Source organism: Poecilia reticulata, chromosome 20 (genome assembly GCF_904066995.2).
Source record: "Poecilia reticulata chromosome 20, P_reticulata-male-v2, whole genome shotgun sequence".
In the NCBI taxonomy this organism is placed as follows: domain Eukaryota; kingdom Metazoa; phylum Chordata; class Actinopteri; order Cyprinodontiformes; family Poeciliidae; genus Poecilia; species Poecilia reticulata.
The window spans coordinates 17,783,453-17,905,221 of record NC_088849.1 but is presented as its reverse complement, the minus strand read 5'-3'; the positions used below and the strand labels follow the sequence as shown (position 1 = coordinate 17,905,221).

Here is a 121,769-nt window from a genome sequence, read left to right as displayed (position 1 = left end):
GAAACAAATTCTTCTTCTTAAGTCAATTCCAGTTATTTGTTGCGTAACCAGTCTATGTTGATAAGGGACAAACCAAGAAATCCATTATTTCTTTGCTTTAATCTCGAGCATAAGTCCCCATCATATTTGTGTTTCTGTGTCATTGTTCAACCCATCACTGAAAATTGATACAATACCTGTCGTCTTTCTTATGCTTGGGTTTGTGGTTTTGTGTACATTCCTGTGAATTTAGTTATCATCAATCTGTGTTGCAAATCTGTGTTCCACTTGTCCTTGCTTATGGCATTGCATTTTGTCAGAGCTATGTGCTTTGTTTACCTGGGAAACATCTAATTTATTTTTTTCATTAGATGCTCTTCAGTGGGTTTTTTTTTCTTTAACACTCTTCTCTCCATCAGCTGTTATCTATCAAGTAAATGGTCCCACTGGCCTCCATTCCTGTGATCAGCCTGAGCGGTCTTTGACATTTATCCCCCTAAATGAAACTTTTTCAGAGCTTCAAATGTTACACAATCTTTTGAAAAACGAAAATCCTATACTGTGTGAAATATGATGTCATTTTTGATGGGTTTTAAAAATAACAAAAACCTTAGCAAAAAGAAGCTGGGCACATTTCCTTCAGTGGGATGTTGTTAACTGCGACGAAATAATGATTAAATAGTATTATAGTGACATTCTGTTGTGGAAATTCAATTCGAGATTGAATTTTCTGCATATCTATAAAAATATGTGCTGCTTTCACTTCTAGTCAAGATTTGGGGCGCTATTGTGAAAGGTCCAATAAGCCACTTGCCACAAAATCTAGTAAAATGTAACGCTCCATGAATAAAAAGTAGTAAATAAATAAACAAATACATTTTTAATGCAAGAAAAGGCAAACTGTAAAATTATGTGAATATCTTGTTTCCTTAATTTTAGAACATTGTTGTTGCCTTCAGCAATCTTTGGATCATATTTGAGTTAGTTAGTTAGTTAGTTAGTTAGTTAGTTAGTTAGTTAGTTAGTTAGTTAGTTAGTTAGTTAGTTAGTTAGTTCATCACATGGGATTACTGGTTACAGTTGAACTGAGAAAAGGCCTTCAGTTTTTCTCCTGAAAACGGAAAATATCAGCCAAAGAGATGTGCTAAAAGAGACAGATTAAATGGGAATGATTAGCAGTTAATGTTTCCAAAACCATTTTCCGACATTTCATAAATGTATCCATTTTGGGGCCAGTTGGGGCGAACATATTTATTGCATTAAAAGAGACAGAGCAGCTCCCACTTAATTCAGCACAGGTAATTAATATATAAACTCCTCCGATTTGTCACGTTGATTTGTATTTTAGTTAATTGTGGACGTAATTACGGGGCAAATTAACAGCTTTCAGGAAAGAAAAAGGCTTCTGCAGGTCCGACTCCATCTTGGGCCGCCTTATTAATTTCTCTCTCGTTTAAAGATGTGATGAAAGGGGGCGATAAATCTGGGTGATCGGTCGGGGCCAATAGCAAATGGCCCCATATTTCACTGCTGCCTTAATAGAAATATTCATGCGGGGGCCCTTAATGAAATTAAACCCGTGTGATGATGAAGACTCGGGTTGGTAAATGAGGCTGATACAACGCGTTTAACTGGATTTTCTGTTTCGTTTCTTTATGAAAACATCCAGAGTTGCAGATTTAACCATAGAACTCCCAGTTCGTCTTAATTCCTCCAAAGTGCCCAAAACCTACCTGAAAACAAAAAAATACAACATTAGTCATTTTTGACATAAGTTAAATTGTCAAATTTAAACACCTTCATGCAAGATACACCCCCCACCCTCTCCCACCACCTTCCAGCATTTGTTTTTTCTTTTTTCTTTTTTTCCCCTGCTTTCCTTGCAGGCCCACGTGATGACGTCCCACCAGCACCCGCATCAATCTCCCAGTTATCATTCTGTAATTGGTCATGATCATCAGGGTCCGCAATTAAACGGCGATCCTTTACTAGAAAACTCCTGGCTGACTTGTTGATTTCCCCCGAGCAAATAAACGTCCCGGGGAGCGAGCGTCGCTGATGAATCGACAAAAACCAATCAGCTTTATTGGGAGACAGGTTAAGGGCAACGGGGTGTCAATAATTCTCGTTTTCGACCTCCTCTTCCATTAGGTTTAAGTGGCTCATTCAGACCGAATACGTCCGTCTGCTCGTCATTATTTGGACTCTTTTGTCTTCATTTTATTTCTACATTTAATTGACATAAACAACTTAGTTTAGGATTAAAACAAAAAATTCTGTCTGTCTGTCTATCTATTTCTACACAGTCCTTTTTTTCTGTGTATCAGAAATTTTTAATTCAATTTTTTTTTTTGGACTGTCATTTTGTTCACAATATTTACAAATGCACAATTAACAGTTTGCTGATAATGATCGGATTTACTGCACATGCTGTACGTCTGCCAGTTTCTGACTGTGGGAGTGACAGAAGGAGGGCTTTTACTTCAATTTCCCTGTTGGCCTCTTGTGCAGACACATTGTTTCCATTCCTCTCATATGTTGACGGTCTTCACATTATGGAAATTAAAGAAGTTGGGGCAGACAACCTTAAGCATAAACATTTATAGGTGTCAAAGAGTCTGATTTGATCAATTTTAATGGAAAAAGGAGACTTATGATAAAAAATCGCTTTTAATAAAGGTAAAAATGAAAAATAAAAAAATATAGACGAACAACAAATAAACAAAAACAGCCCTCCCACACACACAAGTGGTGGAAATTTTATTTATTTATTTTTTTTACTCACACACTGCTCCCTGCTCCTTTTAAAGGCGTTGTGCTGGATGTGACCCATGAACCTGCTCTGGAGGAAGCCATTTGACCAAGTAGACAAAGCAAAACAAATCACAATGCGGGGCCAGCAGGCAAAGACCTGAACAATCAGCCTGGGAGTATCGCAAATTATGATAAGAACAAAAATTGTTTCTAGACTGTGGAAAGGCAGGATGTATGAAAGCCATTGAATATCTGCCTCTAATATTAATAACATGTCACCTCGAGCGTTTCCGTTTATTTTTTTTACTAATTCGTGTTTAATTTAACAATAATCTATTCTAAAAACTATCAGAACAATATTTTCTAATTTATAATTGATCTAAACCGAAATTAAGCACTTGCTTACTTGAACTTCACCTGAGGAAACTAAAATGAAGAACAAACGTCTATGAGTAAAGAGCTGCAGTATTGAAAGGCCCTTTGAACCCCTCACCACCAACCTGTACGGATTTAATTTTAGAAAGAAACAATTCTGAGTCGAAGTCAATCACATGTTTTTATGATAAAACTTGTATATATATTTTTTAAATTAATATCAAAAGGCTGCGTCAAACATTTAACAGCACTATAAGTTGTGAAGTGTTGCTTTTTGTTTTAAAGCAGAATTTCCAATTTATTGCGTTGTTTTATTTAACCAGTTCTCTGAACTCCGTTGGCCACAGGTATATCTGTTCAAACTTGAACTAAACTAACATCAAATCAACATGTGATTTATTATTAATTGTTTACCCAAAGTGAGAATAATTAAAGTTGCTGCTTGTTTGAATTCTAGCTGACGCAATAAAATGGCTATATGGCTATTTGAAGGACTAGTAGAACTAAATAATAATAATAATAATAATAATAATAATAATAATAATAATAATAATAATAATAATAATAATAATAATAATAGTTTATTATATTTTTAAAAAACATACACACACACACACACAAATTCACTATTGGAAAAAGTAATGACAGAGTTTATTTCAAATCACCATCTTTTTTTTTCTTCGCTGCCATTAAGCCAATTGTGGCGTAAATATTGTTGCCGTCATCTTGGTGCGCGGTCGTCAGGGCAGGAGGCGGTGTTGAGTCCGCTGAGTGCATCCGGTGGGACAGCCCCCCTGACTCACGCTGCACCAATCGCCTCCATCTGACCTGGATTAAGTGTCAAACAGCGCTCTTCTCTCACACTTCGGAGAACATCATCAACTTCTGAAAGGTGAGGAAAACAGGGTTGATTTCTTCTCCAGTTCAGCGGCCGCAGAGGCTTCCAGGACGCGCACCGGCCGACCCAATGGAGAAATCCAAAAACTTTCGCATCGACGCGCTTCTGGCAGTCGACACGCCAAAGGCGCAGACTTCACCGCTGGCACTTGTGACTTCCCTGTCCTCTTCCTCCGCATCTTCCTCCTCCATCCCGTCGTCCGTGAGCGGAGCTGCCCCGGACCTCACGGCAGCCGCCGAATCGTTACGCGCCGAGACGCCGCCGTCTCCGCCGAGGATTTCCACCTGCGGGCTGATTCCCAAGCCGGGGTTCCTGAACAGCGCGCACGGCATGGTGGGGCTACACCCGCAGAGCAGCGCGGGGATCCCGGCTCAGGCTCTCTACGGCCATCCCATGTACACATACTCCGCCGCTGCGCTGACGGGCCAACACCCCGCGCTGTCCTACTCCTATCCGCACGGCTCGCATCACCACCACACCAGCGACCCCATTAAGCTGACAGCCAGCACCTTCCAGCTGGACCACTGGCTGCGAGTGTCCACAGCTGGGATGATGCTGCCAAAGATGTCCGATTTTAATGGTGAGTTGCAGAATTTTTCTCATCCTTCCTCTCCGATTAGGACTATTAGGGGATTTTTTTCCCCCAACCATAACATGTAAATGAATAAATTGATTAAAAAAAAACGCATTGAAAGAAAAAAAAAAAAAAACTTCAATAGTAAAGTTAAAGCAAAATGCCAAAAATAAGGTTCAGAGGAATGTGCAAATTGCTGTGCCAAATAAAAGTAGAACTTTCAGTGGAAATAAGCAGATTTAAGTAGTAGAAATTATAAATGCTGAATTTGTTTCATTCTATTTACCAAAATATAACGAAAAATAATAATAGTTCGCGTAATAAGATGCGTTAAAACAGCAGCCACATCTTTTTTCTTTTTTTTTCCCCCTTTAAATCATACAAGTTTATTTTGAAATATCAAGGCTCACATTTCCCACCAGACTGCATCGCCTCGACGCGGAGGCTGTAAAGCAGCGTTGGTTTTTCTGCAGAGGAACTAAAATGGACAGATAATGGACAGTGGGGGAAAGTGGCAGAGGAGTGTGAAAGCCACAGCCGACATGCGATCTGCTCAGCAGATATACTGGCTTTTTTGTTTCTGCTCACTTTAGAGGATTTGTTCCAAAAAAAAAAAAAATTAAGAGGGCAGAAAGTTTGTCTGCGTTCATGTGTGGAACTCTCATTTTTGACCGCATATGGATCACATTTTAAAAACTGGACTCAATATCAACAGCGTAAACATCTGTCTGTCAAGGACGTACATTTCTACAATGAGACCAATTTAATTATTATAAATGACTACTTCTTCTTCTTCTTCTTCTTCTTCTTTTTAACACAGAAAACAACGCATCTTTGCTCATTGTCTTTGTCTTGCAGCTCAGACGCAGTCAAACCTGCTCGGAAAGTGCAGAAGACCCAGGACAGCGTTCACCAGTCAGCAGCTGCTGGAGCTGGAGCATCAGTTCAAACTGAACAAGTATCTGTCGCGACCAAAGCGCTTCGAGGTGGCCACGTCGCTCATGCTCACCGAAACGCAGGTATCGCTCAGTCCTGCACGTCTCATTTAGCGTATTGCGTGATACACGGTAAAGGCGAACAACTCGGAAATGAGGATCTGTGCCTTTGCTCGCAGAAATAAAATATTACACGCCACAACACTTGAAAACACACACGCCAACAGTTTTTTTTTTTTTTTAAGTTTGTGCATTAAATGTATTCAATTTATTGAATGCGCACAGAGAGCAGAACTCTTTCTTTCTACACTTCTAAAGCAGTTGATCAAATAGTAATGAAACTCGTTCAATTCCAGTTTATAAAGGAGTTTAGCAAAAATATTTATTGTGTTAAAAATGTCAATGTAATTAAATCAAGCTAAATTGATTTAATTCATTTTTGACTTCTCAAATGAACTAATTATTTGGTTTCAAATTCGCCTGGGATTTAAATACAACAGACAATATATATATATATTTTTAATTTTTGTCATTAATCAAAAGGGGAACCCACATTCACACAACTGACCACATAGAACCATTTATGTCACATTTCTCAATTCAGAATTGTCTTCATTGAGATAAAAAGCTGCACGTTCAGACTGATTAATACCAAATGCATTGCATTAGACACACCACCCTCACTGTTTCTTTCCCTAAATTATGCTTGTCTCCCGTGTTAAAAAAAAGAAACAAGAAAAGTACTTGGTTTCTGATTAAGGCATAAAAAGCTACTAAATTTGCAATGAACATATTGCATGTCAACACTTTCCCTGGCAACCACAGCTAAGAAGAGTTGCCAAGGAAGCTGTGTTGTTCAAGCCAACCTGCAAGGTGTAGCTTGCTGACAAGTTTAACTGTAGCATTGTTGAGAAAATAGTTCAAGACGAACACAGATCTTTAAAATCTATTTTAAAACTATGCAGCATTGTGTTAAACTTTTTCCCTGAAAACCTACAGCTGGATATGTTATTGATAGGCAACGACTGCGACAAGGTTGCAAAGCTCATCTTGTAACATCCTGTATGTTTAACTTTAGCATTAAGCTGAAAGCAAAATTCTCAATCCATTTTATGCTCTATGTGACATTGTAAGCAGCTCCTTCTGCAGCAAACTGATAGACCCACTTAAAGGAAGGAAAGATACGACAGGTCATTCACACAAACTGCAGTCAGACTGTATAACAGAACAACTTGTTGATAAATTTGTACTTCTTGCTACCACTAATGTCTCTGTTGCCTCTCATCTATGCAATTATTATTGCATTGGCATTGCACCATATTTCATAAGTCACATCTTATGCATTATTTTAATAGGTGCAATGTTACAGCTTTTTTTTTTTCAAATTATACATTGTGCAAAGCGTTTAGTTTCTTTTAGATTGCTTACATTGTTTTTCACTGTGATTTGTATTTGCAATTTTGTTGTTGTGACATGTGAATTTCCCCAGTGTGGGATTGATAAAGTGAATGTTTTTATCGCTTAGCGCTGTTGCTATAAAGCGGATGTAAACTTTTAAATTCTACTCTATCAGAAATAAACTTCTCCTTAGAACTGCAACTAACAAGCGCTGTTCATTTACAATGACCTCCTCAAAGTAAATGGAGTTCACTGGAAATTTTGGCTTTAGCACTAGCGCTGTTGCTAAGCTAGCTAAGGCTGGATAAAAATGCACATTTTTGCTCCAACACAAAATCACCTCAACTCCAAATCTTGTGACGGTTATTAACCTTCATTTCAGTCAATCAATTCAATTATAACTCAATTCAAATAGACAAATTAGCAAATGACAATTACAGCTAATTAAATCAACACCTGCAGTTAACTGATAATGAAAAGGTTTGGAACGAGTTTGTCACCAAAGCAGAAGCTTATGCTTAAACGTAAAAGTTATTGAACGTTTCATTTACATACCAATGTACACAATTTGAATTTAGGTACATAATTTCAATAGCTAATATTTATGACTCTTTAAAATTCTTTTAGTGCAGTTCACCAATTTAACTCTAGTTTTCAGGTCTAGTTTCTCCATTTGATCAAACAAAGCCTTCTAACCAACAGATATGGTAGACGGCTTTATACCAACATCTTTTCAACTTTCAATCACATTTACAATTGGTTTATAAGATAACGGAATCTTTTCAACAAATTGAAAGATGGCACTATGCATTTTACAGCAACTATGCTAAGAAAAGCCCAGTTTATAATGGCTTTACTCAGTGGCTGTTATATCATAATTTTTAAATCCATAAAAACAGAGTAAATTACATTTAGGCATTTTAGTTGTCTAATTTAATTAATGAAGAACCATTTACACACAGTTTTTGTGTACATTTTAATCAGCACCTTTGACTAGACGTCATGTGAGATTCAACTGACGATTCATCAACTGCCAAACATAATTAATTACATTTATTTTAAGCAACATAACTAAGATCATTTTACTCATGTGTTTCCAAAAACAATAAATACACATGTGTTTGCTGCTATGGCATAAAACATTAGTGAAGTTAAGAAGTTTAACTTTCCTTCAAGTTTGATGTTAGCATTAGCACTTTTGACCGCTGAAGCAGGATACAGACATTGATTTTTGCTAAAAGCACTTCCTATCTAAATCAAACAATGCTTAACCTTTTATATTATACTGTCAAATCATCCCTTGATAAGCACAGCACATGAAAAACAAACTGTTGAGGTGATATTTGGTACCAAAAAACACCCCAAATAAAACAACAAAAAATGAACAAGCCTTAATACTGTTAGAATTGAGCATCATTACATTACAAAGTCAAATGTTCAATTGAGAGTTAAATTATTTTGATGACTTATACACCTTAAGAGTAGAGCAGATAAGAATATAGCCTGAACAAATGTTTTATCACCTTTAACTTCCCAATTTCACTTCTTTGGATGGATGGATGGATGGATGGATGGATGGATGGATGGATGGATGGATGGATGGATGGATGGATGGATGGATGGATGGATGGATGGATGGATGGATGGATGGATGGATGGATGGATGGATGGATGCGTTGCCTTCTCTATGTCTATTGCATGAGATTTTGCTCAGATACAAGAAATTCTCCCAAGTTTCTATTTTGTCAGATTCAGCAGCATTACTAAAACTTCCCCCATGATTAGCCCGTTCTTAGCATTGCTGTGTTTACTACAGTACTGCCAGGCTGCCTGTAGAAAGCTCTTAAAAGGACGGCTAACCATTTTTAACTTTGGAATGGCACACCATAACCAATAACCATGAAAAAAATTAAGAAATGTTAGTATGCCACAGTCATAAATCCAGATGAGTCAAGTTGTTGTCAATTGGAGTTTTAAAACATATGTTTCCATTGTTTATTTTGGCTAATTTTAATAGTTTTATATTATTTGGGTTTAGAAAAGTGCCCACCAGCCCCCCCGTGGTGGAATCTCAGATTATTGACACTGTAGGATGATCCTTAACCCCAGATTAAATATAAGAACTGAAAGAGGCCAGTTGAATCAGCTCATCGTGATTTTGATTTATTGATTAATATAATGTTAAGTAAAAAAAAAAAAATCTCTCTATATATATGCAATAAATCAGATTTTGAAAGTTTTTGTGACAATCCTCCGGGACATTAAGCTCAGCAAGGGCAGTGTTAGGTGGATTGATGACTTTTACGCATATTTTACACACATTTATTAAGTCTTTACACTGTTTTGAGCAGTAATGGTTAAAAACAAATGATACAGCCAGATGGGTAATTATAAAATTTTTAAAGAGCAACATTTGGAAGAAAGAGAGAATCTAGTTAGTTTTGTAAACATAAAATGATATAAAATTATTAAAACTGTGCCGTGCAATCATTATGGTTAGCCAACGCTTGCTAGAGAAAATAACTTAGAGATTTGACATTTTGGTTTATATTTTAAGTCTATAAAAGTCATTCTTGGTAGACCTATATGATGAAATCACATTTGAACTATTTTAAGCATCCATAACTATCTTTACAGCCTTGTGTTTTTGATTCATTTTACAACAGTTCAGCTGGATAAACTTGAGATAAAATGGCATAATTTTTGAATGTTATGTAATTTTGTAGATTTTATAAAGAAGTCCATTAAATTGTGTTTTTTTTTTTTCTTTCTTTCAACCTGAAAAATGTAACTGCTTAGCGGAAAGACCTTTGTTTGCTACTTTTGGGATCCTTTTTTGATAATGTACACAAAGGAGTGACATTTAAAAATAAGACCTGCTTTTATATATGATTATTAAATTTTTTTTATAATTATGAGATGCGCTGTTTTCACCTACAATCTCGCTACGTGGATGTGGAAACGATGGTGACGAGTGCTATTTTTTTTCTCTATTTCATTTAATGGAGAAATAAGCGTTGAAAATGACAAAAACACCATTACAAAGAGAAGTGTCGTGAAATAAGAAGTAAATGAAAAACTATAAAAAGACCCCGACAACAATTATGTCCAATAAACTTTTTTGACGCTTCTGTTGAGATGAATTATCGACTCCTCTTCTCCTCAGGTGAAAATCTGGTTCCAGAACAGACGCATGAAATGGAAGAGGAGCAAAAAGGCCAAAGAGCAGGCCGCCCAGGAGGCCGAGAAGCAGAAAGGCGCCAACAAGAGCGGCCAGGAGAAATCAGACGGACTTGAACAGTCAGATTATCACAGCAAGACGGACTCAAAAAACGGCAGAATAAGAGACTTCAGAGACAGCGACGACGACGAAGGCGACAGTTTCTTGTACAACTCGTCGGACTGCTCTTCGGACGAGGAGCGCAATCACAACAGCGACGCCAGTCCGCAGCCTTAACTGAGCTGACCTTCAGCTGACTGACTTTGGGGAGTTTCACTGTAAAAAAAAAAAAAAAAAAAAAAAAATTAAGAAAGAAAAGAAAAATAATGCAGTTGCATGTAATCCAAGAATTTTCCTGTACGAAATTCGCAAAACAAATAAATAAATAAATAAATGAAGCTGATGTTAAAAAAAGAAGCAATAAATCAGAAGACCTGCATTTTATTTAGGCTATGCTCACCCATATAAAGACACTGCATGAAGCTTGGAGTGGGTCAGAATTGAATTCTGCGGTTTGTCCGGGAAAAGAGGCCATAAAACAAAATTATTCACAGCAATATGACAAATGAAACGGACAATTATTTTTCTATAATGTATTTATACAATAAATTGCTCATAGAAAAAAAAATGCATGTCAAAAATAACTGTTTGACCTTTATCTTCCTGCAAATAATGTAAAATAGAATGTTCTTTTTAACTTAAAATTAAAATCAGGTAATGTTTCGGCGTATTCTTTTTTTTTTTTTCCCCTCCTTCTTTTCGGAAACACAGAGGCTCATTCATGATTTACAGGGAGTGTTTGAGTCCTGTGTTCCCTCTCTTTGCTCTGACAGCTCGGGTCATGGGAATCACTGTTAATAGCGCTGTCGGATCTGTGCAAACGGGCAGTGAGAGCAAACAGCGAGCAGGTTGTCAGACAGAGGAAACATTTCACACCACACCGACAATAGGCTCGTATTAATACACGCTTTAAAAAGCAGGGAAACATGGACGCTGCTGGATAGTTTCATGTAGACTGGAGATTTTAAGGTATAGCTATAATCTGCAATATCGGTTTGAAACTTAAGTTTGTAAATGTAAGAAATAAAATATAAAAAAAAACATATGCGTGTCCAATTTAAAGATATTAGCTAGTGGCCTCATATTGCAAACAAATGGAGATTGACGTCAATATAAGCATTTCTTAAAACGCGCACAGAAGAGAGAAAGAGCTAATTTAGCGCGGGCGCATTTGGGTCGATGACATCACAAGAGGCATAAGAATCGCTGATCAGGCAATATTAAGAATATTTATAGCACAGGAGTTGCTATTATTAAGTAGTAAAGGGTTCAACTTTACATGTTAGTGCTAGAGTTTGACTCTTGTGACAACAGCGCAGTGATGGAGAACAGCCTGAACCAAAAAGCTGACGCTAACACTGACCACCGCAGGAAACAAGTAAACACGTCTAAATCAGGAATTGTGATTATATTACGGGGGAAAAACACTAAAAGAATCAATAACAACAAATGTGGTCAGTTACCATTTGTGATGTCACCAGAGGTATGAAGGACAGTTTTTTGTGAATTTTAGCTTCATTTAATGGTGATTTACAACTAAACAAAATAAATGAACTGACCATGATGTTGCTTCATAGATAATAAATTATCCCTAAAGAGAGTTTAGTTGATCTCACAAAAACAAAATCTAGCATGTAGGTTCAAAATAGGAGTCTTTTACTTTAGCAATGTATGGGTTTTATGGGTTTCACAATCTGAAAGGGTTCATTTTAGACTTTTGTCAACTTCTAATACGACTTTACAGTGAGCTCCTGATATGTTGGTGCAATGTGGCAGACTGAAAAGATTTTGTTTCTGCAGCGATCACTGTTAATCGACAGAAACACCCGAGAGATTTTTGGACCATTTATTCCAGGTTTACCGAGTAATCTGTTGGCTATCTGTAGCTGTTTGCTTTAGCAGGCTAACTTAAAGTTCAGCTTAGGGTCAGCAGGTAAAAATCAAGCTGTAGTGAACTTACAGATCTATTTTTTAACAGTGCTTCTCTAAAATAGTGCTCAAAAAAATAATTGCACTAAACATTGATGTCTTCATACACACACTAGTGTCTTCATTACACTTAAACTTTATTTTTGTCACAGTACAACTTTGATGTATTTTATTCATTGACAGTGTTGGGGATGATTGTGAAGAAGAAGGATAAAACATTTTTAAAATTATATATATATGTTTACGCTTTAAGTTTTCTGTAGGATTTCTTGCGGGATTTAACTGTATTTTCCATTAACATGGACCTGCTTTGACTTCAATGCCGAAAAACACCCATTAACACAACATGATGGTGCCACCACTGTGCTTTACAGTAGGAAAGGTGTATCCAGGATTATTTACAGTGAGAGTTCTTTGCACTAATTTAGTGACTTCTTAAGTCAACTGTTGTATGTTTGCTTAAATTAGGGGTACCGAAATAAATCTGGTCTGAAAACTATAAATTCTTCATTTGTGAAGAACTTTCAAAATAATTGTTTTCATGTCCTTTAACCACGTCACAATAAAACATTTGAAAGGGTGTAAATATTTTACCTTTTAATATTTTTCTTTTAACATTGTGTACATCACTGAATATTTGGCTTTAAATGGGAAAAAGTTCGACCTCCTATCAGCAGCAGTCTACTTCATGAACTGACAAACACTTGATCTGGTTGACCCGGTCTGTTGCTGACCCCCAGGCTGCCCGCTCTACGCCTTTAGAATAATACAGGCATCGACAGAGCTAATTTATAGGAGCAAGTATCAAATGTAACAGAATGACTCTGCTATGCAAACCATGTGGGAAATACACTGGTGTCAGCAGGCGAACAGGACAGGCCATATTCAGCGTCCCCGAGTCAATTTATCAGGGCATGTAAACACTGAAGAGCAACGCCACAACCTCTTAGTGTTCAGGTCAAAACACACAGGAAAGGGGAAAAAAGTCTACAAAGCAGACAGTTAAAGTTCAGTTGAGTTTTAAATGTAAAAATAAATTTTTTGCTAGGAAAAAAAATAATACACACAAAAAAGTCAAACTCTGATTGTACAGTACCTGTATAATATGATTTTCACAAAAGGTTAATTGGAGAAAAACTATTATCCTTATTTTTATCCCTCCCGCGGTTGTAAGAGATGGGGTCATTTGGACCCCAGAAGCTTTTCAGGTTTTTGTGGTTTTGGGAATTGATGGTCTGATGGGACACCCCTGCCCCAACTGTTTACCTGCTGTCTGACCGTGACATCTGCCGTGCTCCTCCAGAGTGTTGGAGGGCTAAACAAATGTACAAAGATAGACTCTGTTTGTGTATGTTGCAGATGGAAACAAAACATTTTTGTTCTTACACACACAAATCAGAGAATGCATAATGTTTTACTTGGTTGTCGTAGATCACCAAAGGTGGATCTCAGCCCTGTATTTCAACATTGAGTGTTTTTAGGTGTTTCTTTGTGGATTTATTCCAGCCCAACAAGCTTTTAATGCCACAAACTTTGGGTCTGTTTTACAGTTTGAGCTTGGTGTCTTTAGTTTCCATAGCCTTGGTGGCGACCTGAGCACGCTCCCGCAGGAGCACGGCATGCTCAGCTGGTCCCCGAGACTGGGAGTTCTTCAGGAGGAAGTGACTGATGAAAAGCTTCAAGCCGTCTCGCAGCAATCCCAGCTTAGCAATTCCTGAAATCCTGGTGAGATGGAGAAACGAGATATATTCCTTATCAGACTTTACAAAAATGTCAAAGTGTAATTAACAGTTATTTAACATGACCTTTCAGGTGGGGTCATTTGATTTTTTTTTGTATCACTACAAAGAACATTAGAAACATTTTATCATGACACAAGCCAAACATTCAACAGATCTTACTGAAATTGTATGTGATACACCAACACAAAACATAGCATAGTTTCAAAAAGTAAATAAAATAAAGTCAAATAAATAAATGAATAAAAATCTGTTAAGTGTGGCATACTGCAATTTTGTAACCTGTAACAACGTAAACGTTTACTGCTTATTTGATACACGTCTGGAAAAGAAAGAACCTCACCTCCCAAATATGCTGGTTATCTCCTCTGGCTCAGTTTCTTTCAGTAGTTTCGTCAGGACCTGACGTAAGAAACGCACCTTGGACTTATCTAACTCCCCAAACTCTATCACCTAATGACGCAAAGAAAGGGAAATAATCACAAAGATATGTCTTACTCGATTTATGACAGGACATAGTGGCACAAAATGAATGACTCACTTTGAGGATGGAGAGTGAGAGGCATTTCTTCCGAAGAAAGTGAGTCACCAACTGGACCAAATTGGTAAATGCACAGCTGGGAAGGTTGGACAGCTCTTTGAACTTGTCCCATAAGCAGAACTGGAACGTCATCTAGGAAAGCAACAGTTCTTGTTTAGTACAAGGACAATCCAGTAAAGAAGGGGGAGGGGCAGTCTGCACATAAAGTCATCCCTTTATTACTTTACAATTTGCTTCTTAAGAGCCAGAGTTGTCTTAATCTTTTAAATCAACTTACTGGATACTCTTTCATTACTGCCCTGAAGTTTTCCAGACAAATATGGTTTGCTAGGAAATTCACAAAGCAGTTTGAGGTATAAGCAAATGTTGCAACTGCTTTGGGCCTCTTGCAAGGCATTTGGGCTCCAAAAAACAGATTTAGTGGTTTTGTACAAACTTTTCTGACTATGAAAGAGTCATATGCATAGTTTGCTTCCTACTGGCCAATGGTCAATTTCTACAATACTGGGGATCGTCTCGTACCTGCTTTGACACTTGATGAATTAAAGTAACTTTCTATAATCTACTCATACTATACAGCCTGCATCTTTTGGAGACTCCAGTCAATATTATTTACCAGTAATTTAGAGGTTTTTTTTGCTTAATCAGAGGGTGGTAATTTCTCAAACTTCACAAGACCTCACAGTGATCAAAACCACAAGAAACTGAAGCAGGATGGAATTTTTAAAGTTCAGAAAATAATTAATAATAAAATTGCTACACATGACATTTTAGAGGTTTTGCCATTACCTTCAAATTCCAGTAAAATATTTGATTACCAAGACTAAATAAACTGAAACTCAATAGCCAGAATCACACTGGGTCCAGAAAGAAGGGAAACATGAAGACAACATTTTAAAAATCGCAAGAAAATGAAAAAGAACTACTGCGATGTTTTCTGTTTTTCCTTGACATTTTCTCCAATGTTCACTTCTCTTTTAATGAAATGTCTTCAGAAATGTTACTTTAAAAACACAAAGTTTAATTTCTTATGTGTATATGAAAGTTCATCCTGATTTATGTCCCTGGAGGCACCCCGTACAAGGGCTTCATTTTGTATCCAAGAACATATCGTCCATGATTTATGCTGAATTCTTTATTGGCGTGCCAAACATCGAACGACTTCCCTCAGTTTATTTGCAAGTCATTTGAGGCAAAAGGTTAACTCTCACAAGCAGTAAGTGACTGCATCTCCATCCAGCTTACATGTGAAGAGCAAACAGTCCCAGCAGCTCCAGTTAAAGCTCTTTGATGAGGACAATGGCCACTGGTCTCTGATATGAGCTGCTGGCTACCACGGCAGTAGTGCAGGTGATCTCGCAGCCCCAATGTTTGCACTCAAATCAGGAGCGAGAGGTGTGAGGGTCTCCCACACTGCCGAGGTGAACTGGAGGCCGCAATTAAATCGCACACAAACGCACACTGGGTGGTCATTTAAATGTGTAACTAAATATTTATAGATCACTTTTCATACTTTCAAATCTACCCACAAGGTAATTGAGTAAATAGTCATTTTAATTAGAAAATAAAATAATTTATTAAGAATCTTATTTTACAAATAAAATACAATTTTAATGCAGCGTTCGTAATTTTATAGTTAATTAATGTCTAAGCACCATTTTTTTTCAATGTGTACACGACTTCATCTGATACAGATTACAGTTTAAACTGCAGAAATAGTGTCTCAAACTGTTTTATAATGCATAACTGTGCATCTAACATGGATTACGGGCGTTGCATTATTCGTACCTGGAAGCGTCGATCTTGGGAGCAGAATTTCTCTCCGAGGACGGCGTAAAATGCGTTGAAGGTTTTCTCCTGCAGGCAGCAGTCCATCAGAACATGGACGATCTCTCTCTCCTGCTTGTCCTTCAGACCCATTCTTCACCAAGAAAAAAAAAAAAAAAACACAAAAAGAGTTTCACAAAAAAATAAAATAAAATCTAGCGTGTAGTGAGCCAAACTACTGAGGAAATGGTAAATTATGATTCTTTTGGAGAACTGAACCCAATGAAAGGACAATTATGTGGGCCAAAACAAACCTCAACAACTTCTCGAAAGCATCCAGGTAGTCCTCGCTGGTCATAAGGACACAGAAGATGTTTCTCCTGACCTCAGTGTTCATCCTCTGCTTCCTGGCCAGTTCTAACACTTTCTGGCTGAACTGAAGGAGATGGAAAACAGTAAAAGGGAGAAAAACATATTAGCATTGTATGTTCGGGTTTGTTTATGTGTTTGGCATCAACACAGGATTGTAACATGAGGTCCAGCTCAACAGTGTTTGGCACCCTTCTCAAATGCAAATGTAAAATGTTATTATATTGAATTGCACTGAGTAAACTGTTACGTTTGTCTGTGATAGAACACATTTAATTAGGATTTCCTCCTCTGGCTGGTTTGTTAGTTTTATATATTTGCAAGAGTTGGAAGGTTTATTGTTTTTTTTATACTTAGCAAAATGTTAAATAATATTAAAATAGAATGTACAGTAAAAAATGAACTTCTTCCTCCTAAATTTTCCAATTAAAAAAACCTAATCATAATCATAAGAAATATACATATTTTAGTAACTATAAAGCAATTTCTGGACATTTACCAACAACTTCTCTTTATTTTTGTACTTTTGTTCTATACTATTCTCTAGGCTTTTGTCTTTCTGCCTTAACATTCTTTTTTAAATAAATATGTCTTTAGAAAGAGACTAAATAAGATATTACATGTTAAAAATCTTATCTAAATCGAATTTGATACAATTAGACTTACTGTTGAAAATAAAAAGAAATAGAACAGTGCCTTATTATTACCAGCAAATCCAATTTGAGAGCATTTGAGCTGTATTGATAAATGGATTTCAGATTTCTGATATTCAGGATATCCCTATCATAGAGAAGAAGTTTTGAATTTGAGTAGTGCCCACATCAAAATAAAGTTTAAACTGGTATATTATGGGCAGGGAACAACAGAACTGGTAGAGAGTTTTAATTATTCAATTCTAATTTCAGAATGACATCTGGTCATTTTTAGCTTAACGGGAAGTCATTGTATAGTATTAGGTTGACTTTCTGGACTCTGAGTTGTTACATGTTACATCACCTTACCGTGCCAAGCAAAAGTACTTACAACTCTTGAATTTATCCACATCACTTCACATAGCAATCAAAATGCTAAATGGATTTTACCAGACATTTTAAGTTACAAAAAATAACAAAGTGGTACATAACTATAAAGAGGATCGAGTGGGATATGCATTATTAAATCTTTTTAATAAATAAAAATCTGAGTGTACTTTGTAGCTTGAGTGATTTAATTGGTAAATAGTACAATTCTGTTCTGTAAAGGCCTCAGAAGTTTGTTAAATGAAGATGCAGAGGAAGCAAGCAGATGGTACCAGAAGGCATATGAAAACATTGGAATAGATTTGGGTTAAGTTATGTCATTCCTGTCATTCACATAATATTTCATGGTTCTGTTAATCTACCTGTCCCTCAGCAGCACTCTGCTTTGAGGTTGTGTCATCCTGCTTGCTGATCATCGGCGCTCCGCTCCACGACGAGCCAACGATCCACCAGCGGCCCACCTGCTCCGCTTTCAGGATGTTCTCCAGAGACACCCTCAGTTTCAGGTCACTGCCTGCAGCACTGCTGCGAATCTGGGGATCAAACATTCACCAGCAAGTAACATTAAGTTCATCTTAAAGGATTACAATAAAAAAGATCCCACAAAACAGGTAAGAATTTTAATCGTTTCCAAAAAGTCATGTTGAATGTAACAACAGCACTGATGATGAGAATATGAAAGTTGGACTCTGGTGCCATCTGTTGGTAACATAAAATACTGCAAGTTGAAACAATTAAAAAGAATGCACTAAGACAGGGGTCACCAAACTTTTTGAGACTGGGAGCTACTTCACGGGTACAGAGTAACACGAAGGGCTACTTGTTTGATACAGACATACATTTTCTTGGCTCACTCTTAATAACAATAATACATATGTACATATGATTACATGCGGTCTAATCATATTAATGTTAGGGACTACTCACAATAGTTATCAGTAATGATTTACCATGGCAGATATGGTTAATTGCTATTATGTGATCAGAAGTTCTTAGTTCAGAGTTTTAAGTTTGATTCCCTTTTGGAGCTCTTCTGTGTGACTCTAAATTTCCTCCAAGTGACGGACAGTATGGATTATTACAGCAGCACCTGCAGCTGTACGCACTTTGAGTTCCTTGAGATTTTCCTTTTAAATAAAGAAAAGAATAGTTATTGTATGTTTTATTATCTAACCCTCTTTACTATTACAAAATTGTGGAGAAAAAAAGATTTTGTGTCAAAGCATCTTGTACGTAGCGCACATCAGTGCGAGTCTGTGGCGGTGGGCATACAAAAGGGCTAAATCTTATTGGTCAGTTTACTTTTGTTAATTCGGCGCATTTTCTGTGAGCTAAAAATGAATGAGCTCCTCCCGTTGTTCTAAGATCCCGCCTGAGCTTTTTACCGTGCGCGGTTCTGACGGGTCACCGGCTTATTAGCCTTTTTGTGGTTTCGCAAACTGAAAAGCTGAACGTTAGACAGATTGGAGAGTAGCACAAAACTATCACTGTCTGCACCTAACCAGCACAAACCTAAACCACAAAAGCAGCGGACTTTTTAAAAAATGTTATTTATACAAACGATGCTAAGTAATAGACATGAAAGCGAAGCCTACCTGTATGATCCACGGAAAGACGGGGATGTTGAGTTCCAGGTTCAGGTGGTGTCAGACATCCAGAGGAGGAGAAAGTGATGCAACATTGTTTGCTTAATTTTTACTCTTTTGGGGACTGCGGGTTAAATTCTTTAACCCGCAGTCTGAGACGCTCAGTCAGTAGGGGCGGCAGATGTGACCCGCCAGAACCGCACACGATAAAAAGCTCAGCCGGGATCCAAATGGCCGCTGTTAGAACTACGAGTGGGATCAAACTCCGCTCATTTATTTTTAGCTTACAGAAAAAGCGCCAAGCCGCCAAATAAACGTAAACCGACCAGTGACATTTAGCTTTGACTGCCCACCGCCATAGACTCGCTACTACAAGATGTTTTGAAAAGAGGGGTTTTTTTTCTGCACAATTTTGCTAATAGTAAAGGGTGTTAGATAATAAAAAATCTATTTTATTCTTTTCTTTTTTTAAAAGTGGGTACCAAACATTTAATTGAATATTTTTTTGGCAGTGCTACCTAATAACAATGGCTATTTTTAGAATTTGCTCCACGGGCGACTGACAAGGTTCCCTCAGGCGACCGGGGGCCCCTGGGCACCGTGTTGGTGACCCCTGCACTGAGGAAAACTGAGGAAGTAGACTGAAATATTTTAGAGATCTAGATAAGTATGGAAAAACAGAGTACAGGAACATGTTTAGATTTCCAAACTTTGTTCTCTAGGGCATTCTCTGAAAGCTGTATTCATCTGTCCATCCGTTTCATACCAACAGATTGTGTTTATGCATGTTAAACTTTTGTTTATATTTTTAAAAACTGGCAAAAATGAAATCTAAAGACAACCCTGCCAACCTGGCAGCAGATTCACCAATGTCAGCCCAGTCTGCCTACCAGGGGCCTCTGCAGCTTTCTCAGTCTCTCCACAGGCTCCGGATCGTACCCTGGGATCTTCCTCATGTCGTTGTTCTTTAAAGCCAACATGGTTTCCAGCATGAATCGCACCTGGAGATAAGTTAACGAGTCTTTTACCAGCCTTCTAGGTTTATAACATAAAAACGAAATAAATGCAAAAATTCAATGATCAACTTAAGCAAAACTGATGTTATGAAAGTGAGTTTTGTGTGAAGGTAAATCATTTCGCACGGCCTACCCTGGTTTGATCTTTGAACTTTGCCCCAATGTCACTGGCCTTGCGCTGAGCGTCAGAGATGAGCTCCTTGAGAGCGAGCGCGTCGTCCTTCCTCAGGGCGAAGCCGACGTTCCTCAGCACAAACAGAACCAATTCGATGTCCTTCTCTGAGAAAGTTCCCACCAGCAGCTTCAGGATGTCAAAAATGAGGACAGAATGCACCACCTGGAAGTTGTAGAGGTGAGCGACGATGGCGATGAGGTTGTCGCACTCTTTGTCCTCGCTGGAGTTCTTGTAGACCTCGTCAAACCTCTGCACGACTGTCTCGAGAAAATGGGCTCCGACCTGTGATGGGATACGAGACGGTGCAAATGTCTGGAGTTAGAGAGTATATGCACATTTTCCAGGTATGACAATACTATACAGTCAGAATTCAGTCCTCTTTGGAGATGGGCATACAGATGAATGAACTGACAGATGGAAAGGATGGAGGGAGGGATGAAAGGAAGGAAGATGGACGGATGCATATTTTATTTTATTTTAAAACACCAGAAAATGTGAACTGGAAGTAAAAAAAAAAAGAGAAATATTTACCATGCCGACATTAAGACTGGGAATACAATCTGAAAATATGAATTTATTTTCAAATGCCATATTTACCCAAATCTGGAAAACCCTTTAATAAATTTCAACCTGTTACAGACATTGGAGGAACCTTGTGGGATAATACCAAAGGGAAATTAAACCATGATTTAAAAATCTTACCCTAGTGATTGATGAAAAAAATACTAAATTAAAATCAAACCTGTAAGAATATATTAAATAACTGGAAGAAATAGTCACTGCTTTTGAGTCATTTCAAAAAAGATTGAACTTAAAACATGTAGAGAAAGGAGATACTTTTGAAAACTGAACCAAACAAATAATAATATATCCAAAGTTAATATGACGGAAAAAAAAGCATCTGCTTCTCACAAACTGCAGCAAAGGCCTAAACATAAACGCAATACCACAAAGAAAAATGAAACTCGGCAGTCTGTATGACGTCCGTGTTCCTCTCTCTCATTTCAAATCTAAAATATTCGAGGCAAAGAACTGAAGGGCCTCACCTCCAGCCCCACAGCGTGATGAAGGATGCTGACGAGCAGCACGTGCTCCATCAGCAGCCTATCGGGCATCAGGGTGGGAGTGACGCAGGCTGCCAGCAGAACGTCCGTCAGCGTGTCGTTCATGTCCTTCCTGCTGCAGCTCATGTACAGCTCCTCCAGCTGACCACAGATAGAGGCCATGTTGGCCTCGCTCAGCCTGAAAACGGTACATTGATAAGAATAAAACACATCCCTGAGAATGACGATTCTAGTTTAGGAAATTGAGAGGAGGACAGGGTGCAGGTTTATTATCAGTTGTCGCCATCAGGATTTTGTCATGTAAATCGTAAAGGAAGAAAATTTATGAATGTTTGAAGGGCGGTGAGGACTGCAGTTGATGATTGGACTAATAAAACATAACTGTAGAAAAAAATGAAGACATGAGATCGTTTGTTTTTATCCAAGGGATCCAGACTGAGTGAGTTATCTACAACTTAAATAAATAAAATGTACGGTAAATCAAAACTAATGTTTCAAAATTCTGACTTTCCTAGAACTAGATAATAACACAATTTATGAATATGCAATGGAGAATATATACTTTTTTGTTCTTTCAAAAGAATTTAAGGGTTTAAGAATTCAGAACTTAATTGGCTACGGTATGGTTAGGGATGCAGTTGATATTGTTCTTAAAAGATTCACAGAAATAAATAATGCATGGCATCCTTCAAATGATGGCCCAAGAATTTACAATTCACATATATGGGGAAAAACACAACTTCTTGCAATTTTCTTAATCTGACACTTGAAGGATTAGAGATTCAGACAAATCATTACTATTTGTCATGTTTATGGCATTAATTAAAACAAATTAGAAGGATATGACATAATAGTTCAAGCGCAACCTTTTACAGAGCGTTTTTGTATTCAAGTGAAAATGTGGTGCTAAATATGAGAGGAACCTGAGAGGTTAAATATTCAAAACTACATTTTTCATTTCTGTCTGAATTATTTGTGCTGCTGCAGGAGAGTGTTACCTGTTCAGCAGGCCTTTCACTTTCCTTTTCAGCTTTTCAAGCTCAGCTTTGCGTTTGTCATCTGCGATATTTCGCAGCTGAGGTGGGACATACTTGCCAGTTATTGAGGTGACCTTTAAAAAAAAAACAAAAAAACTAATTTCAGCAAAAATGCAGTTCACAGTGCATTAAATGATAAAAACATAACACAATAACTAATTATGAAACAAGCAACAAAATTATGCGAGTTAAAATCTACACTCACAATTTCCGAACTTTGGTCAGGATGGGAAGCTTCTTCGTCACTTTCCTCCTCACTTTCAGCTCCTGAAGCAGCATCAGCTCCACTTTCATTAATATCATTCTCGTCACTCATCTCCTCCTCTTCATCTTCCTCACTCTCCATCTCTTCCTCTTCAGCATCATCACTTTCCTCACTCGCCATGTCTTCCCCTGCTTCCTCATCTTCATCTGACAGAGAATCATCCTGATCCAGCTTTTCAAAGTTCTCTCTAGCAGTGTCCATATCCTCATCTTCATCAAACTCACCGTCGTATATCCCTGCTCCAGATGAGCTGGAGTCGAGGACTCCAAGGATGTAGTCCAGTCCATCGGTCACAAAAGACTGAGGGAGACTTTTCTTGTTTTTCCTTTTGTTTAATCCAAGACATCGCTCCAGCTTTTTTATCTCTCTGTCCTCTTGTTCATTTGCCTCAAGCAGAGCCATTTTTCTGGATTCTTGAAGCTTGTTAATTTTCTTGCCTTTCTTGGAGGATGATTTAGATCCAGACGACTCCGTTTTCTCTTTAGGAACCTCAGCGTGCTTGTTTGAAAGGGTTTTTGTCACTTCCCTTTTTATTTGATCAGCTTTCTGAGTCTGGTGCTTATTTCCAGATCTGACTTCCAACTTTTCCCCAACATCCGAGGCAAAACTGACGCTCTTTTTCCCTTCATAGTGACTTTTCATTTTGGCTTTTTTCAGTCTTCTCTTTTCTTTGCGTAACTCCTTTCTGCTTTTGGTTTTCACGGATCGCAGCTTCTGGTCTCTGTCTGCTTCTTCATGATCACTAATATTTTTAACAAACTCATCCACCGCACACATGTACTTCTGTAAGACCGCATTTCCTTTCTTCTTCTTGCTGTTCTGTTTTCTTTTCCCCCCTTTCATTTCTACAAACAGTCTGGAACTGAACAAGGTTAGCTTAACAAAGTTAATTCAGACCGGCGACACGAAAACTTAAGGCACGAATAGTTGCAGTCAACATAAGTAGCTAAGTAACGTGTCTCCTATTTTTGCTCAAATAAAAACCTGAAACAGCACATGTGTTTCCATGAGCGCAGGTTTGTTGACATGACACGTGACTATTTACTTCCAGGTCGCACCATAGGCGTAAAAAACCGAAAAATATGGCGGACGTCAAAACGTCCGCCATATTGGGAGGGGAGAAACCCCCAAACAAAAATACTAAAGTTGTTCCCATAAAATACATTTCAAAATGCATTTCAAGGCCCTGTCTTTAAAACAGCTTCAACCTACACTTATCCAACATTATTTAGATTTGTATCTAAATTAAAGTACTACATTTTGTGAAAAGTCTGCCCTGTAAAAGTCAGGAAGTTCACACAGAAAAGACTATAATCAAGAGAAGAAAAAAAAAGAGAGAAAAAGAAAACAAAGATACAAAAATAACAAATTTGCTCGTTTTTCATGCATCATTTCCAACTACCATTGTAACAGATTGCTTTCAGTGGCAATGCAGCTCTGAAAAACAAAACAAAACAAAAAACAAAAGAAAATGTGGGACATTTCCCTACATACTCGGAAGGGGAGAAAATGTAGCATTATCTGGTGGACAAACAAAGATTAATAATTGATGGCTATCCAAATGAAATTTTGACAAAAGAATGTATTAATTAAACTTTATATATATTCAACACATCGTACATGATTTAAAAATCAAATAAAACAGAGAAACAGAAACAACAGTGACCCAAATGGTCTTTTCAGGGCTGAGTCACTGAACACAGTAAAGTATCTTTGAAAAAAGGATGAGGACACATGTTTTCCTGATTGTCTATTTATCAAACCATTTTGATTTTCTGCCCAGGGTAGTACACCACAAGGAACCCCACAATGAGGACTAAATGTTACCAGTTGCACACTGAATAGGTTTTTTTATGCTTCTTGCATTTTCAGTTTGTGGGAATGTGTGATGTTCTTTGATATCAACTATGTACTACATGATGTCAGTTGATGATGCTGAAATTTGTAACTAACCAGACTCCTTAAACACAAAAAAGTGTTGAAGGACCACCTGCATTTGAGGCCACATGATTGTTGTGCATGATCCAATGGAGAACTAAAAATTCTACCTACCAGAAAAAAATGGATAACAATATGTCTGGCTCCATATTCAGTTGATTTTTAAATATTTAATAAATATGGAAAATTCCCTCCACATGTTTTTAAATATATTAATAATTTCTAGCTGGCTACTATTGCACAACTCTTTAAATGCCTTTGAGGATAAAATAAATTATTAAGTAGTGCTTCATTCATGTATCACAGTACATTCATTGCTGTTTATTTGAAACTACAAATTTTAAGTCAACTTGAAAGCCAAAAAGAATTTAAGTAATTTTAACACTCTAAAAAACAGACACCTCCTCCATGGTTGAGGGTTTTCTTTTATCTTATTGCTATTTTCTTATTAATTTTCATTCAGTTTGTTTTATTATGTTGTACACTAAATTATATTTTATTAAAACATTCCCCCTCCAATATGGCGGCGGGGATGACGTTCCAAAAATGCTTGCCGTTTAAAAGCTTGACGCTTTGAGATGACGACCATTATTTTGGGGAGTTTTTTTTCCTACTTACCACGGAGAAGCCTGACTTAAACAGCCAAAACAGTTTGCGCCCAGTGGAGAGCGATCCGCAGTTGTGTGGCAGTTGTTGCCAGTGAGGCAAGCTAGAATGTAGAGAACCTGTAGCCTATTTGTACTTGCAATATGAAGAATGGAAGAAGACGATGTTACCATCAGAGAGCAGAATTTTCACAGTCAAGTTCGAGAGTACATCGTAAGTAATGGAGCTAGCGGGCTAACGTCCTCTGTCAGCACATCACTGGAGGCTAGCATTAGCTTTATCAGTGGGTCAGATTGATTTTTGGGGGGAAATTATAAAACGTGATACTCCGGTCTTCATTGTTGTGGATTTGAATATTAGCACTTGCTAAATTAGTCTTAATTTAAACTGCATTGTGAGGATCGGGAGATCTCTCCAGGGTAGTTGACGTTAGCCACAGCTAGCTAGTTAGCACATCAAAATAGGTAACTTCGTAGGATTATTTTCAGCACTTTTAATATTTATAAACATGCCTTTGGTTAGATAGAAACCAATTCACAACAAATCTAAAAGGAAATAAATGAAATGTGCTAGCGAAAACACCACACATGGCTTATAAATCTCACCAGCCAACTTACACTAATAAATCAAAAAAGATGTGAATTATTGCACAATTTATTATTTTATGTATTTCTTAGTGGTTTCTTAGTGTCATTTAAAGCACGTGGTTTTCTACAGGTTCATGCTGCAACGCTGTCAAGCTATCTTTATGTTGAAATCAAATTGTTGTAAATTGTGTCTAGGTCCACAATTTGACCATTGTGAATCTATTCTTGGAGAAATACTGATGACGTAAATGTTTTACAGCTTTGTGTAGTTTTGGACAAGGAGTGGAAAAGTTTATTTGTTGCTGTGTTATAATGAAAAAACTACAAGTTACATTATTGTACATAACGGTATTGGAGTGGGATGAATATGGGTGAAAATGCATATTTTTTTCTTTATAATGCCTCTTGCTAGAGCTGCACTTTGTGTTTAATCACACTTGAAATCACAGTTTTAATTTGTACAATATTGCAATTATAAGGAACTATTGAGATGCAATCATCCGTGTACTGGAAGTGTCATGCATTCATTATTCTGCATGCCAGTAATGTATAAGGTCACTGTCAAGAGCTGTGCACTTTAGAGAAAGTAGTAATGCCATAGTGATGCATGTAATAAAATGTAACTGTGTGGAAAATGTTGATTAATACAACAATCCGTATCTGGATAATGATTATCAGCAACATTATTACATGTTTCCCTGTTGTCATGCTCATCTGCCTTCTAGAATTGAATTGTTTCTAGCTCTATCAGTAGAGCAAATTAAGAAAACGCTGGGAAATTTCATGTATGGGCAAGTTCAGAATCCCATATTTTTAAAGAAATATTTTTTAACCTATCAAATGTCTCGGAAGCAAGCAGGCTCAACAGTTCAGGGTTGGAAGTACATGTTGTCCTAAGCGTCTCTGCTTCTTAATATCCCATATCAACATGCCTAACCTTACAGCAAGGTGTGAAGCGTATCGGTTAGCAGTAGTGTTTCTGTGACTCAGTATGTGGATGGATTTACACAAGCATATTTGAGGTTGTCTGTCCTAATTTAGGGTTAGGGTTGAAATAGGTTTACATGGCTCTGTGACAAGAAAATATGCATCTAATTAATGTGTGAATTAATGGGTGAACTTTTGTTGTACGACCTGTTTAAATAATTCTTAAAAAAAAAAAATCAAACCAGTCCTTGCCAAGTACACATAAGTCGTGCTTCTTTGAGAAATTGGATTATGACAGTATACTCTGTGTATGCATAGGCCTGTCACAATAACACATTTTGCTGGACAATAAATTTGTCCCAGAAGTTCTTATATTATAAAATATTGCTATTTTGAGACAATTTTCAAGTAATATAATGGTAATGGGATAATAATGCAAAAACACATCCTCAAAATCAATCAACTTTGAATTCTAATGAGCATTTAACACTGTAATTGGAAGACATTTTCAATAGCAAAAATAAATAAACAAAACAACAGAGACAACAAATCAAATAAATCAAAAAGTCTCTGTAAACAAATGTGTCCTTCAAAAAAGGGCTAGTTGAGAGGCTGATGACTTGTCATCCAGTTTTTGGTAGAAAGAGAAAAGAGAATGACTATGAATCATGCAAATGGAAATGATTGAGTTTGTTTTAATTTATCATGGATTAATTGATCTATTGCTTATTGCGACATTTTATTTTATCTCACAATGCTGCTTTTTTTAAAAAAACCAAAAAATAAAGTTCTGTTCCATATTATATGAATAAGTTTATTATCCGGCATAGCTGTACAAACATTTGATGATACCAGCTGCATAATATTGTATATTGTGTAGGAATGTATGACATATCAACATTAGCCAATGTCTATCAATTTTTAACTTATTGTTATTGGTCCCATAAGTAAAACTGGGCTGATCTTAATAAACTTGATTTATTTCCTTCTTGTTGCCGTTTGTGTGTTTTGCGAGGGATTATCTGTGTTGTATTTGTTTGGGCATGTGACGGTGATCATGAAGCAGCACAAATTTAAATGTCAGCTGTAAATATGGGTTTAAATGTTCATTTTGGTGCTAAGATTGTGGAAGGCTGCGATGTCAACTTTGACCCTGAACATCTTAGCAATTACAAGTGATGTCTGGTGTAGGCATCAAGCATGGGAACACGCCATGCTTAAAATGACCTGATTTCCGTGAATGTTTGATGTGTGACTTAACATTTTCTATATTTCCTTTCCAGTTTTCTTTCTGTACTACAAAGGCATAAAATACTATCAATGAAAAGGGTTAGAGATTTTTGTACTGTGCTTGGAACAAAGAAGATACTGCACGCCATTTTCTTTGACTTGGTGTGTAATTATCTAGTCTAAGGAGTAAACAGGGCGTAACCAAGATTTAAGTGTTGGCAGATATGCTCAGAATGAGCCGTTTATTTTTCAGTTTGTCTTTCTGTTTCTGTTGTAAGCTCGTTTGTCAGAACTCGGCACCTGGTTCTCGATTATTCTGGATTGTTTTGGGATTGCGGTAGATTTCTCTTGACTTTGGTCAGTGTTAGTGAAATCGTGTGTAGCTTTAAATGCATAAGTATTTTCTCCATTTGCAAGACGACAGCATGAGGCAGGGAAGTTGTTTTTCCGAAGCTTGCATATAACACGTGTCTGAAATGTATACGGTTTTGTGGCGTAATGTCTGAAAAACAAAATGATTTGTGCAGTGTTGACAGCATCCAAAGTGCTGAAGTGAGAGCTTCTAATATTAGTTACATCCTGATTAGTGTCCCAGTTGGAAAAAAGGAATGTGGTATATGATCTTTCTGTAAAACTACCCAGTTAGTTTTGAGCCTGACGTTATATCATTCGAGATATTACACCATGAAAAAAACAAAAAACAATGTCGTATGAAAGGACTTACAAATCCTATAATTGACTAAATCCTATAATTGACTAATATTGAGTCATTTCTATCAACAGTTTTATTGGTGCTTATTTGAAACTTGCTCCTTTCTCTAAAACTCTACGAGGTAATGATCTGTAATTCTGTTTATGTATTTTAAAGCAAAGTAGTCGTCTCTTGACTAAACGTAGTGATGTCGTTAAATTAGTGTACATTATCACGTCTAGCAATAAACAGCTGTTTCATGCTGCGGTGCATCAGGCCACACAAACAATATTACGTGTTTGTAGAGTAAATTTTTTTACAGTACATTTTGGGGCAGAGGTTTGCACTGTTGTCTTACAGCAAAAATATCCTTGGTTCAGATCCTAGCTTGAGGTTTTACTTGGATGCTCACTCTGTGCATTCTTGTGTTCTCTTTGGGTGCTCTGGTTTCCTTCCATGGTCCAGAAAGATATTTGTCCTGTGTGTCCTTGTGATGGACTGATTACAAGTCCAGGGTTTATCCCACCTCTCCCGCAGTGACCGCAGGAGGTAGACATCAGCCCTCTGTGTCCCTACAAACCCAGAGCAGCTGTGCGATCCATAAAGTTGATCAGAGTTGTCAAAAGGTTGCATCTATTCTTCTTTTGAGACCAAAACTGACTAATTCTACATCAAACTTTGCGATCTGCAAAGCTTTTTTTTAATCTCTACATTGTTTAAAAATATATGTGGATGATTTGCTGCATCATTAAATCTTTTTTTGTCTTATTTTTAAGATTTGCTTCCTCCTGTTTGCCGTCCTCTACATCGTCTCCTACTGCATTATAACCAGATACAAAAGGAAAAGTGGTACGTCTATTTAAAGTACGGTCTCTGTAACAACGCATCAGACTGTTGCTCAGAAAAATGTCTGTGTGCATTAGCTACAGGAACACTGAGGACCATTAAGATTTAAGAACAAACTCGTTTGTTCACACACACGCAACCCTTCATTGTGTTCAGATTAAAACCAGGTCATTAATATAAAAACTCCAGGAGTTTGAAGAACAGACACACCCTTTTCTGTAGAGCCAGTTGTCACCTTTAGCTCTGTGTGATCATGAACAGTATCCACCCTTAATTGTTTAGGACTTTAGCTGCTTGTAATGTAAAGACATTTGTTCACAATAAAATACCTTCTTAATGCTGACAAATCTTTCTCTGTAATCATCAGTGACTACTGAGGAACAGTCGGAGGATATGGCTAAGAGAAAATGAGAGAAATTTAGTTATTCAAAAAATGAGGAAATGAAAAGTCAGAAACTAGTCAAACATGAATCCTACAGAAATTTCCTTCGAATCCTACTTGAGTTGTATGTTACAACACTACTGCATTCTTATAATGTTGCATCTCTTGTGCCTGTTCCTCGAAACACATCAAGGCGCATTCCAAAAATATTCTTGGGGACTTTATTCTGTTCTGATGAAACCAAGCATTTGTGTTCCAACCTGCTTAATCCTTTGCTTTAAAACTCAGTCATTTATTCTGGCGTTCAAGATAAATAAATTTATTTTTGAAAATGTGTGTGATGTCCAACACGGTTAGCATTCTGGTCTACAATGTCTGGCTCTGTGACCGAAGTGTTTTTGTTTACTTTCCAGACGATCATGAGGATGAAGATGCTGTCGTCAACAGGATATCGTAAGCGTTGCTGTTTTTACCTCGCTCGTCTTTGAGAAATGATGCGATTTTAAGTTTTTCCATCTATAACTTTTAGAATTACTATAGTCTGCAGACCAACAACTTGTCAGACAAGATGCTTATTTATTTTTCAACTGCAAGAAAAATAAAATATTTGGTTGCTGATGTAGGAATGTGATTTTGAAAGTTAATATCAGTTATTTCAACAAAGAAGTTAAAGCTAATTGCTTTTGAGCTCCAACTTTCGCTCTGAGGAACTAAGATTCTTTTAAAAAATCAAAACTTTTATGCAATTTGTAAGATAGCACAAGGCTGAAAGTAAAGTTGCAGTATTATTAAAAATGTCAAAATGCACATCAATTCTGTATACATTCTAGAGTGATGCATCACACAGGTGGAACAAATTCATCTCCCCTCAAGACAACGGTCATAGCACAAAGCTTATATCATAGCCGTATCTAATTTGTAAAGGTGTAAAAGAGTTTTGCTTGGATTGGGGATGTTTTTAATGTGTGTGTGTGTCTTGGTTTGATTTACAGATTATACTTGTGCACCTTCACGCTGGCTGTGTCCGGCGGTGCCGTCTTCCTCCTGCCTTTCTCGATTATTAGCAGCGAGATCCTCCTCTCCTTCCCCAGAAACTACTACATTCAGTGGCTCAACGGTTCCCTCATTCATGGTCAGTACTTCACACTGTTCATGGATCTGTTCCTTTCACTGACAAGAATAATTATTACTTGTTGCTATTTAAATGAACACATGATTATGTCAAATAAAAAATACTCTTCCGACAAATTCATGTCGTATTTGAATATAGTAAGGTTTTGCCATAACTACGCTGAGGTGTATTTGTGTAGGAAATAAGAGTGAATTTTGAATTGCCAAATGTCATTGTGAGTTACACTTTATATGATTGGGGAGGGGAAATGGTTAACATGGTTATTATCAAAAACAAAAACTGTTAGGTAGCTCTAGTGTTTTTAGATTAAAAATGAAGATTTTCTAGACTTCAGTGTTGTTAAAAAAAAACAAAAAAAAACTGCTAGGCTACTTGAAATCCACTAGGTGGCACCGGAGTCCATAATTTAAAAGCTGATGCTGTTAGATAAAACCTGTTTTATGGCAAACTACTTTAGCAGGATTGAGGGGAAACCAGTAAAAGTGGGTCACGTGGTATATTTAAGAGTTAAAGTAGTAAACTGGGAATTGCTCCTCTGTATGTGCTGCTAATAGCTTGCTTGGTTCCTGCAGGTCTGTGGAACCTGGTGTCGCTGTTCTCCAACCTCTGCCTCTTTGTCCTGATGCCATTTGCCTATTTCTTTCTGGAGTCTGAGGGATTTGCTGGATCAAAAAAGGTACAAGAAATCTCACATTCTCCATTCTTGATTTGTTTCACTCAAAGCTTGTTCTGGGAAACAGATGCCACACAATATCGTTGGGAACTTCTCTGAACTTTGTCATCTAAATCAAATTTGAACATCCTTGATTATTCTTAGACAATCTGAATATTATACATTTTCACTTTGTAGAAACACGATTATATTTCCAAGGTATTTCTCCGTGGGTTTTCTGTTCATTTATTGATATTGAGTTATATGAGCAGGGTGCAGGAGACTTTCTGTGAACAGCCAGTGGCAGCAGGTGCGTAGCCTGTGCCCTCTGCTTGACTCAGACAGGCCACTGTAACTGCCACAGCAAAAAAAAGCTCATTAAGCATGAAAGTCTGAATCTGGTCTTCGCTCAGTGCCACATCCTGACAAACTCTTTCAATAAGGCCATAGGCTGCAAACGCTTCAACACTGCTGCATCGGCCCCACTGATTTAAAGCCTGATTCCTTGTCACCCCTTCCCCAGCCCCTCGAAAATAAAACTTCAAAAGCACAGGCTAATAATCGAGTTGTAAGGCTCAGCGAACTTCCTCGTTTAATTGATTACCCGAACCCCAAGGAGGAAAAAAAAAAAGGCTGGGTGCTCATGTCCCAGAAGTCCATAAAGTGGCAGCAACATGACAGGACAATAGAGCCTTGCAGAAAGGAAAGGGAAAGATTTACCTTTAATATGCCTCTATCCTGTGTCACAGTTTGAAACCTCTCTGGTTTATGTCCCTCCTGGCCAAAGCACATAAAAATCAGTCCATACTGTAGTGGACAGGCAGGCCACTAATTGTTTCAATTGGATTTCTTATGTAGTCAGCTGGTCCTGGTGTGTAGGAAGGACAACAATTCTCCTGTTTGTTCTTTTTAATTTGAACAAGTTTCTGTTTTTAGTCTTTTGAGAGGGGGACAAGTTGAACAAGTTGAATTAACTTGTATATTGGGGGGGAACAATTGGAACTCGGCACATAGCGATGAAGGGGACCAATTTTGTCTTTAAAATCTTAGTTATAAAGAAATTACTCCAAAACCTGGGTAATATACAGCAATGGTCCAACATAATAGTATAGTCCTTTTCAAAGTCATAATACCCCTTTGGTTACATAACAACCACACTTTCTATGTATTTTCTTAGGCTTTGATGTGATATCAATACAAAGTTGTGCATAATCGGGAAGTGAAGAGAAGAAGATGTAATTTATTTCTGCAAATAAGTCAGAGAAATCTCTAATCAACTGGTTTAATAAAATCCAGTCGACATCAGTGAACAAACAGCGTCATGATGCTTTCAAGACACATAAATGGCAGGTCAGGGATAAAGCTGTGGAGTTGTTAACGGCAGAGTTATAAAGCAAGTCAGAGTTTTAAGCATCTTTCAAGGCATTTCTCAACTGATTATCTGAAACCTGAAACTGGGAAGAACACGGCACAACTGCAAACCGACTAAAACTGTTCCCCCAAACTGATGGGCAGAGCAGGACGAAGGTTATTTAGAGAAGCAACCAAGAGGTATCTCTGGAGGAGCTGCAGAGATCCATAGCTCCAATAAGAGGAGCCTTGGGGGCAGAGTGGAAGAAAGTACTCTGGCCAGATGAGACCAAAACATGCTAAACGCTATAAGGGATGGAAAACTAATTCCCTGAATAGGAGTGGAAGAGATGGAATTTAAAGCTTTATCATATTTTGTGATTAAACTATTTTTCTTGTTTATGGCTGCAACTGTGTCACAGCTATTATAGGCCCCCAAACACAAATACTGCCCTATGAAAACATTCTCATTGGTAATCGCATAAAGAATCATGATTTGTATCATTAAACTGCACATGGTAAATTGCATTTAATCAGATTTTCAAATGTATTGATTCTTTCAATGAACAAACATTGGAGATAATGGTAAAAACATCAATTCTGATAATATGGATCGGATCTGTTGTTTTTATGTATTTTATGGGAACAACTTTATGTTTTATATTAGAATTTATTGTGACAACAATAAATACAAATTCTTATGATAAACTTATCACGGTAAATGATAAACTATGCGATAAATGCCCACCCCTAACCCAGAACACAACATCCTCTGCATGAAACAAAAAAATATATCCTACTACAATGTAATGAAAATTGTGGTTTAGAAAAAGTTTAAGGTAGTGTATAAATTTCTTTTAACAAATAAGACTTGAACAAAATTAATTCCTGGAGCTTAGCTTCCATAAATCTGTTCAGAGGAAGCACTGTTCAGTGTTGAGCTTCACTTTTAGATATATATTGTGTTTGGAGAGGGAGGGGGGTGGGCTGACACTCAAGTACCCCCCTAACCCCCCTACCAAAAAAAAAAAAACGTAGCCGCCTGTAAAGGAAATAGTGTCTCCGACAGCAAGAAGAACGTAAAACACAGATCTCCATTTTTATAATGTGATATTATCCTTTCATCCAATAATAGCATTAGACCAAGATGTAATAAGGTTTTATGTGGCATTTTAACCTCCTGGGCTTATGTTGTAGCCCCGCAAGGTCTCTTTGCCTGCGGAAATGAAGTGAATGATGAATTTCATCGCTAACACTATAAGTCAGCCTTTTCATGTGGCTGTGTTTACTTTTGACGATGCACTAAAAGACGCCAACGGAATAAGGATGGAAATGTGGATGTTTTTTCTTTTTTTAATGCGTGTTTTTTTATTTTTTATGCGGAACTCTTTAGGGCCTCTGTCACCCCGAATGATTAACAGTTTAACAAATTGTCCAAATTGTGGATGAATCAGGGTGACTAAGGGTTGTGATGTCAGAAGTTATGATCTAGCTTTAGTTGCTGCTGTAAAATGTCTCCCACTTTATGACCTTGTTCTCAGATTTTTGCTTAAGACCTGTATTACTTTGGGCGCCCAGGGTTGTTGTGGCGTTAGCTGTTAGTGTAACTTATTAGAGTTTATGGAGCTCAACTTAGAGATTTTGTTTATTAGTGAACCTCATTAATTGTAGATAACGTTAGAACAATAATAACCTACAGAATTCATTTGCATTTCCTCCCAAAGACTATAAAAGTGTACTCTCCAGCCTTCTAAGTGGCTTCAATCAACTAAAGGGAATCTGAGGTAGTTTGAAGTTATTTTTATGTTAAAACGCATTTTGATAAAGACAACCTTAATCTATTTTTAGTGTAGAAGCATAAAGGGTTTCTATTTTTTCCCATCTGTTTCAGCTGCTAATTATTATTTGAAGCTGCCAACACGCTATGTGGTGAATAGTCTTTTAGTCCCAACCAGTATTGAAATCTTTTTGATCCTGGAACGAGTTGGAACGAGTTTGACCCTGCGACTGACCCAGCGAAGGGCCAACAGGTTTCATCTGGTAGTTAAAGAAACTCCTCATCAATCTCATCCTAAGCCCTAACCCGCCGATGATGAGAAGTGTGTTTATTGTGGAGGAGGGGGAGGCGGAGAGGGTGAAAACGTCTCGCCGAGCAAACCCTGTTCGGTGTTACTAAGATACTCCTCTTTGTTGGCGCTCCACAATGGGAGCCTGGATATTTATTTCAAATCTCCTGCACATGCAGACATTTTTCCCAGGCCTTCTTTCTAGGCAGGCCCAGCCGGAGAATATAGTGGTGTTTACATACCTTCCTTTAGGGTCATAGTGTCTCCCTAAAGCTGCCCGTTACAATGTTGGTTACCACAGCAATATATTAGCTCGAGCGGGGGAATTTTAAAAAGGACAAACAAGATTTTCCTGTCCTTTCATGACTCAGTTTTTCTAAACTGAAGTGAAACGTTGCGAATGAAACTTAAATGATTCTTGACCAAAGTATAAGCTGTTTTTGCTCAGAGAAAGATATCAATCCTTTGGGCAGTGTTGGAAAAGTATGACTTGTGTTGCTGGGTGTAAAAATAAATAACTGAGGAAACATTTCTTCATTTCTGAGAAGCACACTTTATGAAAATAAATAATGGATGGTTCTTTCATTCAAGTGATTGTGAACTAAAGTTAAATTAAATAAATCTGTGTCTTGCTGCAGTGGTAACCATTTTCCAGTCTCAGATGTCATCGTTGCTTCATTAAGAAGCATAAACGGTCTTTAGAAGTGCGCTGCGCAGGTTTACAGGGGAATGTCCTTCTTTTCTGCTTTCTGTCTTTGACACGGTCATTGCACTGCTGCCGACTGCTTGAAGGATACACTAACAAGGTCCCAGAGCATCTGGCACGTCTTTACCAAACAGAACAGTGTTTTTGCTGAGATGTGAAATGGGCCCTGCCCCCTCCTTTACTTTTTTACACTCTTGGCCCTTGTTGCATGCTTACCTGACAGTCAGCAGAGAGATGGTGCGCAGAACGGTCTCTGCCACCACCTACTGACCTGCTCCAAATTGATGGCAGCAACAAGGAAGCTCCTGTTGGAGCCTCTTCCTTTTTCTCACTTTTCTCTCTTATTTATTCTTCATTAGTGCGGCCGTAGGAGCTTTGCAAATAGCTTGTCTCTATTTCGCTTTTAGAGATATTCGCTACAGGCATCAAGCCTGTTGCTGAGCCTAAATTTAAACCTAGCAGTTTGCAGTTCAATTGATTCTATAAGTTGGGAAAATGATTCACATCTATAAGGGTCTTGGGGTATTTCACTGGACATGGTACTTCATCAGGTACAGTACCTTCCAGATTGCGTACCTCTTTAATCTTTTCATGTTTTGTCACATTGAAACCTATTGGGTTTTATTCGATACAGAAAAACAAAGTAGTTCATAATTTTAAAGGAGTGAAATTTTGTTGCAAGCATAACATTAGAAAGTGACATAAGCATTCAGCCACCTTTTGAAGATTTTATAGATGCAAGTCTATTTTTTTGGATGCGTCTCAATCAGTGTTGCCTATTTTTCATTGCAAAACTACTCAGTTTCAGTCAGATTGGCATTTTCTACCAAAATTGATTTTGAACTTTTGGCACAGCTTCTCCGTGGGATGTAAGCTTGGCCTTTTGCTCTGGCAGAACATGTTTAGGGTTGTTGTCCGAGTGTTAAGTTTTCCTTCACACAGTGTTTTGCATGTTGGCCTTCATTTTGAAGTGGCCTCCACCGCTAACAGTTGTGTAGTCCACATGAGTCATGGACCTCGTTGCTTCCTCTCTGATTATGACTCTTGTTAGCTGACATGACAGTTTAGTTGGGTCGCCATGTCTTGGTAGGATTGTAGGATACTCTTCACTTTTTGATCCTGATTCTTAGGGGTGAATTAAAAAAAGCATGTCACATTTTTCAGTTTTACTTATTTACTCTTTTGGTTTTGGATAGATTTTTTCAAAAACATGGGTAGTTTTTCCTACATTTGATTTTACAATTAACTTCTAACTTCCAATAAAATAAATTCATTAGGGTTTGCGGTTGTAATGTGATGAAGTGTAGAAAAGTTTAAGTGTTATGAATACTTTTGTTTGGCATAATTTGATGAATAAATATGTCACATGTCTCTTATGATGCTTTCCACTTTTCTTGGAAATCTCTCCACTCTTCTATAAGCAGATCTGCAGCAGGCAACCAGCCCCTCGCTGGATGTCGGTGTGAGGATCAGGGGATGCTGAATATTTTAGAACTGCTATATTTAGAGGTAGTTACACATTTAGAATAGCAAGAATAGAAACTTTCAACGGGCACTCTGGATGCCAAGGCACAGGTTTTTTTTCTTTTTTCTTTTCTCCTTTTTTTCCCAGCCATCACCGTTTGACGATTAAAACTTTGATCATTAATGATGACTCTCTTTTGGACGGCTTCTATTTATAAACCATACTTTCATCCTTGTGTCTTTTGTGATTCAAAACAAAGCCGCTATTCCTCTCTAATAATGAAATTATGCCTGAGACAGTAGATTGTAGATGACAGTGAAGGAGGTGATGAGCTCTGCCTTTGCCCTAAATGATGTGAATGTGGAATGATTTGAGCCTTATAAATGATTGAGAGACGTATCTAAAGGGAATATACCTTCAGTGTGGCATGGGCAGCTTGTTAAGGTGGACTGGTGTGCTTGACTGGACACATGTCCTGCCTGTGGGTTCTGCGTGTTCTGATGCATCCTTAAGAGTGCACATGTGGGACGTGGTTGAGGTCCCTGAAAGCATTCCTCTCTCACCTCTCTCAACTCTGGGGAATGAGATTTGCTCAGACCTCGACTCCAGTCTCCCTATGTTGTTCTCTCTCATTATTTTTTTTCTTTATTCTCGTTAGTCGTTTTTCTTCTCCTCTTCTTGTGTTGAGTGTATTTGTATGCGGCTGTGAGATGCAAGATTAACATGTCCGCCTAATATTCAAAGGATGCAAGAGTTTAATGAACAAGACAGTGAGTAAAATTGTTAGTCAAATCTGTAGATGCATAGTCACTAATTTCAGAATGTTTTTGCACAATAAAAAAAAGTGCAAACATTGTTGATGCTTTTAAATGGTTCTGTATCCCTGTCCAGTCACCTGTAAAGTAGCTGTAGTGTTTGTGTTTGCCACACTGGGGCACTCTGGTCTCTGCCCATTATCTTCTTTGTTGTGCTATAAAATTCTACCCTCACTGAGGCTTTTCCTGAAATAAGAGGAAGTGATTGGCATGTAATTGCTCAATAATAGCAAAGGGACGCTGTAGGGGATTTACACCAATGATGTGAATAAGCCTGCAGTCTTATTTTTCTATAATGGTTGGTAATACAGACTCAATAGATGTGTGGTTATCGATTGATGTTTTATCAGAAACAGTGATTTGCAAACTTGTGCATATCCCTTGAACTTTTTCAAACTTCAGATATTTGGGATTTTAAGTAATAGACCAACACAAAATAGAGGATGATAGGGAAGTTGGCGGGAAGTAATACGTTGGTTTTAACTTTTTTTTTATTTTTATAAATTAAAAATACTAATTAGAATGTGTAGCTTTGATTTGTATTTCACTCACTGGAGCCTGATACCCTTAAATGTAATCTAGTGTAAATAGTTGCCTTTAGAAGTCACCTAATTAGTAATCAGAGTCCAGATGTGTGTAATTTAATCTCAGTATAAATCCAGCTGTTCTGTGAAGGCCTCAGAGGTTTGTTAGGGAACATTAGTGAACAAACGGCAAGACAGGTCAGGGATACAGTTGTGGATAGCTTTAAGGAGAAATTGGGTGATAAAGGAATATTCTAAGCTTTTGATATTTCAAAAGACATTGTTCTATCAACTATTTGAAAACAGATTATGACACAACTTGTAAAGATATGGCCAATAATTTGATTCATACCGTCCGTATCAGGTCAGCATGAATCAAAGAAGCAATTAACAGTTCCTAGGTAACTGGAGGAGCTGCAGAGATACAAGCCAATAGTTGCATTCCTCAATAAGACCATTAGTAATAATTAACTCTTCAAATCTGGTCTTTCTTATGGGGTGTCAGGGAAAAAAGTAACGTAGTTGGAAAAAAAATCACGAGAAGTCCTTGTAGTTTAAAAGCCATCCAAGGGACACATAAAGGTGTGAAGGAAGGTGCGTTACCAAATTAATATGACAGCAGCACCATGACGTGATGCTTTTTTTCAGCAGGGAATAGGAAAGCTGCTCAGAGTTGATAAGAAGGCTGATTGTAGCTGAAAGCAAGTCATTTAATGTCTGCTAAAGACTGAAGCCAGAGGTTTATGCTCAAACAGGACCTCAACTATACGACCACAGGTCTAATAAAATGATTTAAGTCGAGGGATATCCATCCAATCCAATCAAACGCCAGACCTAAATTCTATTTAAAATTCCAGTTTGACGCTTTCTGACCAGTTTGATTGATCGACGGCAGCATGGCCGTTCTGAAAAGAAAAACGGACAAAGAGTTTGGTTTGTAAATCTGCAAAACTACCCTGATTTATTCCCTAAGAACTGCATCTGTAAATACAGCTTAAGGTGATTCTACAAAGTGGGTTAAGGGCAAAAGGTTCAGCTCATTTACTTTTCAGTTCAAAATAATGATTGTATCACATAAAATGTTAATAGAACACAGTTTGTGGTTGCAGTGTGACAAAATTAACACTGCATGGTGTTGTACATGTATACATAAAATGATGTCGCAATTTAAAAGTAAGTTACCGATATATTTTACTATGGGGAGGGAAAAAAAGGCTTTTATACAGTGGTGGAACTGTATAATAAAGCAGACCCCTAAGGACAGGTGTACTTGGAAGGGTGCTGAGGAATGAAGAACATTGTATGATTTACTTCCTCAAACCGCAGCCGAGTCCACTCTATAAAGTGGCCTCATGATTAAGAGGGGAAGCATTCAAAGAGGGTCCTCTTTAATGTACTTGTTGGCAAATACTGAACAGCAACCACGCAGCCATTATGTTAGTTGGTAACAAATTGCTCACATGTCCTTAATTTAAACGGCACTCCCCAAAAAGGCAGGGAACGCTTGTTATCCCATGTCTGGTTGTGTACCTTACATGTGTTTGGGAGCACCTATCCATCTTTCTGCCCTAGACAGCTCGTGTCTCCACCAGAGGAGGGAGGTTTTAGAAACTGTGAGAACAGATAGGAAGGGGCTTTATTAACCACTCAGCAGTTTGTGACCCGGAAAACCCAAATTACCCCAAAACTCTCTCGTCTACACAACATGGGACTTGGCCGCGGTACTCAGGGAGTTGCTAATCGGCCCCATATGGGAGGTCTGCTCTTGATCGCAGACAGTAGCTGTGCCCCTCGGAGCACCCCTGCTCCCCTCCTCTTTTTAATTTCGCCTCTGCCACTGTCAGCCTCTGTTGGGCCTATTTTATAGACTACAATAAGCGTGTATAAAAGAGCTGTTTTACACACAGATCCATGGGAGCCTTTATGTGATGTTTGTGTAGGGTTAGTGGAAGTCATGCTGTTATTAGGTGAGGCAGTTTAAAAAGGAGTGATTTGGTGTTGGGGGGGGATTGTGCTTCCTGTTGAAAATGTCAGATGTTGGAAATGGCATCCAGTAAGTATTTTTATGTAAGGATAGCTTAACAGGAAATAAATGGGAAACAGGAATGTCACTTTGGTCAATATAAATTGAGCAAGTCTTTCTGTATGGGTACAAATGTTCACCCTTTGTCTACTTTTTTTTTTTCTTCTCCAGGTATTCTGGGGGTTTTTAGAGTAGGGTCTGCGGCTTGTGGCTGCAGAGCCTCAAGTGGGTCTTTCGATTGTCCACATTGGATCCTAATAACTGGAAAAAATTTATAAAGAACTGAGAAATGTTTTTAAATATTGAAATAATAACAAATCAAGATTTGAGCTGTTTTTCATTAGAATTTCGACAAGAGAATGATGCAAAACGTTTTTTGTACATCATTTTCCATGATTAGGAACATCCCATACAAGAAAATGTAGCCATTCTCTTCTTGCAAAAGTTTTATTATTAATTTAAATCCTAATGTAGAAACAAATTAACCTGTCAGATAAAAAAAAAGTAGTTACCACAGTACTGTGAAATTGTAGCAATACTTATGAATTTGCTTAATGGGCGATATGGAGACATTAGAACATGTTGAACTGAGTGAACGTTTGGAAATATTTTTTGTCTCCATTTGTGCAAAATAAATTTTTGCACAAATTTTATTGTAATCAGGTCAATTCACTGTATTCCTGAACCGCACTTGCCATGTTCAGTGTTTCTGGTCATTTTGCACCACATTTCCTTTTGGTGTTGGGTTAGCTGTCCAAGTGTTCTAGCTGGTTTCTGGTCAGCTTTTTGTCAATGTCAGTCTTGGTTTTTAGAAGAAAAACAAAAGAATTGTAAATCTATTTTATAACTCACAAACTTATGAATTGATTGAATTAACAGTGTCTGTAAATGTGTTTCATGCACATAAGTCATTGAATTACCCAATGAAAGACATGTCTGAATGGTATCCTTGAAAACTCAAATTGTCACACAAGTGTCCATGTCCCAGGAACCGAATTCATTTTGAAGCCTGAATATTTGACCATTTTGTATTAAAAATAGGGAATATAACTTTGACAGTTAATTGTTAATTTAAAACCATTCTGATTGACTTCTGCTGCTTCAGTTGTATTATTTCAACTGCATGAATTACAGAAAACAAAAAATAGAATGATGAAATATTATGTCTTTTGTGATCATAATTCATAGTGTGATATTTGTGTCGAACATTAACCCATAATTTGTCCTCTGTCAGGGCATAAAGGCTCGCATTCTGGAGACGTTTGTGATGCTCTTCCTGCTGGCTCTGCTCATTCTTGGCATTGTGTGGGTAGCATCAGCCCTGATTGACAATGATGCAGCCAGTATGGAATCGCTCTATGGTAAGTGGCTTAATATCTTTTTCTTCAATTCAACTGTTAATGTCATGCATTTTCAAATTTAACAAATTTTAAGAGAGTTTCTTGAAATAAGACATAGAAACATATAAACATATCTGTTAGTGTCCAAATAATGTTGGCGCAATATTATGTAAGGGTTAAACTTGACCTTCATCATCTTTGTTCAGGCTACATTTGGACCAAAAAAGTGACTTTTAGAATTCATATTCTTCTGGACTAAATAATGACCATGACTGGATAACCTCAAACCGGCATCAAAATATGTTCATGGCCAGCTGGTGTTTTGAGTGTGCTTTGAAGTTTAGAAAATATCCTGCAAGGGTGAACCATTCACTTTTTGTAAGGCTCTTCACCTTGTCCCTAATGTAGCTATAAAATGTAACCTGTAAGAGGGTCAGACAGGGGCACAGTTCCACTGTGACTGAGAAATATCCTTATTAAAAAGCGAGAGCTCTTAAATATCTACTTTATGACCCAGTATCGATCACTCCATAAAAGTTAAAGTAGAAAAATAATTTTGCACATAATGGTTCACAGGATGAGATTAAAAGGAAACCATGCTCATTTTGAAAACCTTTACAAACTATTTAATTTTATCATTTGGCCTGTAAATGTTTTGAAAAAAGAAAACAGAGTTAAAAAAAAAGAAGTGAGTTTTCTGATGTTTTGTTGGTTGATTCTATTATCTAGAAAAATTTAAAATAATATATACATACATTTTAAATTAACACCTTTTTTCTGTGACTTATCCAAATATAAATGTAATCATTTTTATTACCTCATTTTCCAAATGTATTAAAATTCCATTTAACCTCTTTATTTTAAACAGTCTGACCACGTTTAAATTGTTCTGTTTTTAATGAATCAGACAAATAAGTTTAGAAGTTACAATAGAGCTGATCTAAATTGGTCCAGATTCCTGCCCTAAAAAGAAATTCAAATGCAGAATGTTGAAATTTAACTCTGTACTAAAAAAAAACATGCATTACATACTGCAAATAAAAAAAATGAACTAAAAAAAAATCTGAAATCATTTCTTCTAGATCTTTGGGAATTCTACCTGCCATACCTCTATTCCTGTATATCACTGATGGGAGGACTGCTTTTGCTAAGTAAGTTGTTTGATTCAATTCTATACACAACACATAAACTTCCCTCATTTCTTTTTCCCCTTTTCACTTAAACAGAAGTGACAATCATAGTTGTTTTCTGTTTTCTATTAAGTGTGCACTCCTGTGGGGATGTCCAGGATGTTTACTGTCGTGGGCCAGTTATTAGTGAAACCGACGGTAGGTAACAGTTCAAATTAAATATTTATACGGTTAAGTTAGAAATGCTTTATTGTATTTTTTTTTTTTAACAGAATCCGTGTCAGATCTATTACATTGTGCTCTTCTGTTCCTAAAGCTCCAACATTCAGCCAATAAAAGCATGACAGGACTACAAATAAATCACCTACTCATCCTCCCATCTGCCATTGCTCCAGTCCCACTTTGGACCTAATTATAACCCATTTCATCTTTCCCTTCTCTGCTCCCCTCCCCTTTAGATCCTGGAGGACCTGGATGAGCAGATTTACTGCATCCATTTGCAGGAGGAAGCCCTTCAGAGGAGATTAAACGGTATGTCTGTGGGAGACGTGTTGGCACGTTATAGGCAGGGGTAGAGGTTGACTGCACTATTGGGTGTGATAAAGGCTGGCCTCGCTGGAATCAATTAGCATCGAGAATTCAGCGGGGCAAAAGAAATTCACACACACTTGACATAGGTTTTTCCACACGCGGCTCCACTCTTCTAACTTTCTGCCAAAGGTCAAAGTAGCCACCTTAACCGTGGACGATATTTTATGGTTGGGAAGTTTTTCTGCAGAGCTTCTGTCACCACTGGTGAAGTGATTGCCTCATTTAATGTCGGGACTAGAATGGTATCCTGGTTAATAGGGAGGAAATTAAAGCTTTTGAGGAATTTGCGGCTTGCTGCTGCGGACATTAAAGACCTGCTTTTTTTTTTTTTACTGATGTCTGAAAGAGCGACCAAAGTCCTTTGGCTTTTCTTAGGAATTGTTCACAAAGGGAAAGTTTAGAGTTCAAAGATGATAAAAATGTTATTTTTGTTAGCCTGCATTTCCCTCCTGTGTCCAGCCCCTCTGTGTTCCATAAAATCCTTGTTTGACATGGAATTATCTCTAAAAGCAGGAAGTTAAGTTCCAAAACCTACTTTAGCATGAACTCAAGCACGCAACCAAGTGTACAGATGTGAGTAAATGAAGAGGACAAGCGTCCTTTCAAACCAGGAAGGTAAGAGAAAGATCTCTCCCTGATAGCGTGTGTGTTTTTGAACGCACCGCCTGCCTCCTCCATAGACTGCCACCAATGCGTACGGTTCTCTTCGGGGCTCATTCCACACTGCCCAGCTTTGAACTATCTGATAGAATAATTGTAATCTGTTCTTTATCATCTCCTTAACTGTTTGATCTTTTCAAGTCCCTGCGAGAGGGCCGGGGGGGGGGAACTGTGGTCAACACATGTCTGACAGTGGACTGAGGCCAAACTGCAGCTCATTCTGCTTGTTAAAGAGGTGGGAGTTAGGAGCGAGGGAGGATTTTCCTCAGTGGAGGATAACCCTTATCAGACGAGTGTTTTTTATGCACATGCAAATACTTGTTTTTCATGTTTCTATGTTGGTGAAACCGAAGGCTCGGGTGGCGTTTCTTTTGATCTGAGAGAAGTGAAAAGAAATCGGTTCAGGAACAGTTCACAGGACACACTCCAGAGACGTCAGTGTGTTCTTGCTTCACCTGTGTCCGCTCTCTGATAGATTATCCCCTTCGCCGGTTTGTGTTTTCTAGACGCAAACTGTTGAGCCTCATCAGTCGATGCATTCATGTTTGTTTACGTGTGGGGCTCTTTGTTGTGGTCCCTCGATGTGTAATTGCCCATTTTAAAGGGACATCTCTGCGGTTTAAATTGTGTGGATCAGTACATCTTGAGGATCAGTAGTCATGTGTCTACTTTCTTTGAAGTGGAAAAACAAGAGTTCACATAACATGAACATACTATGTAGCGATAAACTGTTTGTTGCAGCCCATTTACAGTGTTAAACACTTACTTTGTGGCTTTAACGTGTAATTACAGAAACACCAGTCAGAATAGCTTATTTTTTTTATACAAGGAGTTAAGAAAATGCCAGTAAATCGGTAGATGAATTGTTGGAAGTAGAAACTAAGAAATTGTTCCAAATATTGCAGCTCTGTGACATGAAACGGATTAAAAGTTGTTAAAATTGGAAAGTTAGGGTGTTGACATTGTTGCAAACCAACAGTAGTTTTGTAGGGCCTCGCCTAACAAATATTGATTAATCAGTTGATTATTCTGATGATTCATTGATTAATCGCATAAAACATAGGCACATTCTGCAGATTTTTCATTTAATTTTTCACCAAAATAATTTAGCGCTCCACTATGGATCCAAATCTGACTGTATAATTACATTGTACCAATTTGGCTTTTGTAAAACTCCACATTAATTATGCAAATATATACAAGTGTTCTGACAGGATATTGTCGTAACTTGGTGCTAGATGAACAGAATTGATGGTCAAAAGCAATAAAGGTAATTGATTATAATTAAAGAGTATAATTTTAAATAATAAAAAGTTGGTCAACTTTTTAATTCTTAAGTTTAAATTACTTTAAAGTGATGTTTTTATGTCAGGACCTAAAGTCCTGATAGGACGTTTCAGGCATGTGTTAACTTTTGCTCAAGCCACATTTTGTTCCTAAACAGGGTTTTTTTAAATAACTAACTCATTTGATGACTTCAGCAAGTTGACTATGACTTGAATTGTTTTTCTTTTTTGTATGTGACTCACATACTTTGTACATCTGACTGTAATGCCTACAGTAAACTGTGAACATCACAGGACATATATATTTGTTACAATATGACACCAGTACAGATCACAGGCAAATAAATGCTACCAGTGCATAAAAAGTGCATGAAAATATGATAGAATTATAGAAAGAGCAATGAATAAACAAATCGTAAAAAATGTAAGACTCAGGTAAATATAATTTAAGACCAAGCATTAAATCTGGGCACATCTAACACTTTTTAAAGCCTTAAATTTTGATGATTAAACTTAAGGCTTTTTATGACTTGCAGAAGTCACAGAAACTCTGCTAAAGTCAAGCACTCTGCGACTCAAACGCATAAATATATTGTAAGGCAGATTTAAACATTCAGCACTGTATCCACTCAGGTTTATCTTCGGTTTGGCCACGTTTTTTTTGGATCTGTGCAGACCTCAGTCCCCTTCAGCGTCTCAACAAACAGCAAATGCTTGTAAAAACTGATGATTTAGTTTTCAGCTTTATGACAAGCCCTGGATTTATGAACATCTGGCCAGAATTGAATTTGTAAGCATAGGTGTGGTGTAAAAACCAAGATGCATATAAATGTGCAACTATACCACAGGATGTCTCCAGTAGTTTATATTTAAGTCGTAGGAACAAGAAAAACATCTTTTTTTAATGCATGTGTTATGTAGATTTTGGGGATACATAACAAATTTATTGCAAAGTGATGTTTTTACATCCTGGTGTTCTGAAAACAAAGCAACATGGTGCTTGTCCAGATGCTATGCGGCACAATGACCTTGCCGCTGCCTCTCTTTTCTCAGCATGGTGTTTAGCATATTTGGGGATGACGTAATTTTTTGAGCGCTGGAGAAGGTTGGAGAGGATATGTTGAATTAACTCTGAGCCCTCCTGGCTGCCAGAGCACTCACTCAGCATCTCTGCCTCGCTGTAACTCAGTCTGTTACTTGACGGTGCCAGCAGAGGGAGAGGAAGGATATATGTAACTTCAGTATGGAATGATGTCATTGAAGATACTGCAGCTCAGTTCCTCATCATTTCCCTTTTTTGCTTCAACAACTGAAAAAATCCTTTGTTTTTAAATGCAATCTACTAGTTTTTCAGCTGTGAAGATGTCATTTGTATCTACTTTTTACATCTAAAATCCTGTTTGTATGAAAAACTGATAAAGCTGTGAAGTTGACTGAGTACATTCGAGTTCCCAGATGATCACTTTAGTTTGTGATTGAAGGGGAAAATAACCTAACGAAACTGTCGACATTTCCTGTGGTGCTACGTTTTTCTCTTTGATTTTGCTCTGAGGGTTCAAACTTTCCCCCCTTTTCAGATCCCAGGACAGTTAGTGTTATCTCTAAAGGCTTAGACATAGACTTCCACCTTGCTCTCTTCCTATCTCACCTTTGTAACCTACTTAAACTCATCCAGACAGGGCGTGTCATAATGACAGTGGAAAGGAAGAGGTTTGATCAAAGTGATCAGTCCCTTACTCCTGTAACAAAGATGAAAGATGGTATTTTTATTGCATGGTAGTAACGGTGTAACACTGAGCTAATTGGTCTCGATCTGCCAGTCACCCTGAGGGATGCAAGTGGATACTTTTCCACTTTGGCTTCACCGGCCTTCAATGCTAGTATGTCAAGCTGGAAGGAAAACAGAGTGAAACAGATAAATTAGCCCTAAATGAGCCGGCCTTGTGGTTTTCCTGGAGAATCCCTTGCCGGCTTACTGAGCCCACTCAACTAGTTGTGGCATGTGCGAGATGGCTCCTGAGTAGTTTTAGTGTGAAATCACATTGAAATTTCAAAAACACTGTCATGTGCTAAGCAGGATTACATGCCTGGGTGAAATGTTCTTACAAAGAAAAGTTAAATGACATATTTTGGTGGCGAGACATAAAATATGTATTCTTAAAGAAGTCTGAAAGTTGCGTTAAAAAAAAAAAAATTACAAAAGCCAAATCAAACTGTAGAAGTAGTTTGTGAAATCTAATGGTTACCATGTGATAAAATAACTTTTATCCATAAATTAACTGTCTTCTGTGACATTTCCAGAAGGTTTAACCCTTCTGTTGTAAATTTCCTTGTGTGCTTAAGATTATTGCACTGTTGCTGTGTACTTTCAGAATTGCTTCCCCTGCTGACATGTTTAATTTATCAGGAGACTGTTGAGAAGTTGTCAGTTGTGTTTTTTAGAGGTGTTCACGCTTGCTGAAAATCACTTATTCAGCTGCATTTGCTTAGAAACCCCTAGATGCTTCTTAATCTTTTAATTCTTAAGGAAACTGTAAGGATACATGTTGTTTTTCTTATATTGTGCTTCTGTGTGTTGGTTTTGCTAAAGAAGTAATGACACAATGTGATCTGGCAAGAGTTGTTGCTTATTCAGAGTCCTATTCATTCAATTTTAAGATGAGAGGCAGAGTATTATTTTTTTTTCTACTGTCTTTTGGTAAATTAAAAATTGGAGTTGGAAGAGCAGTCCTCTTTTACCTTGACTTTTTAAGATAATTTTCTTCAAATTCTTCTAATTAACTGATGTGCCTAAACAGGTATAATATGAATTTTAGATAAAATATAAATATTTTAACTATTCAGTCAAGCTAAAGATAAACAGTTTCAGTTGATAATCTTGATATTTATCACAATAATAAAAACCTCTCTGCACAGCATTTTCTGAAGCCCGACCCGCTGTATGATGGTATAAGTTTGATTTGTTTGCTCTCCCTCAGGATCATCTTCGCACACCTACATCCGAGGGAGCTTTACTTTTCAACTCACCAAAGAACTGGACAATATTAGAAATCAGAAGAATAAACTGGGTAAGCGTTTGCATTCTCTGATGAGACTGATGTATTTTGTTTTAAGACCTTGAATTACTGGAGTAATGTACGCCAAAGACATTAGCTTTATACATATTGCTGACAGGCAGCTGCTCCCTCTTCATCTGCCTTAATTTCTTAATTTGGACTTGGATCAGAACTGCCTGATAATTTTCCATCCATTTTAGGATATTATAAATGAAGCCAGAGCCTTTTGGGGAGCCGTGTTGCAGGGAAAGGAGAGCACAAAGGCACTTAGGATATTGGACAAGATGCAAACTTTATATTGTAGCAAGCCTTTTAGTGATGTCATTAATTTAGAAGGATGGTGCATATAAAATGCACTTGGCAAACTTCTCGGGCAGGCAGACTGAATACACTTTGAGAATACAGAGGACTGACTGTTGGTTGGGAATAGACAAAGACAATCAATATGTCAGAGATATAAGGACGGTCACATACACAATGTAGGAGAACAGTGGATGTTACAGCGACAGAGTGCATGAGGTTTACAAGCTGTCAGTCGCAACTACAAACATGACTGATCAGCTGCTGAAATACGACGTAGGTATAAAATTGAAATGTTTCATCTGGCTTGAAAGAAAGTCACGTCGGTTTGCCCGCCGCACTCTTAGATGTTGAAACCAAAATATAAATCACAAAATTAATTTTGCTGCGTTTCATTTTATCTGGAGATTTATTGCTGTTTCCGCTAATTAAGGCAATGATGAGTGTGGCTGATTAAAGAGGAAGAGCATCGTTTTTTTGATGGTTATGAGATTTGTATTACCTGGAGGTACTGTGGTTTCGTTCACAGGTGAGATGCGTTTGGTGTGCATGACCTGCAATATGATTCACTAAAATAAACAATATGAACCTTCTCAGTACAGTTAGACGTCGTGTGGTTTCAGATTAACATATTAAAGTGGTGAAGTTGCACTCTTCACTGCTTAGATTTGGGCACAAAAATGATTGCAGAATTTCTTCCATGCATGATTTATGAAATATGCATATACCACAGAATATCAGCATGTATATGGTTGATAAATGTAGTGGCTGGGAACAGGAGTTGCTTAAAATAACTTCCCACTCCTGTTCAGTAACTGTTTCGATGACCTCGTCTACAGCTTGTATGACATGAATAAACAAAAGGGGAGACAAAAACAAACAAAAAAAAGATATATTGGTTGTCTTACAAGGGCAGGATTGTGTACTTTCCAGACACAAATGTCCAGCGTCTTCATTTGTAAATCGGCACAGACCGAAACAAAGCCACAAAGTTTCTTAACCATGTACAAAAGAGTTCCTACAGTTGATTCAGTGCAGCTGATATGAGACTTCTCTACGTTAATAAGCCAATGCATGACTCCACAGTGGCCTCAGTCCAAGTTCAAGCTTCCCCAATCTCCCACTGAAATATCTTATTGTCCAAAAACAAATCTGTTCTGGATGCCAAATTTTCCCTCCTCAACTGCGGCTCTAGGGTTATGTTATGACATTCGCATGCATTATTGATTTTATAGTGTAGCATCTGGTGTGCTATGCTAAACTATATGCAATTTGTCTCATCACACAATTAACCATAAATCAGTTCTGATTAAGGAATTCAGACCAAGCAAACTTTCTCATAAATTTAAAGAAGTAAAAGAGATTTGGTATCTTTCTTAGACTAAGGATTTATTTACCATCAATCAGATTTATTTCCATTAATGAGTAAACCTCTACCATCCAATAAGAGGTGGTTTAATGTGTGTGAAAGGTCAGATTTGAGGTGACGTGTTCACTCTTTATAAATGCAAATCTGTTTGATCCTCATGTGTGCAATTACATGATTATCAGCCACAGATTTGTAATTTAAAAAGATCACTGTGCAGCTGATCAGCCATTAACCCTTTGCAGTCGAGGTCTAACTGGCCATCCCAGTCTCTCTTCTCTGTGCGTCAGCGCTCGCTATGAAGCCATGTAGCGATAGCTAGCTAAACTACTACTAACCCTACACACACCACAAACTCTAACACACTTATAGCCTAAAAAACCCATCGAAACACTCAGTAAAATCCCCAGCATCGCTGCACCCTAGTCTCTTGCCGTATCCAAATTCCCCCCCCCCTCTTCTCTTTCCGCGTGTCTCCGTTCTACCCAGCAACAGACCGTCAACACATTTTCATTGGTTGTTTCGAAATGTGATACATTTAGACCCCACAAAATAAGGCGGAAATCATCAATCTTATTTCTGGCTTTATTTTGAAGTAAATAACAACAAAACCAATATAAAAACACCACTTTTATAAAGTTTGAAGTCCGTGCTGTCCAACAGAGTCGAAACATTTGACACGTTTCTGTGGTCCATTTCTCTAAATTGCAAAGTTCTCCAATGAATTTTCATCAAATATAATTTCCAGTATCACTTGAAATCACTGGGAAATAAACATGTTTCATTAGTATGGATGACACCAATATAAACTAATGTGTGTGACCTGCTGTAGGATTGTCCCTTTATTTTTATTTTTAAAGTGAAATGTCAGAAAAAAATCTGTATTTATATATATATATATATATATATATATATATATATATATATATATATATATATATATATATATATATATATATATATGTTTAATTATATCATAATTAAACATAAACAACTCTCAGTCAAGTCCAGAGTAGTCTATCTCAAAATGAATGTGAAAATGACTATACTTATTTTTGCATCTTACACGTTTGGTAAACGAGTCCCAGCGTCTTTAAGAGTAACTTTGCACTTTGCTGTTTGTTAGAGAGAAGAAAGAAAGCATCAGGATGGGAGAAGAACTTGTTGTATCCCATGGTGATGCTGATCCTGCTCGCAGGAACGGTAAGTGCTGAGGCTGACCTGTCATTAAGCTCTGTTTGCTCTCGGCGTCTGCAGCCTGGCTGGTGGCCACTGGGACTAACACAGTCACCTCCAAACTCAACTTTTCCCACAGAGTCTGGGTGGGGAAACTACTTTTATCTAATAGTTGTTTTAAACAGTGCTGATTAGCCACTTGCAATAACTGGGATTTTGTATAAATTACAGTGTGAAAGATGCTGTTTATGCCATCTAATACCACTAGAAAAAGAGAAGGGTGAAGCATGGCACGTGCGTCACAGTCCTACCTACTTCTCGTTGTTTAGCTTTTTTTTTTTTTAAGTTTTATGTTGGAGTGGTTTACAATGACAAAATAGTTATTATACCTCACCATTCCTGCAAATCAGCAAGTTAAGTATATCACAATGGCAAATTCTGAAAGAAATGGAACAATTACCTTACGCTGTATGTAAACAAATCTATATCTTCCTTTGTGTTTGCAGACAATCTCTGTTATTATGGTGGCGCTGAACATCCTCTACCTTCTAGTGGATGAGACGGCCATGCCCAAGGGATCCACGGTAAGCCCTCTAACTGCAGTACATTTTCAGCTCTTTCTCTCACACACGCACACACACACACTATCGCACACCCAGAATGTAAACTGCAAAGGAGCACGCCAGTCGGACCTGCCATGCCCTCAGCGGAGACATAAATCAAATTCCGGATATGCTCAGGTGCACCTCGGAAGAAAGAGCTCAACAAGATGGTAATCTGGCCCGAACCATGTGTTGCCGGTTTTGTTTTGGAAGTTCATTCAGAGTCATTTCACAGCAGCCTGCAGACTCAATGAGCTTGTTACGCGTCTCATGTCCACAGTGACTGAATAAAGCTGCTTTTCCTCCTTGCCGCAAAGACAAACAGGGCCAAGTGGAGGACTTTTAGTGTGAGGCTGAGAGAGTGGAATGACTCTTGGAGATTTTCATCTTCACCTAACAAGAAAGCTGTTTAAAGATTTCTGTATCTCACCTCATCAGCACTCAGAGGTGCATGCACGCGTGCACTTGCGCGCATGTGCGTGCGTTTGCGGTTGTATTCTTGTCTGGAAAAGGAGGCAACATTATGTATCCTATTTCTCCCACATTATGTTTTTGCGTCTGGCGGGCAACTGACAGGGCTGCCCTCCACATTCCAATTATTTTATTGAGATGATGTTTGCTTTGACTTGACACATCTGCGAAAATCCCCCCCCAAAATTACGTGCGTCATGTGGCTCGAACCTGTCCTCCCTGATAGTTTGGCCCAATTAAAACGAGTTATGAGTCTGTTCAACTGGATGAATGCCACACCTCTGATCTAATCTCACAGGGCCAGAAGAAGGGGGTGTCACGTCCTCTTAAACAATCAATACTGATATGAAATCCATCTGTTTACCTATGTAACCTACACATTAATTCACTCTCCCCCTCTGGCACAAAAATTCCCTCTGCCCAAAGTTTGATTGGATGGTGGAAAGAAAGTTGAAAAACATCTGGTTTGACATCCGGACGCGCCACGACCCGAGCAAAGCCTCAGACTGTGGGAAAGTCAAATGAACCCCTGATATGCTAATTGTTATACGGAGCGCACACAATGAAAGTGCCCTGTCAACGTTTGTCTTCCTTTCTAACTGAGCGTCCTGCTGCAGTCTTCGACATACTGAGCAGTGTCCCACTCGGCTTTACAGAACAGGAGAGTAAAAAGAGAGAACATGTAAAGCTGCTGCTACTTCCATTAAAGAGAGCAGCATTTAATGGCTTTATGAACAAACTCTGAGAGGGACTAGTAAAGATGTTACTGCAGGTCCTTTCCGTTGCTAGCTGACACAAAAATGTTGTATTCTAGTAAAATGGACACTTAACCTTCAGGTTTATGGCAATTTCCGTACAAGTAGTATTAAAAATCTTTATATTTTCAAATGGATGTGGTAAATAAAATAAAAAATAACTAGCTGCTCAATTCATTTCAAATGCTGTAATTATTGTGACACAATCTAAAATCCAAACAACCTGCCTACTTTGCTATCAAACCTGGCTTTTTGCAGCACACTTTCTGGATATTAGTGTATAAACTCATTAATAAATACACGTGCAGCTCCCAAGCATAAATGTCTTGAGGTGGGTTACAGCCTGCACACAGCATGTGGATTATAGCACAGGCCATAAAGCTGCTGTTTATTATGGGCCTACTGTGTGTGTTGTGTTGTTTTTATCCTCAGAGCCAGGATTCAGACTGAGTTGTATCAGTTGAATTGGGTGAAACTGGGAATGACATCACAATACAAACTACTAAAAGTATACACTCCCTCGGTTGCTGATCTGACATTTGACTGTGTAATAATGGTTATATTTTTTATATATGGTATGATTATTGTGATCCTAACTGAGAAATCCCAGGTGTGAATTTTGGTAATAATACCTGTTCAGTTGTGATTGTGTCAACATGTCTGCCATTTTAAAGCAACTTTTGCAGCATTATTGTTTGAGACATGTTTAGAAACTAGTCTGAGATACTGTGATTAAACAAATGATTCATTTCACCTGTTAATGATTTTATTGTTGTGGTCATACCTTCTTCTTTAAATTATTTTGTATGAGTTAGTCAAAGATGTACATCACTCCTCCTACAAACAGGCTTAGTTGTAGTAAGACCTGACAATTCTTATCTAAAGCTAGCTTCTGTGAGTTTTTATATTTGTGCATATTGACAGCACACATAACCAAATGCATGCTCGCCATTCCTGCAATAATAAATGACATCAGCTCTACTAAATTATCCGTGTAATAGAGTAAGAACTCTGCAGCATGGCTTTGCAGTAAGCTCCCAAAGATGACAGTTGCATTAAGAGGCATGAAACAACGTGCCAGACTGTTTTTTTTTTTCTTTCTTTCTTCAGTAGCATTTTTCAGTAAAATCCCATAAAAACCAGAATAAATGGATATGAAATGTTTAATGATTTTCTGGATCAGCAAAGACAACTACATGTTTGCTTTTTTTCTTTTTAATGTAGGTGCTTTAATTTCAGATTTTCTAAGCTTGACTCTGAGTTTTAAACAGTTTAGTTCAATAAAGTAATTAAGTTGCTGCATATAATTCACTTTGAAAGGTCAGTTCTTGTGCCAAGACTTAACAAAAGCAAATATTAATCATATAACAAAACAGCTGCTTGGAATGTTCAGAGTATGTAGATGTTTGTCTTGCTCTGATTTCCAAAGATCTTTGAGGTGGAGGGAAGGTCGGGGGTTGAGGGGGAGGGACCTGTAGTCTGTTTGCTTAAGTATTTGTTTTGTTGTTTTTATGTTTTTGGCATGCTTTCAGCCTGTCTACGCTTCTTACCATAAGCAATAAGGTGTTTTTTGTTTGAACACCTGTTCATATATTGTAGGAGCCTCTTTCATCTTCTTCTATTCATTATTTAGCAGGTTTTTATTCCGATTCTGTAGGGAAACTCGTTGAGCAACACGTATCGACTTTGCAAGATTTCTGTAATTCAGTATTTTCCTCCCAATAAACTAGAGTTATCGTAAACCTTTTGTTTCATTTTGGATGTGTTTAAAGGGGTGCTCTATTCGACGAGAGCTAACTGTGCATTTTTTCTTTGTCTCTCTGTCGTCCAGGAGCGAGGCATTGGGAACACGTCTTTGTCCACATTTGGCGTAATTCAGGCGGTGGTGGAGATCATCCTCATGTTGTATCCTTCAAGTGACCTCCCCTTTGTTTGTCGTATGCTCCATGACCAAGAGCAACAGCTGGCTTGTTTACTTAGGGCATTGCTCAGCCAAACACCTTCCGGGAACATGTTGTGTTGTTTCATCACCTTTTATGATAGTTGAAAAGGAGCAATCCAGGCACACATATAAAAGACTCAATAAAGCTTCTTTGCAGCAAAGCGTTTTCAGTTCCTTGATTGATTTGCTGAACAGCTACTTGATGGTGTCTTCCGTCGTCGGATTCTACAGCCTGCGTGTCTTTGAGGGACTCACTCCCAGGAAGGATGACACAACCATGACAACGGTAAAGATGGGCTCAAGTGGAGGGCAAAGGTGTTGAAATTACTCCAGAGGTGCTGATGTGTTTGGGGACTCCTGCAGTTTCATCTGTTCCCTTTTTTTTTGTCCTCTACCTCCTTTTTCCCTGAATTCCTACCCTTCAAAGCTTCACAACAGCTTTCGTCGATCTGTCCAATATTTGTTTGTGGGTTGCGTAAACACTGACAAAGTGCAAGCTCCTTTCTTATACATCAGAGGGAGGCTGGGGATTTTAGGGGGTTGAGGATGTGTGCTCTGTTCAGCCTATAGGGGCACCTTTTCACTTGTTAATGAGTTTGGGAGTGGTGCAGCTTGTTAACTAGCCATGACGCTTCAGTGAAAGGGCTTGAAATGACAATAGAGGGAACCTGGTAATGAGCAACTTCAGAGGTACTAATTGTCTAATATGTGGAACCAATTTAACATCAAGTGGTGTGTATGTGTGTGGGCATATCAGCACTGGAACTATCAAGTGCTTTCCTTCCTCCACATATAAAGTGTACATTATGTGCTTGGGCGACCTGGAAACTAAAATGGGACCATTTTGTCATATTTTTAGATCATCGGCTGCTGTGTGTCCATCTTGGTCCTGAGCTCAGCTCTACCAGTGATGTCCAGAACTCTTGGTAAGTTTATTGCCTGCTTGAATTAGAATCATTTTTGTAAATTGGCAGTTTCTTTGAATTTTCAACCAGAAATTAGACAAAACAGCCTGACAAGATTGACTACACATATTTAAACTTGTTTGGTTTATCTTTCTTTGGCATGATTTAACCTAAATAAATGAACCACATGTATAAACGTTCCATCTTTTCCTTTGAAGAAGTTAAATAAATCATTTTACGGCTGCTGATGTGTAGATTTGAGTTTTAAAGGTAAATTTAAGTTTTGAGATGATACCTAATGATCTAACTTCAAACAATAAAATGGTTCATCTTCCTCGATCTTTTTCAATTATTGTCATACTCCAATCACAAACTGAAACTTATTTTGTTGGGATTTAATGTGTTAAATCAGGGATGTCCAAAGTGTGGCCGGTGGGCCATTTGCGGCCCCTGGACTGCTTTTGTGCAACCACCAACTTGAATTTGAGTGGTAGAAATTTGATCCACCAGCACAAGAAAACAAAATAGAAAACGGTTCACGTCCAAAATATCCATTATTGAAGATGTTTTGATGTACAATAATTTGCACACACATTTCATACAGATCTCTACCTACTTTATCCTTTTAATTAGTGCACACTAAGTTTATTTTTAAGCATTATTGGGCATTATTACAAATTCTCAGTTGAATTTAGTTCTGGACATCACCTGGACCAGTCTAAAACATTAATATACTTTGAACTAAATCATTCCATCATTCCTCTGACTGTTGGTTTTGTCTCATTGTCCCCCTGCAAGATAAACCTCTAACTGCGTCCTCTCACAAGTTTTCTAATAGGACTACCCTTTGTTTTAACTCTGTCCATCTTACTATCAATTCTATATAGATTTTCTACACATACTAAAGCAAAGCATCCCCACAGCATGATGCTGCCACTATTTTTTCCTTCCTCTCCCCTTTAAAATACATTAAAGTTTGAGGCAAAGCAAAATATGGAAAGGTTCAAGTGTTATGACTGCTTTTTCAAGACCCTGTTAATAACAAAAACAAACACTTGTAGATGAACCATCAACATGAGGTCATTTAGGCTGAATTTACTGAAACTTTCTATAGCGACAGTAGAACAGAAGGGCTAGAAATGCCAGGAGTGGCACCATCATAATGGCAGTAATAAACATGTAGAGCCCAGCTGTTTAAATAGCCCTATTCTGTGTGCGTGTTGTGTGACCGGCTGCAGAATGGGATGGAGCAAGCATACAGTGAGTCACTGGGAGCTTTACAAAATATCAACAGGTTCTGCTTTGTGACGCTGAATAAATGAAAGGAATAGATGCATGAGACTGAGCTGAAAAGGAAAAAAGGCCTCCCACTGAAAGATAAAAAAAAAAAAAAAGTCATTGAGAGTTGAGTGTGACGAAGTGAGATGTTAGGAGAGAAGGGGGAAAAAAAGTTTTTGTGTGTTTATGAGGTGTTTTTTGTGTACTTTCCAGTGGGGGGAAAGAAGTGCATCACAGTACAAAGCCGTGTAGAATATATGTCATCTTTATAGAGGAGTGACAGATGAGTTACATCAGATGCATATTATAACCAGTTCCCAGGATGCAGAGTGGTTGGGTTATGAATCTATTGAACTTTAATAAGGTTGACTCAGAGACTTGCTGTGTCTTATTGTCTGTAGTCAGGGTTGCTATGGAGATTTGAGAAATCCTAAAACAAGGTCGATCAATATATACATTTTCTAATATGGTTTCAGATAACAGTAATCTACCACCCTAAATCTAGAGTTTAAATCTTACACCAAAGTTACCAATAAATATGTTTCAAAATCTCTCCAGTTATCTGCCAAATTGTTCCTACAGTTTAAACCCCTTTCAATGAGAAGCCATAAAAAGTGCTTGAGTGAGTTTTTTCTGAGTTTTTCACCGCTTCATGAGGTGTTTTATAAGCCAAACTGCTTTAAAGATAGACTTTTCCATGATGAAGGTTGTAGTAGATAAAGTAACATGAAAATTTTAATAAATGTGCAATAAGTAAGGTTTTGGTGTAGCAGGTTCACCTGGAAGGATAAAATCCAACAGGCTGTATGTTTTGCTATTTTGCTGCATGGGGCTTGTAGTTTTTGTGTTTACACATGTGTTTACCAGAACTGCTAGTTACATAGCATTTGAATGTTACTGGCTCATTTCTGAGGAAACAAACAAATGAAGGAAGCAAAAAGTGGATAAAACATTTAAGATGAACCTAAACATGATTTAAGACTTAGTATGGAAAATGGGGTGTGTTAAGACATAAAATTGAATGATTTTTGTTGTTGTTCAATTGTTGTTTTTCTTTCCAAGGTTAATTATGTTATGCATTGAATTTTTATTTTTTGTTTAAAAACTGTGACACAGTGCTTTTTTTAATTTAAAACTGACCATAGGATAAAAATGTCTTACTAGCCTGTGCTTTGGTGAAGACCCGAGCTAACTCTGAGATCCTTCCTAAGATGAAGAAATGCTTAAGAAAAAAAAAATGGGGATGTTTTCTGGCACAGGTTTCATATTTGTTAACATGTACAAGCAGCTGATTAGTCCTAAAGTGTTTCAGTAAAGACTTAAACAATCTAAAGATGATCCCGATCAAACAGATGGATGCCTTTTGGATGTGTAACCAGCAGCATGCAGATAAATGTCTGCAACTCTCCACGATATGCTCTGGTCATTTTAAAAATCAATTTTTTAAAACTCTTAATCAGATTTTCTCAAATTACCAAACCAGGATCAGAACCTTTGGTATTAGAAACAAATTTGGCCAGACCACAGTGGCTAGCTGCATCGACTGAGGTCTCCGTCATTTTTCTCCCTGCCTCTTCATGGGCAATTTTGTTAAAGGTCTGCGATGCCTGCCAAACTGCTTACTGCGGCTGCAAATACATCTCTGCAGACACTGAATCAATAGCTCAATCTAATTGACGACAGAGATTGTGAAGATGTTACAGGAGAAGTAGTGCCCAGAGACTGGGGCTTCTTCGGTCTGACACGTCAGAATATGATTCCTGCATACAAATTACAGACGAGATCAGATATGAAAGTGTTATGAAACGCAGATTTGAACTGATGGTTTGCTTGATCAATTTATCATATTAAATAAAACTATTTTATCATCCAATTGACAGCATAAGTATCTTTTAAAATACGTTGTAAATCCTTACTGACAAGATTTCGTTGTTCAACTATACAAAAACGAGAGTCGGCAACATAAAGATAAACAGGCTGGGAGGAAAAGCAACAGTGATGGCTGCAGTAGAAATTTGACATGATCAACTCAACCAGAAGATTTAACATTCATGTTGGATCTAAAAGGGACCTGCAAGACTAACTGTACATTTATTTATTACTAGAGGACAGTTTAAGCTGCAAACCACCTTTAATTAATTGCAGAGTAATTTCTACCTCCCGAAGCGCCAATATGTAAAAGCCTTTAACTCATCTATTTTTGACCGTTGCCAAACATGCATATCCAGGCTAAACATGGCAGCATGAAAACAATACAATTAAAAAAAATAGATTTACCACTAGGTAACTGTATTTACACAAAATAATTAAAAAAAATGACCAAACTCAACCAGAAGTTGGAACAATCATCACAACTGCTGCTAAAATAAGTTTCACATTTATTTTGATTCTACTGCATGGACTTAAATAATTACAAAATTTTATAGTAGTTTTCAAGTGTATATATTATCGTGTTTTACAGTTTACAGTAAAGCTGCTTGCACATAGAAAACAGTGGACACTTTGCACCTGTAAACCAAGGCTGTGTTCACACTGCAACCTGAAGTGGCACAATTCCGATTTTTTTTTGTCAGATCGGATTTTTTTTTTTTGCCGGGGCCGTTCACACTGCCAAACATGCGACAGGTATGTGTTCTGCAGCGTGAACAAGCAAATTACCTGAAAGTGTCCCGCATGCACAGTAGAGGGCGCAATGGTGTCAGGGTTCTCATTGTTCTGCCAACCGCCATAAAAAGAAGAAGTGCTTATTGTTTGCGGAAGTAAACATGGTTGCTAATGGTGGAGCTTAGCTTACATATTTGAAGTTGTTGTCCGGCTGGAGCTGCATATTAGCAACTTAATCCTCATATAATCCGTCATGGTTGTTGTTTTTCTTCCTGTTTGCACGTATCAGGACGCAGAATAGTGAGATTTGGTGAGAATCAGTGACGTTCAGTTCGGATGAACGCGACCTGAACGTTAGGTCGCATTTGAATCGGATACGAGTCAGATATGGGTCACATTCGAAAAGAATCCGACCTGTGCTGTTCAGACTGTCATGAAAAGATCGGATGCAGTTCGCATTATGTAAAAAAAAAAAAAAAATTGGAATTGAGTCACTTCAGGCTGCAGTGTGAACGAAGCCCAATATTGTGTTGCCTTATGGCAAAACAAAGCTGCTCCGGATGATGCACCAAAGTTAAAATAATTCTAAAAATGATTACAATTATAGCGGTCCTTACTGTATTCATATGTGCAAAAACACAAACTTACTTGGAGATGATATTTGGTGGCCTATCTCTTTAGAAATGGTATCCAGTAATATGCAGAAAGACTTTACTGCCCACAATTATCTCTTGGAGCTGCAGCTTAATAGCAAGTGATTTGTAACATTTCTTCTTTTTTTCCTTTTATTTTTGTGACCAATAGTATTTGCAAACAGATATTATGTCATGTTAGTGAGGAACTAGTAGTGTGTTTTCAGTACTCTGATACTTTTTCCTGGCATCTCATCAAACAAACTTTAAACAGTTGGAACGCTACGGGGAAAAACTGTAGCACTTCTAAAACTAACTTTTGAAAACCACAATTTACTTTGATATGGTTAAAAAGCCCATGACTTCCAAAATGTATTTTGTATCCTGAATGTATTTGAAATCTGTTTACATATCTTGAAGGTTATAATAAAAAAATGAAGTTATTAAAGTTTTATATGTTTTAATGTGTAAGCAGAGAGGATTAAAAAGGATTTTTAAAAATGTTTTAAAAAGGGGATAAAATAAATGTTACAAATCACTTACCATACACAAGATTGTGGAGACAAAAAATTGTTTTTGTATGTGATTCAGCTTTCAGAATGAGTGTTTTCACTTGTTGAAAGAGATAAGCTTCTGCAGAAAGATCTGTCAAACTGCAGGGAGAAAAGATATGGCTGCATTTTCCAGAAGCCTCAGTGCTTTTCACCAATAAGGAAAAAAATCCTGCTTATGAACACAGAACCTCACATTTCAAAACTGGCATTGACAAAATAAGTTGTATGCATTCCCTTTGTGGATTTTGTCTTTTGAACACTATGGGGGGGGAAAAACTATTTGACAGTTCTGTTTGTCCTTCACAGGTATCACCAGGTTTGATCTCTTGGGGGACTTTGGGAGATTTAATTGGCTGGGAAACTTCTACATCGTCCTCTCATACAACTTGCTTTTTGCTGTTGTGACAACTCTTTGTCTTGTGAGAAAATTCACCTCGGCAGTGCGAGAAGAACTCCTGAAGGCCCTAGGTAAATGTCTCTTAAGCCTAATCTTATTTTGTTCTGGAACATTGACAATCCACAGGTGCATTATAGTAGATAATAAATGAAAAGTTAATGTATTTCAGTAGAAAAAAATGATTAAACTCATATTTAATGTTGATTCCTCACAGAAAAATATATTTCAGGGTTTAATTTCTGTAAATTTTTTATAATTATGGCTTACAGCTTATCAAAACCCAACATTCAATTTCTCATAATATTACATAATAGATAAAATGAATTTTTAAAATACAAAATGGTCTACATAATTATGGGAAAGACTGCTGACTTCTCAGTCCAGCTGATTTATAATTTGTTTATGACGCCCTCCACAAACGAGATAAGACACCGATAGCCACTGCTAAATAAGCTGGCTTTCGGATTCCAAGCATGTTCACAGAACATTAAGTGGAAGGACGAATGTGTGGTAGAACAAGGTGCACAATCAGTGAATATAGCCACAGTTGCATTGAAATCTTAAGACGTGCAGGAAATTAGCCATTGAGGACTGACTACTGATCCAACAATTAATGCAAAAGGAGCCACAGCTTTTTGCATTAATTGCTGTGGCTCCTATGTATATATTCGGCAGTACAAAGACATATATGACATATCTGTAATAAAAATGTTTTTTCTAGCCTTATTTAATTAAAAATTTTCTGAGACTCTGAATTGCATATTAGCAATAAGCTAAAAGTTTTACTTATTGACTACAATTGCTGAAATAAATAAAGTTTTTTAGGTGATTTTTACAATTTACTGAGATGCACTTGTGCTTTTATTTATTTTTCAGATTAAATGACCTATAAAGAAACCCCCCCAAATAATAAAAAAATAAAGAGCAGTGAGCTGCATTTAAAGACTTGGTGTGACTATCCCTGAATGTTTGATACACAGGACGGAATGGGGTTAGAAAATGTCAGATAGAGGCACTGAGGAGAGAAAAGAACATCAATACCTCTGCCTAAATGAAAGTCTAAGGCTTTTTAATGAGATTTCTCTGCCTTATCTCCCACCGCCCAGGTCTGGATAAATTGCAACTGTCAAACAGCCCCGCAGACCCCGAATCTGGGAAGCTCTCGGCCAATGGGCATCAGAAAACTCTGTGAAAGGGACGATGGATCAGCACGCACGCACACACACATGCTAGCAGAGCCACAGGAAGATTTCAACAGTACTGTCTGAGTGTTGAAAGGTGAAAAGGATAGGAAGGAACTTAATAAACCCAGGCAGTGTCTGACTGTTGCTGCAAATGGAGGCTGAGAGCAATTTAGCTTCGTGACATTCCATCCTCTGCGTCTCTGATGGAAGCTGGGACAGAGCCAGGGCGGAGACAGAGGAGTGAAAAAGACTGCCATCAATGGACTGACCTTGATGCTAACCTCGACTGTGACTTTAAACTACCCATCTCTTGCTTCTGGGGCATTCTTGCACCCGTCATCGTCACCTTACTTCCTTTTGCAACTCCTACCTTTGCACTAGATAAAAGCAGTTTCTGCTTGGTTCCGTTTCTTTATCAAAGTCTTAAATCAGTTGCTGAAGTAGAAACCAACCATTCAATTACAAAGGTATTTAAATTCTTTTTTTTTTTTTAATGTTGGTGAGAAACTCAGAATAAATGTTTGTTTTTTGTTTGTTTTTTGTTTTTTTTGTTTTTATTAGTGATGCAAGCATGAGAGGATTTCAATTTTTCTTTTTCTTCTTTAAACTCAAAATAAGAAAAAAAACTGACAAACTGCTTTTTGAAACATGGTAACTTGTGTTTTATTCCCACTGAACAGAGCCAGTGCAGAATGCTGCACCGTATTATGGGTTGCATTTTATGCATTGCACCTGTCAGGTCTGAACGTCTTATCTTGTTGTAATTTTTCTGTCGTATGTGTTTTTATCTGGCTTTATGCAAGTGGGCTTTAACTTTTTGATGATGTCAGTTTGTATGAAGGAGGACACTTTTTTTTCCTTTTTTTTTTTTTTTAAGGTGCTCCTGATTTGATTTAAGCCAATCAAAAATTGGCTGTTTTTAAAACCAAGCCAAATCTCACTGATTGGAAAACTCTAGTTCATCTGAAGGGAATCTGTAGTTTTGTTTTACTTGTAATTTTTTTTTTATTGATGCACATCTTGCATAATTTTTGCTCTTTCAAAAAAACAAAAACAAAAAAAAACAGGCACGCACACGAAACTGTTTTGTAAATGTTGTACTTACATGTATATAATAATTTGTTTCAGATCTTATTCCAATGTTTGGATGTAAATAATCAGTTTTCACTGAGCCCGCTGAAGGTTTTACAGAAAGCATCTTTGATATTATTTTAATCATATGTGTTATAAAATTCAGACATGGTAGGCTTGGAATATTGCTGCACAGATGTATCTGTTTGCATTGACCTCACCCTTTGCAGAGCTAAGGATAGTAGATATCCAATAAACAGATGGATTTGCATTTGGCTCCCTTAGAAGATTGTGGAAGTGAACAATTTGATTTACCAGTAATTTAGAGGGGCTGTCCACAATTTGTTTGTAGTGAAATATAATTTAAAGACAATAAAGAAGTGCAAGTGAACGAAGGTTTTGCTACAGGACCAACATCTGTAAATCACACACAGTTTGTTCTATGAGTTCACGGAGAACCACAAGCGAGCCAGCTTTGTAGCCAAGAGAAAGACTTGGTAACTCAGGCGTCCCTCTACATTTTGTTGCATTGCTGCGTAATCTTCTGAACTGTGATTTTCTTTGTCTTCACAATCACCTCGAATGCCTTATGACAAAACATCTTGTAGGCGTGATGTGATGGTAATTGGTCTCTTTGCACAGCCGTACTGTGATCCTTTCTGCTACCGAGTTTCTGCTTCAAAGCCAGCTATATGTTACTTTTTTTTTTCCACTATTAATGTTAAGGAAGGAGCTTCATTTTTTAGCAATTTCTTGCATTGGTTGGAATGATTCTACTTGGATGAAGAGTGGCATTGTTTTTCTTTGTCATGACAAATAGAAATCTGAAGTTATATATGCATTCAAGACTTGAACAAAAGAAAATGTACAGCGCTAATTTTTTTTTTTATATATACACTGGCAATGTCATACAGTACGCAAAAATATGACAAAGGGCATCCAGTAATATTTCTCAATAATGAAAAACAAATAACTTTCTGTTCTGCCAGATATATTTTGTTTTTGTTTGTATTTTATTGGTTCTAGAATGATGTGAAGATGTGAATTCTGAAGATAAAAAGTGATGTGAATTTGTTAAGATTTAAACACTTTTCCTTGTGAGAGAGGCAGATGAATGAGTCAAAGTAAAGATTTTCCTCTTTTCTTATGCGCAAGCTGAAATTTAGTGAAGTATTGAAATAAAATAACAGTTCCATTAACTTAAAGAAAGTGGACTTTTCGGTATTTCTTGGGGAAAAATAAAACTTCACATATAAATATTGGACCACTTTTCCTTTTAAATGATTTTTTGGTTTTATAGTCCATATTGTCTGTGTTTGAATGAAGGTGTCAAGTCGTTCTGTGCTGCAGGTGTAACTTTAATTTCTATCCATTCGTCTGTTAATCTCTGCATGTAAATTTTGGTACATGTTTTGTGAATGTATTTTTTACGATTTCTCAGTTTGATAAATGGTATTTTTGTTGTTTGTGTGTTTGCAAATAAAAGGAAAATGTTTACTTGCTTTTATTTTGTCTGGGTGTTTGAGTTCTATGTGACCTTCGGTGGACATATGTTTTTTACATTATTTAGCTCTTTTGGATGTAAAATCCTGACGTTTTTTTTATTCACATGTAGTGTACATAATTGTTGCAAATGGATTTAGTTAACTTGGTAAAATATTTTGATGAATTATGGAAATAATCGACAATGCTCAAATTACGTTTAATTTGAATAAATATCACTCTGTGAATACTTTGTATTACTCCGTTTCAATTAATTGTGGCTCTTGTCCCAGTTTGAGAAAGTAAACTCTTTTAAAATGTGTAAAATTAGGACTGCCGATCAAATCTCAAAAATATGAGCAATATGGATGTTGATGGTTTACATCCGATTGAGATGAACTCTTTTTTTTTTTGTCTTGTTTTTTTTTTGTCAAACTTGGTGTTTTCCATGTAGGTATTATGTACCTCATACTACATTGTGACAAACTGTCCAAAATGTTCTCTAAAAAACCTTTGTGGTCCACTTACATTAAAATACACTCAATGTGTGACTTTTGAAAGCCATTGGTTACATTGGATTTATACAAGGGGTAACACACGGGCTAAGTACAAACGCATGTTATATCTTTTTTCATTTCCTTCCACCTCAAAATCATACTCTGCTTTGTGTTAGCCTATCACAAAAATCCCAAGTAAACACGTAGTAGTTTGTGTCTGTAACATGACAAAATCTATAAAGGTTTCAGGGGACAAACACTTTTGCAAGCTGAGTTGTGCTTATAAACAAGCACAGCTTCACCAATGATTAACCAGTGTCAGCTTCCTGTATTTAGAGGCCAATGTGTCTTGCTGTTAAATGTTTCATAGTGAGCTGCACTCCACTTTATAGAGTTTGCACCCATGCAAAAGGGTACAAGGCAAAGTGTTGAAAGCACATTCACCATTTGAGGCTTCGTGTCAAGGTTGAGCCACTCCTGCCTCGTGCTCAACCTTTTCACACCAGATAAAGAGAAATAAAGACATCTATTTTTTTTTTTTGCACACACCCAAGTCTCCTGAATGGAAAAACGGCACTGTTGGTAAAGAAAGCCCACAATGAAGCCTTAAGGAGCAGTACATCTTAATGTCTTTTCAGCTCCCCGGTAGCAGTCCAGGCTATGAATAAAAAGTCTGCTGTGCACTATCAGACTTGCTTCTGTTTTTAGTAAACAAAAGACTACTACTCCCACATATCTACATTCACATTGTAAACTGAATGATCACATCTGTGGAGATCCGAGCTCTTTATGCAGCAGCTTTGAAGCTCTTGTCTCATTGCAAGCTTTAACATGTTAGGAGGAAGGCAAGGTTGGAAAAAGAATCCAGGATTTTATGACCAACTGTGTCTTGTTTCCGACCTGGCTCTTCAGTCGCTCCCACTCGTTCTCCCGAGGTTCTGAGACGCCTTTTCTCTCCAGCTGTTCGAAGACCCGTCTGCTTGATGACAGCGAACGGTCGATATCACTCAGAAAAGCCTCCGTGTCGGTGTGACAGTATCGGACAAAGCTGTCATTCAGTTCCTGCGACTAATTAGAAAAACCATTTTAGTGGCACAAAGGATGAGAATGCTTCATTCTGATACACAATGGAGCTGTGTTTTCAGCGACGGTTGATTGTGAGTTTATTGTAATGGCTGAGGCATGCTGACAGGTTGTAGTTGTTAAACAGCCAGATCAATACTGTCATGTCTCCAACTAACATGGAGAATTAATGAAAACCAATAATAAAAAAAAAGAACATATTGTGGTGCTAATCATTTAAATAGTCTTCACTGAGGGGTTTCTCCCGTTCAGTCACAAACGGTATTTTATTATTTTTTTTAGCATTCTGCAGAACTAACTGCTCTAAAATCACATGCATCTAGCACTGTAAGCTTTCAACATTTTGTCACATTCTGAACACTTAAGTGATAGATTAATACTAGTGATATATAACTGGTTTACCTCTATAATTGTGAGACAGAGGTAAAACAGTGCATGGTTCTCAACAATGTTTTACAAATTAAAAACTGAATTTGAATTCAGCTTCCTTTAATTGGACTAAATAAAATTCTGTGCAACAAGTAACTTTCAGATTCCCTTGATGACTAAATGCAACCCCCTGGAGTGCAATTCAAACTCAGTATGAATACAGATGTTTTCTGAAGGTCTGGTTGGTAGAGAGCATTGATGAATAAACAAATGTTTGCCACAAGTCATACATAAGAAGGTGAAAGAAGGAGGTCTGGTCAGATGAGGCCAAAACTACACATATTTGGCCATCATGCAAAAAAAGGTCTGTTTCATCCTGAACGCTCAATCTTCACAGTGAAATATGGGAGCAGCAGCATAATGCTGTGGACACACTTGCAGGGGGACAGAAATACCTAGTCAGAGTTAATGGGAAGGTTGATGTCGCTAGACACAGGGGCCTGCACATGACTCATCTTCATATATATCAATATAGAATATAATAAGACAAATTTTCCAACTACTATTCTTACAAATAAAGATTTTAACCATAGCTTTTAAATTATTTCATTTTGTGCAGTTGTTTGACATAGCATCTCTACCTTCTCTTGTCAGTAACTGTTATCGGACAATATCAAAAACGCTGAATGTGTTCATGTATTGCATGCACACATGAACATTTAACAAGTATTGGAATAATAGTTGTAACTTTCAATTGCAACTGCATAACACAGAAAAAGAGTAGTCTTGCAAAATCCGAACTTACTTTTCTGTGACACACACACGCGCACACGCACGCACACACACACAAATGCTCTCCCTTAAGCCTTAAGTCAGAGATACATCAGAATTGCTTTACAGCTAGGCTTTTATCACTAATTAAACAAGTTTTAGCCATTCAAATGGAGGGTTTTATGTCTCTGGCTGACTTTTCGACAGTCAGGGCAAACAGCACAGCCTGAGGTGAACTTTGCCTTGTTCCACTTTAGAAGTGGATGAGAGAGGGCACAGAAATGGGGAAGCAGAGGTGGGCCCAGCGGTGTTATCTCGCTGCAATCCATCTATGTCAGTAGTGTCTCGCTTAATGTGTTGACTCAGGGTCGGACCTCTGTAGCTGAGCAAAAATTGAAAGCTGTGCATTGGAAAAAGCTGATAAGAATACTGAAGCTGGCCTTATATGAAGGTGTTTTTCCCATCTTCTCCCAGGGAACACCTGCGGCTTTATGATACAAAGATGCTTTATTGCCCTCTGCTATCACAAGGAAAACTGAAAGAATAGGTTTCCCCGTCTCACACAGGTCCCAGCTTAGCACTGACGTGCCTGTTTGCATTACAGTCAGCTAAGCAAATAAGTCTTTCCCCTGAAAAATCACGTCAATCACACCTGTCGGCGCCATGCTGCGCTACTCTTGAAGATCGTCCTCCTTTGTGACAAAAGACACGAGATGATCTACTGACCACCCACTACTTAGCAACTTTTGAGTCACACAAATAAAATGTAGAAAATGCCCCTGTAGCTAAAAACCAACTTTTTAGTTTTCACTTTTCATTTCCAGATGTTTTAGCTTTCCTGCCCACTTTAGCTGACCAGTTAAATTGCATTATCTAAATCAACTGAACAAAACAAAACAAAGCATATTTCTGAAATCTACTAACCTAGTATCCCCAAAAATGTACAATTATCTGACATTTCAAACTGTTTATTATTCTGATTGTATGACAGCCATCTGCAAAAACACAAACATTAACCATCTGACAAGCACTGTCTTAGAACAATCAATAATTAATCATCACATGGTTCAATACTGAGCATTCATTTAGTCACAATCCTGAATGTTGAAATTAATAGAAGAGTATAGAAATACCCATTACTGTATTTATTAAGTTGAATATGTATTTCAGAAACATAGTGGATGTGCAAAACAATGCTCAGCAGTCAGTTTGGTTTAATTAAGATAAATTAATATGAGTAATAATCTCATATTTGTGAACTCATAGAAAAAGAGCTCTTGCCTCATTGGCTGTGTGACATCACATAACTCTCTCGTTACATAAAAATGTGCTCCTGATGCCCCCTCTACAGCCCACAGGTGAATTTAACATGCGTTGTGTTTTGTCAAGACCACCTAAACTGACACCGAGTCAAGACTAAGACTCTGAAGGATGTATAAAATTTTAAGACTAAGAGCTAACCAATAAGAGATTATTTTTAAGAGCACTCCTATATATAGAGTCCTGATCACAATTGTAAGACCAGTTGAAAAATGGCAAGAATTCACATTTTTGCAGTGTTGGACATTAAGGAGGTTCTAAGTAGAGCTTTCAAAATGCAAAATGAAAAAATGGCAGTGAGACCAAAACAGAATCTCAAGTGGTCGATCTCTACTTGACTATTAAGAAGCTGACAACAGTAAATGATTCTTTCTCCTTCCTGAGTATGTGAACCTGTACACGGCCGTATGTGTTGGGTTTTAGCGTTAGGTCAGAGCTAATTGGCCCGGTAAATGCTGCATCTTTGTTTATGAGACACATGAGGGAACGGTTTATGGGTGAGATGTTGGAAACTGACAAGGGAGAGAGGGTAGGACACTCTGACCCTTGCAACATATTACAAGTCTGGACCTCATGCATATGTCGATTTCCTTAATCAGCCTCTTTGAAGCAAAGCACTCTGTGTGATTGCAACACTCCACACAGAATGAACTACCACCTGCTCTTCACTTGACATTGAACATCCATCTGTTGGAGCTTCATCTGTCATAAAGAGGTGTGAGTGAGTGAATTTTCAGAAGAAATTATTCCCCCTCCGTAGAGAGCTGATAAATGGTTGAGAGCAATCTTGACCGCTGTAGTCGCTGTTTATTGAAGATCTCAGCTTGGACAGGTTCACTAGGTGGCAATGTTCCCTTTTCGTATGGGGTATCATGAAGCCTGAGAGTGAAATTATTTTAAAAAACGGTCAGAGATTTGACAGTATCACTCCATCATGTCCATCCTTTCCAGTATGAGAAATTTAAATGCATAAAGTATCCAAAAATATGACTTTTTTTCCACCTCTTCAATGTCTTTCATCTTCAGAATATGGGCAGTCCTCCTGACATTCTTCAATGAATGAAGATAAAAATCAACCCAAACAGGCACAGCAGAAAGGGTCCTGATGTGCTAACTGGAAGATCCAGATTGTTTCAACTAAACCACAAAACTATGTTATTGGTGAACAAAGTATGTCATTTGCAAATCATTAAAAAGTGCTTCAGAAGTAAGAGCAGATGAGTGTGCATGTATTCAGAAGCTAGTAAGTTCCTACACTTTTGATTTTATTGTGCAATTTCTGTGGTTAAAATTTCACATATTGACAAGAACATAAATAAAATGTCCCAACATGTTGGTAAGAAATACATTTCTGGTTGCTGTCAACAAGTTTCTGGAATGTTTCTGGCTGGACATTTCAGAATTTCTCCCCTTATCATTCAAACCTTGTTCTAGAAGCAGCTAACAGATACAATGTTTTTATGTGGTCTTATGGCCTACCTTTCTTATTCCTCCCTCAGGCAACTACCCATATGATCTAAAAACAGCCACTGCTTCTTCTCATTGAAACCAAATTTCTCAGTCTTTATCTTCCTGGACAAAAAAACCCCCACCTAGAAGTAACTTGGCTTGTCCATGAGGGCAGCTGCAACTTTTAAATGGGTTTAAATGTATTGATTTTGGAGCAACTGCATCTTTCAGGAGCTCTCTCCTTCAATGTTGATTTTATAAACTACCTTTACACAGGCACACTTCTGTTCCAGCAGTTTCGATTTTAAGAGAGAACTTAACATTATTCACTCTCAAGTTGTGTTCGGTGATTGTTTGATTTAGATGGTTAAAAATTTAACTGAATTTGGTTTACCAAAATGACAAACACACATCAAAATTAGACTTGAAAGAGACAAATTAGGCATCTAAAATGGTCGAACGCTAGCAATGCCTTTCAAGAAGAGTGGCTGAACAACTAAAAGTGTCTGTAAACTTTACTAGGACTATATGCTTTGAAATTATGCTTGCTGCAGTTCAATACCAAACTTACCCTTTGCTCCAAGAACTGGTGACTCATCTTTTTGTCTTTGGGGAACTTGATTTTCTGGATATTTTTGTACTTTTTACAAGCAACATAGACTCGCCAATATGCTTGAATCCTAAAAAAACAAACATAACAAAAATTTTAAAAGAATTTTAAAATTTGCATCTCCATAAATTAGAATATCACTGAAAAGTGTATTTATTTCCATACTCAACTAACAAAGTGAAACACATAAATTATTTCTGAAAAAATATCAAATTTTCCTTAAACTTCACAACCATGTGCTACTTCATAATTAAATGTAAACTATACAAGTTTCTAATAAAATACAATTGTAATGAGAAAGAATTGAACTAATTCAACAGGTATGAGTACGTGGAGTCTCGTTCCTATGGTCACTGAAATAGTATCATCATCAATTATACTGTTATATATTATGGTTTACCTGGTAGCACAGTGACGTCTGTAAAGTCAAGCAGCGTCATGAATTACACGTTTCCTACCAGAATACCACTCAAAGGCCTGCATAAAGTTTCTGTGGAAAACATGAGAGCAAGACAGAAACATCTAAGAAAGGAGAGAAAAGACATGTAGACACACACTTAAACACTTGCACCTATATAAAGATATCTGTCTGTAGCTTTCAGTGCTATTGTCCAATAAGACTGAAGGAGTCAGCATGACCCCCTGTAGGCTATATAGGACCTGCACTATTGCCTCCTCATACCTTTGAGACAGAGCCTTTTATCGTCTGAAAGGAGACAACCAAAGCTATGAAGCTTAGTACACAAACCAGTTTACTCAGACCTCTTGAGTGCAAGGAGGAGGCATATTGATTTCCCATTGTTTTTGGCCTGACCAACACACTCCATCACCAGTGAAAGGGCTCCCCGTAGTGCACAATCTCCAAGACCCTTTGACAACCTATTAAATTACAGAGAAGCGTTGAGTCTCTCTTGCTATAAAAAGGACATAAAATACATAATTGCAAAAATACTCTGTTGATCTAATATTCTTATTACAAAAACAGTCTTTTGTAATAATCCCTTTTTAATCATTTTTATTGAGGGTTAAAATAAACAAAGTTGATAAATGAGTGAATATCCCACTCAGTGTCAGTGACTCATAACAACTGCTGTTGTAAGCAGTTTTAACAATCACGTCAACGAAGTACAAGACTATTCCACAATTGCATTGTCATAGTTTGAAAGTTTGCAGGAAAACGCAAACTCAACAAAGATTCTCTTGTCACTTTCCCTTGTTAGCAGGCTCTAATTAGCTTTCTTTTGCCCTGAGTTAAACTAATATTTACATGTGCATCTATGGCAACTGTCCTTTGTGAGGCTGGCTTTTCTAGTCCCACATTCTTGAGGAGATTGGCATCTTAAAAGGGGATCAGAAAGGTGCAAAAGACAGAATGACCCTCACAGTAACACACTGATTGCTACATCATTGCCTCACAGTTGAGTTCCAATGCAGTATAGGCAAATTTGTACAGTTGTCCACACAGATTAGAACATACAAGAACAGTGGGGGAAAGAGGGTGACTAAGGAAAATTCTTTGTGTGAGTTGCTGTCCGTTTGTGCAAAGAAACACAGCTTTTCCTAAAAACAGACACAGAAAACGAAGACGTAAAATAGTGTTGGGGAATACCTGAGCCTGAAGGCAAAACTCCTCCCTGCGTATAGCACACAGTTTAGCTGATTCTTCTTGCAGTATAGACCTTGTCGTTACCTGGGTTCATTCATCTTCTGTCAATCTCTCAGTAGAGTAGGCCACCAAACCCAACTTCTGAACTACAAACAATTAATAAAGGTCCAAATATAATTTATTAATCACATGAGACATTATATTTTTCCAGTTGTAGCTTCTCTTGATTGGCACCCTATTAAGTACAAAAAATATATAAATGTTCAGTACATTCAGTGTCATGAAAAAAGAATTCCCACCCCTTAAATTTTCCCACATTTTGTCAAATGCCACAGAGATACATTGTGGTGTAAAGACTTTAAAGGGATGTGAATGTCAGTGACATAGTGAATATAGTTCAATATGTTTACTTTAAACATTGGGCTTTAAGTTTTTGAGGGCCAACATGACAGTATTAGCATTACAACTACATGAAACCATCAAGGCTTAAACCAAAACCTTTTGGCTACAAATGCAGTCCAAATAGACATTAAATACAGCATCCAATGTTGTGTTGGTGCATTTTATAGACAGGATAGATGGCTTCTCAGCATCTTAATTTTGGGTCATTTCATTCAAAACTGTATGGCAGAGTACAGATCTAATCAGTTTGCTCACTGATGCATAAGCTTTTGCCACCATATTCTAAAGTTTGATGATATGATGGTACTTGAAAACTTAGGAATTTCTCAGGGGCACTTGCTAAAAAAGGGTTGAAAGCCGCTGAGCTGAAGTTGGTGTTAAAAGGTCATAACTTCTCTCCACTGTCACCCCTTGCTTGGTAAAGATGAGGGGCCACATCATAGCTAATAATCATCTCCATAAGGCCACTGCATGCAATTAAAACTGTTTGGCGATTACCATGTCGTTGATCCTTCTTGACTTCAGTTTCTTCTGCAAAGTCTGTTTACTAGTGTAATATTACAATAACATTCAAGACTTACTTTAATTATAACTTGAGCAAAGATACAATTCTGAACTTTTGAACTGGACTGAAGAAATGTTTGTCAGGTAATTATCACATAAAGAAAATAGGAAGAAATTCCTCTACTTGTCACAGAAAATCCAGAAAGCAGAAGCTGGCCAAAGACATCCCGTTCTGGAAGATCTAAACTCAAATGAAGTAGACCAATACTTAGATACTTTCGAATCTTTTTCGCGTAGCACTGTGAAGAGTTAACAGGTGTTTTCTATTTAACCAATTAAGCGCAATGAAAACGTCACAGTCTGCAGTTAGTAGAGTCCCACAAAGAACTCAAATTACTAAGTTATTTAGAACAAACTTTTATGGAAAGGTAATTAAAAACATATTATAAAAGCAGCCCCAAATATTCTGCGTTGGCATATTATCAACAGTGCTTGAGTGGTTGTTAGGTTACCTGTTGCGCCCCGTGTCGTGGTGGTATTTGATGTTTTCCTTAAAAAGCTACGCCCTACATCGTAATTTCATTTTATCATTTGCTTCCTTGGTGTCTTAAGAGCTTAAACTATATCAAAAAGCATTTTTAAATTCTATTTTTCACAGTATGTTTACTCTGTGTTTTCTATTTAACTAACGAGACTTGGGCTCTGTGGTTACCAGGTTACCCATGGCGTCACCGTCACCAAGTTTGACATCAAGGCGTCTGATTGGCTGATCTGAAAGGTCAGGGGAAAGTAAATTTCATAGAGATAATATAACAATACTAGCACATTTGAAATGTAACTGTTTCTGTCTTTTAACAAACAACAAGAAACCGGTAATGAAAACATTTGATATATTGTTATTAATTCTATTTTTTATACTGGAAATACCATTTTAGAGATGTAAAATGATGCATTCTATTTCATAAACCATTTGCAATTCTTCACCATGGTTACGAGGTGATTAGATTGTTACACTTAAATAAGAGCATACATTTCATTTTTGCTGCTTTCTGATAAAATGGCTGTGCAACACATTGATGCTCTAGGGTAATTAAGTGAATAAGTTTGTCAGAGAATGAAAATAATTAAGCAATATTCTGGAATTTTACAGTACATTGTAGTTTTATTTATTGTTTAAGTTAAATGCTATATTCTGTGCACAGATTTGTGTTGGTGATCGTTTTAAACAGAATTCTGTTCTTTGAAACAAAAAGGGTCTCATTTTCACTAATGATTATTTTATTGTGTAGGAGTTGTCAGTGATCGGCTGGAACCTGTCTGAAAGAGGGTTAGTTTGTGTGTCCAGGTGACTCACTGAGCTGTCGAGGGAGAATGAGCTGAACAAAGCGAAGTTGCTCATACCTGTGCAGTGAGCTAAGAGATCCCTCCCAGGTTGCCCTTCGATGGAAAACCTTACAGATAAGCATGCAATACAAAATATTTTGTCCCTGATGAAAAGTTAACTTTATTTCTCACATTCAGTTTGGTTGTATATGTGTGACTTTAAAAATGCTATGCAGCCTTGACTGACTTTGATGGGATCAGTCCAAATCAGCACAAACTGATAGCTAAAGAGAGCAAGGGCTGTCAATCCCAGAAGTTCTCTAAGAAAACAAAGGGAAGACCTAGCTCTGTGAGAGTAGGAAACTCCTGAGCTTCTCAAGAGGCTGTTGCATTCTTGAGATTAAGGCTAGAAAAACGCAGACCACTGCTGTTAATGCCCCAAACAAAAGGCTGGAGCAATTTATTAGCTGAGAATTGAAGCTCAGGGCTCAATCAAAGGCCTGTGATCCACATTGCCAGACCTGGAGCTTTGGTTTGTTGTTTTAAAGTAAATAATCACGCTTAAAAGATACGGCAAAGATGGGGCTCCAGTCCACCAGAAAGCCCGCATTCTTCCAACTGTCATCAGAATGGATTTTAGGGACGTTGTTTGTCTTTTTGTCTGCGAGTAATGTTTTAAAGAGCTTTTTATTTAACTTTCTCCCACCCCCACACACACACACTTCTTTCTGTTTTCAGTGGTATTTTTGAGAAGACAACTAACTTCAACATGCAAAAACTGATTAATGGAGCTAAATGTGAAAGAGGAAGCTACCTGGCAAATTTGCACAGGATCAGTGCGTTGAAAAAGTATTCACACTCTTTAACGTTTTTAACATGGAAACATGCACCTCAAATTTCACAATATATTACAGGGATTTTATCTACAGCATAACTTAAGTGGAATGAAAAGGATACATATTATTTATGTTTAAATTTGTTTTTAACCTTCTTGGAAGAAGCCACTGTTGAATTGAACTCATAAAAATTCCCGTTTACAATTTGCAATAACCCATGTGATGGACAAAACAAACATGAAAGAAAGTGCTGTGGTCAGATGAGACAAAAATGTAACTTTTTGGTCCTGTATTTAGCTTTGTGCATCATGCAATCAACTCTGACCAGAGTTGCTCAAACTTCTTCCCCACAGCATGGTGTTGCCACCTCCATGTTTCACAGTAGGGATGAGACAATCAGTATGATGTTTTTTGGTTTTTTTTTGTTACGCCGAGATGTTTGCATGCTGAGATCAAAGTTTATTGGCCGATTTATTGGGCTGTTTTGAGGTATTTTGCAAACAAAATGGTCAAATACTTGATTCTCTAGTTATACACAGCTTGATAGAGAGAAACCACAAATGACAAAAGGTGGTCCTACAAAGTATTGAAAGTATGCAAATGCACACCACACTTTTCAGATTTTTGTTGTTTTTTTTAAATAGCCTACATCTCATTTTTGTTCAACTTCAAAGTTAGGTAATTCTTAACTCCCAGTACTGAAGTTTGTGATTGCAACATAAAAAAGTGAAATAGTTCAAGGGATGAGAGTAAGGTTTGCTTTTGCAAGGTACATGCAAGGTTGATAACTTGTCATGGAAACATCAAAGCAAACTCTTAAAAGACTCGTACTACTTATCACAAATTTACAGCTACACTGCAGAAAACTGCTCTGTGTCCCGACATTATACATTTTCTGTACATTGCATTGTTGTCAAATGAATGATTGCGGTGCGATATAGATGAGAAAGGGCAGCCCATAATGGTTAATTAACAATTATGTCAGCCAGTGAGATGACCAGGAGACCAATCACTTTGATAGAAGACAGTGGAGGGGGAACAGAAATCAAATTATTTTATGACTTGACCGATAATGCTTCCCTAACATGACTTTAATCACTCCATGGTGCACAGGAGTCCCCCATGGCCATCTGGGAGCAGACCAGTTAGGGAAGGACAGCAAGGCTTTACTATCCTGCTGTCATGTCCCGCATCATTGCTGAGTAAGTAAGCTATAAAAGAACACAGCCATCATTACACTCGTTTGGTTGCTTCTTGGAGAGACAGAGCTTCTAATGATTAGACATGTCCTTTGTAAATGAAATACAAATCACCGCAGGCTTTTGGTTTTACTTCATTTACTAAGTGCTACATTACCTCATACTTTGGACCTAACAATGGATTTCCTATAAATCTGCGGGTGGTTGAAATGATAAAGGGGCTCACATATCACTACATGTGCCAGTGCTTATTAGCACTTGAGAAGTTATTGATCGAAGATTTTGATTAATGTCTGCTTGTGGCATTCAGAGGCCCATTGAAGCTCCCCCTGTTCAGCTGGCTGCTCAATTACCTGCAGTTTGTGCTGACTGCCAGCCTGAGCTCTGGCAATGCTACAGTCACTGCAGTGCCCTGATGCCCGGAATAACTGCAACTCTTCCTGCTTCCAGACTCTTCTGTATTATTTAGGCATAAATATCTCCAAGCAGAAAAGAAAAAGAAAAAAACGGAAACGAGCATGATGTTTGCGGTGGAGCTCAAGACCAAACCGTGCAAATATGTTGCCCATTTATATGTTCATAAATTGGGAAATTTTCTTGATGTCGTACAACCAATCACAAAAATGTGGAACCATTACATTTTATTTAATAGATAAACGATCTCGTTCCATCTTACCATAGCAACTTGTAGAGTTAGATTAGCTTTGGAAAGCTAACACAGCTGTTTCCCCTGAGATAATTAGGGGAGAAAGTTGATTTTGTATGTAGTGGTGCACAACGTCTGCATTGATCCGTCCTAAATATCGGCCCATTTTCAGTTCAGTGGTACAGAAGACTTGTCATAGAACGGTGAAAAGCGAGTCCTAAATGAAGGGAGGAGGTAGCAACAAGCAAGTGAAAATTAAAAGTTTTGCTTGCAGAAAGAAAAAAGAAAAAATTTACAAAATAAGATCCAAGGGGAACTCCAAAATAATACACAAGAATATTGGCAAGGTGGCAGTTAGAGTCATCTGACTCTGAGTGAGAAAACCAAGTAGTGTTCATACATGGCAGCTTGATTACTAGAATGCTAGATAGGCGAGTGGATGTGCAGATGAGAGACAGCTTTGGAGACACTGAAGGAAGCTACTGGACAGATCTGCGAACACAGACACTAGATAGCAGAGATACAAACCTGGGAGTACACAGAAACTCAAATATTTCAGAATGTGATCTGAAAAGGTTCCCAAGACCTTTGAATGAGAAACGGGCCAACAGTATCACAGATCCGCCACAAGCATGATGAGAATGCTTGTGATCCATTTTAGTCACTTACTAGACCAACATGAAATGATTGTTGCCGAAAAGCTAAATCTCATCTCATGTAACCACAACATTCCAGCCTAAATCCTTGTAGTGTTTAGAAAACTCCAATTGTTTATGTTTGTGATGGTGGACAGAAAAGGCTTTTTTCTGTCATGCTGCACAAGCATCCAGCTTCTATGTAGACAGCATCTAATGGTTGTTATAGAGACTTATTTATTGCAGTTTTAGAAGAGTAGCTATTTTCTAGCAAACCTTTATGTCTCTTTAAACCTAAAACCTTTTCTCTTGTCTTTCCTATTTGAACATGAATGGCTAAGAAAACAGGTAAATCTGTATCAGGTCAAGTTTATTTGTAACTGTGGACGAAGTCAGAGCAGAAGTCATGGTTCCATCAGGTAGATCAGGTTGTTAAAGTTGTGATACAGTAAAGCAGCTCCCGACCACTGCACTATCACTACACTGTAAAATATTATTTTTTCTGTCAGCTTTACACCCAAAGTAATGGGGACACATTAAAAGTTCAACCTTTTCCCCAAAAGTTTTGGAGATCACCTTGAAATCTTTTAGACAAATTATTTTTGGAAGGCAGTGCTTTTAAACTTGTATGCTATTTTTTTGCAAGTTAGGCCTGCTGTCATTTAGATGTTTTTTTTTTTTTTTTTTACTTCTTGAGTGAGTTGTTAATGGATCCCTGGAGTCATTTTGGAAGTCTCACCCTGGGTAATAGGAGTCTTAAGGCCTTAGAAATGGCTTTGTAACCCTTTCCAGACTGATAGATGTCAGTAACTTTGTTTTTGTTCATTTGTTTTTGTAGATACATAAAAACAAATGAAAATAAAAAATCTTTGAGGGTAAAGTACTCTTTTACAACACTGAATTTGTGGCAAGCTATACTTTGTGACATTTTCTGAAGTGTCATATCTTTCTTTTGATAATACTGTAAAATCCGAACATTAAATAGACATAATAGATGAACAATGAGAAAAAAATGCAATGAGAGGTAGAATGTCACTGTAATTACCAGGAGTTAAAGGCAAAGAAAGAGTTGAGAATCACTTTCTTGATCAGCCTGAAAACAAAAGAACATAATTTTGCTTCAGTTTTGGCTTAGCTCAACAAGCAGAGATGATTTTAGTGTAATGTGCTGCTGCAGGAATCAGTAATTTCTGGCATGGCTGCGCAGCCATCTTTCTCCATAATGGACAATAATTGAGCAGAATCCATCACTATAGCTGGAAATAGACCACCATAATGGCCATAAATTGTGGCCTGTGAGGGCACTGAAAATCCAATCACCCCCGTTGTGCCTGAGAGGCATTACAACATCTGTGCATTCCCTTTTTGTCCTTAAAATTTGACACCATGCTGATTACATACAATGCACACACAGTTGAGCCAAATCATACCCTTCAAGTTCAGAGGGTAATCAGCTGACCTTTATGGAGCGTCAAAGGTGCAACGCATGCCTGCAATTCTGGAGGAAAAAACAAGGTTATTAGTGGAAATCTTGGCATTTGCCTGATGTAATGTCATTGTTCATTAATGGTTCTAGATAGTATTCCTAACATCTAGACATTAAAGTGTGCACTCCTTGAACTGGAAACACAGAGCGGTGTTCTTAGCAGCTCCCAGCTGTGGAAAATTTAAGACCCATTCATCAACCTTTTTGTCAAAGAGTAGCAACTGTAAACATAATTAACTTATTTCATTTTCTTTCTTTCTTTTTTTTTTAAAGAGCACCTGAATTAAATAAGCAGGGCTGCTGGAGACTTTTATTTATTTATTTTTTTTCAAAAACTCCACCATAAATCACAAGCAGTAGCTATTTCATCTGATTGAGCTGGTGCACAGAGCTTGAAGTTTGCCTGCGCTGCTGCGGGGAATGTGTTTGTGGTGAGTCTCGTAAATGCCAAGTTCTTCTGGGCAATAAGACTAAATATCACAACCTCTCTCTAGATTTACCACATAATTGGGGACTTTCCCCGCTGTCTCCTCCCTGCTACCTTACATGCACCAAAATGGATTCATATCAAGATGAAGAAGGGTAGAGAAAACGTGATTTAGCTGATATATTTTTTTCTTCATAAGTGTTTCTTTTTTCCCTTTTTTTTTCTAAGAAGATTGGTCTTTTGTTTGTGAAGCCACTTTACGTTGACCTATGCATCAATCAGACATACAAGGCTCCTAAAGTGAATGTAATTTGTGGCACTATTGGTCAAAAGGGTTTCAGACAAGAAATGGGTTGAGAGAAAAGGAGAGAAGACATCCAGCAAAAGTCCTGAGGTTGGGAATCAGACCCTGATTCCCAACCTTCATATAGGCCAATTGGGCCTATATAGGATACCTATTTTTTAAATGTATTTTAGCACCAACATGGTGATTCCCAAAGTGCTCTAATCTGTTACTGCAGCGTTCAAAATGTCCTAGATTCTATCAGACTCCCCACAGCCATCACCATCTACAACAACTAAATGTTTAACTAAATGAGCTACAACAACATTTAATTGTTTTTTGGGTTTAATAAAGTGCACTTGAATTTATCTATGAACATATATATATATGCTCTTAACCAGCCATACAGCACAGAGGATGAAAACAGTACACTGTTTCCTATATAGTTGTTTCAAGGAGAGAACAAATAGTGCATAATGACAACATGAAATTATTGGCAGCAGTAGTAGATGCCCCCCATGTTGGTGTCATAGCTATAGACCAACATAAAGTAGCACGTTATAAGTCCTGCTATATATTTAGGTTAGTGACCAATTTTCTGTTCAGAGTTGAAGAAAATCATTCCCACGTCATGATTCTGCCACCATCTTTTTTTTAACCAAGGGTTTCATCTTTTAAGAGCTTACATTTTTTTTTCATGCATGGTGCTTGATATGTTGGCCCAAAAGTTTCATTTTGGTATCATTCAGTCAGAACACATTCTTTTTTTTTTTCGATGTTAGAGGCCTTTATTTATTTTTCTGACAGGAAGGGGCAGAGAGAAAGCAACATGTGGCAACAGTACCAAGCATGGGAGTCAAAGTTGGGACGGCTGCGTTGAGATCTACAGCCTCCGTAAACAATACGCAGTGAGAGTGTTGTTACCCTATTTCATTTAGATTCTTAAAGCAGAGTGTCGAAGCATGCCAGTAATTTTGAATCAGCTGGGGAAAAGCAGCATTATTAGTTTTCTTCCATCTGCACCACCTCCCACTTCCCAGTCCATCTCTGTCACTGCCTTTGTTGCTGGCTAAGAGTAGCATCACTGTGATCAATCCCTATTTTTCTTCTTGATATATAAAACTATAACACCATAATAAAACAAAATGCACCAAATAATAAAGTAGTGTGAAACCATGTTTTTAAACAGACACAATTGTGCAATAAAATATGCAAAATTGCTGATAAAATATATATAAATAGAATATTTACTAATATTCTATTTAGACTAATAATTACCAATAATGGAAACAATATTTCTATTATTAGTAATAATAATTACTCATAATTATACAAATAATTATTAATAGAGACTTTATTTTTCTTATTAGCAATAATAATTACTAATAATGGAAATATTTTTACTTCAAGATGTTTTGAAACCATCAGCAGAGGTACAGCAGCTAGAATTATTGCCTGTTGTGTGCGTGTAGGCGTGTGTGTGTGTGTTTTGTTGTTGTTGTTTTTTTTTTTACCAGAAATTGTCTTATATGTTATCTAAACAGAAAAATTAATATTTAAGTTCTAATTTCCATAGAAATATTTACCATTAAGTCTCTCTGACTTTAGTAAAATAACATCAAATGAGTTGAGTGTTGAAAGCATCCTGGACTGTTAAAAAAAGCAAAGTTTCTGCAGACATATTCCTTTGCCACTCATTCACCTCTGTATCACTCATAAACCTGTGATGTGATGATTTGTGTTCCATGAGTTTGCCACTTTTTCCACCCCCAACAAAGCTTGTTCTGAGTCTGCCAAACAAGAGTGTTAAACTTAGTGCTCGATGAAAGCTGAAGTATGAACACATGATTTGCATGTTGCTCAGTGTGCCAAATGTAGGCGCAGCCGCAGATGTTTTTGTTTCTACTATCTGTTTGATCGTGTATATCTCTCTGATAATCTGATGAACGTTTATTTGTGGACACTCTGCTTTATTGGCTCAATTTGAAAGTATCAAATGTCTCAACACTGACAACTAAAACCTGTTATCACAAGGAACTTCTGCTCCTAACTTATCATTTACTTATTATCATGATTCCCTCTGATGATTAGAAGTTCCTGTGCCAGCCCTGCAACTGTTGATATAAATGTGATGGTTGATGGTGTCTATGTAGCTACAATTACTCAGGCGCACAAAAGTGGGTGCAGGAAGGGACGGCGTAAAGCATCAGCGTGCTGAGCAGCAGCTTAGTGATTCACACACGAGCAAGAGATCCTTACCAAGAATGCTAAACGGTTTCAGAAGTCACTTTAATAAATATTACCAAAAAGAAAAATCAGCATGGCTCACACAAGATACGTCTTTTAGAGTTAACTTTTGTGCCCAAGAAGCCACAACAAAATTTATTTAAAAACAACAACTACAGACTGGCTGTTATTATGTACATCATTAAGATATGATGTATACTGTAAATATAATTATGGCTTTCAGGTAACACAGATTCAGTTAAATGGTTAATAAATGTATATTTTTATATGACATGCATAATGACTGACATAAAGAACATAGTAACTCAATTATTGTGAGTGATGGCTGAACGGTCCTTAGAGCAATTCTCTGTACAGTGTCTTGTAAAAGTATTCATACCCCTCGTTTTCATATTTTGTAATAATCAATCACAACCACATTTTTCAGTTAACAATCTGGTGACCCCTCTTCATGCATCACATTGTTATAACCATAAAGTATCACCTCATGTCTGCTAAATACAAGTGTGATTATTATGGAGGATTAGTAACATCGCTTATGATGCGCCAGGCATCACCTACATGTACAATGCATAGATTTTTCTTCCATGAGAATACCGAAAAGGGAAATATTGACTGTTGGCCTCCTCAGGACTTGTTGCCAAACAAAACAAGAGAGTGTCTCATCTTTTCTCACCTAGTTCGACTCCTGAGAGAGCAGAATCAAGACGGAGCACATCAGACTCTAGGGACAATGGTTTGGCCTTCTTACAGGTAGAGGTGTTTTCATAGCACGTATTGCCTCAAAGATGTTATGTCAGTGATCTGATTTTACTTGTAACAGAAAAGAGAAGATACCAGACTAGACTGCGTAGATGTTTTTTTCTTTAAAAGGTAAAATAAGTAAGAATATACCTTGCTGAAAGACAGTCAGAAGATCAAGGCTACTGAGGAGCAGTGCTGACTTGTTTACATTCCTACATGATGTCCCGCTCAAAATATGTCATTTGACGCCACAAGTAAATTTCAGGACATATGAAGTGGTAAAGAAAGAACATTTCTCTGATGTACATTTCGTTTCGCTTAACCTTTTGGTTCTGCTCAACAGCACTTCGTCAATCACAACAAGATGGCTCTTTGCTTTGTTTTCACCACCGACACCTGTCGCATACTTTCGGTAAGGGGACGCGAGGGGAGGGAAAGGGGCCTCCACAGCTGCCTGCTGGGAACCCAAGATGTCCCACAAAGCAGCACAATACCTGGCCATCAAAAACTGCCAACCTTTGAACTGTCAGTGCTCGAAATGACAGCATCCACAGAGGCTAAACAAGACGTGTCAGGCTAAATGAGCTGGCGTGTAAGCAGACGTTTCAGGTCATGCAACTCGGGAACCACAGACGGATTCCTCGTAGAGCGGCCCCCCCTGACCATACAGAGATTTACTCACCTACTGTACACACACACACACACACCCTGAAGTGTACACTCACATGCAGCGACTTCAAAAGGAACAAGGAGATAAAATGAATCGCAGACACATCAAGCCTCCCCCATGCCCTTTAAAGCTTAATTATACCTGTTGGGGTGATGAGAGACACATCACAGAACCTAGTGATTAATAAACAAACGGTGCATCCCATAAAGAGTCTGACAAGTCCCTGCTTATCACCCTTTTACACTCTCAGACTGCAGTACTCATATCAAAGTATATCAAACAGGAAAGATGTTAGCCTTGGCCTTGGCTTAACCTTCCCCCACCCCACCACCGACATGTCTTCCCTGTCCAAAACTCCCAGTTGTCTTTCCCGTCCTTTTCTTCCACCTGTCTGTCTGAGCGTCACCCAGAGCTCCAGTCTTGGCGTGAGCTTTCATCTTTCACTGCCAGGTCCAGTTCACTCGACTGGGGCTTTGTACCCGCCGACGTGCTAAGTGTCACACTTGTTGTGGTTTTGTAAACAGCGCGCACCTTTTGAGAAAAATGATAAAAACGAGCTGAAGTTACAACCTCCTGCGGTTCTGTGAGCATCGCAGTGGGGAGGGGGAGGAGGAGGCGGAGGACGTCCACTTGAGGAGGGGTGCGTGTCGATTGAGTCTCAAAGATGGTCCGCACGGGGTTTTGTCAAAACTTTTAATGACGTAAGGCAAGCAGGGTTTTACTTGCTAATTCAACACACCAGAGGAAACCGGCTCTTTCATCTTTTGTTATGTTACAACCTTAAGCTTCAGAATTGCATTGGAACATATCTGCCAAATTGTACATTTAAAAGAATGCATGGTTTTCAAAACGTTTTTGAAAGATAAAAATGGAAAAAGTGTGGATGCACATTTGTGTTTGCGTCCTATATGTCAATATTTTTTAGAGCCACATTTTACTGCAGTTACAGCAGGAAGTCTTCATGGTACTGCATGCCTATACCCTTTGGGTATCAAATTCAAGCATTCCAGAGTTGATGTTGTTGTGCAACTTTTAGATTCATTTCTTCTTGCACACACCCAAATCAAATCATTTGTTCATCCACAGAACTTTGTAGAATGTAATTGCATGTTGAGGAGGTAATAAAGGCATTTGCTACAGTTACATTTATAGAACATTGCGCCTGACAGATGCAGGACTTGAGTCCGAGATCCCTACTCTACCCACTCTCAACATCTGCAGAACAATTTTTCTGCCCATATGTAAAAAAATAAAATAAAATAGTTTAGCTTTTGTAAGATAGGATATGGTAAAACTGAGATTTGTGTAGGGGTATCAGAGAAAAGGGGGCCTAAAAGTAATGATTTTGGACTGTGGGAGGAAGCCAAGGTACCCAGGGAGTAAGCATGGAGAGAACATGCAAATTCCATACAGAAAGACTCCAGATTGGGATTTGAACCATGGACCCAAGACAGCTGCAAAAACCAACAGTGATGCCAACTGCTCCACCGCCTTTACTAATGTAAAATCGACTGCTTTTAGTAACCTTGAAAGCCAGTATGTGTGCATTTGACCCAACTCTTTGGCATTTGTAGGACTTTCTCCTATTTCTAAATCTCCTTTCCAGTCTCTGTTATGACGCAACTTGCATAACATTCTTCGCACTTTAAGCTCCTTTAATCAACCAAATGAGATTAAACTTAAGCGTTTCACTCAAACAAGTTGGCATTGTTTGGTTTCGAGTGGGTGTTTCCTTTTTTTTTTTTTTTTACTGGCAGTTTGTGCTTAAAGAAAATGTCACCCCTAAAATAGGAAATAGCACAGTGAAGTTCAACTTGCTTCAAGGCGTCGTCTTGAATTTAATGTTTAGCCCAAGCACAGCAAGACTGGAATTTTGGACAACTTTATGGGAACAACTTAAAGTGCCACCAAACAATATTTGTATGATAACAATGGCTTAACTGACTTATGCAATGTGAAAGGTGTAAGAATGGGGGCCAAGACAACCACAAATGGCAATTATCCTGAGAATCTGGCTTTCCTAAAGCATTTTGGCCACATTTGGGTCATCATTCAGCTTTTACGACGAATGATATTACTGTTTGTTTTGTGATAAAACTTTCAGAAATCCCACTTTGAATCACAAAAGGCCTTAATTTTTCCATAAATAAATATAAGCTACATCTTCTTTCATAGTACTATCACATCTTGGAAGCAAAATCTGAGCCAAAACCAACGGATGCGAACAACTGAATGTTAAGCTTTGCTTTTAAAACTGTTCAAGGTCCGAGTTGTCATCTCTTATCTCATTTGTCCATTAGAGGGAGAGTATCTAGCTGAAGAATTATGTTTAACAAAAATAAACAAAAAAAGGTTGCAAGTTTGCTCATTTTAAGTCAGAAAAAACAGATGCAACTGCGTTTACGTTTGAAAAACAAAAAAAATTGAAAAAGTTTCAGTTTTGTCGTGTGTGTCTCTGTGTTGCCCTGTGATAGACTGGTGACCTGTCCAGGGTGTACCCCACCTCTTGCCCATTGACAGCTGGAGACGGGCACCAGTACCCATCCCAACCCCAATGGGATAAGGGTGATAAGGGGGATAAGGGTGTAAGATGGATGGATGGATGGATGGATGGATGGATGGATGGATGGATGGATGGATGGATGGATGGATGGATGGATGGATGGATGGATGGATGGATGGATGGATGGATGGATGGATGGATGGATGGATGGATGGATGGATGGATGGATGGATGGATGGATGGAGGGCCGTGCAGAGACCACGAAAGGGGCAGGTGCTCAACAACAAAAAAAGGGCACATCTAACCACATTCTAGGACAGAATATTAACAAAGCCACACAGCTTTCAGAGTTTAATAAACAATGATAAATTACAAAATTGTGAGACATACAATCAAAGCTAACAAACATCTCCATATAGAGCATAACACTATGCATATGTAAGATATTTTATTATTTCTTTCTGCAGGTCTATTTTGTTATAGGAAAGTATTGCAATATTCAAACCCGCAATTTAGCAAGATATGTAAATCAGAGCTGGTGGTCTAGCTCGGATTTACATATTTTGTCTTTACAGAATTACACTATTAAAAATATAAACAAGGGCACAATGCAACCTTTTAGTGGACTGTAATCTATAAAAAGAGCTGCCCGTTTGCAGCAGTTGAGATGAAGACGGTCCATTCAGGAAAGCAGAGCTGCATCAAACTTTAATGTGGAACTGCAGAAAAAAAAAATCAAAAACAAAAGCAAAATGTAATTGTTAATGCATGCCACCATGAGAAAAGCCTCCTGAGTTTTGCTTAAAAAAATTTTTTTTTTAAATTTAAATCACACATTTTTGACTCATAAAGTTAACTTTCTTTTTTGCAAAACAAAGTTATTTGCGCTTGTCAGAAATTTTTTCTTGCTATTCTAAGTTTTTGTTTGTGACTCAAAGTTTTGCTTGTGATTCTCACATGATGTCTTGAGCAGGGCCTAAAATCACAACAAAAGATTTCTAATGTGTGCAAATAAATGTTTATGTTTGGTAAAAATGAGTTATTTAATTAAAAAAGTCTTTTAAACAAAACCTTTTTTTTAAGGAATCATTACAATTCCAAAAGTTTTGATTACAATTTTATTTTACTTAACTGAGGTTAGTGTTTTTTTCCATTGAATAATTGGGAAACAAATTTAACTTCATACTCTGTGAACCAGACCCTAAACTTAAAGTCTGGATTGAGCTTTTCCCCTTCATTAATGATACACTTTTATTACATACATTATATCTATCATGGTAATTCAGGGTGACTTATTTTTAATTCTAAATGAATATCCTTGTTGGACTATTATTTAAGCCTTCAAAATACATTTACCTAACGCCAGAATAAATGAAATGTACATTATGCAGCAAAGGAAATTAGAAGATCGGACATATATCCATTATGGAGATGATCGGTTTTGGACGGGCAATGTGCCCCTATTGCATAAGCGATACTAAAGAATGACTGATATCATTAAAGATACAGGGGAGAAGCTTTTTAGTTATCTAGCTTTGCTAGCAAAGTCGTTAGCCAGCAGCTAGCTAATAGCACATCAACAACAGCCTAATATCTGTATGATAGAAATACTGAATCGATAGATGAGAACAGTTTCTCCTCACCTGGCTGTCTCCTCCCGCTCAGTAGTTCTTCAGAGAAAGACAGACGCAGAGGCCTGTCAGTGTCTATTGTATTTCATTACCTCTCTGCTTAAACCGCTACTCCAAGCTGAAGCAGAAACGATACTTCAACGTTTTCCGTCATCTGAGAAGTAGCAAGTCTACTCCACTTTATTCACCAAAAACGTTTTTTTAATTCATTATTATTTAATTCATTATTTTAAAAAAAACTGTTCTGTAATCTGGAACGTTCGCTACGTTGAGCTCCAGTTAGCTGCTTTATCGCACTGCGGGAGAGGCAATTGCGTCATGCGTCACGGGCAAAAGGTCAAAGGTAACAAGGTGACCGGAGGGCTTATTATGTTGTACAAAAAAGAAACAAAATAGCAAAGAATTTTAGCACATGTTTTTATGTGTCAGAAGAGGGCTTAGGAAATAATAATACCAACAAAAAAACAAACAAAAAAATTACCAAAAGGGCACTTGGGGGCAAGGAGCAAAAAGGGCAGGTGCTCAAGCACCCCCAGCTCCCCCCTCTGCACGTGGATGGATGGATGGATGGATGGATGGATGGATGGAAGTTTCAGTTTTGAAATCTGCCATATTAAGCGACTATTACAACTTTGAGCATTTCTCTGCTTTATAAGATTATGTTTAAACTTCATGAAGGTATAATCATGAATTTTATCAAGCAGAGTTGAAGACACTGACACTGCAGACTCCTCTGGTCTTGATGATGAAAGCCAAGTGTTGAAATCATTTTCATAAATAAATTAAGCAAAAAAATATTTTTAAGAGTATTTCTTTCCATATTTGTAACTAAAGATAAAATCAGCTTTCTTTGTTGTTCGACTGTTCAGGTCTTATTTAACTTCAACCAGCAAAATTCGAGGGTCAACACATTGTGCCATTGTTAATTTGTGCATCAAACCCAGATTCATATTGGGGAAATTGCACCAAGTCGTACCAGAAATAAACAAAAAGAGATTATAGCAATTTTCTTTTTGGTGTTTGGCATTTTCACTCCATTTAAAGAGCAAGTAACGCCTGTGGGGTCCTCTTCTGTAAGATGCTGTCAAATCCTTGAAACCTTCTTTGATTTTGCTGACTCCAGCTTACTCTGCGAGATTAGCACAAGTACGGGAGGAATCGTGCAACAATCTGCACTGTACGCTTCTAACGCCAAAGCATTTCCGAACAAATCCGAAGCATTGACAACTAAAATCTTTGCAAAATTAATGATTTCCAACAAACCCTCAGAGGTACGTTGTTCTCTAAATGCTGCAAGGTGTCACATTACAGGTCCTCAGGTCATAACTACTGCCTATTAGGAGAACCTGTGTGTTGCAGTGCAGGTGACTGGTGATAGACTTGGACCAAATGAAAGGGTTGACAGAAACTCTAGAAGTGCGGTGTACTATAAATGATCATGCCTTACTATTGATTTAACTAATGATGAGTGCTCTCAGTGCAACAATAGTAATTTTGTCATAAAGCTGTCAGCAGTTAATCAATCTGCTGAGGGTTTTCCTCCTTCGATGTAAGATTTATTAAATGTTCATCAAGGCTTGTTCAGACCTGCACATGCCTGTCCACACAAAGCAAGTCTAAATCTTTCTCAAGGACTTTGATGCTCCTATTTGTCACAAACCATTATTATTTCATGCTTACTGAGCAGCATAAAATCAAAGTGACATACTGGTGCTTCTTTTCCCTGCATGTCATCCTCATGAGACCATTCCTGGTCCATCTCTCATCTAGAGTACGTGATGACTTATTTTGTATACTTGGTCTGAATATTTTGGCTGGCTGTGTCTCGTAAAGCCGGGACTTGTAGAACAGATGCCTGAAGGAGTTTCAAGGCCTCCTGGTGCATCTGCCAACAATAGGAATTTCCCCAGTTTACACAACTCCAGCACAGAGAGAAATTATCACAGAAGATTTATGCTCATTTGTTTCCTTTTCTTTGGAAGGTTCGTGCACCGTAAGTGTTTGATTACCTCAAAATCTTTCATCTGGGCCGACTTAATCTTTATCAATTAATGTAATTATGATTGCTGAGAGGGCCGTCTTGTAATTATATCATTTCTTCCAATTAAAAAGTCATATTGTAATCTTGTCTTGTGGTTTTATTAACATTTTAGAAAATAATAATAAAAAAAAGAGGAAAATACGCACATTTTTAAATACCTTCTCCCTAGTAACAAACCTTTATACACTTAACCAAACAAATAAAACAGTAAAAGTAGCTTTGAACCTCAGACGTGTTAATAATACACTTTTAAACTAATTGTTGCTCTGTGATGCACTGATAGAGTGAAGATCTGCTCAGAAGGCTTGTGTTCTTTGGGTATTATAAACTGAATTAGTGAATATTAAAACATAAAATTAGTGGATGAGCTTTGCACTGGACGGATCGTTTCACAAAAGTCAGTACGGTAGAAAAAGTTTGTTTGCTGTGTAAATAATAAGTAAGACAGAGTGACATATTCAATGCAGACACCAGTTCGCAACACATAGTTTCAAGGCACTTTGCAAAAAAAAAAAAAATCAATTCAATCCAATGATTCAGACAAATTAAAAGTCTCCTACAAACATTGTCATTGTCATAGTCATCGAGTTATTCAATATATATTATGTAAGTACTACACTGCCAACATTTATTTGTTTTCTAATATTTAACAGTGTTGAGGCATTCGCCTAATGCGTTCGTCTTCCAGTGCTCTTCCATATCAGGTCAGTGTGTAAAAATCGCTCCTAAAATGGGTTTAAATCCTAACTAATATTTATAATTATGTGTGAAATTATTGTTTTTGCTCCTGGTGCTTTTACCCTTCCGCTTTGAAGTCAGATATTAAAGTAGTGTTTAATGTGGTCATGGGCTTCATATATTGCCTTCCAACTCTAGTCAGCTCCTCTTAAACACATAGCCAAGGCTGTAATTTTTACAAGTTAAGGCAAAATGCAGTCTAAATACAGTATCATGGTTTCACCTGAGTGAGGAAACCATCTAATTTTGCATACATCAACATTTGATATTCCCTGAGCCATCCTTTTCTCTCATCGAGTGGAGTGGTGTTATTAAAACACATAATCATAGATTTTGTGAATGAAACGATTCAGTGAAGTGGCAGGTATGAAACTTTTAGTTAGAGTATTTTACTGCTGGCAATCCTCCAGATTGGAAGTGTGTCATTTTGAAGGAATGAATTCATACAAGCTTAGATTTACTTTGATCTAAAGTATAGAGAATACACAGAAACACGGTTAGCTAGTTTACTTGTCTCCAAGTTAAATATTAAATCAGTTATTTCTACATACGAAACAATTTTATCTTGGGATAAGTTTTTTTTTTTTTTTTTTTACGTTTATAGTCGGCTAATCATTATGCACTTTTCTTTCTTGTGATTTTGTAAAGCAACTTGATTTGATTGAGGGTTGAATTTCATGCACAAATTTTGAAATGAAATGAAGCATCTTCAGAATAACCTTTATTTGGGTACATTTTTCATGCACCAATCTACAGCGATCAAGGTACGACAAAGATAAAAAAATGTCATACTTTCAAACCTCATCTTCTATTATATGTGTTGCTACTCTCCAGTATATTGCTGTATGTTTCTGGTCAGCTGGCTGACAGCATAGCTACTACTTGCTGACAGCAAAAGGCAGAGCTGTCTGTTTGGAAATACTTTGCAAATAATGATTACTGTCATGTTGTGTAAACCAAAAGAGATCCAAACCTAACTCACATTAATGCACAGTGAAGCCCAACGTTTTTCAAATCCCTGCTGGATGTCAGTTTAAGGTAATTTCTTAATCTTTTAACTGGATGTTAAAAGATTAACATCCAGTTAATCTTTTAACCAATATTAAAATTCTCATACCGTGAGAATCTCAGACTGCAGCATGCAGCATCAAGCTTAAAAGCAGCTTGAGTCTATTGGTTATTATTCGTCAAGCAGATGATGAATAGGAGGAGGAATGCCGCTCTTCATCGTGCACAGACCACCGCAAGCTTCCCTCTGTGGATTCTTCAGCTACATGAAGCACCGTGGTGTTATGAGAACAGGATAGCTCTTGAGACGCCTGCCTTTCACTCCTGAGATGGTGCGTAAACAGAGCAGGGGCCGACAGATGGGTCTCAGCAAACTGGTCCCGTTGACCTTTCAACCCCACTGTCCGGCCCTCCTCTCATCCATATAAGAAAATGCGGAGGAATTCCAAGGAGATTATCATCCTTTAAGTTCCTTGGTTTGCCATCCACTGCAGGTGGCGGATATGCAGAATACACAACGAAAATGCAAATCGCATTCCCCAGGATCCTGCAAGAAAGGCGACACTTATATGCTCTGCTAACGCAGATAAATAGAAGGTGCAAGCCTGAAGATGTAACTCTGCAAAATAAATTTCCCTTTTGCAGCTCTAGTTTGAAAAAGTGCAACTAATTTTTGCTGCTGCTTCTTGCTGATTCACAAGCATTTCACAATAAAGAAATCCAAATCAAAAAGAGCAAACGTTTTTTGTTTTTTTTTTGCAAAGAAATTTCAGCTGACCTCAGTACAACTGCTGTTTAACCTGTTCACATGATGTGCATGAAGAAGGCAGTAATGAGAGAGTTGGCTGTCTAAATGAGATCTGAGCTTCCACGGTGAGACAGAGGAAAGAAGAGACTTGCAATTTTGAAAATTATCTCCTGAGATTGCCCAAAGCTATACTTTGTTTAGTTTTGATTTAATTGTTTTACTTAATTTAAAGAATAAGCTGAATCTGCTCAAGGTTCGAAAGCATTAGTAGTTGCTTTTAACACAATTTCCCATGAATCTTTTGACTTATGCTTGAAGCTGATACACAGGTGCTTGTTTAGCCATGTAGGTTGATGTAGTAATATGCAAATGTTACCTAGGTCTAAACATGAGAAAATTGGACACATATTGTGAAGTAAAATTCTGTCATGTCAATTAACGTAATGTGTTACTTTTTTAAAGTGTTCTCGTTTATTGGGATAAAAACAGTGCCTCGTTTTATTTATTTTCTAGGCTCAATTGACCATCTGGTGATGAAAGCTTAATTACTCTATAAATTTTAGCTCAATAAATCAGAAAGTAGGTGGGTGATGAACAGCTGGAGCTGCTCCAAGTGTGGGTCATGCTGAGGCGAGTCACTAGCAATTGAATATTGTTACTTTTGTGAGGGAGGGAGTGATTTCTTATCACTAAAATACAAAGTAAACAGTGGCATTTTTTTTCTACACATGATGAGCATATTTTTTAAAGTTATTTACTTTTATTTAACAAATTATTTATTTACAGTTAGCAGTTACATAGTTGTAACACCAACCTGCACAAGATATTTAAGAATTAAATCATAAACAAAACTGCTTCAACTAGAAATACTAAGTTATTTGTACTTATTGCATACATATCATAGAACACATTCCTAACTAATATTTTTCAAAGCCATTTTTGTAGCTTATTAATAACATTCTGTCTAGCTATAACCTCATTGTAAGGTCCTGTTTAACACTTGCGTTGAAGACATACATATTTTTTCCTAAGCTTTGAACCATGCGGATTGTAGCCTGGTGCAGCTTTTCTGTGTAATTTTTCTTCAACCACCAGGGGGCTCTCTAGCAGGAAATTAATCATTAGAAGTCAAAATTATAAATCAAAGAAGAACGCGCTAATTTTCATTTAGAACAACCACATGCTAGCAGCAGGCACGACAGAGAAATGTTTTCAAAATCGTATGATGCAGCTTTTAAGTTGAGGGCTGGCTACAGGTGGGTAAAATATACAGATATTGACATTTTATACATGCAACTCTTCATATTGTAACAGTGGATGTGAAGTGAAATATTATTCCCAAATATTATTACTGCTTTCAGAATAAGAATAATTTTCTGTATTCTGGCTATAAGAATGCTTGTGGATTAGTTTGTAAAACACTTTGAAGTTTTCTACAACTTCTTTAAATTTAACACCACAGTGTTGTGGCACTGTTGTTCAGGTATATTTTTGAAGTGAACATGTTAAGTGCAATTTGAAATAATTTCATTTCATTTCATTTATTTATTTATTCGAAAAGGAGCAGGTAGAAGATACATCTTATAATATCCTGCCCCCCTCATACTTGTCGATGTATTTATCAATTGACTTTCAGAACATCAACAAGAGACAACTTGTTTCCACTTTTCACTATGTTTAACTATGTACAATTATTTTAAGTACTATCTATATAGTCATCTACACCATAAACCATCAAACATGTTATATAGCATATTTTGAAATGAGTTCTGCTTTAATCAATTTTTTAAACTGGTTTACATTTGTAATTTTTTTAATCTCATCATTCAATCCATTCCAAACATTTACTCCACACACAGATAAACAAAAACTCTTCCTGGTTGTTCTAATATGTTGTTTTTTAAAATACCCTTCACCTCTTAAATCATAACCACCCTCTCTGTCACCAAACATTTCCTGTATATTGTGTGGAAGTTTTTTATTTCTGACCTTAAACATGAATTGTGTAGTTTTAAATTTGACCAGGTCCCAGAATTTCAGTGTATTTGATTTGATAAATAACTGGTTTGTGTGTTCCCAGTATCCCACTTTATGTAGTATACGGATTGATTTTTTTTGTAAGACGTATAATAGCTGTAAATTTGTTTTGTATGTATTCCCCCAAACTTCCACACAATATGTTAACTGTGGTACGATGAGTGTGTTATATAGAATAAACAAAGATTTATAGTCCAGGACGAAACTAATTTTTCTTATAACAGCTACACTTTTGGCTATTTTAGATTTTACTAGGCTGATCTGTGGTTTCCAGTTGATTTTATCGTCTAACATGACACCCAAGAATTTTATTTCATGTACTTGTTCTAACTCAACACTTTCAATTAATATTTTAATTGGATTATTTTCCTGTTTTTTATTGTTTCCGAATATCATGAATTTAGTTTTATCTAAATTTACAGCTAGTTTATTATTTTTGAGCCAATACTGTAATTTTTCCATTTCTGCGTTGACCACTTCTGAAAGTTGTTGAATATTTTCTCCAGCACAGAAGATACTAGTGTCGTCTGCAAATATAATGTATTTTATAAGGTGTGATATGTTGACTATGTCATTTATGAACAAGTTAAACAATTTGGGTCCCAAGACTGATCCCTGTGGAACTCCACAAGTTATATTTAGTATATCTGACCTCTGACCATCTAATTCTACAAACTGTTTCCTTTCTCCAATGTAGCTCCTAAGCCAATTTAATGCCACCCCTCTAATGCCATACCTTTCTAGTTTTTTTAACAACATGTCATGGTTAATGGTATCAAAAGCTTTTTTGAGATCCAGAAATACAGCAATTGCTAATTTCTTTTTATCCATATTGTCTATAATTTCTTCTGTTAATGCCATCAGTGCCATTGAAGTTGATCTGTTTTCTCTAAAACCATATTGACAATCTGTCAAAATGTTTTGCTTTTCAATGAAATTATCTAACCTTTTATTAAACACCTTTTCTAGTATTTTTGAAAATTGACAAAGAAGGGACACAGGTCTATACATGTTAAGTGCAATTTGAAATAAGAAATGTAAAATGTGATAAAATACATTTTTGTGTTTATTTGATTCCTATTCAAGAGACTTTGATAAGATGACAATATATGTAATAAAGGCGGCTACACAGTATCTTTGTTTCTATTTTTGGTTGGTGGTGTGCCTTGTGATTTTTTCAATTAAAACAATGTACCTTGGCTCAAAAAAGGTTGAAAAACACTGCCCTAGACAACTCTGGTCTACCACAAGGCAGTGTGTGTACAACTATGTACACACACACACACTCACACCAGAGGGCAATCTGCAGCATCAAATCAGCCTAACATGCATATCTTTTAACTGAGGGAGAAAACTGGAGTATGTGGCTAGGATCCACACATGCACAGGGCGAACATGCAAGCACCATGCAAAAAGATCCTGACGGGAAATGTAATATGGGGCCTTCTCACCGGGAGACTGCGCAGCCCAATGAACAATAATTTAGTTTTTCTGTAAATTTAAAGACATTTACTTACCAAAATATGCAGAATACCTACTATTTAGTCTAGTGCTGGTGCGCTACACTGCTAAAATAGTATTAGGAATTTCATTTTATGATGTCACTTCAAAAGGAACCGTAAATATTCTTGTGAGTTTTTGCATTGTGAAACAAAGATTTGTGCATTCCAGTTTCAACCGTGGCTGATCCGTGCGCGCAGGCATTTTTTGCATTCCTTATCGAGTTTTAATCTTCTTTGCTTTGCTTTTCAAACAAGCAAAGAGGGAAATAATTCGGCGTAAGCTGGTCAGGTCAGCATTGTGGTTTGTTTCCTGTGACAACTGCATTTAACTGCCACGAAAAAAAATAACCAGTTAACTGTTTTCCACCATCTCTATGCTGTGTTTTTGTGTGCAACACACCGCGCCAACAAAACGGGCAGAACGATGAGCCTGGCGTACAGATGTTTTACCTGCGAGTTATGTTGCATCCCAAATGTTGGGTTTATAAATGTTAATTTATCAGTAATTTCTGATGAAATGCCCAGGATGAGCATTCATGTAATTTTGCAGGAAAGCACACTTACTTGACACAACAATGCTGATTAACAGAACATTTCCCTTTTGTACACGATCACAAAGAGCAACTCTTAGCGCCTCTGTGGCTGAGTCACCACACAGCCTGGGCCCCATTCATGTTTTTCCCATGTTGCAATTTACTCACTGAATTAGGTTTTGACCAGAAAAAAAGTGTTTCAGCCCCAATTATCATTTGGCAAGAAGGAGAGGCGAGGCGGTCTGACGGGGGTTGGGGTGTGGGGGTGAGATACTTAAGCCTTTTCACCAGTGCTGCCTTGTTTCCCCTGTTCCTCCCCTTGAGAGAGTAATGTGTTTCCTCGCACAAAAGGAGGATCTTCAGAGATATGCCAAGAGTCTGGAGAGTGTGTTTGCTGGACCTGTGAAGAGACCTCTTTGGGAGGCTTTGAGGACAATGGAGCATGGGCACCGGCACTGGTTTACTTTGTCCACGGCAAGCATTTCACACGCACCCGGGGCAACAGCCGGTCTGAGCAAAGGCACAACATTAGTCCGAGTTATTGAAAGGCCTTTTTTCATCTTTGTCACCCAATCAGTGCAGTGATTGCTCTGAGAGAGTTAGGTTTGACCAGCGGTTAGGTGTGGGACTCTTCACTTTCTTGGCCAACACACTCTTCCTGGAGATATAAGTTTAATGTAACGTTTTACTCTTTTATAGACTCAAAATCAAGATGTCAACAGTATGATTTTAGGATGATTTACCTGCGAGAGATGAGTTCTTTGTCAGAGGCAGAACAAAAACAATCAATAATTGTCAGCAATAAAATTTAGATTCTTAGCTCCATAAAGTTATTTTGTAATTGTTCGTAAATGTACATCTTTTCGTAGAGAAAAAAAGAAGCAAAAATTATATTTTTTGTTCTTTTTAATTATTTAGACTATTTAACCTAAATCTAAATGATTAAATTTGCTACATTTAATATTTATGATTATAACAAAATTTAACTTTTACTATTTGAACACCAGAAGAGGTGTAGTTTCAAGAATTTACAGCAAAAGCAGCCGTCAAGTATGTTGTGCTTTGAAAAAAAAAAGTATTCATAGGATTCTAATTGTGAATGCACCTTGCTAACGCAAATCAAACTTTTGTATTTAATCTTGTATTTATTTTTAATGTATGCTCCACATGCCTCCTTTAATTGTCCCATAGGGATAAATAAAGTGTTTTGAATTTAATTGAAATATTTAGCAAAAATAAACTGGCAAAGATTTGAGCCGTTAGCTGTGCAAATAGAGACATCCCCCAAATTGCAATTGCAACTACAGTAAAAGATGGCTCCACAAATATTGGTTCATGAAAGCTGAATAAAATGCATATCAGAGTTTTTAATACCATATATCATTTTTCCTCCTCTTAACAATTATGCACTATTTTGTGTTGCTCTATAATATAAATTTGTAGTAAAGTACCTCGTAGCTCATGGTTGTAATTTGATCATTTGCTATGAACACTTTATCCAGCAGATATCATTCATTAAACCTCAACTTTATGCTCCATTGGCTCCAACACATTGTCCATATATCACTGGCTAGGAGACTGTTGCCTAGCGATGCGTGGATCTGATGAGGACCGATTCCACAGTAAATGGTACTGTATTGATTTTATTTTTTTTCTGTCCCCGCAGCATAATGTGTTAATAATACAGAGACTTATTAGCGTATGGATGGGTTGAACTGGATTAGTGGTCCAGGATGTAGCTAATTTTGTCATGTCAACAGTTAACCTGCCACAAAATTCTAACTAATCCAACAATTTGTAGTTCTTCATTTAGGCAGTAGAAGCAAATTAATCTAAAAGGTAATTTGCACATTAAGGTCAAGACCCCACAATAATGTGGAAATAATTCACCTCCGAGCACTAAACCCACTTGCGGAGAAGTCATTTGAGACGAGGCGTAAACATTTTGTTACGGAGGAGAGGCTGATAACAGTGACAGGTGAGTTCTTATGACAACACAGCCATTTAAACCACAGACTCAAAGCAGCAGTTTTAACGCAATGTTGTGTTAAATATTAATCTCACGCACTCTTAGAGCAGCATTCCTGAGACTTGTGGAATGCAACATTAAGTAAGCTACTTCCTGGCTACAAACAGAGGCACGCCGGGGACGGCCTGCAGATTCTTTTTACCGCCCGTCTCTCAACAGGTGGCTCTCCCATTCTGATCCCTAAATTACCGCTCTTCTACGAGACCCTCCGAGAGGGATGGGTTTGACAAATATGATTGCCCTTGTTGTATTCTAACCTTGGTTTAAGTCAACAAAACCACCATGACAGCTTGCACTGACGTTTGGACTTTGGCTTTTGAAGACCATTAAGTTCATGACGCGAAGGTGTGACTGTATCCCATACTCAAACTAATAATAGCCTAATGGATCACATGGTATGGGTTTTCAGAAAGCATGTGCAGGCAGATTTGCCGTAGTCCTCGAGATATTTCTTGATATAAGCCTCACTTGCCAGACCACATAATTAGCTTTTGACCCACATTTCTCACCACCCTTCTGTGCGTGTAAGCTACAGGTCAGTTTCAGTGGAAGTGGGATTTAGCTACTTATTGAAATCATTAGTTTTGCTGGTTTGCAGAACCAAAATGTATATTTATTTTTGCCGGCAACAGCCGTTTATGATGCTGCTGCTTTGAAGCCAGCTGAAACTGTTTTTGCATGTGTGCGCGTGTGTATGACTCACTCTATTGTACATGCTAAAAGATAACTTCCTAAGTCTGAAAATCCTCTTTTGATGATGTGATGAGGTGGGTGGACAGGTCCTTGAATGATGTTCTTCTGAATTTAGATTAGCCTCTGCTGGAGTATCTATATAAATATCTTTCTTCTAATACTGTGCAAACCAAATCTATTGTGAAATAAAAAAAATACCTTTTGATCTAAACCATGGCTTGAAATACCATAAAGTGAACACATAACAGCATGATGTATTTATTGTATTGTTACACTCCATTAAATGAACTGACGAGGAGAAACTACGAAAGACAAGACCTGCCCCTTAGATAAAAGAAAAAACAAAAAGATCTTTAATATTACACAAACACTTTATTGTCCTAACAATTTTTTTTAAGTTTGTACAAATGTTTCTTGCTAATACAATATTCCTATTTATCATTTTCTACTATGTTATTAGAACATAAACGTTGTACTAATGTGATAATGTGGCATATTGACTACTATGAATCTAGACTACAGGTATGGCTAGATTTCATTCTGAAAAAAAAAAAAAATTCTCTTTCTAACTATATTTTTGACATTTCCAAAATAAACTATCAGATAACAGATCATAACCTTGCGATGTTGTTAGAATGATTTATATTGTTCAAAAGTGAAAAGTTGTAATATGACAGTAAATTGTATAAACATGAAAATAAATTGCGTGTACAAAAGGTTTTCACATTATTAAGTAATGCAAATTGTTTATAATGTGCTGGGGAGACAGCTGACCCCAAAGTAGTGTAAATCAAGGGTGTCACGAATGGTGACAAAGTGCGCAGTGGAGAGGCGCCATCTGTACCGGTAGCGTTAATCCGGGTAAAGGCAACGGAAGGATGTGACAAGGAGGTAAAGAAGCTTACCGACTTTTAACTGCTGGGGACGCGATTAAATGACCTGAGAAACAGGAGAGGTTAAAGGCTCATGGAAAAATAACACATCAGTAAACAAATCATAAACAGGACACAAGAAAGAACTTAGAAACTCAAACCATGTACAATCTGTAAACCGCATGTGGCAGACACTGAAAGCCAAAAAATAACAGCAACCTTAAATGGTCCTCGAACAAAATCAAAGTGACAACCACCACACTAAAAACCACGGATCATGACAATGCAGCACGGTTTAAAAGCGGTTGTTCAAATCACAGCTGGATCATTGAGCAGTTGACAAGTGCTTTTGGTGCATGAGGTGTTTTCTTCCTGAAGTGTCTCCTCACAGCTCCAGAACCTGCAGGTTGGGTTTACAGGTGACTGGAATTCGGCCTTGGGGGAAAGTGTGAATTTAGATAGCTGTTCATCTCTGTGTTAGCTCAGCGATGTTGTACAGACCAGAATCTATCCCACTTCTTATGTAATGACTTTCAGAACGTGAGTCCTCTCTGTATGGTATTTTCCTGTATATTTCTGTTTCCCTTTGATGAACTGCTGACTCAACTCAATTATATCTTAATTCACAATATTACATGAAATTCCTAAAATATATTACATAGAATCCAATGACTCAGGCAATATGGTGATAAAAAAATATGCCAAAAATGTATATGCTACAAAATGACTAAATGTGTTATCACAATTTTATAGAAAATAAAACATTATATAGTAGCCTATTATATAAATGCTATGTTTGAAAAATATAATAATTGTATGTACAAAATTATGTTTTTGTATAAAAATCTTTATGTACAATTACTTATACTTTAGTTTTTCTGCATTGTAGATAAAGGGTACACATAATTAGACATAAGATTAGTCAAATGGGAAAAACAATGTCTAGAAATCCCAAGATGCATTTAATTATCTGATCTAAGTAGTTACTTTAAGCTTAATTATGTCATGATATATATAACAAACCCAGATTTTATAATCTTTTATTAAATCTTAGGTAGTAACAAAGCTGCTATCAAATGTCTTATTTTGTAAGTTCTGACTCATACTTATGTAATCTGAAATATTTAAAATGGACATCCTAGATGCTTTCATTTTCTTTAGCTTTCAGATTTAGGTGAAATTCCAATCAACTCGGAACCGGGACGACCGTGAGTGAAACAAAAACGGCATTCGTTGCACTTGGGTGACAATTAAGAAGTCGATGCGGATGCTTAGCAATTCACCGTGGCAAAGACCCTTTTTCTGTGCCCAACAGCTCCGTTTTACAGGCGAACATGGGTAGTTTGTGTAATCCCAGTCAGGCTGTTCTGGTGAAAGACGATGCAGGCCTTGCAGCAGATTAATGCCATAACGATGCGTTCCGCTGCCGCTGAGAGCCAGGCCAAACACTTCCAATAAGAAAGCTGGAAATGTTGGGATTCCCTGCGCATTAGTGGTGTGAGGTCACACGATGACATCCATTGCAGAAGTTACACATTTTCTTACATTTCCAATCTTAACAATAGGACAAAGAAAAGACAAAGTAATTCAGTTCTTTTGGGGGTTTTTTGTGAGAAAAATCTTCCAATCCACAGCTCCTCAGTCTGTGATTTCATTATCAATCCAACTAATCCTCTCTAAGAGCGATTAGTTGTTGGATGTCTATACATGGGTATCAACAGTACACTTGTGCATGTTTTCCGAAGAGCGTATAGGTGCGCTAGTGTGTGCGCACAAGTGGGAGAATGCGGGATGTATGAGGTTCCTCCCTAGGGCGCTCCAGACTGTTTTGATTTCCCACTTCATGCAGGACGTGAGAGTAATCCCCTCAGGATTCCCCCTCTAGAGGTCTTTAGCTGCCATAAGCCACCATTCAACAGGCAAAAACCCCAGTGCAGCACCGCTGGTATTACCGCATGATTGGGGAGGGGGAGACGGCTTAATCTGCCCTTGTGGCTAACCTGTTGCTGAAAAGAAACCCGTGGGGAAGCGAGCCAGGAGACGGAGTTTAGGGACAAAGTATATTGTTGGTCATCTGGCTACACTGAAGAAAACTTGGAAAGGATTTGTAAACTTAGGAATGAATGATAAGTAACTCAGTTTGAGTCTTATCAATCCCCACTAATAGTCTTTGAGCTCCTAATAAAGCGAATAAGCTTTATTAAAAAAAAAAGAAGGCAGTTATGCTGATAAGTATTAAAATGCATCTACTAGCAAGTTTACTGTTATAGCTGAAAAGTGAGTGCCCTTGGACTTGTTTGCACTAATAACATTTTGTATTTCTTACATTTATAATGCTAATATAGAGTGCTTAGGCCAAAGTATTTTTTTTCATCAGTTGTTATTTCTCACCCTTTTGTAAATAATGTAATGTCTGATTTAGCTGTGATTACTAAATAGCGCCCATCTGTGTATAACTTAAATTTAGTATAAATAGAGAATATTAGTGATGGAAGATTAATGGGCTCAGAAACAGCTCTCTGATAAAAGTTATGAAGCTCACAGATCATTTATTTATGGCACAGCTGAAGACTGTAGGCCTAACTAGCTGGTAAAGTAGAAACAGCCAACAGGCCTACTGCAACACAGGAGCAGCTACAGACACTCAGAGCTCAGGTGCAGTTTGCCACCTGAGCAAACTGCATATTTAGATGCATATTTTCTCCAAGACACCTTGATCAAATGGATGCTTTTAAATATTTTTCTCTCCATATGCGCACAGCTGGTAGAAACATACTTGCACACTTGCGGGGTTACTTGTAGGAAAAAAGGTGATTCTGAAAAGTGCCATTTCAGAAAGACTGAGCACCAAAGCACATGACACTTTCCAGATTTTCACCTGTAAAAAAAGAAAAACAAAGAAAACCAAAGTTGCATTCTTAGCTGAAGACATGAGTTTTTCCACATTGCATATTAGTTTAAAGAACTAAAGATCAGATGCTCATAAAGTTTAAGCAGTATGCCTCATTAAGTGGTGCTGAGAAGAAAGACAGAGAAAAAAAATAACATCCCTGTCACACCGCCTCACCTCGGTCCGTCTTACTCTCAAGGTCTTTCCTCGTCTGAAAGGCTTTGTGTGACAGCTGTAGCTACTGAGTGCTGATTGCAGTCAAGTCACATGGTGTTTCCATGGAAATGGCACTCAGGTTACTCCTTTGATGCAATGCTTTGGAGTAGTCTATAGGATTCTCATCTGCAGTAAACATATTCCTTCAGGGCTGCAGGTCTGACTCAAAATGCAGCTCATGTTGGCAGTGTGTACTGTGAAGGGGCCATTTATCCACATACTGAAGAGCATATAATCTCAGTCACTCCATGGGCTTTCATTGACTGGCACTATTAATCCTGAGAGCGTTTTATTCATACAAAACCTTGTCTGTGTAAAGACTATGACTGATTTCCTATATATATATATATATATATATATATATATATATATATATATATATCTGTGTGTGTGTGTGTGTGTATGTATCAAACCTAATATAAAATTTGTACAATGTAAAATATAAGATCTGTGGACCACACCAGAGGTATTTTGTTGACAAAGGAATGCCAAAAAATAAAAAAAAAGTAGTTAAAAAGAACATTAACTTTATGCTCACAAACTGCACCTACACAGATCTGCTTTAATCGTGGCATTGGATTTTTGTACTACCACATTCCTGATTGGTTAGAAGAAATTCTGGTCCGATCCCTCTATTTTTATATTAACTTGATTTCCACTTGTCCTGCATAGATTATCTTTGAATCAAGTGACTGTCAAATGCGTTTATTGACAATAATTAGTCACACACAAGTACATCATATTTACATTAGAAATTTCTGTTTTGTTGTTTTGTTAATCAATCAGTTTTTGAAGCAAAAAGCTTCCAGATAAAGTGGTAAAACAAATATGGAAGTCCTTACTGTTCTAAAATGCTTACATTGATATTTTTGTGTCAGAAAATCAATGGAAGGACCAATTTTGATTTATAACTGTTTCATACTTTTAAAATTTGCAGCCTTTCCGGCTCTAAAAGTAGGATTTTTGGTCTTTAATAATGGTTCGTCTCCCCATTAAATTAATATACAAGTACTACTTATTACTACTTTAAGATATGTAAAAATGTCGATGTTTACATTTTTAATGTGAACATTAAAAATTTGATTTTTACATTTTTTTAATACAATTAAGATTTTTGACATATTAATGTAAACATATAATTTTCAATAAGGATCCATTCATCTTAAGCTTTTCACAAATCTTTGTGAAAAGGTGCTAGTGCAAATCAGAGGTGCTAGTAAATAATGTCTTCAACAGGAAAACGCTGAAGATTTGCATTTCTATTTGAATTTTCACTTATGGTAGGTGTAAAATCAAGTTGAAAACCACCAGGAACACCACAAATGTGTCATCACTGATCACCATAGTGGTCATCACCACAGCTCTCAACGTGATCTTGTATCGGTAATGCTCCATTTGAAGTTGCCTGTGGGAGGACGAGGGCTGAGGGGGCAATTATCGTGTATGTCCTCAAGAGGTCTGGCATTGTGGAGGAAAAGGCTGAGTAAAAAAGATCAGAGAAGGAAGGTACACACAGAAGTACATCTGAAGGCTTTCTAGATCCCAGGTATTACCAACTGTCTGAATTAACAGGATACACATACTTCACGAGACAGTCAACATGTCATGTCTTAACAGCGTTTGGCTTCATCTAAGAGCCAAAATTCTTACATGAGCTCCATGAGCTCTGTGCTGTTTCGCAAGCTTAGATGAGGTCTTAAGCCTCCACAGAAGATGAATGCGGAGTGCTAAATTAATTTGAGGCATTTTCTTTTGTGCGCTGACAAAAGGGACCAGGTTGAAGCTGGTTTCCATAGCTGATGACAGATCATCGGGCTGCAGTGTTTGCCCAGGTGTCGGGCCTCCCCACTGCAGACAGCGGAGGGCTTGTCCAGGTCTCCGAATTTCATGTTACTGAAGCTGCTGTGTCTTGATTGCATGGCCTCATTCAGAACAGAAATGAAAGAAACGCTAAAAAATAATCGTGACCAGAAGAAAAAAAAAAAAACTGTTGTTGGAACATGCCCCGCATTCAATACTGGAAAAGACGTTTGGAAAATGCTTTTCAAAGTCTTGTTGATAAATGTATGATCGCCAAACAGTTGAACTTAATAGTTGCACGAATTTGCATGTGGTCAATATCCAGCTTTGTGTGTTTTGCGTGCCGTTCTGCACGCTCACTTTTCCCAAACAAAATTAATGAGTGGTAGCTACTCTTTATGCGAGACTACTGGAATACAGTTTGTAACTGCACTATATGAAACATTGACTCCCAGTTTCAGTACATTCTGACAGTGTTTATATGTTTATATCGGCACGAACACTGCTTTATCTGTACGTCACTGAAATCCGCAGTGTTTGGCTAAGGTTCAGCTTTGGGAGGCCATTCCAAAACTGTCAGTCCAATCACTCAGAGACGTCTGTGTGTGTGTTGCACTGGGCGGAGTGATGTCGGCACAACAGGCAGGTAAAATGCCTCTGGAGCAGTGTTTCTCAACCTTTTTTGGGCCAGCGCCCCCCTAGCCTTTATCCAGGTCCCTCACCGCCCCCCACCAAAGAATTTGTAGGCACTTTGCACTAACCATTATTTTATTATTAATTTTACTATCACTATTGTAGATGTTTTGATTTTGATGCTTGTTTCTGTATTTATCATAAAAAATAATTTCCCACAGAACAAAAAAGTCATGGGAATAGAAATTATTTTCACAGGTGTCTATGAAAAAGGCAATGAACATTCAAGTTAAAATTGGTAAGCCTAACAGCAGCCAATCAGAGTGGAAAAAATATTCTTATTCTTTGCCATTTTCTAGTTGTAAATATTCCACAAAATAACCAGATAAAAGATGTACAACATGCCAGTTTAAACTTTGAACTATTTGCAAAACGACTGAGCTCTACAACATTAAAACATGGATAGAACTGTAACTACATTAATCATAACTCTTCCTCTCTTCAGTGTTTCTGTGAGTTTCTGGTGGTGCAGCTCTGTGCTGCCTTCAGGAGAATGGGACATCAGTGCATCATCCATAAAACTTCACCCACATGGCATTTATTGTGCAAACCAGAGCTTTCAGTGGAAAAACAGAAGTTCCAGATCCTTTTAATGCCATACAAATATGAGACAGAAACATGGATTATATCTTTATATAGACCTGTCTACCGATTTATAGATTAATAGTTTTACTGGACAGAAATTACAAAGAACAAATCTGGTTCTTAATCAAATCCTAATGAGTCAAATTGAAAGTGTCATGGAGTCATCAGCCTCATGACATTAACACTGACATGAAAAATAATACTAAAGAAATAAATCAAATCTAATTAAAAACATAAATTAGTGATAAGTTCTTTACTGTTATGGTCTGTAAGATACATTTATTCTCAGTATTAGATATGGTCTCAACAAACCCATGGCACTTCAACAATATTATTTTACCTTTAATCTGGAAATAGTGTCTGTTTATTATTGTCATACATCCTCTGTATTAAGTTTTGATCGAAAGGTCTTGCCATACCAGTTTATTCCTCTGTATTTACTTTAGTTTCTTAGTTTATTCTTGCATTTTGTTCTTCATTAATTTCCATTTAGTTTTCTTTTAATAGTATTATCCTCTCTTGGTTTATTGCTTTGTCCACTTTAGTTTCTTTCCTGTTGCTAGATTTATTTTATCATTTATTGATGCTCACCACCAGTAATCTCATCACCTGCTGCGCCGCCTAATCGTCATGTGTTTCTCATCATGTGTTGATTTTTCACTGTTCAGCGTCGGATTCTCTGTTTTTATGCCATAATTCACATCTAGTTCGTTGCTTCACCTGTTTTAGAGTTTTGCGCAATGTGCGGTCTTTTTTTATTTTTTTAACCCCCTAAGGTGCAGGGCGTATCGATGGGGAAAAGGCAGACTGACATAAACCTTTTCAAGACAACGGAAACAATTTCGGTATTCTGATTATTGAAATTTAAAAGTGCTGTGGTACCGTTGTTCTATCACACCCATTTCATACCGGACCACTTACAGCACCGGTGTTAACGCTATAAAATGAACGCTCTCTATCGTGGTATCACCCATGGAGGGATTTCTTTATTTAAATGGGTTCATTTTTCAGAGGGATACAAAGTGTATACATGTTTATAAGAGCGATTTTCTGCTGTCCTTCCATGGAAGCGGGCAACTTTCAAACGGAAATAAAGCACTTTTTAATACAAGTTGCTGCTTTGACATGATCACAGAACTGCCAAAACATATGTACAAAAGTACCAGACAAAGTGAATCACAGCAATGTCATTAGCCGGTGTAACCAGCTGATGGTAGCTGGTAGCTTTACTTGATGCGGTAAAGCTACCAGTAGCAGGAGCGCCAAAAAGCTAACAGAAGCTAACAAACACTGAATAGAAGAGCTGGCATCGATACAGTTGCAGCCAAGCATGATTTAAATTGACACAATGCAGTTTTACCAAGTTGCTCAAAGTCTAAACTGGTATTGTTGTGTATTTAAGGTGTAAAGTTTACCTTCGACCAAACGCCCCCCAAAGGCATCCCAGTGACCCCCTTTTGTAAAAATGTCCGCCAGCGCCCCCTGCCGTCCTCTGAACGGCCCCTGGGGGGCGGTACCGCCCACGTTGAGAACCGCTACTCTGGAGTAAGAAATTCTTTTCTCCCACAGTGCACAGCATTGGTCACCTTCAGCAAACCCATCCCTAACAGAAATCCATGATATATTTTATTAGGAGTTTGTTTAGTAGGGCAACACAAAGTAAATAATAATTAGAATAAGTAGAGATGATGCATGCTTAAAAGTGTGCATTTGCATTCAGTCCCCAGAGTGTTATAGAACAACATTTTGCTGTAGTGTTGTGGAGTATGTTACTAGCTCTGCACATGAAGCACTCAAAGTTTTTCATTCTTAATACCTCTTCATTTGGCTACATCCGTCTTCTCATCAACTCCGAAGACAAGCATCCCCTCGTCATAATTGTTGTAGTAGGAAGGTGTGCGTCAAAAGCAATCACATGCACTTTATTTATTTAGGGGTATCAGATTGAAGTGGGGGAGGGGGGGCACACAACCCGTTTCAGATTTGTAAAAGATTTTTTTTTTTAAATCTTTCTCAGTAGGATTCTGCCAGGAAATATTTTCACCAACAGGATGGTGTATTCCTAGTACAAAATTCCATTTCTGCTTCACAGCTTTTATTTGACTGCATGGCAACACAGTCTGTATCTATGTTTCCTTGCAGCAAGAAGATCCTGGGTTCAAATCCCCTTTTGGAGTCTTTCAGCATGTTCCCCCTGCCTGCCAGATTTGTAAGAATTATTACAGTTGAGGCAGATTTTTCCAGCTTGAGCTGTAAGTCTCTGCAGCTCATTTAGAATCACCATGGGCTTCTTGACTTATTCTCTGCTTGCCCTGCCCATCAGTTTTGGTAGACCAACCGATCTCAGTATAGGTTTGTGATTGTGCTTTTACTCTTTGCGTTTTCAGTTTGGCCACAGACAGAAATCCCGAATTATTAGCGCCGTTTGTGTTTTGATGCAGTGAAATTGCAGGTGCTCAGAAATTAATCTGCCCATTTTGAAGGGATTGCGATCAGCACTCCTTCAGTTTGCTTTTTTTTTTTTCTAAGATGTGATCATCCTTTTGAAAAACACTACCCGTGAACCGCATCGTGTGCTCACATGCTCCTCTTGCATGTTTATATTCGTCTCTCTTTTCACTTTTAGGAGTTGATATAAGAGGACGACGAAGATGTAGAAAATGTCAGAATTACATGACTGAGCTGAAAAGGGCCACAAGTTTCTCTACATTTCTAAGGCTTATTGGACAAAAGAGCGAGGGGATTCGTTTTTCCATGGGGTGAGCGGAGAAGAATTGGAAGACTCTGCCACTTAATTTGGCGGCTGAGACTTACCCTGCAAAGTTTTGTTTTTCTAAGCCTCCAACATAACAGAGTGTGCCTTGCCGTCAGCACCTTAAGCAAGTAAAAGCGCTGCCTTTATGAGCTAAACCCGCCAGATATTTGCTTTGTGAATCCCGGCGAAAAGAAAAGAGGAGGGTTTGCTGTGAATAACTTTTAAAACACTGTGTATGAAACGAAAAAAGCTGCAGAAGACATGAAAGAGCAGAAGTGAATTGAATGTTGTTTTTTCCCCCCCCTAAGTCTATGAAAAAAAAAATGGCGATGGGATCTAAATGCTTCTTTTCCAAAAGCCTTAGCCAGGTGATTCATCACAGCGCTCTGTCAAAAGAGCTTTCCACAACATGAGGTGAACAATGACACTGTGATTGCAAGGACAGGAAAGCTCTTGATTGAAAGATATCAGCTATATGTTCAGCAGAAAGCAGGCGGCCGAATGGAAGAGCCGTGTGGAGGACGAAGGCGGGGAGGGCCGCAGCACAGCTCACTGATGAAAAAAAAAAAAATCACATCCCTTCGACATGGGTGTCAGGAGAGCTTCACAGGGAGCCGTGCGCAACGAGAATCTTCAAATTGAAATTTACCAAAACAATTAAACAGACGCTTTACTGTGAAGAGAGGAGCTGCCAGGCAAATTGATTGGAAATGAAAGGAGAGTAAGTATCAAGATCCGCTGCTGTGGAGACGAGCCCAAGCTGATCATGGATCACCGTCAGATCATTAGATTACACATCAACCTGAACAGTATTTCCACCGCTGGGTTCAAAACATCTTGTAGAAAAAGAAAAAAAAAATCAAGACTCAAGTTGCCTATAAAGTTTCACATAATAGAAAGCTATCTGAACATGAACCGCATCCACAGAACCTTGAAATAAATTTAACTTGGAAAAATTAAATGAAGCATGAATACAAATTGTGTCTTAAGAAAGCGATTATAGTTTCCTAGCTCTTTGTTTGCACAGATTTATATTTTTCTTCATCTGATAATCTGACAAATTGGATTCATTTTTTAATCTCCATCTTTACCGTACACAAGAATGTATAAGACTTGTGGAGGTCCATCGCTGTCTTCCTGATTTCATGGTTGCAGTGTGTTCCATGTCTTTTCATTACATCAATAGCTGTAACTCAAATTCACTTGAATTATTACTTTATCTACCAGGAGCTTAAAAAGCCATCACATCATTTGGGCTTCATTAAGTGGTTTAGAAGACATTAATTATTTATTTCACTCACAGACATTGCTGCAAAATTAGCATGAACACATGGCATAGAACCAGCAGCTTCTCTGATCGTCTCTTTAGTATTTAAAGTCACTTTGACGCTGTCAACCTACCATACGGTACATTCTGTAGAAATATGTTTTCTAAGTTTTTTTAGGTATGGATTGCAGGAATGCCAGTTAATAGCCAGATTCGTTTTGCAGAGCAATGTCAAATACTTTCTAAAGTAAACAAGACGATTCCAGAGAAAGGTGTTGTCTGCATGACAGAATTGTTGTTTTAAGACCTTTAAAGTCCTTGTATTTATTGTCTTGATATAAAATGTTCCACCTCTAACAGCAAAACCGTGGCATATGCAAAGACATGTACGTTCTCAATCTAGTAAAAATCTGTGAGATTTATTTTGTTACATTGAAACATGTAGAGGTTTGGAGTTTTTCTCTTTTCATACAAGATTTGCAGCATTCTTTGGTTAATGCACTGTAAAAGCAATCACTATAAGAGCAATGTGGCAACAAACAATAAGTTTGCAAAGTTGCATCAGAAGGAACAGAGATTTCTGAAACATATTTTGCATAGATGAAAAAAAAAATGAAGATGTTTGGCGACAAAGCGCTCCATCAAACATTGCCAATCAGTCCCATACAAGCTGTTAAGCATGGTGGTGGAGGAGTTATGATTTGGCCTTCTTTTGCTGCCCCATAACCAAAACACCTTAAAATGGCTGAGTCAACAATGAAGTGCCCAAAATTATTATCAAATCTAATCCAAAGTCCAAAAGGTAAAGGACAAAGCTCGGCTGACACTGGGCTGTGAACAGGAGTATGATTCCACAGATGTCATCAAATCAACTACAGAGTGGCTTAGAAGGAAGTACCATATTTTCTGCACTATAAGGCGCACCTAAAAACCTTCAATTTCCTCAAAAGCCGACAGTGTGCCTTATATATGGACCAATATTGAGCCACAACAGGTCTAGCAACTGCAGTAAGCAGCCGCAGACTTCATTTTCACCCGTAGAAGAAGCGCATGGGATAGTTGTCAGAACACTGGTTTGTTAATAAAGTTTGACTGACCTATCTACCTACCGACCGTCTAGAATCAGGTCGTCTGCAAGTCATTTAGCACAACGTTCTCAACAAACATGCTGTGCGCAAATGGAGAAGGGTGACCATCGTCCGGCCACGCCCTGGCCCGGTTGCGGAAGGCTCTCCTCGCTGACCAGAGTCGGACTGTTTTGTTGATATTCGCTTTAGTGCAGCTCCATCTAGTGGATGTAACTCCAGCCTCTACTGTGGCGTCTATTCTATGCACCTTATAATGCGGTGCGCCTTATATATGAGAAAAGTTTTAAAATAGGCCATTCATTGAAGGTGAGCCTTATAATCCAGTGCGCCTTATAGTGTGGAAAATACGGTATATGAAGGTACTGCAATGACCTAGTCAAAGTCCAGACATGAGCTTCATTCAAATGTTTGAGTGTTGGGCATAACACAGCTGTGTAGAAAGGGATGCCCCTCAAAGGTCAATGAACTAAAGCAATACTGTAACGAAGAGAAGGTCCTTCACAGCGATTATGCACGAGAGGCTGATAACGAGACTGATAACTACAAGTTATGGCTGCTTAAGATGGTTTTACAAGCTGTTCAGTCATCAGGTGCTCTTTATTTTTCCCATGATTTTGTTGAATTTCAAAGAAGCTTTTGTTCCCTGTTACTGTATATAATACACATAGAAATATTTCACAAGCAAGACCTCGTTAACCCTCCTGTTATGTTCATTCCTGAGATACAGCAATCATGTTCCTGGCTCAGTTTGACCCGTGGTGTGTTTAATCATGCAATAGTTTTTTATTTCTCACAAATAAAGGATCAATGATGACAACTTACTCGAACCCAGGACCTTCTTGCTGCAAAGCAACAGTGCTACCAACTGCGTCACTGTGTGTGAAACGTTTTGAACAAAATCAAACTTTCAAGGAACATCCAAGCCCACGCAGAAAAGAGGAAAACTTTTAAAAGTGTGTAAATATGTCCCTCCTAAATAAGATGAGTTAATCCTAAAAAAAAAAAATCATTGATAGAGCACAATTCCAGTATATTTAATGACATTATTCATATTCTCATCATCTTAGTTTTAATTATGTAACTCTGTCAGAGGTTCTCTTAGAATTTTGTCACAATATTTTGCCTTTGTTTTTTTAAGTAAAACTTTGTCTTTAACATCAACTTACTCTATTTGTGACATTTTCACTTTGCTCTCAAATAAGAAGCTTACAAAATATTCTCCATTTTTTTCCCCTTTAATTGATCCTAATAGTCTTTATTAATGCACATCTTCACTGACAAAAAAAAATTAATAATCAAAATAACCATATTATGTTTGCCTTGATTATTTGCTTAGGCACCAACTGCTATTGGATCTGAGTGAGAAACCTGCAAGAAATACATGGCAGTACATGTTCTTAACGTTTCTCTGATTAACAATCAATGACGCATGGCAAATATTTTAATGCGTAATGTTCAAATTGCAACAAACCTTGTGCTTTCTTATCCAAAGTGCAGCCTTTCATGTAAGGTCTCTCACGGTTATTTCCCCCCACGTGATAAAAGTGTAATCACCTTAGACACTATTTACACTCAGGGCTGAGCTCTGCTATTACCCTTCCATCAATATCAGCACTTAAAGTTCATAAATCTGTGAGCCAGAACTCCAGCCTGTAATTTTCACAGTCCCTAATTTACAGAAAAGGAATAATATTACAGGGTATTCCGCTAAATAGTGATGATACTCACACATAATTGTGAGAGACATCGGGAACTCTCACTGCTTACAAAAGCCTCAATACATCAAGCCATTTGTTACATATGGAAGTGCATGCGTCATAACACAATTACGAAACGTGGGCAATTGAAATCTTTCTATAGCGACTCTGCTTCATCAGAAATATCTTCCTGTTTATGCAAAGAGCTCGGTTTTGCAGACATCGAGTCAGCATTTTGCTTCTTTTCTGCAGGAATAAGCATGTGATTTAGGCAACTTTTGGCAAGATATTGTTGATTCCAGGCGCGTCGGCTTCAACAGCCGTCTGATTTTTAAGTGCCAGTGGCTTGAAATGGTCAATTTCAACTCAATAAACATTACACCAGAGGAAGGTCTTTGCATTAAACAACAGCAAAAGAGCAATGTTGCAAAGACGTGCTGAAAGTCTAGCTAAACTGCTTTGGTCTCAGCAAAGGTAGGTTGCAGGAGAAAGGAAGAAAGAAACAGCGGAACCATTCAGCGGAAATGCAAAGGTTCTGGAAGACAAGACTATGACTAAAATAAGTAGTGGGCCAGTTAATCTGGCAAAGAACAGAGGTACATGCTGACCTTTCTATATCCAGCACTCAAGATATGTTTCAGGTGAGTTGTTAACTTTGCAGGGCACTGGCTCTGAGGTGTTTAAAATTGTGTTAGGAAATTTTTGTAGACTTAGAGATGGGACTGTTGACTTGCAGCATGGAGTTTGCATGTTCTCCCCATGCATGGGCTCTTTACGGGAATTCCCGCTTCCTCCCACAGTTCAAAAACATGACTGTCAGGTTAATTAGTCTCTATGAATTGCCACACAACTGACCATGTGTGCGCACGGTCAGTTGTCATCTGTGTGTCTGTGTCGCCTTCCTAGATCTGCATGATATGTCCATAATGTGTGATGTCTCTTGTCCAATGACCACTGGAAGAAGGTACCATCCTCCCTCAATCGACCTTGCAGGGATCAGCAATGGATGGATCGACATAATGAAGGGATAAAACCCTCCATGAACATTTATAATGATGGTGAATTATTTCTTCAAGTGGTCAAAAACATTCATTGATTTATGCAGCAATTCAGCAGAATTTGTTCTATTTATGTTGTAATTACATAATAATAATAATAATAATAATAATAATAATAACAATAATAATAACAATAATAATAATAATAATAATAATAATAATAATAATAATAATAATAATGCACAAATTATTTAAATCAAATTCAACTGCAGATCTGAAGAGTACTGCAAAAAAAAAGGGAACGCACTCATGATGGTGTCATGAGACACCGTCAAGATCATTTTCTTGGAAGTTATAGAGAGTAATTGTACTTTGGCAGGTATTTTATCTTGGAGAGGTAAATATTTGCTGTCCTGGACACTGCTATCTGGAGATCCGTCCTTATCACTTGTGTAACTAAACTACATATGGCCATGCCGAGGCGCCTCGTTTCCAGAAAAGATAAGGACGCAAGAATAAGAGACCTGGATCACACAAAGAAAAGCAACGGATATAATATCTATACGATTTGACAACTAAAGTAGAGATCAAATATAGGATCAAAAACCTTCATTTTCTGTTTGTTTAGATTTAGTAGTCTTCAATTTTGTCTTTTACTACTACTACTAAACCTAATTCTCAGTCAGTAAGGTGTCTAAGAAATCTTAATCAATAATTTACTTATCTTGTTTTGATTATCAGGATTGCGTGATCCTTGCAAACATATAAAATTCTATGATAAAGGAGTGGTCAATATTAATTCTACTCTGTAATATCTAAAATAGATTTAATTTAAATCTAAATAATTAGGAAACTAATGCCCTCTCCAGCCCCTCCCCCCGCCCCCTTTCTTTTTCCCTAGACAGATGTCAATATGCCGGATAGACAAAATAAATGTTGCACTATAAAACTGTCAAACAACTCTTCAGGGGATGTAATTAGTTCTTCCTGCACTCTGGTCTTGTTATTCCCACCATGAGTGGAGACACATTGAAAGCTTCCTTAACCCCCCACCCCCACCACCTCCCAAAATCCACCAATTTACCAAACTCCCCTAGACTATCCTGAAATCCTCGTTTTCCTCCCACAGCATCACACGAGATTGAAAAGCATCTGCTAAATGATAAAAAGCACCATCGTTGCCAAATTAGCACCACATTCAAAGGCTCTGAAAGGCTGCAACAATGAAGCCTGAGCAGCAAAACGCTTAATTATCCAAGATGTATGTGTGTGTGTGTGCGTGTGTGTGTGTGAGTGAGAGAGAGGGAGAAAGAGAGAGAGTGTGTATATAGATCATACATGTCTGTGCTCTCTTTCCAGGTTTAGTGTCGATGATGTAAGATCATATTTCTGTATTTGTCACTGGAAGAACATTACGTCACTGATATTGCTGGGTGGCAATTAGACTTAAGATACTTGGGCAACGTCGGCACTAGAGGCATTAGTTTTTGCAGTGCAGAGCAAGATCTGATGTCTGTCAAACAACATAAACTATATATATAATGAATACAACTATGTACTTTCTACACATGACACAGAAGCGATAACATTTCCCTGAACAATGCTGGAGAAAACCTGTTTTCTCTCTTTTCAGGTAATATTGTCAAAATTTGTTTCTATCAAAAGCTTGTGTTTGGTAATAAATTAAAAAACATTTGCATTATGTACCACATAGGGCTCATGTGTCTTAGCTTTAAAATGAAGCTAAAAGCGCAAGTTCAAGCTGAACTCCGCTGTTTCTCCCATCGCTGCGTCATGCTCGTCTCCAACCTCAGCGCCGGTCCTCACCCGGCGCGTCCAATCATCAATCAAGCTCTGCATATAAGGATCCACACCCACCCCATCAGCCGCTTTCCAGCTGCATTCAATCCTTTCGCCATTTTACATGGAGGTTGTTTGATTGGGGCACCTGGACGAAGTACAATGTCGTGCTGGACGAGGTTGGTCCGGCCCATTCCAGCAGGCCCAGTAGAGAAGACATGTCCATAAGTAGAAAGCAAACATTTAAGTTGGAGACGTTCGCCATCATTGAGGTCTCCTCCAGGTGTAGAGGAACCACAGGAAAGCTGACTGCCGAGTCTGCGGCTGGTGAGACACAGGGAGACTGCCGAAGTCTAGACGGACTTCAGCTTGTGTGAGGAAGGGATGCCCCAGCAGCACTTCTAACCCTGCTATATCTGCTACAAGGAAACCCACGTCCACCTGACGGTCGTTGATGCCGACATGTATCTGGGCCTCTCCCAGCACTCGCACATCTACAGGTCCCACCCCAAGTAAAGTCTCAACAATTGATGGATGCAGCTGAGGTCTCATGTCAGGGTGGATCGAATTATAGTAGCGCAATGGCAGCACATTTCTCCGCGCCCCACTGTCCAACACAGCACACACCTCCATTTCATAGATTCACACGTGTATACTCATTTCTTGGCTTTGGCCTTTCAGGTGGAGCACAGTGGGTTCTTGGGTGTCACAGGATGAGCTACTAAATGTCAAAGTTTTGGTGTTCTTGTGGGGAGAGGGGCACTGCTTCTGAATATGACCCCAACCATGAGTTATGGCAGCGGATTCTCCCTTTTGTCGAATTTTTGCGGTTATTAAAGACTGAGGGTGTGTGTGTGGCAATCCAATTTGGTGAAGAGCTTGTTACAGCTGTAGTTTTGATAACACTTTCATTTTTGTCATTGGCTCTGACCACAGCAGCTCTGGGCCATCATTCAACCATGCCGCGGGCTCCTGGTTGCATGGCACTGGTGACATAAGCTGCAGGCCTTTTAATGGTTTCATGAGCATGAGTTATTTCATATGCATGGGCGAGTGTGGCTGGTTGTTGCTCTAATAGTTTCTGGACTATTTCTGCATCACCCAGACTGTTTGTGAAAACTTTGACAGCAATAGAGTCCTGTTCAACTTCTGCTCTGTCACTAAGCCAACACCACTTTCCCATAAATATCATCTCTGAATGCATGCAGGGCCTCTCCATGTTTTCGTTCGCTGCCTCAGTTCTACTGCAACCGCAGCGGAGTGATCAGAGGATGGACCGTATGCAGTTTCCAGTTCGTCCACCAGACGGTGGTAGTCCCACTTGGAAGAGCGAGGATTTCTGTGGACAATAGCCCCTGCTGCGCCAACCAGGCAGAATTCTAGCTTCACTGTTGGAGTCGGTATAATTATCTTTCATTTGAAACGTGGGGGCTGGGTAGTAATGCATGCCGTCGTCTGTATTACCCCCATGGTCATAATCTTGACATTCGGTATCAACGAATGGGTTCGTAGAGCTAACCTGTGGCTGAGCGGGGCTGTGGTGCGGTGCAAACATGTCCCCTCCTTTAGCGTACGGGGCTAAAACAGCTTTCATCACACAGAAAAGGGTTGTAATGTTCACATTTCCCCACTGTCACATCTTCGGTAGCCTTTCTACACTCTGCATCCTCGGAAGACATATCCAATGTCATAAACGGGTTGGAATAATCCATTTCAAGCCCATATTTTTTGACGGGGGTGGCGGCGTCCATCTTGCGGTTGCTATGCAACGGGCTAATACAGTCTCCCGGCTTTATTGCTAGCCGCTATTATCTCTCTTACTCAAAGCTCACAACTCGTCCAGCAACGCGAAGAGGTCCTTTTGTGGTCGCCAGTGTTAACCGTTCCTGCTCAGTCTGCTGACCGTGGTCTGAAGACACAGGGGAGATCTTCCTCCAGGGCCGAAGTGAAGTCTCTACTTCGGGGTTAACTCCCTCACAAGCCTTGAATATGAACCATGCGGTGGCACGGAGGTGGTTGGAGGTTAACATTTAATAGCTCCAGCAAACAGGTGAAAGCTGCACAGACTTTTCTTAATAGCCACTACTCCGGTCATTGTCTACACTCACTCCGCCACACATACCGTCTCCCACTCGCTCCTCAAACATGAGGGTTTCAGTACGCAGCGCAGGAGCTGCTAAAATCTGACAGTAAGCCAGCATAACGCTAAAGTACTTTGCTCAGTTTTTCCCCAAACTAACCGGCTGAGTCTAGTAATGCTGCCATTTGCAGGTAATGATAGGCTACTTGCTAACAAGTAGCCTAACGTTAGGCTACTTGCTTGTTAGCAAGTAGCCCGTAGGCTACTGTTGTCGTTATATGTTCAGCTATGTAGATTCATTCTGCCCAAAACAAGTCAATGCCCCCTGTTAAACTCATCTGGAGCAGGGGTTCGCTTTACAGCATCCCAGCTGGCCTTCACCTTCCAGTATGAGTCATAGATAATAATTTGTCTAATTGTAGACTCTTGCCTCGTGCGAAGGCGAGACACGCAGTAGAGTGGCTTGCCAACGGAACACAATTCCTTCATGGCACATTTCGCTCAAAGTCCGTTCAGTGCTTTCACTAATCCTTAAACAAGCCTTAAATTCTTGCTGACGAGGGCCATTGTTCAAATTTTTGGCATTCGACTAATAGGAATTTTCCCAGACTCACAATGCATAGTAACTGATTGATGTTCATGTTTCATCCCGGTAGCGCAGTATAGAAGAATCCAAGGCTCTAAATCAGTGGTCCCCAAACTACGGCCCGCCACCACATTTGGTCCGCTCCACCCCCCCAACAATGGACCTTACCAAGCTCCGCCCAGAAACGCCCCTCAAAAGTCCCACGTGACTTCATGTCTCACATTAACCTCCTCGCAGAGCTTAGCTTCTATGGGATTTTTCGTTTCGACTGACACTGCAGAGTATTTCTGAGTCGATTAGTTTAGCATTTCTGCCGGATTTTCACAAAATATCAGCCACGACAATGGACAAGGGAACCAACAAGTTTATGTAATCTTTTTTGAACGACATCAAGATGTTTTAGCCACGCGATGCCTCTAACATTGTGCGAGTTGCAGCTAAATGCTACCAGTCGATGAGGAAAACAGCAGATCCTCAGACCCTCAGCATAAATATAGCTTTGGACAAGATCACTGATGCCTGTTGTTATTGCAAGGCTGGATGAGTCAAACATTCATGGTTTTGAGGGTCCGAATGTGCCTACGCCTGATACATGCTACTCTGTGCTAGCGTGGCTAACACGATTACAGTTTAGTAAAAGCTAGCATGGCTAACACGATTACAGTTTAGTAAAAGCTAGCGTGGCTAACATGATTACAGTTTAGTAAAAGCTAGCATGGCTAACACGATTACAGTTTAGTAAAAGCTAGCGTGGCTAACACGATTACAGTTTAGTAAAAAGCCTTTTCAGGTGAAATAAAATCTTTAATGTATGTCAGATACGGTACACATTGCATATTGATCTGTTCAGCTAACGTAAGGCTGTAACAGACAGGCTTCAGGATGTAGAAGTTGTATCGATACTGCCATTATGCTGTACTTGGCTAAAAGGTTTTCATAATGGATGTGTTTATTATTGACTTTATTTTTTTCATTCACTAAACACAAAGAAAGCAAAGCAATAATACTTACGCCAGCAGACACTTTGTTCTTATTGATCCTATGATGGTTGAGCTGCAAATGCGGTCATGCACAAGCGTTAATCCAAGCAAGGCTTTCCGTTTCAGATTTTGGAAATCTGTGAATTTTAGTTCCACAAACACGATCAGGATACCTGACATCGCCTGTACAGGTACCCCACTGACGGAAAACCATTTTTTTCGAGTCCTGACGCAAAAACTTTCTGTCGGTCTGGCAGTCCACAATGTATATTAGCATGAGTTTGTGAGCCGGTAACCCACGTGATAGATGCACTGTGACGTAAAATGGGCATTAGCCAATGAAAGACGGACCCTGTGGTAAGGTCCATGAGCTCTTTGCACCTACGGCGTTGACATCACATCTCCAGGAGCTAATGCGGCTCACTTGTTTCCGCTTTGAGTTACCATGACAGCTAGAAAAGACAAAGTAGTATTTCAGACGCAAAAAAAGCAATACTATGAACATTGTTGTCTTCCTAATATAATGGGCTTTTAAGTTTTCATTAATTTCCAAGCGACCCTGAATTAAGATGGTGGCTTGTAAATATTCGTTGCTACAAGTTAAAGCTAACACCGCACAGCAAAGTTTTCAGCCTTCACTTCACTCTGGATCAGCTTCTTCAGCCTAAAACTACAAGAGGATACGGATGGTAAATAAAGGAGCCTCCCTGATTTATTTACATGTAATCATTTCTGTATTCACCCTGAAAGAGCGAGTTTATGGGAACAGTGAGCAGACCAGAACCAGACAGGCGAGCAACTGATACTCCTGTACACACTGCTGTAAACACCGTCCTATCTGTGCTCTTCACAAGAAACATGCAAAGATAATAAAACAAAATAACACAGAGACCTTAAGCAACATGGTTGTATTTTTCTAAAATCAACAACTTTGAACCTGAACAGTCAGCTGAACCAGAACTCTGACACCAGAGCTGCACTACTGTTAAGCTATGAGGCTTGTTGTGCTCTCATACTTCGGAAGTCAAAATCCCCAACCGTAATCTCCCCCGTTAGTCTCTGACACTAACGACAACGAAAATATCGTAAAACATTGTCAAGTTAGAATGTTTAGATACTTAAATAGCACATTTTACAAGAACAATGTCCGAGAGTATTGCCTACTAGCATAAGCTAATGTTAGCCACAAAGTTTAAGAAAGTAAAGCTCACCTTCATGTCAGTGAATGTATAACGAGGCGTGCATCTTAAAACCATTCTCCAGCTGACTTGTTGAGGCTTCGGATCGATGTACAAACCTTGGCCAAGCCCTGTAAGCCCACGTGTTTGTTATGAACGCCGCATTCTAGGTTTCCCTCAATGAAATATATACTAGTCAGTCCCAGTAACCGTTTCACTAACGGTTTTTTGCCCATGTGCTTTCTGGGTAAAAATCAATTGAGAAACGCGTCCCCCTATTCTTTAACTTACC

At 38.0% G+C, this 121,769-nt stretch overlaps 4 protein-coding genes across 5 annotated transcripts; 2 read left to right on the top strand and 2 right to left on the bottom strand.

Moving 5' to 3' along the window:
* Positions 1 to 3,441: 3,441 nt before the first annotated feature.
* Positions 3,442 to 10,855, top strand: mnx1 (motor neuron and pancreas homeobox 1). Its single transcript, XM_008396742.3, has 3 exons — positions 3,442 to 4,586; positions 5,439 to 5,599; positions 10,080 to 10,855. Exons 1-3 carry the CDS (start codon positions 4,076 to 4,078, stop codon positions 10,368 to 10,370), a joined length of 963 nt encoding a protein of 320 aa, XP_008394964.1. The 5' UTR covers positions 3,442 to 4,075; the 3' UTR covers positions 10,371 to 10,855.
* Positions 10,856 to 13,517: 2,662 nt separating this feature from the next.
* nom1 (nucleolar protein with MIF4G domain 1) lies at positions 13,518 to 66,906 on the bottom strand. The gene is made up of 12 exons (XM_008396744.3): positions 66,820 to 66,906; positions 22,641 to 23,562; positions 22,397 to 22,509; positions 21,381 to 21,576; positions 20,293 to 20,616; positions 20,034 to 20,144; positions 17,920 to 18,090; positions 16,484 to 16,605; positions 16,191 to 16,323; positions 14,403 to 14,534; positions 14,205 to 14,314; positions 13,518 to 13,844 (listed from the first exon to the last, which is right to left on the bottom strand). The coding sequence occupies exons 2-12, from the start codon at positions 23,541 to 23,543 to the stop codon at positions 13,667 to 13,669; spliced, it is 2,493 nt and encodes an 830-aa protein (XP_008394966.2). The 5' UTR covers positions 23,544 to 23,562; positions 66,820 to 66,906; the 3' UTR covers positions 13,518 to 13,666.
* Positions 25,241 to 65,447, top strand: lmbr1 (limb development membrane protein 1). Its single transcript, XM_008396743.3, has 17 exons — positions 25,241 to 25,457; positions 29,456 to 29,528; positions 30,321 to 30,360; positions 30,900 to 31,039; positions 31,612 to 31,715; positions 41,875 to 42,001; positions 43,063 to 43,131; positions 43,244 to 43,308; positions 43,569 to 43,641; positions 48,626 to 48,715; positions 51,496 to 51,572; positions 52,052 to 52,129; positions 55,205 to 55,278; positions 55,511 to 55,601; positions 56,175 to 56,241; positions 61,595 to 61,756; positions 62,792 to 65,447. Exons 1-17 carry the CDS (start codon positions 25,395 to 25,397, stop codon positions 62,875 to 62,877), a joined length of 1,479 nt encoding a protein of 492 aa, XP_008394965.1. The 5' UTR covers positions 25,241 to 25,394; the 3' UTR covers positions 62,878 to 65,447.
* Positions 66,689 to 74,780, bottom strand: rnf32 (ring finger protein 32). 2 transcript variants are annotated; one of them, XM_081601360.1, is made up of 5 exons: positions 74,546 to 74,780; positions 73,212 to 73,273; positions 71,922 to 71,939; positions 71,483 to 71,591; positions 66,689 to 66,987 (listed from the first exon to the last, which is right to left on the bottom strand). In XM_081601360.1, exons 2-5 carry the CDS (start codon positions 73,223 to 73,225, stop codon positions 66,754 to 66,756), a joined length of 375 nt encoding a protein of 124 aa, XP_081457486.1. In that variant the 5' UTR covers positions 73,226 to 73,273; positions 74,546 to 74,780; the 3' UTR covers positions 66,689 to 66,753. The 2 variants fall into 2 exon arrangements, 1 of the variants encoding a protein (XP_081457486.1); XR_014085255.1 differs by lacking the exon at positions 66,689 to 66,987 and having other exon boundaries at positions 71,574 to 71,591; positions 71,922 to 72,011; positions 73,131 to 73,273.
* Positions 74,781 to 121,769: the final 46,989 nt, after the last annotated feature.

Bases quoted from the DNA above. Each gene is read 5' to 3' on its own strand.
- mnx1 (XM_008396742.3), top strand. From the start codon at position 4,076: ATGGAGAAATCCAAAAACTTTCGCATCGACGCGCTTCTGGCAGTCGAC. The intron at 4,587-5,438 runs GTGAGTTGCAGA...TTTGTCTTGCAG, and splicing joins AAAGATGTCCGATTTTAATG to CTCAGACGCAGTCAAACCTG. The intron at 5,600-10,079 runs GTATCGCTCAGT...TCTTCTCCTCAG, and splicing joins TCATGCTCACCGAAACGCAG to GTGAAAATCTGGTTCCAGAA.
- nom1 (XM_008396744.3), bottom strand. From the start codon at position 23,543: ATGAAAGGGGGGAAAAGAAAACAGAACAGCAAGAAGAAGAAAGGAAAT. The intron at 16,606-17,919 runs GTAGATTAACAG...CATCTCCTTCAG, and splicing joins AGAGTGCTGCTGAGGGACAG to TTCAGCCAGAAAGTGTTAGA. The intron at 14,535-16,190 runs GTACGAATAATG...TTGCTTTCCTAG, and splicing joins CCCAAGATCGACGCTTCCAG to ATGACGTTCCAGTTCTGCTT.
- lmbr1 (XM_008396743.3), top strand. From the start codon at position 25,395: ATGGAAGAAGACGATGTTACCATCAGAGAGCAGAATTTTCACAGTCAA. The intron at 31,716-41,874 runs GTACAAGAAATC...GTCCTCTGTCAG, and splicing joins GATTTGCTGGATCAAAAAAG to GGCATAAAGGCTCGCATTCT. The intron at 43,132-43,243 runs GTAAGTTGTTTG...TTTTCTATTAAG, and splicing joins GGGAGGACTGCTTTTGCTAA to TGTGCACTCCTGTGGGGATG.
- rnf32 (XM_081601360.1), bottom strand. The intron at 66,988-71,482 runs GTAAGTTTGGTA...TTTTCTAATTAG, and splicing joins ACCAGTTCTTGGAGCAAAGG to TCGCAGGAACTGAATGACAG.